Below are 141,817 nucleotides of genomic sequence, written 5' to 3' on the forward strand. Positions count from 1 at the left end.
CACTGCGGTCAACAACCCTGCTGGGAGCACGCCGGAGACGACGAGAGGTAGACCAGATGGATTTTATGGGTTTCGAGATGTCCTCTTGGGTGTTCCGACGAGACCCGCGGTGGATGTATTTCCGGCGTGGTAAGGGGGTTGCATCCAAGATGAACAGTGAAGCAGGAGGGGGTGTAGGTAGATGAGACCGCAGCCGAAGGAGTTCAGCAGCAGAGTACTGGATCAGACCAGTTACAGGTTGTTGGAAAAGTGCCAGGAGAGTCCAGAGAAGCACAGCCCAGTTATATATCCTGCTAGTTAGCATTGTAGAGAGGAGTCGGCGGCCAAGATAGGTGTACAGCAACAAGTAAGATAGTGTTGTCAAAATCAGCGATTTTGCTGAACAGACAGAAGTTAGTCAGCCTGATTAGCGCAATTGCATAGTCCAAATTAGGTCATAAGACCATAAACTAAGTTAATTATATCGGCGAGCAGCGGCAGCAAGTCGCGCCAGCGTTCACTCTAAAACCGGAAGTCACAACAAGTAGGACAAGATGAACAGTTTAAACAGATAAAAAACTGAAAAGTGCGGTGTGCAAAAGTTAGATGTTAGGAACATCTGGACCAATCAGGGCTCTGGTGGAGCTGATCATTAATCAATGTCCGGTTGTAGATCCAAAGCCAGGAGCTGAGCCATCAGAACCAGAACCGAACCAGAACCCTGACCCCATCCCTGTGTGTTTGTCCAGCGGCAGCACGCTGATCACGGTGACCGGAACCAACCTGCAGACCATCCAGGAGCCAAAGGTCAGGGCCAAGTACGGCGGCGTGGAGACCAGCAATGTAAGACACCGGCTGGAGCTCCGCCTCCTCTTCATCCTTCGTCCTCTTCATCCTCCTCTTCCTCTGCAGTACTGCACCGTGGTCAACGACAGCACCATGACCTGCCTGGCTCCCGGCCTTGTCTACAACAAGCCCGACCAGCCAGAGGGGGCGCTGCGGCCCGATGAGTTCGGCTTCATTTTGGACCAGGTACCGGCTGGGTTCTGATGTGGTTCCGACTAGATTCTGTGTGTGGACTCCATGCCAGCTCTCTCTCTCCTCCACCTGTCCAGGTGTCGTCTCTGCTAGTCCTGAACTCCACCCCTTTCACCCACTACCCCAACCCGACCTTCGACCCGCTCGGCCCCGCCGGGATCCTGGAGGTCAAGCCGGGCTCCCCCATCATCCTGAAGGTCAGAGGTCACGGGGGCGACGCGCGAGGCGTGGCGGCGCTTACCTGCGGCTTACCAGGTGTGTTCTGGTTCCAGGGGAAGAACCTGATCCCGCCGGCGCCCGGCAACGCCCGGCTGAACTACACCGTCCTCATCGGAGAATCGCCCTGCCTGCTCACCGTCTCCGAGAACCAGCTGCTCTGCGACTCGCCGGACCTGACTGGGGAGCAGCGGGTCGCGGTGAGTCCTGACTGGTTCTGATCGGTCCGCCCAGGACGAGGACCGACTGTTCCCACACGGGACAGTGCGGCTCCGTCCGGACGGGCCCATCTGGAGCTTTTGGGAACGTTCCTGATGCGTCGCAGGTTCAGTTGGGACCAGTTCTCTTTGAACTGGGACCGGTTCCTCACCAGCTCCTGCTGGTTTTCCTCTGTGGCGCTGGGACCAGTTTGGAGCTCCAGGATGAGAATCTGCAGACGCTAATCAACCATCATCATCACGGCATCCCATATTTACACAAATGCTCCACGTTGAGTTTAGCCTGAAACGTCGCGCCGCAAAATCACTTCACACAGTCAGGAGCCGACCCGCAGCATGAAGCAGGTCGGTCCTTCATCGGAGGAGGAAGAGGAGGGAGCTGTAAAAGTGAAAGTCGTTAGCTGCAGCCACAAGTGAGGCTAATTGGCGCTAATGAAGCTAATTGGAGTTAATGAAGCTAATTGGGGCTAATGAGGGCTGCACAGTGGCGCAGTTGGTAGCGCTGTTGCCTTGCAGCAAGAAGGTCCTGGGTTCGATTCCCGGCCGGGGTCTTTCTGCATGGAGTTTCCATGTTCTCCCTGTGCATGCGTGGGTTCTCTCCGGGTTCTCCGGCTTCCTCCCAAAGTCCAAAAACATGACTGTCAGGTTAATTGGTCTCTCTAAATTCTCCCTAGGTGTGTGTGTGAGTGTGTGTGTGTGTGTGTGTATGGTTGTTTGTCCTGTCTGTCTCTGTGTTGCCCTGCGACAGACTGGCGACCTGTCCAGGGTGACCCCGCCTCTCGCCCGAAACGTAGCTGGAGAGGCAGCAGCAACCCTCCCGACCCCATTAGGGACAAAGGTGAACAGAAAATGGATGGATGAAGTTATTGGAGCTAAGGATGCTATTGAAGTTAATTGCGGTGACGTCAGAACCTCGCCAGATGAATTTTCCATCAGACGACAGAACGCAGTTTCAACGTCTCAATAAGATCCAGAAAACCACGGTAGTTATTATAGAGCTGCAGATTCCAGATTGTGAACCTGAAGTCAGGCTTCGCTAGCAGCTATTATTAACATCATTGATTATTAAACGCCGTTATTAACTCATCAGTTTGTTCATCAGTTTGTTCAAACTGGATCAATATTCACTCTGCAAACAGGAAACACTTTAATTAGAGCTGAGATGGAGACTCACCTGAACACCAGCAGGAGCGCAGTGTGTGTGTGTGTGTTTTATAAACTGTAAAACTCCGTCAATCTTTCATATGTCATTAATTATGTGAATATTTATTTTACATTTTTTATCCAAAGAGAATTTAATAGTTAAAGCAAACAGCATGTTTATATTTTGTTCTAGTTATTGTTTTTAATCTTGTTTCTTTTCGTCTCATTACTGCATGAGTGATTTTTTTCCCAGTTATTAGCCGAAAATATACATAACATAACTGAGGAATATACTTATAGGTATAATAATAACACATGAATGCAATGCATCATATGTACACGTATCATATGGTAATATATATACATGCATATTAATCAAGATATATTATTAATACTTTGAACAAGATTATGTTTAAAAACATAATTTGTGGTGGTGCAGGCGTTAAGCACAGTGCACATATGGAGGCCTCAGTCCTCGACGCGGCCGTCGCAGGTTTGATTCCCGGCCTGGTGACCTTTGCTGCGCGTCTCTCATTACCCTCTTTCCTGTCAATTCACTATCAAATAAAGGCCACTAGAGCCAATAAAAAGCAAAAACATTTATTTAAAATATTTCCATAAAATGAATTATGGAACATAATTCTTTTTTTTTTTTTTTACAGCCAAACCTCTGGTCACATGACCCTTGACCCTAACCTGAGTGTCCTCTTGTAGATCCAGGTGGGCGGTCTGGAGTACTTCCCGGGGATTCTCCACATTTACTCCGACAACACGCTGACGCTGCCCGCCATCATTGGCATCGGAGCGGGCGGCGGCGTTCTGCTCATCGCCATCATCGCCGTGCTCATCGCCTACAAGAGGAAGACCCGAGACGCCGACCGGACGCTGAAGCGCCTCCAGCTGCAGATGGACAACTTGGAGAGCCGGGTGGCGCTAGAGTGCAAAGAGGGTGGGTGGTCGCTTGGCTCCATCGCCCTCGGTCCGCTCATGAATATAACTTCCTGTCCGTCCCGCAGCCTTCGCCGAACTGCAAACCGACATCCAGGAGCTGACCAACGACATGGATGGAGTCAAGATCCCCTTCCTGGAGTATCGGACCTACACCATGAGGGTCATGTTCCCCGGCATAGAGGAGCACCCGGTGCTCAAGGAGCTCGACGTACGTACAACCGCCGGTTCGGCCCAAACCCACGCTTCGGCCGAGCCTCGGATCCCAGACGGTCCTGACATGAACCCGGCCGGTAACGGTACTCTCTCCCTGCAGTCTCCTGCCAACGTGGAGAAAGCTCTGCGTCTCTTCAGCCAGCTGCTCAACAACAAGATGTTCCTGCTCAGCTTCATCCACACGCTGGAGGCCCAGAGGTCCTTCTCCATGCGGGACCGAGGGAATGTCGCCTCCCTGCTGATGGCCGCTCTGCAGGTACCGACCCGAAAGTCTGGTACCGGCCCAAAGTTCTGATGCCGCCCCAAAGGTCTGGGACTGGCTCTGCTTAGAGCTGAAATAAATTAGAATTATCAATTCAAATTCTTCTTTGTTCTGCTTTGCTTCCATCTCTGTGCCACAATCTGCAGAGGTCTCATGTCGCCCCTAACAACATAACGCCCTGGGTGGTTGCTCATGTGGCCCATGTCAGAAACCACCGTCTGAACCATTAAACATAGCAATCATGACAACGCACTAACGGTAAACAGTCAACTACTGTATGAACACTGTCCAAGGAGCAACTAGCAAGAAATAACCAGGCACAAGGAGAACCGTGACTGCTGTCGCTCTGTCTCCTGCATGAAACCAGGCAGCACAGATGATAGGTGACAAAAATAATCAAAGAGCAATGAACATTCTCTTTGTGATTTTACATTCTTTTATTTTATTTATTCAATGATTAATTAAATATATATTCTTAATAAAATAGAATAAGAGTAGCTGTTGCAGTGCACCAGAGCATTACAAGAACAAAGAACGGCTCTCAGTGAGGCTCCAGTTCTATCGTTCACAGTAAAGAGTTCAGAAGAATCAGATCGTTCATGAACATCACATCGCTATATTACAGACTTTATCACAACATGTGCAACACGTCAGTCAACAACAAGCGCAGTAAGTGAGCAACTTATGTGTCCCTGTACAGCATCACCTCACAGAGCTCAACTTTCTTTTCAGCTTCTTTGGACAGAGTCCCCCTATCTCTGAAAGCGAAGCGCTGCTGAATTTACACGTCATTACATGCTGTCTTATGATTTATGTAGGGAAATTTATTACAGATGATTAGATGGACATCTTCTCCCGCTCCAAGAAAACTGTGCGTGTCTCAGAGCGCCGCAAACGAGAACGAAACACAAACACGTAATTAGGAAGTCGCTTTATTGCTTGGCGCAATGTATGTTTAGCATCCAGCGAAAACAAAGATGTTGGCAAATAAACTGGACAATATGGTGGCAATTCAGGGACATTTCCACAGTTTTGGCCTTGAAGTAAAATCCAGAGTTCTCAACGACCAAGACCGGTCTCAGGTACTACGACACTAGCTGAACCACAGAGGACCGACCACAGAACCCTGAGGGACGCCGTACATAATTCAGTCCCAGACTATGATTCTGGCCTGTGACCTCCGACCTGTCTCCTCAGGGTCGGATGGAGTACGCCACGGTGGTGCTGAAGCAGCTGTTGGCAGATCTGATAGAGAAGAACCTGGAGAACCGGAACCACCCCAAGCTGCTCCTCAGGAGGTTCGCTCTGGCGCCCACACCACCACACCAAGTCGGTTCCTATGTGACCTTTGACCTCTATCTCTTTAGAACAGAGTCTGTTGCTGAGAAAATGCTGACCAACTGGTTCACCTTCCTGCTGCATCGCTTCCTGAAGGTAACCCCGCCCCCCGGGCTGCCGGCCAATCAGATCACTGCTGTGGCGGACGAGCAGAGGAGGAGAGTTGGACGCTGATGGGCCTGTGGCCCCCACCCCGTATGTCTTCCCTCCCCACTTTGTCCCCCCAGGAGTGCGCCGGGGAGCCGCTCTTCATGCTCTACTGCGCCATCAAGCAGCAGATGGAGAAAGGGCCGATCGACGCCATCACAGGAGAGGCGCGCTATTCTCTGAGCGAAGACAAGCTGATCCGGCAGCAGATTGACTACAAGCAGCTGGTAAAGGTTCTGGTTCTGGTTCCCAGTGGAGCTGAGGGTCCACCTTTCAGAACCGAACCTTTGAATCTCAATAGTTTTACTATTTACTGAATCCAGCCTGGATAGCTGAGCCGTTTCCATAGCAACGGGTTTCCCATTCGGATTAGGAGCAGACTGAAGGTTCAGTGCTTCTCCATTAACAAGGAACCGGTACAGAACTGATCCGGAACCAATCCGAAAATCGCCAGAAAGACAAGAGCTCACAAAAAAACCCAGGTGTTCAGAACCGAGCTAACGGGCCCAGCTGGTCGCGGGCCGGTTCTCTCGGTAGAGTCGGTCTTCGGTTGTCCTGGTTCCGTTCCCAGTTGATGTATTTTGGATATTTAAAACGTTTTCCAGTTCAATGATCTTCAGAACGCTGACAGGATTTTCCCTTTAGCATATTATCATTTATCGCAATGAATCCTGGGAAAATCCAGATCGACGCGTTATCAGGTCTGCCTGATGCAGAGCCTTGGACAGTCTGCCGGTCCAATCAGAACCTAGAACACATTACTCTGAAATGTTGCATGACTCCCAGTGATCCCGTCACTAGTTCTGACCCGGCATTCTGGTTTTAGAGCCTTCAACCAGAACCCAGTCCTCTCTGGTTGCTGATCCCAGATCTGGGACAGAACCGGGTCAGAACTGAGTCAGACATCAGGCTGGGGTCCCACTGGGCTCCTTAACTGGACCTTTAGAGTTTCCAGGCAGCAGGCCAGATCCAGAGATGTTCTGCTGCTGGTTCTGGAGCAGGAGTTTGTAGAAACGGAGCATCTCTTCCTCAGACGCTGATGTGCATCCCTCCGGAGGGCGAAGCCGGAACCGAGGTACCGGTGAAGGTTCTGAACTGCGACACGGTGACCCAGGTCAAAGACAAGCTGCTGGACGCTGTCTACAAAGGAATCCCGTTCTCTCAGCGGCCGCAGGCCGACGACATGGACCTTGGTACCGCACCGCCACGCAGCCCGGTTCTGGTGGCCCCGTCTGACCTGTTCTGACCCGTTCTGTTAATGGTTCTGTGTTCTCAGAATGGCGGCAGGGCCGGCTGACCCGGATCATCCTGCAGGACGAAGATGTGACGACCAAGATAGAGAGTGACTGGAAAAGGCTGAACACGTTGGCTCACTACCAGGTACGGAACCGGGCCCACCACAACCGGGTCAGAGGATTGTACTGGTACATGTTGTGCCGAGTTAAAGAGAACCGGGTCCAGATCAGGTCCGGTTCTTGCTCAGAGAGTCTTGTTGGCGGAAACTGGCCGGTGAAGCGGGTCGTCAACTGATGTGTGGTTCTGGTTGCTAGGTAACAGACGGCTCGCTGGTGGCGCTGGTCCAGAAGCAGGTTTCTGCCTACAACATCGCCAACTCCTTCACCTTCACCAGATCCCTCAGCAGATACGGTGAGCCGGACCGGTCGCTGCAGTCGGGTTTAACAGGTCGGCTTCAGCTACAGAGTCCAGATCCAGGACTTCTGCCTTACCAGTCCTTAATACCAGTTCACTGTGGAGAAAACCGAATGCTTCCAGACTGATTGTAGTTTTATTTACCATAAATATTTTGGTTCACATCTGTTCGTCTCCGCCATCAGAGTCCTTACTGCGGACGTCCAGCAGTCCCGACAGCTTGAGATCCAGAGCTCCAATGATCACCCCAGACCAGGAGACAGGTACTGCAGAAACATCTGAGATCATCATGGGTGTTTGTAGGTGCCAGTTCTGACTCAGTAGAGATCCGGATTGGCCTCTGGTGACGCTCCATCATTGTCTGTTTGCAGGAACTAAACTCTGGCACCTGGTGAAGAACCATGAGCACAGCGACCAGAGAGAAGGAGACCGGGGCAGCAAGATGGTCTCTGAGATCTACCTGACCAGACTGCTGGCCACCAAGGTAATGCCTTAAAACAGACTGCTGGTCACCAAGGTAACACTGTAAGACATGATCATCAGAGTTTGTGTAAGATCCAGAGTTAGGATTAGAGAAGAGTTCTTGGCTCTTTTGCAGAAGCTATGCCACATAGTCGGAAAGTCTTGCCAAAGACTTGCAGTGGAGTCTTTGGTCCCACTGGAACGAGTCGGACCCAGGAATCTCCACAGAGATTATTTGGGCTAGTTGTGACTCAAGATCCACCTGAGATGCTCCAGTTCAGGAAAACAAGAAGAAGGGAATAAGAAGATGGGTAGACTGTGGTCCGAGTATTGATCGCTCTGCAAGCTGTAGATCAGGGGTCTCAAACTCCAGTCCTCAAGGGCCACAGTCCTGCTACCTTTAGATGTGCCTCTGCTGCAGCACCTGAATAGAATAATTAGGTCATTAAGGCTCTGGAGAACTGATGTACACAAGGAGGAAGTAATTAAGCCAATTTCATTCCGGCGTTTTGTACCTGTGGCACATCTAAAAACTGCAGGACAGCGACTGGAGGACTGGAGTTTGAGACCCCTGCTGTAGATGCTTCATCTGATTTGACTTTTAGAACTTGGATTTGATTTACTTAAGGGTTCCTGTCGTTATTTAAAAGAACAGATGGTTTTTCCTCTAGTTTCTGGAGACACAGAAGCTTTCCTAAGAACCCACCAAAACACAAAAACTGCCTGGGTATCATGAACTTGTCTGTATTCATTTTTTTCTTAGTCTGTTTGTTAGATTTATTTTGACTTTTGATGTCAAATATTGCATTATCGTTCTGACTCTTAAATTATACATTGGTCCTTCCACCACCAGGGGACGCTGCAGAAGTTTGTGGATGACCTTTTTGAGACTGTGTTCAGCACAGCCCATCGTGGCTCTGCACTGCCGCTGGCGATTAAATACATGTTCGACTTTTTGGACGAGCAGGCCGACAAACGGTCAATCACCGACCCAGATGTCCGGCACACCTGGAAGAGCAACTGGTGAGCCAAGACCCCATGAATTTTGTCCTTGCACATCTTGCTAGGACCGGTCTGAATAAGTCTCTTCTGTGCGGTGTGCAGTCTTCCTCTCAGGTTCTGGGTCAACGTCATTAAGAATCCACAGTTCGTCTTCGACATCCATAAGAGCAGCATCACAGACGCCTGCCTGTCGGTTGTGGCGCAGACCTTCATGGACTCGTGCTCAACGTCCGAACATCGGCTCGGCAAAGACTCGCCGTCCAACAAGCTGCTCTATGCTAAAGACATCCCCAACTACAAAAGCTGGGTGGAGAGGTAGAAAAGCAGTTACCTTGGTCGTCTCTGTCTCTGGGGTTTTCACATGTTTCACAGCCCAAACTTTAGAAGAATTAGATGAAACACTTCATTGATAGTTTCTCCATAACGACCAGATGAGACGTGAGTTTAGGTAACAAACCATCAGAGGTCACCAGATGGGTCATGTACACATTTAGTTTCTTTTTTATTGAAACAACATTGTCAACATTGGCTTTACTTTCACCATTAGCCTTTATTGTTCTTGTATAAAGAAGCACGTTTGAGTACAGCCCATCCAAAGAACAATAAAACATGGGTAGACAGGTTCCTGAGGCTGCAGCCATCATCGAGGCGCTGCCCTTTCATTAGGCCAGAATAATAATCCTGCTGGACAAACACCCGGTCCACGGTGCTTCCAGCTGCATGGGTTCCATCGGACCAGATGGCTCTGCTTTGACCGGTCTTGTTGAGAAAATTTGGTCAACTGCGCTGAAAGACCAGCTGACCAGATCCATAATTTACAATTTGGAGGTCATGCTAAAAGATGCCCCGAAAAAGATAGCAAAGAGCAAAAGCAGCGCAGATGGGAGAGGCAGGAGAGAGAAAAGTGCCCACCTTCACTGGGGGCAGGAAGAGACTTTGAGACTTGTTTCAGCAGTTTTTCAGATCAGACTTCAAACCATAGTGGTCTAATATTTGGAAGCTGCTGATTATTGTTGGGTTTTTGTAGATTTCATTGGAAAATGTGGCGTCTTAAAAGAAATTCACCGTTACTTTCAGAATCTCAAAACAGACCCGTCTTATGATTGGTCCACAAATCCTCAAAGGCATTTGAAAAGTCTAAAATTGTTCAGTCCAGAACCAGAAGCTGGTGTTTGGGTTCCGGATGGGTCTCACCTGTCTGTCTGTCATGAAGGTACTACAGGGACATCTCCAAGATGCCCAGCATCAGCGATCAGGACATGGACGCCTACCTGGTGGAGCAGTCCCGTCTGCATGGCAACGAGTTCAACACACTGAGCGCGCTCAATGAACTCTACTTCTACATCAACAAGTACAAGGAAGAGGTGAGGCTGTTCTTTCCTTCTCCTGGAGTTCTTGGTTTCACAGCTTTTCCTGAAACACTTCAGTTCCATGATTGTACTTTCCAAAAAGAAAGTACAATGTAGATGTAGAGGCTTTTGGTCTCCTGCCAAAACTTCCTTAAAGAGCCTGATGTGTCACCTGCAGCAGAAAGACGCGAGTTCAGGAACGTGTGGAGCTCCTCAGGGTGGCATACTTGGGTCCATTCCGCTCTGTGTTCACAGCTCAGGACTTCCCTCCAGGCTTTTCCTGCTTTCATCCAGAGGAAATATCAAGGCGTCTCCAGAAGGACCAGTTTGGATGTTTTTATCTGCTCCTGGATATTTTAGAAGCTGAGTTACAACTAGTTTTGAAAAGATAAGAGTGAATATTTTAATAACTAAAGCCGGTTATACATTACTTTATATCTAAATGATGTCCAGTTTTCTTCACTGGGCCTCAAGGCTCCAGTAATCAGGATTTTAAACCGGGTCAAACAGAACCAGAACCGACTCTGATGCCTCCTGACACAATCACAGTGTTGAATCAGGAGATGGTTGGTCCACCATGTTGGACCCTCTAACCCTCTGTCCTTCTGTCTTTGTCTCTCCGTCCCTCTGCGTCTCCAGATCCTGACGGCGTTGGACCGGGACGGTTACTGTCGGAAACACAAGCTGAGACACAAACTGGACCAAGCCATCAACCTGATGTCCGGCAGCAGCTGAGAGCCGGACCGATGAGGGGGCGGGGCTTGGGCGGGATGAGGTTCTGCTGAACGGCCGGACCGGGCCGAATCACCAGCAGTCAATCTGTCAATTGATTTATTGGTCAGATGGATTGATTGGACCCAGAACCCAGCGGAGCAGAACCTTTCCTGAGACTCATGGAGCCAACAGGACCTCAACAGGCTCTACAGCAGAACCGGGTCTGTTGGGATCGGAACCGCTACAGACTGAGCTCAGAATGTAAAGTGAAGGGTAACAGAAGCCTGTCCCGGCCCTCCAGATCAGAACCGGGGTTCATCTGGACCTCACAGCGATCCGGTTCTGATCCAGAACGAGTATCGGATTCTGGACAGTTTGAAGCTTTAATAAAGGAGGCGGAGCCAAAACGAACGTCAGGTGTCGGTTCTGTTCCGGTTCTGTGAACAATCAGCGCAGCACACTGAGCCCGATCGCTCCCCGGCCCCGCCCCTGGCCCCGCCCCTGGCTCCTCATTGGCCAGTCCGCTGGCCGGGAGGACGCACTGCCTGACCAACCAGACTGTGGACAGAACCTCTGAATACATTCCAGCACAGCGACGCCGTCCGGGTCAGTACCAGAACCACCTGGGATCTGGACCTGATCCGGACTGGACACACAGCCACGCTAACGGCGCCGATGGGGAAATACTGTGCAGAGCTACAAATCTAGTGCCATGCAAAGACAGGACCAGAACTCCCTGGACAGGACTAGGACCAAATCCAGTCCAGAACCAAGAGAGTGGAGCTGAACCGGGCTGGACTCCTAGAACTTTTGAGACTCGTGGCCATAATTGTAAAGAAGAAAAAAATGAAGATCAAATGATAAAATCTAAAAAATGTTCAAATGTAATCAGAACCTTTTGGACTTTACCGACCAGAACTTGTATAAAGCTGAACGCTACATCTGAGTCTGATGGTACCGACAGGCCCAGGACCCTGCAGACTGGCCCGGACCGAGTCACAACAATCCTGCTCTGCAGATCCAAATGGGCTTTTTGGTACTTTTTTAACGAGCGGAACCGGAGCTCAGCGGGTTTGATGGCTCGATCCGAGGACCAGGTTTGGACCGCCTGAGACTCGGCAGGAAACGCTCCATCTGTGTTCTGGAACATTCACACATCACAGCGCTGGTTCTGGCCCGCTCAGAGGTCCGGTTCCTCTCCGACGTCAGATAGCACAGCCGGTTCTACCAGAATCTGGTTCCGGTTCTGTTCCAGTTGAATAATTTCCACTAGGGTCAGAAACCCAGTGGACTTCCTCCCTTCAGGTCCGGTTCCACATCGAGTTTCAGAACCGATGCTTGGGAAAAAAAGATGAAAATTTAAACGAAAGTTTCCATTAATGTTTAATTTATTAGGATGATGATAAATGTTGGAGTTTAAGTTCGTTTGCAGCAGCTACTGCCACCTGGTGGTCGGGTTGGGAACAGCAGCTGCAGACGGCTACAGGTGGAGCAGGTGACCTCTGACCTCTGCGGGGCCGTAGCCTCCAGGTGCTTGGCGTGAAATGTTGCAGCTCGGCTGAAGCCGTTTAATCTGTGTGGGCTCAAAAGGACCAGATAGAGGGCGGGTTCTGCGTTGTTTCGGTAGCAGAGGTTGGGTTCTGAAGCCACTAGCGTACCAGCACCACTGTTCGCCCCCCACTGGGTGTCTGAGCAGACCAAACCAGCCAGTCACTGATCAGATCTGTAGCTCCACCCACTTCCTGTTCTTCTCCGCCTAAACCAGCAAATTGTGATCTGAGATCAGATCCACAGCTGAAGACCTGATGGAGGAAAGGAGGATGAATGGATGGATGCAGCTTCTCAGAGATCTTCCTCCACCAAACTTCTCAGCTTCCTGCTGAACTTCACGAAGGAAACGTTCTGTCTCCTTGGTAATGGACCTTACCAGAGGGGCCGCGTTTCATTGGCTGATGCCCATTCTACGTGGCCGTCTCACAAACACACTTAGCTTCCCGTTAGCTAAGTGCAGCATAAAGGCAGAACTGATACAACTTCTACACCTTGAAGCCTGTCTGCTACAGTCTGACGTTAGCTAAACAGATCAATATCCAATGTGTCTGTATCTGACATACACTAAAGATTTTATTTTAGCAGAAAAGGCTTTGGACTAAACTGTTGCTCCTGTTAGCCACGTTAGCACCAAGTACAGCTAGTCAGTCAACCATCACTGTGTTCAGGGAAGCGCTGATTAATAATCGATAAATAAATATCAAGCCTGGAAACTTGATACCGTAACGGACTGAATGTTATGTTTTTAACGTAATCTTTGCTTGTCTTGCGGGGCGCAGGCGGTTGCCACGGTAACAGGTGAGCTTAAACTACAAAGAGAGAGAGTAAAAAGGTAGGAGTGGTTTTGAGTTGATCACCTGTTCAGGTTATTTTACCTTTGTTTCCCTTTGCTGTGGCTCATTACAGCCGCTGTAGTTTCTAAACGTTGGACTAATTACCTCGTTAGTTTGTGAGTTTACGTCATTCACAACAAACATCAAACAGAACAAATATATTTCATAAAATTTTAACAAACAAATGGCTTCTACCGCGGTAATTATGTGAAATTAAATGAATTATATCCCAACTTCAGAAGATTTGCCTTTACCTTTACAGAGCTCTTTGGTTCCTCCTATCAGGCTGTAGCTTCTCATATTGAGGTCAAAGTTCAGATCTACCATAACTGACTGACACCTGCTGGCCTCAGGTTTGTAACCAGCTTGTGACTGAGAAACCAGTAACCTGCTCCCAGTTGATGACATGAACTTGTTAGTTCCTCTGTCCATTTAGTAGCTGATATATTGTGAAAATCCGCTAGAAATGACGCACTAATCAGTCATGTTTACATAGAAACAACCAGGCTTTGTTTGTGAGACTTGCGGTCACGTGGGTCGGTTGTGGGCGGAGCTTGGTAAGGTCCATGAGCTAACCAATCATGAGCCTCTTTTCATAAGCAGATTTCAAAGCAGATCAGTGATTCGCTGGGATTCCAATCTCGGAGGGTCGTGTCTAATTCCTGGAGTCTACACCGGGGGCTTCCAGATTTTATGCATCCTTGCTCCAACACACCACTACCAATGAATGGCCCACTACCGGATTGGTACCGGGAATTAGACCCGGCCCGAGTCGCACAGCCACACAGTGGTGGGATATTTATTATTTTAATTTATTTTTGTGATGGATTTTATTTATTGTGGGAGGATGGAGACATTTGTCAGCAGCGATCTCGTGTCCGACCTGGGGGACGGACCGCCATCATGTCCAGAACCGCTTGGACTCTTCGTCCTGACGAAGAGGAGGGTGGAGCCAGCAGAGGTGATCTGAACACCTGAGCAGACCATGCCTGGTGTCTCGGGTCAGGGAAAGGTCAACCGGCGCAGCTTTCAGGCTCCGCCCCCTCCTCTGCTGTGCTGCAGCACTGCCTTTGATTGGTCGATTTCCCTCAGGTGAACTCTGACATCAGAAGCTCCTCCTCTCCTATTTCAGCCAGCTGACCTGGCTGCTGTGATGTCATTGATCAGGTGACGTGGTTCTAGCACCTGATCGGCCTCCTGCAGGTCACAGCGCCACCGTCAGGCCATCCATCGCTCCTCCTGGGAACGTCTTTATTCCCCGAGGAGCAGCCAAGTCCAGGAAGTAGTCGGGGCCCATCTTTGGTTCCATTTGCCATTGCCTTGTTTTTCTTGTGGTTTTGCTGATTTGAACATCGATGCCTCGTAATGGCCACCGTCTGTTTTTCTATCATTGCCTTCTGCTCAGTTTGTATATTTGTGTGATTTCACTAAATGTAAGGAAGAAAATTGTCTGGTTGTTTCTGTTTTTACAAGAAGAAGATCACATGACTTTAGCCCCTCCCACCAAGGGCTCTGGCTAATTAATGGAGACCAATGCCGTCCATTAACTAGCCAGAGCCCCTGGTTGTTCGGCAGTTTTTGAGGTCCGGGTTCTGGAGGCAGAAGAACTGAACCAACGCATCAAGACAAAGTTTTTGGTCTGCATTTGAGAACCGGTCCTGTTTGGCCCTCCTGTCCACTAGAACCCGCAGTCAGTCACAGAACCTTGGACTCTACCCGACCCAGTTATAGTTCTGATGCCTTCCCAGCTTAAAGAATTTTTCCAGATTTTCTCCAGGATATTCAGAACAGGGTGATGATGGTTCTGACCCGGTGGAACATCCAGAACCTTCTGGATTTATTTCTGTTACCGATCCATCATCTTAAGGTTTTCCTGCTGCAGTGTTTCTGAAGCTGCATATTGACTCCAGCTCAGTCCTACAACATTCCCCTTTCCTGCGCTGCTAATGGTTTGTTGTAGGACTGGAGACCAAGACCCGTCTCCACTGGCCTCAGGTGTGTTTTACAACGTTGTCCTCGTGCTGAAACTTGTCGCACATGTCCAAGACGCAGGAGGAAAGCACATTTCTTTAGAAAGAAAAATGACAAAAATAGTAAGACTAAGGAACTTTAGTGTGATTTGCGGATTGGGACCTGTTGGTTCCCAATTCGCATCGCTGCATTCAGGTAATTTGCTCCTCGATTTTGTTCAATCTTTTTAAAGCTTAACCCTCCAGATCTCAGATTTTATTCACCGCTTTTTCAAAAGGACGATGCAAATTTGGAATGTAACGGTGACCCGACATCATGAAATGTCCCGACGTTCTGACACCCTGCTGATGAAGAAAGTCCCAGAAAAGCTTTTTCCTCTCACTTTGCTCCATCCAACGTCACAGTGCCACAGACAGCTGTGTGTGAGTGCACACACACACACACACTCAGCCACTCTCCCAAATTAATTGTTAATCATAAACGATAAGAAGAGCTGAGTCATGCGATTCCTCATCTTTGCTGCTCTCTCTCTCACACACACACATTGTGCTGAATTTCTCTTTTCTGCTGTCAGCATGTTTCATTTTCTGCTGATGTTTGTGAGTCCAGATTATTTTATTTGGACTCCGGAGCGTCTCTGGATCAGACGGATTGTTCTGGACCGCTGTCAGTGATTACGGCTTGTTTCCTGCCGGAGGTCAGCAGCGTTCGCTGAGGTTGACCTGAGGAGCAACGTCAGCCGATGGTCAACCTGCTGCTGGCAACACAGCAACCACAGAGTTTAGTTCATGCTAAACGATAGAGCCCTCAAACAGGACCGGCTCTGAAAGTCCAAGTTTAAAGGTGATTTATTGCATCACCAGAAACTCAACATGAGCATTAAGGTTTGAAACTATAATATTTAATCATTTTCATTATAAATTCAGCAAATAAACTGGATGAGACCAAAACTTGTTTTATAGTTCAGCAAATTACTGTAAACATTAGCGTGCTAACGTTTCAGGCTGGATGTTTTCCAAATTTACCATCAGCCACTTCAGTTTCAGGGTGTTGGCCATTTTTCAAGATGGCCGCCATTCTTTTTAAACCAAATATATAAATATGTTTTCACCGAGGCTCTTTAAAAGTGTATATATTTGACATTTGTGACTCTGTGTACAAAATAGACCAGGGTGTGTTTGCTTATTGCGAGGAAACGCAAAAGAAATTTCACCTCATGTCCGCTAGGGGGCGCCGTAGTAGCCTAACAGGTTAGCTGAACACACCACTGGTAATAACTACTGCTGATTTTATAGCTAACGTATATTCTCCAGTACAACCATGGCAGCCATTTTGAGAAATGTCCATCAGGAAAAGAAACCCAAAATCAAGAAAATAAATATTTCTGTTTCAAAACAGAACTTTAAGCACTGACTGACAACTGGATGAAAGAAACTGGAAAGCATCTCTTTCCACTCAGATCTTCATCGTCGTCCTGGAATTCCTGATGTCCTACCCAGGGATTAGACCCAGCCCTTTTTGGCGCTGGAGTCCCTCAGTAACAACCAAACTGAAATGATGTTTGTTTTTATTTGCATTCCCAGAGCTGACTGTTAGAGACTCTGCTCATCTCCACAGCTAAAACTAGATATCCAGGGATTAGACAGCACCCCAGGCCCTCATTGGACCCGTCTGTTCTCAGATGACAAACCAAATCAACCAACATCCCTGCAGGCGCTTCTGCGATGAGACTCGGTGATGGAAGAAAGAAAGTACACCCTCCTGAAAATTGGCAAATAATTTTAATCTGACATGGAGTGTAAAAAGATAATTCAGAAGAAAAACACTAAGTGCACCCCTTGATGCAGCAGGTTGGAGAATCTGCAGGGTCTGATCGATAGAAACTCTGGGATGCGTCTAAAACCTGGATTAGACTCAGTTGGCATTCAACAACAGGTGTCCTAACTATCTGTGCTACCCATCATTCCGTCCTGCCTTGTGACGCGCACATCGATGCTACGTCACAATCTGCTGACTCAGCAGATTTCTTGTCATCCTACATGACATGGAAACGAAACTCCATGGAAGTTTCGTTTCGCCTGTTTTATTTCGTCGAAGATTAAGGTAAGCTTTATTTAATTTATTTTATTTACACCTGGATTTGTAGCCCTGTCCCTGTACTTTAAAATATTTTAGTTTAATTACACTGTTTTTTATTCAACTTTGCTACATAGATTTTGGTAGCGATGCTATGTGGGATTGAAACCGTGTAATATTAGTGTATATTAATGACATCAGCGACACATTATGGCTGCTGCTGATAACAGACATATAAAGTATTAATGCGCATAAAGGAGTCGCAGTGATCTGTTTTTGTAGATCTTTATTTTAATTTCAATAAAAATCGGCTTCCTCTGTCTGCTACTGATTCATGCTTACAAACACCGCCGGTTTTTAAAATATTTTAAAAAGGTAGCAAATTCTAATAAGTAGTGCATACATCTATAGCTTTCCATTTTAAATGGGTAGGATATTCAGATGAAGGAAGTGATCTTCTTGTGGTTTCGTCATGGATATAAATTGTTCCACTGCTAAGCTAACCATAACTCCTTAGCTTCCACTTCAGTCACTCAAATAATGTTATCCAATATATTTAACATTAACACAACCTGCTGTAGTTTTAGTTTGTAAACATGATGTAGCAGTTTTAGACGGGCAGCACCAACAGGTAGACATAGCCATCTATCCGTGCTACAGCAGGAAAATCTGACGAGGTAGCACAGATAGTCAGAACACTGGAAACAGACGGCCTGCTCCCATTGATCGATGACTAAATATTAAAGTCATCAGTCTGAATGGGAACACACACACACTCCTCAGCGGAGCTCCAGCCAATTAGCTAATGGCTCGTTAAGATTGACGTCCATTACAGCGCCTAATCAATCAGTTAAATTTAACGGACGAGGATTTAATTGATCTGTTTCAGTTTTGGAGTTGATGATGTGGTCACTATTGCAACTTGATGGGACACAAGTGATGAAGAAGCCGAGTCAGCAGGATGAGAGAGAGCCAGATTAAACAGGGCAGTCATCATAAAATAAACATACAGAATTATGAATGTATTCATTGAGTTAATGAATGCAAAACAGACTTAAACAAGGACAAGTTTCTATACTTAATATTTTATCACCTATTAGTGTGAAGACATGGGCGTATATCCCGGGGGCGGGGGGGGTCCAGACTCCCCAATCTTGGAAAAGTCCAGACTGCGCCCGCCCCCCCCAAAGAAGTCATGAAGGAAACCCTTGTATTTTAACAATAGCAATATGAAAAAGCAAAAAAACAAAATAAATCTGCCTTTCATCTAAGACAAAAATAAGAATGAATTCTTACGTCCCCCCATTATTAGAACAATGGTTCAGTCCAAAGTGTAGGAGGAGCAAGAGCAGCTGAACGGTTCCGGATGAAGAGAGGAGCTAGCTGTTAGCTGTGGCTCTGCAGCACAAACATAAACCCTCCAGTAAGTAAATACTTACAGCAAAAGACATGAAAAGCATTTTATTTCCTTTCACTGCTTAATAAGAAACACATGAACAATAAAATCAGACTGCAGTTTGCTTCATTACTTTGACTGAATCTTGATAAACTGCCTCGTTAAGCCTTAAATCAAAACTAGCTAAACTGCTACATTGCTTTCATAGACTTAGTTCTTTTTCTGTCCGAGGTAGCCAATATTTCAATTATATTTAGCTGTTTAACTCTAACTTTAATAAGAAGAGTTTGAAACAGGAGCGGCTGAGCGTTAGCGCTAGCCGCTAGCTCAGTATGGGAGCTGAGAGCAGAGGCGCTACTGCAGCTGACGGTAAAAATAAAGTATGCCTTTATTTCTTATCTTCTTCAACACCTTTAAAACCACAAAATAAAATTTGAATATTTTTCTAAAAGACTCTGGTGCTGAGCCTTAAGTTTCAGTAATGATTCTCCCAGATATTCAATTTCTACATATTTATAGGTTCACAGCCATCATGAAAAAAGGGTTTAAAGCAACTTTATAATGTAAAAAACACATAACTTGTATTGAGAGCCACTGCAATAAATCAATATTTATGAGGAATTTTATTAAGTGGAGTTACTCATTAAAATTGCTTTTAGTCAGAGCCTTACATTTTTGTAAAGGTGTAGCAGAGATTAGATCAATGACTCAGAACCAAACTCAGATCTAAACATAAGAATCTTAGTTGGACTTCTCTAAAGGTTGTTTACTGAGAAAAACACATTTGATATGCATTGATACTTACTAGTCATTTTTGGTCCTGTAGCTTGAACACAATGTTTTTTAAATCACATTTTACTGTAACTTTGTCGACACCCCCAAAATTGCTCTTAAGAAATGTCCCTGTTTATGGTCCCCCAATAATGAGATGGGATTTTAGACAGGATTTCCGACATTGTGTGAAGATATAGTTTTGATATACTGTAGACTGAGAAATGAGGAAACAATGCTTTCTGACTTTGGTTGGAGCAACAATGTTGAGCTATTTCTATTGACAAAAACAGCAAAATAGTTTGAAAATAAACAGCATTATGGAAGTAAATATGTGCCATCAGAATTTGAATAAAAAATGCCTCTGAAATTTGAATGTTGTATATTAGTGCTTACTTTTTCAGTGTTAAAATAAATTCAGAATATATTTTTAACATGAAAAAATTTCAGTGTCATTATTTGTACATGAAAAAAAAAATTCGGTGTCATTATTTGTACATGGTTGCAATTTTCATTTATTAAAAAGATTCACATTCCTATTTCAAATGATCAAATTTTTAATAAACATATTTTTCACAGTTTACATTTTCAGTGTTAAAAAATTCAGCATATAAAAAATTTCAACTTTTCAAAATTCAAATGCAATATTTTCAGTGTCCTCCAATTCAACTTGCTCAAATTCGCTGTAAAAATGGCGAGGTTACTTCAGGTCACAGACATTAGCAATGGATGTCAGATTCCAGCTCCCAGCTAATCATGTGACACAACCGTCATATTGAAGAAATATGACCCAGGCTGGCGACCATGGAGGCGACCGCAAACCCAACGGTGAGTTTAATGCTTTCATATTTCTGTAGTATATTTTATTTTGCGCATGAAGTTTGATACATTATCTTAAAGCTTGATTTAAAACACGGTTTTGGGCCGTTGTTAATCTTACACCATGTAGTGCTAGCATATTACCTCTAGCTACCTCCTAGCCGCCCCAGCCCCTCCCCGCTGCCCCTCACCCAATTTACCCCGTTTTATTTCAAAAAGAAATACCACTTGCGCCAAGTCTAGAATCTTGAAAGAGAACTGATGGGTGGCGACTTTCTGGGTTGTTTGATTTTGTCTTGGGTGAGACTGAGACAGGCAGTCTTAGTAAAGTCGTAATTTTTCAGTCGCTAATGTACTAAGCTAATATGGCTGCTGCCTTGTGTGCTTCAAGGAGGGGCTGTGATCACTTCCGACATTAATTATAACCACAACCCCATTCTGTTCAGCTACTGTATTGTTCCGGCGACTTCATTTATGAATTAATTAAGAAATTTATTGTCATTACAACATCATCCAAAATACTGCTAGCACTACATGGCGTAAGATTAACAACGGCCCAAACTGTGTTTTAAATCAAGATTTAAGATAATGTATCAAACTTCATGCGCAAAATAAAATATACTACAGAAATATGAAAGCATTAAACTCACCATTGGGTTTGCGGTCGCCTCCATGGTCGCCAGCCTGGGTCATATTTCTTCAATATGACGGTTGTGTCACGTGATTAGCTGGGAGCTGGAATCTGACATCCATAGCTAATGTCTGTGACCTGAAGTAACCTCGCCATTTTTACAGCAAAATTTTAGACGTTGAATTTGAGACAGCGAATTTAAGCAAGTTGAATTGGAGGACACTGAAATTATTGCATTTGAATTTTGAAAAGTTGAAATTTTTTATATGCTGAATTTGTTAACACTGAAAATGTAAACTGTGAAAAATATGTACATTGAAAATTTGATCACTTTGAAATAGGAATGTGAATCTTTTTAATAAATGAAAATTGCAACCATGTACAAATAATGACACCGAATTTTTTTTAGGTTAAAATATATTCTGAATTTATTTTAACACTGAAAAAGTAAGCACTAATATTCAACATTCAAATTTCAGAGGCATTTTTTATTCAAATTCTGATGGCATATATTTACTTCCATACAGCATGTTTAATTTAAAAATGCATTGCTGCTGCTGGTTGCACATCAGCATCCTGCATTTCTAAAGTAATGCGTCTTTTAAATCCGTGTTTCTCAAACATTTTCAGGCTGAGGACCACTTACTCCATTTAACAGTCACGGATCACCTAACCTGAAATCTCCCCTCTATAACATAACTTAATATATAATTCAACCTGAAATGAAAATATTAGTCTCTTAACTCGAGTATTGTTGTTTTCTTAGGTCTTCCTAATGAAGAGTGGTGCTGTTTGATAAATGTGACGTCAGAGCCATGAACATGTCTACTTTGAGTTATTTACAGATTCTGAAAGTGTCTAAGCTTTCCAATGATGTATTGGAAATAAAAAAGAAGTTGTTCTTTACTACCAAGTGTTATGTGCATTAATAACATTTAGGGCTATTTGTGATTTAGAAGCACAATTAAAGTAAAATAAGCAACCACTTCTATCAATTGCATTTATTTGTTATTTAATTCAATTTAATATTTTTTAATTAAATAAAAATTACAGTAGCTGTCAGGTGACCTCAAAGCAGAGCATCATTCATTACCAAGTGTAACAGTTGTTAAAAGGATCAACACTGGAATCAGGATCTGCGTGGGTTTATTCCTATAAGACTCAGTGTGGGACCATCATATGGTTACAGTCAGTCTGATCCCTGCGGCCCAACAAACACATTTTGGAGGGAAAACTTCAGACAAACTTTATAAGCGTAACAGTTTAATTTTAACCAAACCCAAAGTTTTTAAAACACTTAGACAGTTAACATTATATTTTTATGCAGCACAAAAACTGTGAGAACTATTTTTAACGATATAAACATTATTGAGAGTGAGAGGTAGCATTAGCACGCATCTTACCAGCAACTCAGTTAGGCAGCTTCTGCCTGGCTGCTGCATCTACGTCACAGAACCTTGCTTTGTGCAACACTAATAACCGTCCTCCCAGAACAATATTTAGGAACCAAAAATAAAAGCAGTATAAAACAGAAATAGCCTGCCGCAGTGCAAAAGCGATATCACACATGTCAATTCAACAAAAAGGTGTTTTGAGAAGGTTCATAAGAAAATTAATAAATAAATAAATAAAATTAACTCAGCTACACAAGCAAAGTCACAAAAAACAAAGAACAGTACTCCGTAACTGAGTCGATTCCTACCGGTTCAAAGGAATCCAGTCGCTAGTGACACATCGACACTAAGCAGCTTCAGCTTCCTCTGCTCATATAATATTCCTGGAGTTGTTTTCTTTCCACTGGTATCTGCAGCTTTTCTTTTGAGTTACCCGGTTTTAAGCCAGTTTTCCATTATTATTTCTAATACAATCCTTTGCTAAGTTAGCTGTAGCGTCGCACTTTGAGCTGACGTCACGGAAAATAAACGGTCGTTTACATGCAGTACCTCGCTGACCGCTAGGGGGCCCGCGGACTACCAGTGATCCGGCAACCACAGTTTGAGAAAGACTGTTTTAAACAGAGACATGAATACGTAGACGCCTCATTGAGCGCTGAGTCCTACGTTACGTGGCCGCCATGTTGTGTGTGGCAGCAGATCGATCGGAGCTCCAAGTCCTGTGCTGTTCGGACTTGTTTCAACCGTTTTACAATACAACTGGATTCATTGGCATTACCTTTCACAGGTAAGGATGAAAGAGCAGAATTACTTCACTTTGCAGCCAGAAACTCGCTTCTAAACAACCGAGAAATATTTTCTATGTAGCTAAATTGGCCCGAAGTAACCACTGATAGCGTTTTCATAATATTATTGTTTTAATGAGAGAGCTGATGAGAAACCGCTGTTAGAGAGGAAGTGCATTAAAGACCAGGGGATTTAGAGAGGAAAGGTCAGTCAGGGTCAGAGCTGGAGCTGCTGTTCTTCTGTTTCACAGCTCAGCTTCACAACGCCGCTATTTAGCTATAAAGATGCTACGAGTCAGAACCCAACACGATGAAAATGTCTTTTTTCTGAATGGGAAGGAAAAATAGATGTATTTTCTATTACACTTTTGGATAATTTCTCTTTTATCCTGGGCTTTAGCCTGAGTAGCATGTTGTTGCGCAACACCCCCCCCCCTCCTTTCTGTCTCTACTCTCTCACTCTCGTACTTCCTCTTCTGAGAGGGGAGATGTGCTACCAGCTCTCCTTCTAACGGGTTAATTGAGTTTCCTAAATCTGCTGGGATTTACCCTGTCCAGAACTGAAGTAAACTCTGTTTAAGCTGGTTTCGAGAAACGATTCGCCTGGTTTCTGACGGCCAACATCCAGGTGTCCCAACCTTCTTCCCCCTGTGAATTAGCCAGACTGAGCAGCCTACAGCCAACTAGTTTCACAGAGCACACCTGTTAACGGTCGCTCCTTCTCTATTTTACAACTTGCATTTGTTATTGAACCAGGTAGGTTTTAGTGACTCAGTGAGTCCCAAGGATGATGTTTTACATTTGGGCTACCAGCAACCTAAAAACATTTTCCACTTTTTCCTCTCCAGAATCAAACATCACAGCTATTTTACAACCATCAAAGAACTTTAAGGTGACTCATTAACTGAATGTCCACAACATCTTTTAGATTTTCTTTATGCTAAATATTTTATTAGTAAGGCATTTTTGCAAGGGTCAGTACAGCTTAATTCAGTAGCAGAAATAATCAAATAAGTAAAATCAATCATCTAGTCTATCTTTCCCTACTGCTGACACTGAGAACTAAAAAAGGGAACCTTTGAGAGAGACGGACGGAGCCTGGCGCCTCGAACCCCAGACCTGGCTTGATGATGAAGAAGGTGTTGCAGCAGGAGGAAGATGTTGATCGATGAAGGCCAGGATCTCCGCAGGTCTGATGAGCTTCTTCTCCGCATGGATGGTGAGGTCACACAGGACTTGGTGCTGGCAGGAAAAAAGGCACCAGTTCTTCTTCTTTGTCTTTGCCTTTGTCTTTGTCTTCATCTTTGTCTTTGGGGTCTGAACCCAGCCGATGAGAGAAGTGCGATTCGAAGCCACAGGTTGTGGGGCTGACGGGTTGGTCCCCATGGCCGGACAGTCTTCGGCTCCGTGGCCCCGGCTCTTCTTCAGCTGCAGAGTTCTTTGTCCATCTCTTGGCTCGAAGCTGCCCGGAGGATCCAACGAACGGTTCCTCTTTTGCACCCACCTTTTATAGGGTTTATCCACCTTTTGGTGCGTTTTCATTGGCTGTCTGCTTAGATAGATGATCTCATATCCATCACTGTCTTACAGACATTATGTCCTAATGTCTGTGCTAATGTCTCAGGGTTGCTCAACCTCCTATGTCTCTTGCCTTTCACCTTTTCTCTAAATAAGGCGTTGATCATCTCTGCTCTCCTGTTAGTTCCCCTTTTTCCCTTCCTTTCACCTTTCACCTACCATCTACCTCCAACACATCAGTGATGTTTAATTGCAGTTACACCTTCTTACACCATTTCAAGTTCAATGTCAAAATCACATTTATATCACATTTATTTTCTTCAGCTTCTCTGATTTATCATTCATTTATGATTTTATAACCATAACTTATTAATTATACTTATTATAATCCTAATGTGAGTTATTACAGATGTTTTTCTGAAAAGAAACCAAGAATAATCCATGATTCTAATTATTTAATACTAAAGTTACAGTTACTTGTTTTTCTTGTAAGTGTTCCCACAAATGTTCGTGTAAATATTATTACAAGTAAACCAATATTAATATAAGTATTTTACTTTGAATCTTATCAAATTACTCAAAATGTTTAGATTTCATTCTTTAAAACTTTCATGATTTAAAATAAGGAATAGTCTCAGCTATTTTTATAAATCTGCAGGCTGGAACTTACTTCCTCTTTTTCCAGGAAACCTGCTTTTCCTGCTTCATGACTCTCTCTGACTGACTATGATTTCTTATGATTAGATAGAAAAAAGTAGAATTAAAGCAAAGTTTGCATGAGACAAAAACAACACACACAACCAGATTTATTTTATTGACACCTAAGTCTACTGTTGGGCCTAGATGTCACTTGAGTGATTCATTTTAAAGATAACTTTATTTATTATTACTGTTAAACTAAAATCTCCAGCATGGGGAAGTGGGATGAGCTCGGATTTTCTTGACAAGCAGGACGTCTCAGAACTCACTGGACCTCTCCCAGTGTGACCAGCAGACTGAAGCCCTGCCTGTGGCCAGTGTTCCCAGTATAATAAATACATGTTTTATTCTTTCACTTTTTGTGTACTTTTAAATAAATCAGTCTGAAGTGTTAGTGTATTAATACAGCTTATGTAATTAAATAAAAATGATTTACTCTTAGATTTTTTTTCACCCTTTGCTGTCAATAGCAGAGTTGACATAATGTAATTTTTTTTCTGGAAAAAAGTAAGACAAATATGTAGTTTAATGTTTGACAATAACTGATAAATCAAAAGTCATTTATCAATAAAATATAAAAAAATAAATAGTTTTTTTCTTCTCTTGAAATGTTGAATGTACATTAAATTATGAAATCATGTAAATATGTTCTTGAATAAAACACTGTAAAAGTGTGTCTGTTCATCAATGTCAATATAAAAAACTATCAGAATCATTTCTAGCAAATTAAAATATTGTGCTCTTTATTCAGAAATCTCCCAAAATAATTAAATAATCACATTAAAAGTTAGAAACTCTGTCTTTAGTCATTTCTGTGATTACCAAATATATTAGTGTGTGTGAGAAAATGTGTCAATGACATTTATTAACTTAAAATACTTAGTAGAACGGCACTTTGTGAAGTTTGGTCCAGTTACTTGTGTTAGCTTACTGTCACATAGGCCACGTTCAATATGGCGGACGCTGTGACAAATCACAGCAACGGGCCGACCTATATGGAGATAAAACTGTCTCATAATTCACAAATGCACAGACCAAGATTCACAAATGCAAAAAATTCACAAATGCAAAGAACAAGATCCACACTTGTATTTTTGATGCAAACACAAATATATCTTGATTTACACGCTGTTTCTGGCCTGTGAGTTTCGCTGCTTTTGTGTGTGAATTTTGAGACTCCCCTGACATCTCAATCCACAAATGTCTTTTTTAAAAATAAATTGTATATCTGATTGGATTATCAGCAACCAATCAGCTAGCTGAAGTTGTTTCACCCAATCATATGAACGAAGCCCCACATTGGGGTAACCTATGTTTCAGCCAATCACATTAACCCATTCCAACAGCGCTGTAGCTATGACGAAGCACCGAAAGTTTAGACCTCAGCCTGGGACAGAGGTGAAATATCTATCTAATGTATTTAGCTATTTATCTCCACGTTATCATTATTAATGTTAATTGATTTAATTGTGCAACTATCATCACAAGCTAGCGATCTAAGTGAGTAAGCTGTGCTACCCAGCTATGCTAGCGCTTCTGCATGCTAATAGCGTCAGGCTAGCGTCTTTCTATATATAGTTGAATTTATTCAAGGTAGCCTTTTTATATTATCTTATAAAACCCTAGTCCTTAATTGATGAATTATCATAGTAGTGTAATAATTCACTTAAGTCTTGCTTTTCAGAAACACAAAGTGATGTTTTTATTTTATTTATCCTACCAGGCTGATGAACATGCTATCTGCCAAAACATGCTACGCCTCCCTGGAACTATAATATAAAAAGATTTGATTGGTGGGTACATCCCTGAATATAATAATAAAAATCAACTAACAGCAAGTGATTAAAAGTAAATATTTATTTGTGTCCCTTAGGAATCAGTGAGACATGAAATCCTTCAGATTGTGAGAAGGACTAAGATCCTGATCCACCCGGACTTTGTCCTCCATGGACCAGGTCCATTTTAAAGGATTTCCAGAACTTTTGGGATTTTGAACTTGAGGTCTTCCTATATGCAGATTGTTTTGAACATTTTAATAAAGGACTGATGTACTGCTTCAAATATAATTCCTGTATTTTAAACATTAATTGCTTTAGAGCAGTGGTTTTTAACCTGGGTTCGGTCGAATCCCAGGGGTTCGGCGGAGCCTCTGCCGCGGAGGTAAAGACACACCTGTGTAAAGTCGTGATGCCCCGCCCCACTTGGCCATCACTGGCTGCAGAGGATCATGTTACTTTGCTCGGCCAATCAGTGCTGCGGGGCATTTAATGCGCGCAGTATCAGCGGCTGTCGTAGTTGTACGTCGCGTGGTTTCTTTCTTAATATTTTAATCCATACTAAATATGTCGAGCAAAAAAAGAAGAAAATGAACAGACTTTGCTCTGAAGACGCACCTGCCAAGGTGAAGCCACGCCTCTCTGAAGCCACGCCTCTCTCTCTGAACTGGTCTCCCAAAGACAGCAGCAGAAGTCTCACTGATTTACAGGTATGTCATTTGTGCAACACTTTATTCTGGCCCCAAAAAAGTATTTTGTGGATTCAAAACGACAAAAAACAAATTACATTTAAAATAAAATAAAAATTAAGTTATTAAAAAAAAAATTAATTCTTTGAAAAAATCTAAATTTATTTTTAATTTGTAAAATAGTAAAAAAATATTTTTGGGGGTTGAAATTCTTTTATGGAGCCGAAATATTTTTGGGGGGCCAGAATAAAGTAACACTGTAACTTGCTGTGAGTTCATGGTTTTGTTCTTTGAGCAAAGTGACGTTCATGCGCGGCTCATTTTGTGCACCAGCAAAAAAACATATACATACAGTACAGACCAAAGGTTTGGACACACCTTCTAATTCAATGGGTTTTCTTTATTTTCATGACTATTTATAAGGCAATAAATCCCACTTATTAACCTGACAGGGCAGGTTGACCTATGAAGTGAAAACCATTTCAGGTGACGACCTCTTGAAGCTCATCAAGAAAATGCAGAGTGTGTGCAAAGCAGTAATCACAGCAAAAGGTTGCTACTTTGAAGAAACTAGAATATAAGGGGTAGGTATTTTAGTTGTTTTACACTTTTTTGTTTAGTGCATATTTCCACATGTTGTTCATAGTTTTGATGCCTTCAGTGTGAATCTACAATGTCAATAGTCATGAAAATAAAGGAAACTTTGAATTTAAAGGTGTGTCCAAACTTTTGGTCTGTACTGTATGTCTTGAATTTGGAAAAAAAAATAAAAAATTTATCACTAAAGAAGGGTTCGGTGAATGCGCATATGAAACTGATGGGTTCGGTACCTCAAACGAGGTTAAGAACCACAGCTTTCAACAAATGGCTACATCAACCAGGACGGTCATGCTGCATACACACTACGAAAAAGTGCTTGTTTTTACAACTGTACCAGCTTTCATGCTTTTCAGGGTAACAATTGTACATTTTTACTAAACCTGGCTAATTTAACATAGCACTAATAATAGTACACACAGTCTAAGATGCAGACATCTTATTAGACTGGGATCACAAAGCTGGTGTGCACACTCTGTAATATTTAGAAGAAAGTACTGAAAAAAGGTTGTGGTAATGCTTTCAAATTCAAAAATACTTTATCAATCACAAAGGGAAATGAAATGATGTTGTAACTCATTCAGATTCTTCAGTTATTGAAGATGGTGATGGCTGTTGGGAGTATGCTCAAGGTTGTCCATAACTTTGATTTTATGAAGAATCCTTCTTTGCACCATTGTCTCCAGAGGCTCCACAGTCGTCCCAGAACAGAACCAGCCTTCTTTATCAGGCCACAGCTCTATCCAATCTATGCCAGTGACTTTGAGTAGGACAGAGATGATCTTTATGCAATTCCAGCTTGTTGCAACTGATGACTTCACAAAAGCAAACTACCAGCTGGATCAGATCCTCAGATCCAGGCCTGGAGGGCCGCTGTCCTGCAGCTGTTAGAGGCGTCTCTTCTTCAACACACCCGAGTCAAGTAATGAGGATGTTATTCTGGAGAACCCGACTGCACTGAGGAAGTGATTCAGCTATTAGAGTCAGGTGTGTTGGACCAGGGACACATCTACAGGTCGCCGGCCCCTGAGGTCTGGAGTTGAGGAGCCCAGTGCTAGATGAGGAATTAAAATAAAAGGCATAGAACTAGTTCCCATATCAGGAACTTAACATATTAAAAACAGTCATTGTCCACAAAAAAGAAAAAAAAACTCAGCAGATGTAGGTAATGAGCTTCAGAATTAATTAATTTTTAAGTGATTTTATTTCAGAAGAGATACTGACTAGAGGTTGATGACATGAGACCCTAACAAGTCCAAACCAGAACTTCTGGAAGTCAGAACCAAGACCAAGACCTGGAGAAAGTCCTGCAGGTCTGGAAGGGGCTGGGAGCTCCACCTTCACCGGGTCACACAGAACATCTGGTGACACTATGCAAGAGAAAACTTGTACTGATTAATCCACAAACATGTATATTGTAGTAGATCTTTCAAAAAGTCTGAAGTAATGATTGTCTCAAATTCATATAAACAAATCCAGTTTTGAGACTGAGATAATCCAGTACAGATTACATCATCAATGCTTAATGTTTAGACATGGCTTTCAAATATAAGACAGATCAATCTGCTATTGCACATCAATGTGTATTTTGAAGATGGGGACATATTTTGGCATATTCAGATATGTATGATAAGTTAAGAAAAAATCACTTCGTGTTTCTCAAAAGCACGACTTAAGTGAATTATTACATTGCTATAATTAAAGGGTCAGGACTTTATAACAATTCATAATATAGAAAGACTATTATGGTGTGGAGAACAGCTTCTGTGCTGCTAATTACACAGAAACCGGAGCTGCTACCGGCAGGGGTCTCAAACTCCAGTCCTCGAGGGCCGCAGTCCTGCAACTTTTAGATGTGCCTCTGCTGCACCACACCTGAAAAGAATAATTTCCCTGCTGGGATGAATAAAGTAATCCTATTCTATTCTAATAATTAGGTCTCTAGGCTCTGGAGAACTGATCTACACAAGCAGGAGGTAATTAAGCCATTTCATTCCAGCGTTTTGTACCTGTGGCACATCTAAAAACTGCCGGACTAACTGCGGCCCTCGACGCCTGGAGTTTGAGACCCCTGGACCAGTATAATGAGGGGTTTTGATTTGTGATAAATGTGTCCGAGTGAGACATCGCTGTTGTTAAGCTCATCTCTGGTCAAGCGGCGATGCTTTCTGTAGTCAGTGTCTCCCTCTGCTGGTGGTTGAAGGAAGCAGCAAACAGGAAGCTGCTGGTAACACGTGGTCTTAATGGGCCGTTTGACAGCCAGCGGTACTGACCCAGTTCGCCAAACTGGACCAGAACCAAACCACAGTTTCAATGAGAAAAGAGAATTTAATTCAATCTACGTTCTATTATATTTTAAATTAAATACGTTAATTCAAAACAAGCTAATAAAACTAATTGCAATGTTTTTGTTTATGACCCGCCCATTTTCTCGGTTTGTCCAATCAGCGCCCAGGGTGAGCTGGCATAAACGTGCCAGGAAGTACTCGACATAGCAGGTTAAGCTAACGGCTAATAGAGCAGCCAGCAGTCCGTTCGTTCCCTCTCTGATTCCGGTTCTGGTCCCGGTTCTGCGCTGTAAGGTGAGTCAGGGACGCTGAAGGAGGGCTGAAGGAAATATTACTCAGAGTTCCACGGCCAGGTCCAGTATTGTCAAGGTTGCCGGATCCAGCAAATAGACGGAATCAGTTGATTAAAGCATCACTCGACAGTTTGACTTTAATTTTCAGGAAATAGACTGAGCCGGATCCAGTTTAAAGCTTCTTCGGGGAACCAGTCCAGGTTCTTGTTCCCTCGGAGTTCTGGAGCTGAAGGAAGCCTTCAGGCTGCCACACCTCCCGGGAAATGATCCACTGGACCCGGAACATTCCTGGAGAACCGATTCTCCAGAACCACAAGAAATATTCACACCAGGCGCCTCCTTGATTTGCTCTGTTAAAGTATTTACACCCTGAACCTACTAAAAGGATATGTAGGGTCACTGAGAATGACCTTTGACCCCCCCCCCATTGCCCTGCTGAGTTGATTGAATTCAGACTCAGAGGTTTTGTAGGTCAGACTTTGGCTAGGCCACTTGACCTGGTGGTGGCCTTTGACCTGGAGATTTTGGTCTGAATGACCGGGACCAGACTAACCGTTCTGATCGGGTTCTGGTCCGACTACACAAGGAAGCTCAGAGATTATCGGATCAGATCAGGAATGGTTCTGAACCAACTGGACTGATGTGGTTCTGATGGGTCTGTCTCTCTCCGGTCCAGGAGTCCAGATGAGTCTCCAGTGGACGGCCGTGGCCACCTTCCTCTACGCCGAGGTCTTCCTCGTCCTGCTGCTCTGCATTCCCTTCGTCTCACCTAAGAGGTCAGTCACCTAGATCTGCTGCACCTAGATCTGCTGCTGCATCTAGAACAGTGGAGCCCAAAGTGGGTCCTGGAGGTCCGGCATCCTGCAAGTTTTATTCTCTCCCTGGTACCAACAACCTTCTCAGCAGGTCAAGGTTCTCCTAAGGCCTCTAAGGAGCCATCATTGGATCCAGGTGTGTTAAACCAGGGAGAGACTAGAACATGCAGGATGTCGGGCCTCCGGGACCGACTGTGGACCCCCCTGATCTAGAAGCTTCCAGAGAGAAAATGGCTCTAATAAAATAATTCTGGTTCTGGAGGACGTTGAGTCCAGACTGAAGATCATTTATTGTGACTTCAGTACTATTGAGCACATCAGCAACGCTGGTTGCTGGAACCCGACTCTTTCGGGTTTCTTTTGTGCTGTCGTCATGGTGAATCGCGTTATCTGCATGCCATTGGTCGGGGCTTCCTGTTCTCTGGACTCAGAGTTCAGTTACTCTGAGTTCGTTTCTCCTGGTCTGAAACTGAAACCCTGAGAATTTGAGCTGGGTATTTTTACTCTTTCTTTCTGAACCGGGAACTGGACTCATCCCGGTTCTGACCCAGTTTTTCTCCTGGTGCGTTCAGGTGGAGTCGGATCTTCAAGTCCCGGCTGGTGCAGACCGTGGCGCTCTATGGGAACACCTGGTTCATGGTGGCCATCGCCATTCTCGTCTTCCTCCTCATCGGTACATCGGCCTGAACGCTCCCGACCTGGCTGGTCGCTGGTCTGTTGCCGTGGTAACGTGGTGTGTGTGTGTGTCCAGACGCGTTCCGCGAGGCGAGGAAGTACAGCCTGACGGACAAGGTGGACGTGACCAACAACCCAACGGCCATCGAACACATCCACATGAAACTGTTCAGAGCGCAGAGGAACGAGTACATTGCCGGCTTCGCCCTGCTGCTCTGCCTGTGAGACACACACACACACACACACACACACACACACACACACACACACACACTGTCCATCAGCCTGGGCCCGCCTGCTGCTTTTGGTTCATGTGTCCTACCAGTAGAGGGCAGCAGCAGCCCGCCTGCTGCGTTGCAGCAGCTGCAGCATGTGATTCTGCAGCTGCTGCAACCCGAGTCTGGGAGGAAGTTCTCCTGCGCCGGGAGTCAGGAGGAAACGCGTGGCTGGAACAGGCGCAGCTGCTGGGAGTATTTCGGGGCTGTGATGTCATCGGCGGCCATATTTGGAGCGGAGGAAGCCCTTTCTCTGCCGCTCCGCTTCTGGTCGGAACGACCCGATAGGGTTCCCGGCTTGGAGGATGGAGAGGAAGCCGCCTTGCTGTTTGGATCAGTTTCCAATCTCACAGCGATCCATCCGCCGCTGAAAGTAGTCCCAGTGCTCCCAGTGCTGGTCCCAGACTGGAGGGAAAGGCCGCGGAGTCACTGTAGCCGACATTCAGTTTTAATGTTTCATTTCATGTTTCTGACGCTGAAAGATCTTCAGATGAACATCATCTACACCAGACTGGGAGCAGCTGGACCTTTACAGTCAGACCAGAACCATGTGGGGAGTCGGGTCAGAACCAGCGTTCTGTTTGGACATCCAGCTGAGCTGCTGGAAATGATGGCAGCGGGTCGGCGGCGTCGCAGCATCTTTGCGTTGTGGAGCGGAAACCTGCCACAAATAGCTGCAGCTGCCTGAAGGCCCCTGAATGCATCAGCAGGCAGATATTTACAAGCTGCACGTGTTCCTGGGTCACATGACAACATGGCCGCCTCCTGCTGACTCCACGCAGCTGTTGCATTGTAGAGACCACAAATTTACATACTCCCAACATGAACACAGCGCTGCCTCCTCCTGACGAGTCAAGTTATAGAAACATCGGCGTCCTCGCCTGCTGCTCCCTTCCTCTTACTCACTCTGACATCATCGCCTTCAGCACTGTGTGTGTGTGTGTGTGTGTGTGTGTGTGTGGGTGTGTGACCCTCAGAGCCTGGAAATGTCAGCGATGACTGGATGTGTTTCAACCCCCTGATCCCAGGAGAGTTCATGCTGCTGACTGACTGTTGGTGTGTTTGTGCTGCAGGCTGCTGCGGCGCCTCGCCACGCTGCTGTCGCAGCAGGCCACCCTCATGGCGTCCAACGAGGCGTTCAGGAAGCAGGCGGAGGGCGCCAGCGCCGCGGCGCAGAGCTTCATGGAGGAGAACGAGGCGCTGCAGGAGGTGACGACCGCCTCTTCCTCCTCTCTGGTTCTACGGGTCGTCTGAGGCGGATCGGCGCCGGCGATGCCGCAGACGGTTGGCGTGTTGCTGCCAACACGACGACCGTCTGCTGCCGGGTTTCCGTCGACGCTGATTTCTGAATGTTTTGAATTGTGGCGTGGATGGAAACGACTTCCTTCTCCTCACAGAAACGTTTGAGCTTCTTAGATGGATGGAGTTCAGATTGCAGCGTCGCTCAGGTCAGCTGGAGGGCAAAGGTCACAGCTGGAAGTCCTGAAATGCATTCAGCTACTCAGTCCAGTTAGTGCAGTCCGGTCTGTTTGGTAGCAGATGACATCATCGTAACGAGCCAATCAAAAGCGCAGGTTTGAATGGGCGGAGACGGGCCAGATTAAACAGATTATTGTTTAATCCAGGAGGTAACAGGAAGTCAGAGGAGCAGTTGAGATTAGCAGCTGATGCTAGTTTAGAGGAACTTTCTGGATAAATCAGAGCGAGTGAATGCGTAACGTTCGGGTCAGTCAGGACGTTAACGTTTGTGTTCCCATGTTTTCCTCAGAAACTGCGTGAGGCTGGAATCGAACTTCCAGAAGCCGGAAAGAAAGGAACGGGAATCCAGGAGGAGAACAAGGTTCTGAAGGAGGAGCTGAAAACCCTGAAGGAGCAGCTGCAGGACACCAAGAAAGGTCAGGAGGTCACATGAGAGCTGAAGAAACTTTAAGGTTTAATCTGACCTCTGATGTTCTGATGCAGCTCTTCAGAAATCAGACAGCGACGTGACGGCGATGAAGAAACAGGCTGAGAACCTGACGGTGGAGTACGACCGGCTGCTGCAGGAGCACAGCAAGCTGCAGGCGAGTTCCTCCAGTCAGCGGCACACCGAGGGCCCGGCAGGACCGCCTTAAATCAGTCAGACCGCCTTAAATCAAAGAGAATCTGACCTCCCATGTAACGCTGTCTTTGCCCTGCTCTCTGCCTGCAGGCGAGCAGCGACAAGAAGTCCGACTGACGATTCGGTTCCAGCCCGTCGTCTTCATCGCCGCTTCAGACGTTTGCAGCTTCGACGTCATCATCCTGCTCTGATGTCGGTGGCCATGCTGCGCTGTGATTGGCTGATCCCTCTGTCTTTTTACGTCTCTTCTTGAGAGCTTTCTGTTTCCTTTTATGTTTGTAACCAACGTGAAGCTGCTGACCTCTGACCTCTGAGGACAAACGTGACTCCAGATTATGTTTTCTGCAGGAAAAGATTCATTCCAAAATAAAAGCATCAGCCATAACGTTTGAAGCATTGTGCTTTAAGATGAGAAAATGTCCTTCAGTCTAAAGCGGTTCCTTGGTTCTGTTGTGGCTGTTTGGACCCGTTTCTGTCTCCAAACAGAACCAGGCTTGGTTCTGGATCAGTTTGGGCCGAGAAACATGACAGTTTTTCTGACTTATTGATCAGATTTTTGTTTTAATGGTAGAATATAATAAACTTGTTTCTGTTCTTCTTCAGAGTCTGTCTGGTTCTGGTTCTGGTGTCTGAGATGCCACAGAATCTCTTTGGTTCTGATTCTTCTGAGTTCTGCTCTTTAGTTTTTCCATCACTTGGTGAAGCTGAGGCGTTTTGAACGGCGCTGCGCTCTGATTGGCCGGACGGTTGTGACAGAAACAAACTAATAAACACTTCAGTGATTTAAAACAAAGTTGTTGTTTCACTGAGAGGAGATGTGATGAAGGTTTGCTGCCGAGTTAAAATTTTACCTAAACAGATTAATCGTCATGGAAACGGCTCTGCAGATGAGAAACTGAGTTTCAGGTTAAACATGACGGCTCGTCCTCCTCCTCCTCACACCTGAAGTGTTTTAAATGTCTGGGGCGTGCCGTGGTGGCGTAGCGGTTAGCGCGACTCATATTTGGAGGCCTTGAGTCCTCAACACGGCCGTCGCCGGTTCGACTCCCGGACCCGACGATATTTGCCGCATGTCTTCCCCCCTCTCCTTCCCCGTTTCCTGTCAGCCTACTTTTGTAAAAAGGGACACTAGAGCCACAAAAGACCCCTGGAGGGGTAAAAAAAAAATACACACGTCTGTTTCTACTGCCTGATGGCCGCTGAAGGGTCAAAGGTCAGGATTGAGTCAGCTCCATGTGATCGAGTAATTTTATTTTATCCCTACATTAATATAAAAACATGAACACTAACAAAGAGATGAGAACATTCACATTTACATAAATATGTATTTTGACATGTTTTCACAGTAATCGTCAGTTTTGTGTTTTCTGTTTGCTCTTGGCACAGATTAAATGGCTACATTTAAATATTTTCCACGTTACTGAACAGACTGGTTGATTTATCCAGGCATGCTGTCATTAATGTTTAATTGTCATTTTCTGATGGTTTGTTTGAACTCGCCTGACAGCAGTGAGCTCTGATGCTAACTTTATATAAAGAACTAAATATCTGGCAGTTTTCTTAGTCTACTTCATTCACCATTTGTTCAAGACTGGATGTTAGAAATCGGTCAGTGTGCTCCAGACCTTTAATACCAAAGATTTTTTTATCGTCACGTTAGTCGTCTCTCAGGTTTTAAAAATTGGCTGACAAGTTTAAAATCTGGCTGTGAGAACTGGACATGAAGTGGGAACCTTTAGTCCACATGCTTTACTGGAGGAGAGCGATAGAGACTGCATGGTGTCTAACAGATGTACGTAGCTCCAGACTTTCTGGGAGCTGAAATTGTATTTTTAGCGTCTCAAAAGACTTAAGGATGTCCCTGTCATGTAGAGATTCAAGAAACAAAGTTTTTCTTCAGATCCACAATTTCCAAAGAACATGGGATTTACCAAAGCAAAGTCTGAGATGAATCCTGTGGAGGTCAGAGTTCAAATTTAGCAGCTATGCCACTTTTCTCCACACCTCCTGCAGAATACAAAAGGTAAGAGCAGCAGGGATGCTGCAGTATTTCACTCAGCTGTAGAAAGGTTTTTCTTTGACTCTAATATTTGGGAAGCTTTACTTTTACTTTTTTACGGCTCGCTCCTGCAGAGCAGCTGGTAGATCATGTTCACTGATTCGTTTCTCCTGTCGCAGTGAAGATCGAGTCTGGTAGGAAGAAACGCTCCAACAGTGAGATGTGAAAGAGGATAAAAACTCAATTTCACGTTTACAGAGACAGGCTGAAGTTATCGCTCCTCACTAAAACACTAAAACACATTCTGGGAGGAAATCATAAAATCATGAACAACGCTGGAGCTTTATTAGCAGCAGCTGAGAGGATCACTAACCCTCCTGTGTCTCTAACAGCCTGCAGAGAATTACCAACATCTTTACAGAGGAAATTCAAAAATCAGGATCAATCTGCACATCCACACTAAACCCATCACTCATGCTGTAGCCAAGCAACAAATGCAGGAAAAATGACTCGATTTAAACACTTAACTATAAAAACTTGGAGGAAATTATAAATCCATTAAACTCCTCTTCCTGCTGTCTGGATATCCTACATCCACCTTTCCTTCATTTCAAATGATCTGATCTGAGGTAAAGGTAAAAGGTCATTTTATTTCTATAGCATATTTTCAGTAACAAGGCAATACAAAGGTAATTACAGGAATTAAAAGGAAATACAAACAAAATGACAAACCAAAGGAAAGAGCAGAATTAGAAAAAGAAACTAATGTTGATCTAAAGTAAATAAACTAGATAAACTAGATACTCCTGTTCAGGGTTGGTAGATAAGTATAAATATTGTCTGGACTTTCTAAATGTGCTCTAAATTTGTAAAAGTAATGAGTACTCCACAGTTTCTAAGTAATAAAAACTAAATGTTCCTGTTCTGGATGAATTTATTTTTCTGGATTCTAAGTTTGTTCTAATTCCTTTTCTTGGTTGCAATAATAGGAGTTTCTCTGCACAATAATCTAAAAATTAATCTAAGAAGTATAATATTGATCTAAATAGTGAGTACTCTACAGTTTCTAAATAATAAAAGGGGAATTAAATAAAAACAGGAAAGGACACATTGGGACAAATGGCAACATTCAGACAAAACAAAGTGCAAAACAAAGACATGAGTGAAGGAAGTGACATCACAGGGCCATGAAACCTCGTTGCTCAGCCTCCTGGCAGAAGTCCGATAAGATGTTGTTATCAAGGCTTGATGTCCTTGGGAGCGCTCAGCTCCACAGCTGCATGGATAACAGGAGGGGCTGAGGTCACATGTGGGGTTCCCCAAGGCTCCATCCTGACCCTCTGATTCAATATCTACAAGCTCCCACTGGCTCAGGGTATAACAGGAAATAAGATCAGTTACCATGACAACGCAGATGACACAGTTCTACGTTATAATGTCATCAGGTGACCTTTGATCCCATCTATCACTGAACAGAGATCAGAGAAATGTGTGGATGAGACGAAACTTTATGAACAGAAACTGAAGTTACTAAAGAGGAACGATCTAGAGTCATAGATCTAGAGCTGTAACTCTGGAGTTATAGATCAAGAATCAGTTTCAGTTGTTCCAGCTGTAAAATACAGATCAGGCTGACCTCTCACCTCTGCCCTGACCCTCCAGATCCACATAAAGCCAGTTCCCCAGTGGGCCTTCTAGCAGCTGCAGAACATTTCCAGAACCAGAGACTAAAGTCTCGGATCAGAGAAACTCATCCAGGCTTTAGTTTCTCTTTAGTGGCTTTGATTCCTGCAGCAGCGTCTTGACAGGTCTGATTGACAACCCAACGGTCCAGAACGCTGCTGCTGGACCAGAACCTGCTGCTGGAGTTCTGACTAGAACCAGGAGGATAGAGACATCACCTGGTTCTGCATTAACCAGTTCTACATCATTAGGTTCTACACCACCTGGTTCTGCATTTCTTCAGCAGTAGTTTAAACTTTGTAGAGACTTTCATACCTGCTGGTAGTTTATAAATCCCTGAACGGATTAGAGATCTGCCGGATCGACCTTCTGGCCTCATGAAAGAACTTTGAGTTTCTAGTAAAATAATCAGACAGCATCAGATAAATGTTCACTAATATTCTGCTATATTTACCCATAAATCCTGATAAGTGTCTCTTCAGGCTTGTATTGAAGACCCAGATGAGCAGAACTTACTATGTTAAACATTTAATATTATTTCTAAAGACAAAAATCATGGAGTGGATGGGGATTTTCTTTCTGCTGAAGTGTTGACACCCTGAAGACTTGCTGACTCGGAGCCACCGAGTCTCCTGGCTCCTCAGTCTCATTACACACCGTTACTTTGGGAGGTTTTTAGTTTAGGAAAGTTTCTGGGATTGATTTATTATTATTTATTATGTCTTCCATCTATATTTTCTTCTGAATGGCCTTCAGTCATTGAAAGAAACTTTTCTATTTCCTGTTTCCTATTTATTCAAAATGATCCAAACACTTTAAAGCTGCAGTATGTAACCATTAGAAATGATGTTTCTTACATATTCCTCAGCTTGTCACCATAGTGACAGAATGAGATACAATGAGCCAGGAGGCGGGTCTTAGCGCTGTCAATCATCCTCATGCTACACTGCAGCTGATTGACCACCACACATCCTGCCACGAAAGCTAAGCAGGTTAGCATAACCACCACTGACAGCAGATAAACAGTTTTCCTATAATGGTAAGTAGTTTCTCTGCTATTAGCAGCAAGTACATTAAGTTGGTTGACAGCGCTAAGCCCCGCCTCCTGGCTCTGATTGGTTCCTTTTGGTGCTCTCCTGCAGGCGCAGCAGCAGCTCAGAAAGAAGATTGATCCTTCATAGATTATTGGTCTGATGTCATCGAGTCTAAAGTGAAATAATTCACCCATCAGATAAAGACGTTTTCCCAACCCAACAACCACAGAGACGGTTTGTCTTCATGTTGGGTTTATTGCTTCGGTTTTGACACTTGGTACAACACAGATGGCATCATGAGGGCTCAGAGTTAATGTTTTCTACCTTAATGTTTGGCTGGTGACTCGTTAACAGAGAGCCCAGGTTTCACTACATTCACAGCTAAAAGTTGAACTACCAGTCCGCAGACGAAGCACGGATCGTCACGGCGACACAACAGGAAGCTACGTTTGGGCTGGAAAACACAAACAGGAGTCAAACATTTTCAGCTCCAAATCTCTGGTCTTTGTTTCTGATGAACATTGGTTTGGTGAAACATGATTGTTTAGCATCAGGAGGAGAGCGCCCCCTGCTGTGTGAGGCCAGCTTTGATTATTCTGCCGTACGTTTGGGCTTTTTTCCGCTGCGTTAAAGAAATCAAACATCCTCTCTTTCTATCATGTTTTCAACCTTCACTAGTTTTTCTTTTGTCACATTTAAAAAAATTTCTGGCAGAAAATCAAACTAAAAATTTGATCTGCTCAGAGATCAGCAGGGAAGTTTCTGGAAACCCGACGCTCTCCTCAACTTGGCAAACTGAAGTTTACTGACAGAATCTGAGATGAAACCCGGTCCGGATCAACTGGAGCGGACCAACCGGAGCCATTTGGCTCCCTTCGATTTAAAGCCAATTTGGACCAAATTCCTTTTTGTCTCATTCGGGTCGTCAGAACTTAATCTTCGACACCAGATAATAAATCGGTTTTCTGCTCAGCTCTGGCTGCTTGTTTCCAATTCCCGTCCTGGATCGGAGTTTCAGCTCTGATTCGATCCGGTTCCTTGGTTTGGGACCGACTGGTTCTTCAGACTGGCTGTTTAAATTTTGACACCGATCCATAAAAACCAAATATGACATTTAGAGGGATCCAGTTTAATTTGTGGAGTGTAAATGTGAAGGCTCCGGCTCCGGTTCCGGCTCCGGCTCCCGGTTCAGATTCGGTCAGCAGGTTTTTGGCAGATGAAAAACAAAATCCAACTTGGCTGCAGATTGAAGATGCTTTTCCTCCAGGTTATAGTCCAGACCCAAACAGACGAGAGAAATTAAACATATTCAGCTTTTAACATTCAACGTTTTACATGAAATGATCCATTAAAGCTGCAGATTAGTCCAGTTCATGGAAAGAAGGATCTTCTCATCTGGGTTTTAATGTCATGTACGTTGAGCCAAAATCTCATATTTAGAAAAATTTTTTAAAAATCTGAAACTAATAACTTGAGCATTGTTCATTTTTCTTCAGTGTTTGTTATTTTTTCTGTTAACTTCTCCAGGTTTAATCTGGATGATATATATCTGTATTCTCTGGAGGTTGAAGCAACATTGAATTGTCCGTTCTAAGTTCAGTTTTCTACGTTTCTATGCAGATGATTTGCTTTTATATGAGAGCAAAGAAAGTTCAAACTCAGATTTTGATCCTAAATTTCTAATCAGGTTTTTGTTTGCTCCATCTGTGGCTGGCCACAAAAATTCACCTTTTTATTATTTTCTGCACAATTTTGCTTGGAAGAACATTTTGACCTGAAAAAGACAGAATATGAAATTGATTTGATCAAATTGATCTCAGATTTCAATAATCATCAAATCCCAATGAAGTGAGAAAAATGACTGGGGCCAAACATCTCCTTGTTGTAGTTGATCAGCTTTTATAATGTTTTGATAAATTAACATTTTAATTCATTAACGTTTTGAGCCTAAATCAGAAATCTGCTGAGTTTGACGCTGAATGTTTTTTCTGCTGACGTTCAGGTTTCAGGTTAGCAGCAGGAAGAAGATTCATTTCCTGGTCAAAGTGAAAACGGAGCCGAACGTCCAGCAGGGGAAATGATGGGACAAAAGATCACCATGGAAACACTTTAGCACTTTGAACGTTAAAATAAAGGACAGGTTTCCCTTTCACAAATCACTGCATCGCAGCAAACCCGCCACAATAAAAGCACCGGCCTTTGCTGCTTGTTCACGTTAGCCGCCACAGCACCATATGGGTTTCCTGTTTCCTGTTTGGGATTTACGACCCGCTGAAGAATCAGAACCAGCAGCGGGTTCTGATTCTTCCGACTCCCACGGGGCGCCAACATTGGCTAAAAATACTCAGGTGTTTTATTTTGAAAGTCTGAAAGAGAAGTGAGGTAGGACTGAAGCGGTGGATTGTGTTCGCCGACCGAACGTGAACAATCAGCCAGAAATCATCATCATCATCATCATCATCATCATCATCATCATCATCATCATCATCATCATCATCATCATCCCAGTGATACTGCATCAAATATAGCTCAAAGATTCAATATAGAGATTTCTTCACCAAAATAAAAGCCTCCAAAAAATAAACTTCTGTTTATTTTACAAAAACAAAAACTGATTTTTTCATTATTTCACAACAATGTGCAAACAGATCTGGTTTTCCCACATTTGGATGCTTGTTTCCCGGCAATGGCGGGATGCTAACTGGTTGCTAGGAGATAGAGTCTTAGACACGCCCACCGACAGCAAACAGGAGGTCACAGGTCAACCGTTTGAACTCTAACGGTGAGACAACAACATAAGGCAACGCTCGACAACGCTGTCAGTCCGCCGGCTCTCTTCAGGTTTCCGGACAACATTCGGATCAAAATGACTCTCCTTCCGACCCGGTTACCAGTTCTAATGGGTTTATGGACAGAACCAGCCAAGCATTTTATTCTTCTGCTAACAAGACGAGAAAGAGAGGAAGCGGGACGAAACCCAACAGAGATGGGCAGAACCAACTGGACCGCAGCGTTGATGAGGCGGAGCAACCGGGTCGCTGGCAGCAGCCTGGTTCTGACATCAGAACCTTTTGGCACTCAGAAGAGAACAGACTAAATCTGATCTCAGAACCTGAAGGGGACGCGAAGGGAACCAGTCGGTGCTTCTGTCTAGAACTCTGTCTGTCCTGACAAACAGCAACGATCCAAACTCTGTCGGCTGAAGGTTCTGGCTGACAGCGAGTCCATCATGGCTGTTTGTCCGGTTCAGGTTTGTGCTGACCGACTGTCCGACCCAAGACTAAACCGACCCTGTGGCCCTCACGGGAAGACGAGTTGTTTGGAATCGTCACGATCCACCTTTCATCCTACATCGGGAGAACCGGAACCCAACAGAACCAGAAGTCCCAGGGGAACCTGGGAAAAGCTTTGGTTGCCGTGGGGACCAATCAGAGTCCAGCTCATTCATGATGCCCGGCGCAGAAAGCGGTGGGAGGTGAGGGTGGAGGTCGGCCATCTTGTCTTGGGAGGGTTGGGCGGGTCCGGTCTACATGACGCTCTCGAAGATGATGACCTTGTTGTCATCAGAACCGGGCGTCAGCGAGCTCAGGGGTCCGATGTCGGGGGCCATGTACTCCAGGTGGTGGGGGCCCCACACAGGACTGGTCAGGTGGGCCCAACGCTGCAACACAGGGAAGTCATGATCACAAACATGGCTGCACCTCTGGCTTCTCAGCCAATCAGCATTCACCGTGACAATGAACCCAACCAGTCCGTTCCAGAACGCCAGACCTTCCTATTGACTGGGAGTCGAGGTTGACGTCTGGATCTGCACTTCGACACGACTAGTGAGAAGATCGATGGAAACAACGGAGAAACGTTGACGACGTTCACTAGGAACCCAAACCAGAACCTACATCAGCTTGAACCGGACAGAGGAATCCGTCGCCCGTCCCGTCAGTCCCCTGTTCCCGTCATTCCCTTGTCAGTCCCCTGTCCCATCATTCCCCCGTTCCCATCATTCCCCCGTCCTGTCAGTCCCCTGTTCCCGTCATTCCCCCGTCCTGGCAGTCCCCTGTCATTCCCCCGTCCCGTCAGTCCCCCATCCCGTCAGTCCCCTGTCCCATTATTCCCCCGTCCCGTCATTCCCCCGTCCCGTCAGTCCCCCGTCCCGTCAGTCCCCCGTCCCGTCATTCCCCCGTCCCGTCAGTCCCCCGTACCATCAGTCCCCCGTTCCTGTCATTCCCCCTGTCCCGTCAGTCCCCCATTCCCACTCTGCTGTGATGTCGTATTGTTCAGGTGATCAATTAGATTGTTGACGGCTGGAAAAAGATCTCTCCAGACGGATCTGTGGTCGGGAAGTCGTTCAGGTCTAGAAAGACTTCTCATCATCTTCAGTTCCTGTTTCTGTTGTTGCCATGACGACTCAAAATTGAGTGGATTGGGTAAGCACACCCAGAACCAGCAGTTCATGCTTTAACTTTAGGGTTTCTATTCATAGACACTGAAGATGTTACTTCAAAACCTGTCACCCACCATTTTCAGTGACCACATGGGGCGATAGAGAGCAGGTAGGTCTTAAGACCATCAAGAAATCTTCAATTTCCTGAGGGAGTCTTCCCAAAGGATCAATAAAGTACAAGTCTAAGTCTAAGTCTAAGAAGAATATTTACTTAAGTTGAATAAATACTGATTCAGCTGGGATTGGAAACTTCACGGCTCCTTTGTTGCCGTCACATTGATGGAGAAAATCTAATGTATTAGTTTGTATTTGACTCTTAAAACTGTTTCCTGCCTTGTGCCGTCGTTAAAATATGTAAACCAACTGCAGCCATTTAATAAATCAGTAAACGATTAAGAAATGATTCTAGGTGCTCTGGTAGTGTTTAACACGGTTCTTAATGTTTCTGCCACCTCTTCATTACAGTCATATCACACTTAAAATAATATTTAACCCTCAAAGAGCTCAAATCACACTGCTCACAAATGACTCTGGCCAGAGCATTTAGACTCATTTCTTAATCGTTTATCGATTTATTAAACGGCCGCAGTTGGTTTATATATTTTAACGACAGTAAAGGCAATAAAGGAGCCGTGAAGTTTACAATCCCAGCTGGATCAGTTTTTACGCAGTTTACTTAAATACTCTTCTTCTTGCTGACCTTCAAGACGTACTTGCACACTATCACCCCCTGCTGGCACTGAAAATGATGGGTTACAGGTTTTGCTGCAACAAATGAACATTTTTATTTCATGTACATTTAATAAACCACTATCTTCTGTAGCAGAACAGTTGTTGTGCTGTCTTGGTTCTTCTCTATCCTGACTGACCTCTCTGAAGGTTCCTTTGGCTCTGAACAGCTTGTAGAGGAGGCTGACGGGGATGCAGAGCATGGAGGACAGAGCCAGGCACCAGCCGATCACCTCGCCCCACCACGGGTACACGTACACCGTGTTGTATGTCAGCGGCTTGTAGTTCACCAGGTGGAACAGGAAAATGCCCTGATGTGGCAGAGGAGTCGTGTTACTGGGGCCGTAGTTTGTGACGGACAGGAAGCTGTGGGTCTCACCATGCAGACGCACGGCGTGATGAACGACCAGCACCACTTCATCCAGGGGAACGGCCGGTAGCCGATCATACGGGCCACGTCGTCCATGAACCGGTCCGCACCTGCAGAGACACCATCAGCTGGGATACAACCACACACCCGGTTCACACCCCTGATTCAGCCTGGGCTAGCTACAGGCACCCTCTAGCGCCATCACAGAGTATTACAACTGCTCTCACTATAATGATGGGCTGAGCTGCGTTTCTGCAGCCACCATGTCACTGAGTGGATGGGTCAGAACCTCCTCAGCACCAATGTTTTCGGGTCTTTAAGGAGCTCAGCTCCAGAACTCGGTGATTCTGTCAGGATGGCGGTCCATCAACTCCAAAACGCTAAACGTTTGTAATCAGCCAGAACCGAGCCCTGAGCCAGAACCGAGCCCACAGTCACCAAGACTGTCACAAAACATGGCACCACCTGAGCCCCGCCTGACCTCTGACCCCAAGCCACTGCTTCAGGTCACATGCAAATGAGAATAGCACATTCAGTAGCAGTCTGATTTATCAAACGTTAATTTACAGAAAAAATAAGAATTATTAGATGATTTTTTTGACAGAAAGACAAAAAGCCCCAAAATCTCCAAATTTAAACTGAAGGCTCTGAACTTTGACCTTTACTTGGAGTTAAAATCTGATCTCATGTCCTATTTAAGGATCACTCAGCTGCACCCTGCAATGTAACACCACAGCGTGTGTGTGTGTGTGTGTGTGTGTGTGTGTTACATACCGTAGACCCAGGCAACTACAATACATTCCCAGAAGGACTGCCACAGCAGCGTCATGCCGCTGGCTGAGTAATAGTCAAACAACTGGAAGACGTACATCCCTCCCTGCAGAAACATGTCCAAATGGTAACAATCTCCTTCCCCAGCGTTTGGACTTCTGCAGCTAAAACTGAGCAGGTGAAAGTTTCTCTGCTGACCTGCGTCACCATGGAGAGGTCAATGATGAAGCACAGTAAACAGCAGATCGCCACGGCGATCTCACGTTTGTAACGGTGGTAATATTTCCCAGGAAACAGGTCCAGAATCCCCGTGACGAATCCCTCCACCCCGACAAACTGTAGGAACACAAAACAATGTTAGAGCAGGAAGGTCTGAGCCTCCCTGAAGGCATCACAGGCATCGCCTTCATCTTCATCACGATGATCCAACTGCATCAGAACAGGAAGGCTGAGAAACGACAGGCTGATTCCTGGCCGCCACGGATTCCTTCTTTAGTTTCTGTAACAATTATGAAATATTTTTTTCTGCAGTTTCAGGACTGGAGACAGAAATCACTCATCAAAAACCTTGGAAAATCTTTAAATTGACATTTTTTATTATCATGTTTTTACATATTTGGGGATATTTCTGTGTGTTTAGTACAAAATAAACTTTATCTTAAATAAAATGTAAAAAAAAAAAAAAAAAAAAGAGTTATTCTGAAAATACTTACTGAAAAGAACAGTCTGACTGATTAAAAACAGTTAGTCTCTTTTCACAAATAATAATGATCCCAAATTAAATTATTGTTTACAATAATTATGGTCAGCAGGTGACGAACCACATTATTGGTTTATTGTGGTTTATTGTTTTGTTTTCTGTAGTTATGAGGTCGAGGCGTCCAATCCAATCCAATCCAGTCCTGTCCTGTCCAGTCCAGTCCTGTGCAGTCCAGTCCAGTCCAGTCCTGTCCTGTCCAGTCCAGTCCTGTGCAGTCCAGTCCTGTCCAATCCAATCCAATCCAATCCAGTCCAGTCCTGTGCAGTCCAGACCAGTCCAGTCCTGTCCAATCCAGTCCAGTCCAGTCCTCTCCAATCCAATCCAATCCAATCCAATCCAATCCAATCCAATCCAGTCCTGTCCTGTGCAGTCCAGACCAGTCCAGTCCAGTCCAGTCCAGTCCAATCCAGTCCAGTCCAGTCCAGTCCAATCCAGTCCAGTCCTCTCCAATCCAATCCAATCCAATCCAATCCAGTCCTGTCCTGTGCAGTCCAGACCAGTCCAGTCCAGTCCAATCCAGTCCAGTCCAGACCAGTCCAGTCCAGTCCAATCCAGTCCAGTCCAGACCAGTCCAGTCCAATCCAGTCCAATCCAGTCTTGTCCTGTCCTGTGCAGTCCAGACCAGTCCAGTCCAGTCCAGTCCAGTCCTGTCCAGACCAGTCCAGTCCAGTCCAGTCCAGTCCAATCCAGACCAGTCCAGTCCAGTCCAGTCCAGTGCAGTCCAGTCCTGTCCAGACCAGTCCAGTCCAGTCCAGTCCAGTCCTGTCCAGACCAGTCCAGTCCAGTCCAGTCCAGTCCAGTCCAATCCTGTCCAGTCCTGTCCAATCCAGTCCAGTCCCTCAGTCAGTTCAGGTCAATGCAGTAAAAATGGACAAGACAAAACCATAACCCTGATCTGCCAGAGGTCGTTTTATCCCCATTTCCTGCCAGATTGATGGAATAAAACTGGATTAAAACTAAATTTACGTCATGGTGAAATGACTAAACACAGCAGAATAAATTCAGAGACGAGTTTGTAGGTGTTCTTGGTCACCTGACTGTCGAGTCCAAGCAGCAGCAACATGAAGAAGAAGAGCGCCGCCCAGAGCGGAGCCACCGGCATCAGACTGACCGCCTTTGGATACGCGATGAAGGCTAAACCCGGACCTGAAACACCGATAGGACGGACTCATCCACACGCCGTAGAATAAAAGCACAATATTTAAAACTTTTAAAGCTATTAAACCTATCTAGGTTTCAAATATTCTGCTTTCAATATAATCAAGTTCATGTTTGAAGAGGCTGAGCATCAAAGTTTTTAAATTGGAGCTAATCTGAAGCTAACTTCAGCTTCAGATGGTGCTGAAGTTAGCTGACGGCCTCACGTTGGATTACAGTAAACTGTCAAAAAAACGTCAAACCATTTAACGTCTTACAGATACGCCACGTAAACCATTTTACTAGATACAGTTTCTGTTCAAGAAGAAAGTACAAGCTATGGGTGACCAGCCGAGGAACGCTAGTCGTTAGCCTACTGAATGGTATTACCAGCTTATCCAGAGCTAATGTAACCTATCCAGTGTTAAAGGCTAATCCAGCCTCTCCAAAGCTAACGCTAGCTAGTACTTTTCATTTCACCGGTTGCTCAGTGAGCGATATCGGCCCATCATTAATCAGACCAGTAGCTAGTTCAGGAAGGATAGCCTCCTGCTACCAGGAAGTAGCCCCCGCTGGTTGCGCTGCAGAGTAAATGTTGGCGCTAAACTCAGAGCTCTGGGCGGGTTTTACCTGATTCAGCCACCTGGGAGACGTCGACTCCCTGCTCAGCCGCCATGAAGCCCAGGATGGAAAAAACCACGAAGCCAGAAAAGAAGCTGGTGCCGCTGTTGATGAGCGCCAGGACGAAGGCGTCCCTGCAGAGCAGCAGAAGAAGAAGATCAGAACCTCTGGAGCAACGCCGCGGTTCGGTTCCATCGACACCAGCTGAACCGAACCCCGGTACTCCATTAAGGTTCTGTCCAGTTCTGTGGTCTTGTCCGGCTCGGAGGTTATGTTCGGTTCTAAGGTTCTGTTCGGTTCTGTCTGGTTCTAAGGTTCTGTCCGGTTCTGAGGTTCTGTTCGGTTCTAAGGTTCTGTTTGGTTCTAAGGTTCTGTCCGGTTCTGAGGTTCTGTTTGGTTGTAAGGTTCTGTCCAGCTCGGAGGTTCTGTTCGGTTCTAAGGTTATGTTCGGTTCTAAGGTTCTGTCCGGTTCTGTCTGTTCTAAGGTTCAGTTCGGTTCTAAGGTTCTGTCCAGTTCTGTCTTTTCTAAGGTTCTGTTCGGTTCTAAGGTTCTGTTCAGTTCTAAGGTTCTGTCCGGTTCTGAGGTTCTGTCCGGTTCTGTCTGTTCTAAGGTTCAGTTCGGTTCTAAGGTTCTGTCCGGTTCTGAGGTTCTGTTCGGTTCTAAGGTTCTGTTCGGTTCTGAGGTTCTGTCCGGTTCTGTCTGTTCTAAGGTTCTGTTCTGTTCTAAGGTCCTATCCGGTTCTGTCTGGTTCTAAGGTTCTGTTCTGTTCTAAGGTCCTATCTGGTTCTGTCTGGTTCTAAGGTTCTGTCCGGTTCTAAGGTTCTGTTCGGTTCTAAGGTTCTGTCCGGTTCTGTCTGTTCTAAGGTTCTGTTCTGTTCTAAGGTTCTGTCTGGTTCTAAGGTTCTGTTCGGTTCTAAGGTCCTATCCGGTTCTGTCTGGTTCTAAGGTTCTGTACGGTTCTGAGGTCCTATCCGGTTCTGTCTGGTTCTGTCTGGTTCTAAGGTTCTGTACGGTTCTGAGGTCCTGTCCGGTTCTGTCTGGTTCTGTCTGGTTCTAAGGTTTTGTCCGGTTCTGAGGTCCTGTCCGGTTCTGTCTGGTTCTGTCTGGTTCTAAGGTTCTGTCCGGTTCTGAGGTCCAGTCCTGCAGTTCTGGTACTTGTAGCAGTCGTTGTTGAAGCGGTTGTAGCTTCCCAGTGCGGTCAGCGCTCCCAGTCCGATGGCGTAGGAGAAGAAGATCTGCGTTCCGGCGTCTATCCACACCTGTGGGGTCAAAGGTCAAAGGTCTTTTATTTCAGAATCCGATTCACAACAATAATCGTTTCAAGGCACAAAAAATCATTGGAGTCCAACTTTAGTATTGAAACGTTTCTGATTAAACCCAGCAGAACATCGAGTCATTCGTTCCCTGGACCAGCAGGGGGCGCTTGTGTTGTGTGGTTAACTTTACAGCAATCCCTCAACCGAGCCTGCATGTGGCGACAGAGGAGAGGAAGAACTCCCCTTTAACAGGAAGAAACGTCCAGCAGGACATTTCATAGCAAACAGTTCGGTGAGTTGGCAGCACAAGTCGTTCATTTCCATAAAAATCTGCTTTTCCTAAATCCAAAACTTTAACGACTGAAGAAGAAAATATGAGTTTAGGTTAATGGAAAGCAGATGTGTTGTTCCTGACAGGCAGTGCTCAGGGCAAAGCCGCCCGCAGGCTGGACCTACCTGAGCCTCCCCCAGTTTGGACCAGTCCGGTTTGATGTAGTACATGATGCCGTCGTACGCTCCCGGCAGCGTGACGCCTCGCACCAGCAGGATGATGAGAACCACGTAGGGAAAGGTGGCTGTGAAGTAAACGATCTGAAACGGAACCGGCAGAACCTGAGTTAGGGTTTGGTCCTGCAGGAACATGCAACTAGAACTCTCCAGCAACTGTTACAGAAACTAAAACGGTCTGTTTGGATCAGTTCTGCTGCTCAACCGATCACAGAAAACGCCTGAGAACGTTCCAGAAATATTCCATCAGATGTTACAAACGTTATTATAAAAACTTTTCATAAAACCTTTTTGTTAAATTTGTTCATACAACAATAACATTTTACAGTGTTATTATTAGGAAGGGTTCAACTTTAGGATTCAGAACAAACATCCAACCAAACATCCAACCAAACATCCAACCAACCATCGTCCTTCAGAAACTAAAGCACCAATCTGGTCCTTCACTGATTCTCCACAGTAACAAACAGAAGCAGAACCAACTTTGCCGGAAGCTGGAAGACGGTTAGAACTGAGTCATCACTTGTTGCTCAATCACTGAGTTGCTCCTTCAGAGCAGATTGTTTTCCTGACATATGAAGCAATGTTGATGAGTCTGAACTGGCGCCGAGGCTTTGCGTCATTTATTTGATTTGATTTTTTGCTCTACAAGTTCAGAATTGTCCAAGTTGGTTAAAATGTGCATATTAAGCTGAGGATGACGTCAAATATCTTTGGAGTTGTTGAAGTTTCCTCCTGGCCAAACGTGCTGCTGAAAGGTTGGACCTCTGGATGCTGGTTCCAATGCGCACTAGGCCTCCTTCCTCCGCTTCACTGAGAGAAGCAATCTCCTGCCCCGTGCCACACCGACCCAGTCTGAAGGGCATTTTGGTGCCGTTGCTCGTCGGACCAGAGTCGAGGTCTCGCTCATTCTCGGCGTAAAGCTCGATGCCGTCCAGTCGATGCTGGCTCCTCTTCAACATCAGTGTCCTTCACCGGTCTGCCAGCCGCTGTAACCGGGACGGTTCAGACCCACCCAGACCAGTAGCCTCATCTTTCTTACTGGTTTTAGCAGGGAGTCCATAGAGCTGTGATACACTCCCTTGTTTCACTGATTTCATTTTACTTTTCATTTGGTTGAATTATTTATTTTATTTCATTTTTGGATTAATATGTTTACATTTTGAGGAAAAGTTGTGAATGTTGAATATTTGAGACATGAGAGGAGTGGGAACTGGGATGGGAGGATTCTCTCTGTCTCTTCTTTCAGCCTCCTGCTGATGAACAACAGCAGCAGCTGTTTGTGTAGCCTAACCCTATCCCTAACCCCGCCCCCGACCCGCTGAGCGTAAAGCGGCTCTGACAAAACATCATCAGATGAAGACAGACCAGAAAAAGTGATGAGTTCCTCTGAAAACCAGAACCTAACCTCTCAGAGCGGATCTCGATGTTTCTGGAGAGCCAAGCGGGGAAGGTGGAGCCCTGCCATCTGACCTCCTGCTTTCTAACACTTCCTGCTTCTGGACCAGAACTTTCTGGAGGTTCTTCAGGTGCCGGTTCTGAACCCGGCAGCGCTCGTCTCCCTCAGCGTCTGGATGTTTCTGCATTTGGTATTTTCCCAGCGTCTGATGGCTGCAGACGCAGCATCGCAGCATCGCAGCTCAACATGTGGCCTCAGTCACGTCCCGCTGCAGACGAGCTGCCCGCCCTCCTCTCGGCCGGCCAATCGTGTCCCGCCACCTCACAGGGCCTCAATGCCTCCCCCCAAGGTCGTCATAGCAACTCTGAATTGGTCATGTGACTGCAGCCCGGTGACACATCCAGGGTGAATCAGAGGTGTCAGCTGAGGACTTAAAGGGGCGGTGCGGCATTTTCCCCTCTGACTCCGACTCACATGTTTCTGTTTTACATGTTGGACAAAAATCCAGCAGGAGAGAAAAACTGAAAACTTCCTGAAAATGAATATTAAATGATATAAAACTAAAGATGATAATCGGAGCAGGTCTCTGCTGGCCGACGTCTTTCAACTGCAGCACATTCAATATTTAAAGGTTTTATATTTATCACATCAGAAACACCTGCAGGCAGCCGCACCTGACCACACACTGGTCCCACTGTAACACACTGGTCCCACTGGTCCATAACACACTGGCCCCACTGTAACACACTGGTCCCACTGGTCCATAACACACTGGCCCCACTGGTCCATAACACACTGGCCCCACTGTAACACACTGGCCCCACTGGTCCATAACACACTGGCCCCACTGGTCCATAACACACTGGTCGCACTGGGTCCATAACACACTGGTCCCACTGGTCCATAACACACTGGTCGCACTGGGTCCATAACACACTGGTCCCACTGGGTCCATAACACACTGGTCCATAACATACTGGTCCCACTGTAACACACTGGCCCCACTGGTCCATAACACACTGGTCCCACTGTAACACACTGGTCCATAACACACTGGCCCCACTGTAACACACTGGTCCCACTGTAACACACTGGCCCCACTGGTCCATAACACACTGGCCCCACTGTAACACACTGGTCCCACTGGTCCATAACACACTGGCCCCACTGGTCCATAACACACTGGCCCCACTGGTCCATAACACACTGGCCCCACTGTAACACACTGGCCCCACTGGTCCATAACACACTGGTCCCACTGTAACACACTGGCCCCACTGGTCCATAACACACTGGTCGCACTGGGTCCATAACACACTGGTCCCACTGGTCCATAACACACTGGTCGCACTGGGTTCATAACACACTGGTCCCACTGGGTCCATAACACACTGGTCCATAACATACTGGTCCCACTGTAACACACTGGTCCATAACACACTGGTCCCACTGTAACACACTGGTCCATAACACACTGGTCCCACTGTAACACACTGGTCCATAACACACTGGTCCCACTGTAACACACTGGTCCCACTGGGTCCATAACACACTGGTCCCACTGTAACACACTGGTCCCACTGGTCCATAACACACTGGCCCCACTGTAACACACTGGTCCCACTGGGTCCATAACACACTGGTCCCACTGTAACACACTGGTCCCACCGGGTCCATAACACACTGGTCCATAACATACTGGTCCCACTGTTACACACTGGTCCCACTGGGTCCATAACACACTGGTCCCACTGTAACACACTGGTCCCACTGGTCCATAACACACTGGTCCCAGCGGTCTGAATGGTACCTTGCCGGTGGACTTGACTCCTTTCCAGACGCAGAAGTAAACCAGAACCCAGACGGCCATCAGACACAGCATCAGCTCCCAGTTGATCCGACCCGGTTGGTCCAGTCCGGACGAGATGTTCAGCACTTTGTTCCTGCGCGGGCACAGACCGGGTCAGAAAGACGCCCCCGACCCGACCCGGCCCGGAACCGGTACTCACTCCCAGAACTCGATGATGGGCGAGCGGGCGTCGGCCAGGTCGGCGCAGGTCAGGTTGGCTCCGCCCACGGTGGCGTTGGCCAAGCTGGCGTTGGCGCAGTGCAGGTGGTGGAAGGTCTCCAGGCAGTTGGGCGTGTTCCATTCGTTGTCACAGGTGGACCAGGGGAGGGCGGAGCTAAAGGACCTGATCAGGTAGTAGAAGCCCCAGGCCAGAACCATGATGTAATAAGTGTTGCAGAAAAACACGATGACCATGGAGGCGTAGCCCAGACCTGCACAGAACACAGACGTGATCAAAACCTGGAGTTTCACACGGAAAACTTTCCAAACATGTGGCTCATTAAGAACCACGTTGCTGCACTGACAGGCTCCACGTCTTCAAACATGAATCTGTATCAGGTGGTTGGCGTTCAGGTGAGACCTGGAATCTGGAAACTTTTCCAGATTATTCTCCTTATGATTGAACAAACAATGGAGCCTAAAATCCACAACTGGTTCTGCTGGGAATATTATAAACTTTTTATTGGAGACCAGTTTAATGTTTGACCTCATCAAAGGAAACCAAACTTCACATATTAACTTTGCACACTTGTAAAGACCTTGTTGTCATGGTTACAGTAATAAACAGGCAGCGGTTATTACGCAGCTCCTCTTAGGGTTATGAACATTTATGTCACTTCCTGGAAGCTTCAGTGGATTTTCATATTTCTTCAGTTGTTTAGTAAGAAATAAATTCTCCTCTCCCAGATTTACTTCTTTTATTTTATTTTATGTTTTTTCCTTCTGGACAAAAGAAGGAAAAATTACAAATTATTTCCATTGAAAACTTGTCAGTTTTATTTAAAAAAAATCTCAAAATCAAAATTTGAATCTACCAAAAACTATTGAGATTTTTTTCCAATTATTTGTAGACTTTTGTTAGTGTTTAACTTTTTGTCTTTATTTATTTCAATTGTTATTTTCGAGGAAACAAAGACATGAGTTCACCTAACTTAGACTTACATTAAAATGTCAGGTTTTGGATCTTTTCAAGAAAAAAAAGTAAAAATGTTTATATTAAATATATATATTTTAGTTTGAATTAAAAATGCATTATTTTATGTAGAGTATGAACACGTTTTCTATTTTAGATCATTTTTATTTAATCTAACAAAAGTCATTCTACCCACCCAGCGGCCATCTTTAGGGGGTGCAGCAGTTACTGGGCGACAAGCGGAGGACACCAGGACCCGTCCACCACATGGACAGACTTGGACACCCACAGCCAGGAGTTTTCCTCTCCACTGTTGCTTTCTCGCTCCATTTTCACTGTGTTTTCGGTGCATTGTAAACTGCGTTTCACAACTTTCTCGCTGCATTTTCCACTGTTCTCACTGCATTTCACAGAGTTCTCACTGCATTTTCACTGCGTTCTCGCTCCATTTTCACTGCGTTCTCGCTCCATTTTCACTGCGTTCTCGCTCCGTTCAAGGAGCTGCTCGGTCAGCTCCCTCAGATGCAGTAAACTGTCATCATTCCTGTTAGAACGTGTGAAGCTGATAACAGGAAGCAGCGCCAGGAAAGGATTTATGGTTGTGAGGACTGAAGGTCTGAGCGGCTCATGAACCTTCAAACTGCCGACCAAGCAGATTCTTCCAGGTTATCAAACCAACATGTCCTCAGATTTTCAGCTGGACTTAATCTGGGACAGATTGTGACAACGTTATTGATATTGTTATTGTGTTTTACATGTTTAATTATGTGAACATTCTTGTAAAAACAATCTTTGTTCTCCAGGAGTTTTATCCCAGTTAAATGTTGAAAAAGGACAAAAACTTTCCTCTATCAGAAGTTTATGTTTTTATTCTGTTATGTTTTTGCTACTCATTTTTTAAACCCAGAAGAATTATTCTCTCAGGTTTGTCACATTTTAGAAGAAAATGTTCTATGTTCGGTTTATGCACAGTCAAGCTGAATAGTTTATATTTATTAATCTGTGGACTCTTCTAACATGGGCAGGTAAATATTAAATGGATGAAATCATGAATATGTATATCAACAATCAGTATGAATCCGTATTTGGAATTTAATTTTCTCCCTCGAAGTTGATGAACTTTTTCAGAATAATTTCAGTAAAGCAGGATGCGTATCAAAACCAGTTCAATTAACTTTATTCTCATAAGGACCAAATTCACTGTGTGTTAAATTGAACTATTTAAATGTTGATTCAAAAGTTGTTCTGTAGAATCAACTATTTTTAATTTCACTGAATTCAAAACTCAGTTTCTGACAGAAAGGAAATAAAGTCTGGATGTTCAGAGGCACGAAAATCATTCAGTTCAAAGATTTAATTAACCCGATTAATGTGTTTTATTATCATAGCTAATAAAACACATTATTAGCTATGATAGGAACCTAATATTATCATAGCTTATTATGATAATATTATAATAAACAATATTATAACGGTTGGGTTGTAATATAGCTTATTATAATATAATATAATATTAAAACCCGAGTTAATAATAAAACACAACCACAAATATTCTGCAATATTGTTTCCTGCCAACAGATTCAGTTCTGGACTGGTTCTGGACTGACTCAGAAACATAAGGCTGTGCGTCGTCAGCATGTAAATGCTGCATTCGGATCTGAACCAGAGAACCAGACGGTCCGTCGCATCAACCAGCCTGAAGTCCAAGACAAGTGAACAAGTTTAAACACGTTGAGCAGCAAATCAGCCAAGGTTCTGTTAAAGCGGACCCACCTTTGAACAGCGGAGCGATGTTCCACACGTTGATGCTGCCGGCCTTCATGAACTGACCCAGAGCGATCTCCAGGAAGAAAATCGGGATTCCTCCCATGAAAACGATCAGCAGGTACGGGATCAGGAAGACGCCTGGGGAAACACACACGATGCATTCAGGGACAGTCAGAAACACCAGCCACACTGAGGAGCTGAATACTCAAAATGAATGAGTAAATGCAGAGTGAACTGGTTTGGTTCATCTGGAAAATGTTGTGGTCCGTTTCAGGCCGAAGGGATCTGGTCCGGACCATCTGCTCTTGGACTCATTTTCCACCCGGTTCTGGTTCTGACCAAGTTGTGCAGAACCTTTGAAGGTAGAACAACCCAGGATCACAGCTTCCACAGCAGCAGGAGATCCAGCGAGGTGGATGAAAGGATGAGGGCGGGCAGAGCGGGGCGACCCGTTCCATTCAGGCTGCGTTCAGTTTGTTCCGTTGAAATCATTCACTGTCACCTCGGGGGTTCCTCAGGGTTCTGTCCCGGGACCCTCGGTACTCAAATTCGTCCCACAGTTAGCACTGACAGAACCCCGTCCACCACCCGCCCCGCCGAACCTCTCAGACCTCCTTCATTGCTACACCTGGCCGTACCTTATTAGAACCGGACCAGAACCAGAACCAGACAGTGGGACTGTTTCATCAGCTTCTCTCTGATAAAACAGACGGACGCAGCGGCTTTCAGCTCTCTTGGTGACCGGAAAACTTTGCGCATACGGACGGGTGGATTTTCTGAAAATTTGCTGGAACTTTGACGGCTTAATTTCAATTTATTACTCAATTATTTTTTATTATTTTCTTTTATATAGTTGACCATTAATTATTCACTTGTAGATTTCCATGGCGGTGCACAAGGACGCAACAGCTTTCAACTTTCTTAAAAACTGGACAAGTTGAACGTAATCGTCGAGCGGTTTTATAGAGATGGAATGAGTCGTTTCGACCGGAGGTGATGTCGGGACCACCAGGTTCTCCATGGCTTATGGTGGGACTCAGACAGAATCATCGGTGTTTTGTACATTAACAACATTAATAAAAACGAGGAGGGGAGTTCTGCAGACGGCGCTGAGTGGACAGACTCATGGATCTCCCCTCCAGAACCTCCTCGTCACAAATGCTGGATCTATAATCAACAGGCCGAACGAAGAGCAGCTCCTGATATTCTAGCCTTTAAGATTGTTGTCATCGTCCTGCCCACGTTTCCCCAGATCACAGAAATCTTAAATGTTTTGACTGTTTGTTGTCCTACTGATTTCGTTGTACAGTTTGCTATACAATAACAATAAATCTAATCTGATGGAAGTCATCACTTCTGGTTATTGCTGAGGGTGAAAGGTCAACTCGGTACAGGTAAAATAAACGGATCCATTAAGGGTCCTGGTGAAGCTTCACCTAACATGACCGCCACGTGTTGGAGTCCCATCCAAAACCAGAAGCAGAACCGCGGCTACAGTTAGCGCGCTAATCTGCAGAGCTGCAGTTAGAGAGCTAAACTGTCTAATCTGGATCAGTCAGTGGGCTAAATACTGACAGGCTGAGCAGGGGCCCGGGGCCCGTATAGGGGGAGAGTTAGGACAATCCTAAGGGCCCCTGAGCGACAGGGGGCCCTCCACAATTTTCTTTTTTTGATCATAGAAATTTTAAAAAATTGGGTCCCTGTCAATTACAAAATGAATCATACTGTGTTTTCTAAACTTGTTTTAGCAGTAAAAATGAAATGTTAGCGCTCCCAGAAAAACATCCATATTCACCCTGAACCTCCTGGATCTGCAGGAAATGGTTGGTTCCTGCTTGACGGTGACGATGTTCAGCAGCACTCAGTGGAAAACAAGAACGACTGTGGCTGTTATTATGCTGCTAAGAAAAATGATAAAGTTAGGTTTTGAAAAAATAGAGATAAGAGAGAGAAAAAGGTAAAAGTGTTCATTTATAACCCAGTTTTTCTCTGAGACCTGGGTAGACTGAGAGATTATCAACCATTTAGCATAGTTAGCTTAGCTACAGGCTGTTGGCCTCCAATTCACTAACATTTAATAAATTAAAGAAATAAATGACCAACATATTCATATATTGAACTTGTCTCTGTACCTTTTACCTCTTAACAACAGGTGAGTCAGTCAGCAGCAGCTCTGACCTCCTGACCCGTCCTCTCTCCTCTCCTAGTCAAATTAAAGCTGCACTAACATTTATAAAAATATTTTTTTACATATTTGTTAAAACTGTCATTATGTTGCGACAGTTTGGCATGAGAGATAATCTGTGAAAAATCTATTTCCTCTGCTTTCTCCCAGTTCTCTCTAGAAACAACCAATCAGAGTCAGGAGAGTTTTAGTGCTGTCAATCACAATCTCATGTGGTGCTGCTCCTCCTTCCCCTTGCTCTGTGCTGTGCTGTAGCTAGCAATAACGATAAATGTTTCTCCACCTTTAGCACATTTAGCAGCGAGTGAATGAGGTTGATTGACAGCGCTAAGACCCTCCTCCTGGTTCTGATTGGTTGTTTTGGTCGGAACGTTGCTTTACTTTAGCTAGCAATAGCAGCTCAGGGAGCAGGTGGAGGAGATTGATTGTTTTCACAGATTATCTGTCTCAGAACAAACTGGCATCATGACATGATGACAGCTTTAACAAATATGGAGAAAACATTTTTATTAAAGTTATAAACTGCAGCTTGAATAAAATGCAACTACATAGCATTTTTTGAGAAGTCTGGATTGTTTTATGTATATTTTGCATGTTGCTTTTGACTGTTGCTGGTGGAGAGAGACATTTAAAAATCTAAAACTAAAACTGTATGTGGACTGTTGGATGTGAAATTCATGAACAGTAAATATTGTGCTAGTTATTAGTATTGGACCAAAGAAAGCAAGACTTTAAAATTGTGACGCTTTTGATGGGTCAGATAGACTCAGGAAATTGTAACAGCAGCTGCATGGGGGGCCCAATTTAAGGTTTTGTTAGGGGGCCCAAGATTCCTGGCGGCGCCCTTGAGGCTGAACTTCATCACCACCAACATCATCTTCACCATCAGAGGTTCTGGTTCCTCACCGAACCTGGACATCCACCTCCTCAGCAACATGGACACCTAAATGTTTCAGACATGTTTCCCCCATGAACAGCTGAAGACGCAGGCTGTTTCCTCCTGATTGTCCGGTCGACCCGGTTCTACTGGAACCAGAACTCCATCATCTGCTCCACCTCCAGCTGCTGTGGTTCTGACCCAAACCAACCTGTTCCCCTCCTGGCCTGTGGGGGCGCTGCACCAAGAACCACTGAAGGAAACGACACAAAAACCTCTGAAGACACTGAGAGCAACTTCCTTCTTCACCAGATGGAAACAAGATGGAGGCGTCAGATTTTAGTGTTGGAGGATTTCTCTTTAGTCTTTGGCTGAAGACCAGGAGCCATTTCTGCTGCTAGCGCTATGCTAGCATGTTAGCTTTGGCTGTATTTACCCAGAATGCCCTGTGTTGTGCTATAGTTCACTTCCCACTTTTGGAGCGGTCTCCGGTCCTAAATAAATTATTTTAATTCTTTTAGGTTTAGGGTTATTCAAAAACCTTCAGAAGCAGAAGAGACTTCTTCTACTTCTCACAGAACTACCAATTCCTCCTGCGATGCCCCCTGCTGGCCTGGGGGCTCCAAGCTGTGCTCCACAGTGAGCTTCCTCTGTGAATCAACAGTCCTGGCTAGATGCCCAGTGCGAGTCATTCCCATTGGGCCAACAGAACAGAATAATCCCATTTCTAACCACAACTGGCCTCTTATTCATATTTATAATGAATGTCTGATCGCTGTGAGCGTTCAGTCCTTGTTAGTGGCTCAGTCTCGCCTAATGAAGCTGGTTCTGGCAGCATTGCCAGTCACTTTTAAAAATTAATTTTCTGAATCTACTAAGACCTTCATACTAGAGTGCAGATTTATTACCATATAGAGTGGAAATAATTGTTTCTGCAAAATGTTTTCCAACCTGAGTCAGTGTTTTATTTTGGTTATAATCAGAGCAGACTGGTTCTGGTTCTGATGAGTGTAAATGTTGGCCGCTGTATAATTGACACTAGTAGACATGTGAGGATGGTGGCGGTAATGGGCAGTGAGACGGTAGTGAGGTGTGCGGTGGAACGTCTTCCTGACGTCTCCCTTCAACAGTTGATGAAAAAATGATGGAAAACTAATAATGCATCAAATAGTGTCTCTTAGCAGTCTTGATGTCTGCAGTTACATTTAACTCTTCATGGTCCACTGAAACAAATTCCCCTCAAACCTTCAGTCAGTCAACATACGGCTTTGGTGCCTGTTGATGCATATTCAACACAAACCAAGCATGATATGTCCTATTTAAACTTATGTAGGTTATTTACATACTAAATACCTACATATATAGGATAAGGTCAAATGACTAGTGAAAGTAAGAACATGGGGTCAGATCAGGCTGCCGTTAGCTCCTCGCTCCGTTCTGCTGCCAACTGACTCAGGGTCAGTCAGGACGTCTCCTTACATCAGAGGCTATAAATAAAAGTCCACACATCCATGATCACATGTACAGCTGCACCGTACACTGATCGCAGTGGTTCATTCACAGATCTCTAAACTGTAACCTTCCCCTTTCAGAGACATGGAAGCTTCTGCTCTGCAGGTTTTATTCTGAAAGTTTCTCTGCAGATTGTCTGGACCGTCTGGTTCATCCCAAAGGTTCTTGTTCTGGACCGGCTTGTTAGAACCGAGCAACAGGTTTCTGTTGCTTCATCTCCATGGAGTCAGGAGTTGTTCTTACTCTTTCTCTCCGGTCGGCTTGGAGCTATTGCTCTGGCAACTTCAAACCCGCTCGGTGAACCTACCGGACCTCCATGTAGAGCCCAACCAGAACCAAACAATCTGTTGTTTCTAGATCATAATCAGAACTGGATCAAGCACCAGTCTGCGGTCTAACTGGGTTTGATGACTCCAGGTTTCCAGAAACCATTTCAGAGTTTTCCAGGTGTTTGATCATCTGGAACGCCAACATTCCAGATTTCCGTTAGAAAAGGACCAAAGGCTGCAGGGAACCAAACCTCCGGAGGTTTGTAGGGTTTCTGTCTGGCTAGTCTGGCGTACAGACAACGAGACTCGGGCAGATAGATAACATGTCAGGCGCGTGTCCGATTTCCTACATCTCACTTGACAGATTCCTTCATTTCCCATAATTCCACGCGGCTCAGTCCTCCTTTGCCGAGGACTGAGCGATTTCCTCCCAAATATTTTCATATATTCCGATTGATGTATCAAATACATTTCTATAATTTCTCATTTCTTCTGTCAGATGTTATTCAAAATTTGACTCCATTTCATCCAGAAGATGGCGCCGAGTCGACCTGTTGGCCTCGGCGTCGCATCCTAAACAGTTCCACGTGGACGTCGTTTCTAGTCCAGAGGTTTACAGAGCGACACCGAGTTCAAGGTGGTAAAAACAACCTTTGTGCAGAAGTATCGGGCGCTTGTCGCTGTTACCAGGTCGCCATGGTAACGGACCTTTGGTCGGGAGAACGAGAGGCTCGTTTTCTGAGCAAGTCAGCATGTGGAGCAGAGATTAACAGGAGTGGCCTGTAATCTTTTAATCCTGTTGACAGGCTTCACCTCTCCTCCGCCCTCATCCCTCCTTCACCGTCTCCACTGGAGACGTCCACAGGTCCTGTCCACTGGAGACAGTTCAGAGGTCATCTTTGGCTGCAGCAGTCTCCATGTGGCACTTCACACATCCAGGACATGTGGACATGTGGACAACCTCTACTGTTCGTTTGGTCTCCAGGTCTTCAGCTGACTGGTCCTCACAAAGATAGCAGCTTTGCTACAAACACACTGATCCTCACACACGTCACTGTGTGTGTGTCCTTCACAGGGTGACTGTAGCACACACACACACACACACACACACACACACACACACACACACACACACACACACACACACACACTGCAGCATAATAAATCAAAGTGGCTCAGATTTATTAGAGGACAAATACAAAAAGGACAAACTGAGGAGACAGAGAGAAAGAAAAAGGACAAAATATCTGATGGTTGATATGGGACAAAAAACTGAACTGATGGAGGAAGAGGAGGAGAGGAGGAAGAGGAGGAAGAGGAAAAGGAGAAGAGGAGGACCATGGTGGGTCGATGAGGGAACCATCGGTTCTGACCTGGACGTCTCAGTTTGGACCAGAGACAAACCATGCGGCTAATAAACACCTTCAGCTTCGGCCAATCAGGCGACAGTCATGTGACATTTACAGGAAGTCTGACGACACTGTGAGAACCGGACCTTTTCGCTGTCCGGTTCCGACAGGCCGGTGCTGAGAACAGGACCTTTTCACAGGAGGAGATGTGATGAAGACTCCTCCTCCTCCTCTTCCTCACCAGGGTCTAAATAAATCTCCAAGGCGCCGATCAGCAGGAAGCCTGCAGCTCCTGACCTGAACCGGTTCTGACCCGGTTCTGTCCACATTATGTAAAAAGATGGATGCTGCAGCCTCAGGTCTGAAAAACAAGGCCGGCGCCTTGGAGCCGCATTCTGCCTGAGGAGCAGCAGGGGGCGCTGGCGCTCCAGACAGTTCTTATCTCCATAGAGATAATCTATAGATAGAAACATAGATCTATCTATAGTGCAGATCTATGTTTAGGGACATAGATCTATGCAGTCTGACATCAGTGGCTCTCATGACTTCCAGGTTTCGCCTTCATCATCATCATCATCAACAGATTTGTTTCATCACCATATTTCAGGTTCTCAATATGAATTTTTTCTATTTCTCCTGGTTTGATTGATTGATTGATTGATTGATTGTCTAGTGATTCTATCAGATGCTTTGGGAGCCGCCTGATAACTGCTGCCCCCTGGTGGCCACTGATGTGCCCGATCCAGCCAGTCAGGTGACCTTCTTGTTTCATAATTTAGCCAAACTTTATGTTTTTAATTATAGTTGCAGAGTTTACGTTTCAATCAATCAATCAATCAATCAATCAATCAATCAACAAGGCAGTTAAAGTGCTTTACATCATAAAAGCACAAAAATTAAAAGTCATAGAAAAACAAAGTCGACAACTAAGAAAAGTTTTTGTCTTTAAAAGTGAATTTAATGAATTTTGGACCAAATGGGGACGTAAATAATTTTCTAGGTTTTAAAAAATTTAAATATTTAAAGTTTCTCAGGTGATTTCCTCCTGGAGAATTATTGATTCATCTGATGATGATTTAATTTAATTATTAATGTCTGAAGGAGACAGGAAGGACCGAGGCCAGGTCACATGACCTGCTGGGAAGCAACTTCATCAGAGGGTCATAGTGACAATCAGGGCTATTATTACACACACACACACACACACACACACACACACACACACACACACACACACACACACACACACACACACGCCATACTTGTGTGTAAATACAGCCTGGACCTGCTGCTGTCAGTCAGATCGATACCGCCCAGCGCCGCCTAACATGATCAGAACGTCGAAGCCCCGCCCACTTATAAAGCCCCGCCCATCATCCGGAGTCTCGGTTGGGAACAGAACCTGATTCTGTTTTCATGCTGCAGGTTCTGTTGGACCAGCAGCTGGACGGCCGACCCGGTCCAATCGGAAACGTTCTGGTCTGTATTTGAACCATGGTGTGTGTGACATACAGAGGGGGCGGGGCCTGCAACTTTAGCCCCACCCCTTGCGGTCTGAGACTCACCTCCTCCGTTCTTGTAGCACAGGTAGGGGAACCGCCACACGTTTCCGAGTCCGACAGCGAATCCAACGCAGGACATGATGAAGTCCATCTGCCGGGTCCAAGTCTCACGCTCCTGGTACTCCGGACCCGTCCCGATGGCGCCGCCTCCTCTTTTATCCTGACCGGTACCGCCGACCACGCCGCCGCAGGTCGGCGCCGCCAGCGGGGCGAGGGACCCGTTGGCGGCGGCAAAGCCGCTGGACAGGAGGAGCGGGTTCCTCTTGGTCTCCTCCACCAGAACCACAGAGCAGGACGAGGCGGGCCGGGCCGGTTTCTCCATCTCAGACAGAACCCGGTCAGAACTTGACGAACTAGTCAGGAACCAGTACAGGTTCTAAGGTCCAGTCACTGTCAGCCCTGAAGCACTGAGATTCTGTCACAGAATATCAGTCAGAACCCGGTCAGAATAGACCCAATTAGGACCCGGTCAGAACCACTCAGACCCAATCAGAACCAGCAGTAAAACCCAATCAGAACCCAGTCAGAACCAGCAGTAAAACCCAATCAGAACCCAGTCAGACCCAATCAGAACCAGCAGTAAAACCCAATCAGAACCCAGTCAGACCCAATCAGAACCAGCAGTAAAACCCAATCAGAACCCAGTCCGGTTGTCTTTCTTTAACTCTGTAGCTCTTTAGCTTTAGAACCGAGTTTCCCTCTGACACCGGGTCAGAACCAGTAACACCCCAGTAACCCCAGTCCAGCTCTAGGTCAGAGTCCCACCGACCAGTCAGAACCAGAGCCGGTCCGGTTCGGTCTGCTCCGGACCCTCTCCTCTCTTTTAATTTAGGACTTCAGTTTATTTAGTTAAATTTCAAACTGGTCATAAAATCGAAATGTTTTAAAAATAATTTTGAATTTTTTTCTGTCAAATAAAAATAAAAATGTTGAACTGAAGAGAAAAACGAACCGAACCACAGCCGAACCGCGACCTTCAAAAACAATCCACGAAGCACTTGAATGTGAGTCTGAAGAATCGCATGGGACCTGCGAGTCACGGAGGAGACGGCGGCCTGCTGCGGGACGGGGAGGACGGCCGAACCGAACTTACGGTTCCGTTAGGTCAAACCGAGCCGGGTCAGGAGCGGCGCACACCGGGGCGCGAACCCCGCAGCTCCATCCGGGCAGAGGCGGCACTGAAGCGGGCACTGAGCGCGGTCCCGGTCCAAGGTTCGGCGGCTCGGTCGGTCTGCCCGACTGAGCGGCGGCGGCGGCTTTAAAGCGGAGGAGGCTGACTGCCGTGACGTCACGTCGAGAACACGCCCACTTCTGACGTCACTGGGATCCCTGGACACCGGTCAGCTTGAATGGATTCCTGACAAACCGAGAGGTTCTACTGGACCAGAACCAGAACTCCAGCTAAACCAGATCAAGACCGTTTGGGTCAGAACCGGTTCTGAGATTCTCCGTGTAGAAGATCTGAGAGCAGAACATCAAGTCCACCAGAACCAGAACCGGAACCAGATTTAATATTCTGGGTCTCAGATAACAGAATCATATTTTAATGTTTATAAAAAAATTATGTTTTACTTTGAATTATGATTAAAAATAAACATGAAAACAGATGAAAAGATTCACTATTATCAGCTCATTAATTACTGTCATATTTTACATTTATTATTTTGTTTTATTAATAATCTTTAAATAATCTCTTCCTTTATTTCTCTGAGGATGTTTTGATTTAGTTCTGGTCCAGAACGCAGCAGCCATGATCATGGAACCAAACTGGGAACCATTCCGAAGGAGGGAACCACACTGGGAACCATTGTGGAGAAGGGAACCAAACTGGGAACCATTGTGGAGAAGGGAACCAAACTGGGAACCATTGTGGAGAAGGGAACCAAACTGGGAACCATTGTGGAGAAGCGAAGCAAACTGGGAACCATCCCGGAGGAGGGAACCAAACCCCAGCAGGTTCTGATCCAGTTTGATCTGTTTAGGAAACATGAAAGTTCCTCCTGATTAGAAAGCGTCAGCTTGTTGTTTTCCCAAAACATGGAGTCCAAGTTTTGTTTAGAGGAAAAACAGAAAGTGGTTTGGGTTTAATTTCTGGAAAATCAGAGGAACAGTTTGGACAAGAAGAGCTGAAAACACAAAGACAGAAGAGAGGAGCAAAATAATCTGCCAGAGGAAACACTGAGACACGAAGAGACATGAAGAGACGGCTTGCTGCTGCTGGATGGACTGGTCCCCAGTAAAAACTGTGGGAAGATTCAGGAACCTGAAGCAGAAGGAGGACAGATGAGGACCCGTCAGCATGAGGACCCGTCAGCATGAGGACCCGTCAGCATGAGGACCCGTCAGCATGAGGACCCGTCAGCATGAGGACCCGTCAGCATGAGGACCCGTCAGCATGAGGACCCGTCAGCATGAGGACCCGTCAGTGGTGCGTTGTTGGGAGGAATGGAAACGTTACGTAGGACAAAGTTTACTGGAACAGATTTTCTGTGGAGGTTCTCCTGGACGGGCCAGAAGCTGCTTCAGTTTGTAGGAACTGAACGTCCTCAGCCTGGAGACGCCTCCATGTTCTGACTCGGGGACTCACTGGTCCGGTTCCGGTCCGGTTCTCTGTGTTCTGAACAGAACGCCACAGAACAGCTGATGGATGCAGAATAACTACCGGTGGCTCAATGGACCCGGCTAATACTATCATGATCTGTGTCTCTGTCTCCCCTTGATTGTTCCCAGGTGCGTCTCGTTCCCTGATTACCTCCCGTGTATTTAATGTCACCTGTGTCTCAGTGTCTCTGTCGGGTCCTAGTCGTTTCTAGAGTCAATCTGTCTAGATGTCATCTGTTGGCTAATTCTTCATTAAACATCAACCTTTCACTTCTACCTGGGAAAACCTGCTGCGTTTTCCCTCACCGTTATCTACAGCACTTCATGACAAATACCCGGATACATGGATCTGGCTAACTGCTGAACTTTGACCTCTTAGATTAGGGTCATCAACACCTGCAGCTGCTTCTGACTGACAGAACAAGAAGGCTCCACCCCGCCCCCTGGTGGCAGCTTGCAGATAAGTTGCAGATTTCATCCCTTCACAACATAAACATTTTATTTTAAATAGTGGAGAGTTTGTTTTTGGTTTAAATTCATAAGAAGATTTCAAAATACATGAGAAATAATAAAACAAACTTCAACAAGATAACATGGAGAACATTTTATTTAAAAAAAAAAAAGACAAATTAAACAGAAAATAGAAAAGCAAAACATAAAAATTCAGTTTTATTTTAAGGTAAAATGAACTTAAAGGAGATTTATTCTGACATGAAAGGAAGTTCAACCTTTAGTGCTTAAATAAAGATAAAGAAAAAAAAGACATTTGGAGTTTCAGATATTTTGGAATTTAATAAATAATACATTTTTAATTTATTTTCTTTATTATTTCAATATTTTGAAAACTATTATTACTTTTATTATTACAACCCAAAAAAATACTGATAAAACATTACAATAAGAAGGTGGTTTTATCAAATAAATACATTTGATACTTTACACTTTCTAAAATAAAAATATGTAAATAAATCAAATTAAGTTATTAAACAAATGCATACATTTTAAAAATATATATATTTCTACCTGGAAAAAAAGTCAGGCATTTATTTTGAAATGTTGAAAACCAGGAAACATTCTGAGATGGTTTCCTGATCCGGTTCAGAGAGACAGAACCATGTTGGTTCTCCATGTGAGAACGTTACGAAACAGAACGAAACAAAGCCAAGAAGAAACAAAGAAATGAAGGATCAGAAAGTTGATCTGGAGTTTCTGCTCTTATTGTGAAGGTCCACATAAGAGTCACTTCACAAAGTTCTGCTGATTTTCTTCCTCAGATAAAATTCTGAATCCAGAACCATCAGCTTTTCATCACAATGAGATGATGAGACTTCATGTGTTTTACCTAAAAACAAACTGAAAGAACCGCTTCTGGATCCAGGTGTGACTTCCATGGTGCCGCAGAGCAGAACCGAACCGTTTTCAGGTCCAGAAGAAATTGGAGCGACGATGCCTGGCATCTTAATTTGAAAGGTCATGACCTCAGCAGACAGGAAGTGGTAGCTGTCCATTTCAGGATCCTTTCTCTTTTCCTGAACACCTGCAGGACGGATAGAGGAAGAGGAAGATTAGAAAAGAGATGAGGAGAAGAGCCAGAAGACGAACCGGTTCCTTCATGGCCGAAGATACGACCGACTTCTTCCTTCTGGGACAGGAAGTTCTAACAGGAAGCTCTCTCTGAGAAACTCTGAATTTCATGATCATCTCCAGATGATTCCTTCTTATGGAGATGAAATAAATCTGTCCGTGTTGACTGCGGTCCAGAACGTTCTGGTCCAAACCGCCGCTTCCGGATCTTAGAACCCCTGAAACCTGCAGAGCACCAGGAACTTCCTGTGTTCGGTCCTGGACCGCACCTCCAGAACCAGGCCAGAACTTTCAGGACCGTTGATGAAAACTAATCAGCTCCATGTTGATCAATCAGATCCACAAACGGGTCAAAAACCAGTCCTCCCAGTAAGACCAGCACACTGACCTGGAGAGGTCGCGACCCCCCCGGAGGTTGTGACCTGGGTTCGGATTCCGCCTGCTGCAGCAGAAATCCGTTTTTGTCACAAACTGGAATATTTGAGGAATTTCTCAGGGAAGTTGAAAGAAACACAATAAAAACTTTATTTTTGTAATTTCGTGAGAACAGTTGGAGTGAAACTGGAAAGTCGAGTTTCACCTGAAGGGAACCAGGAAGTAAAAACTTTCTGATGGTTTTCCATTCATGGATTCACAAGCAGCTTTTCTACATCCTCTTAATTAGATTTGGTGTATTTTTAAAATAATTAGAATATAAAAATATAGAGAAATATATTAATGTCGAAACATTAATAAGAAATGTGTTCATTCTAACAAGATGTTTATCTCTGATGATTTATTGGAGCGTTAGTCTGATCCTGACCTTTGACCCGCTCTGCTGCAGCTTTAACAAACTGCCTCACCTGTAGCTCATTAGCATTAGCTCTGCTAACGAGTTAACGCTTTAGCCAGGTATTGGAGGCCTTTCAGCTTTAGCTAGACCTCCATGTTCTTCAGGCTGATTTTTGTCCCTGATTCCAAACTGAAGGGAAATTAAAAGACAAACTCCAGAGTTTAGTGTTTGATTGATAAAACTTTACCAAAACAAGTATTTACAAACTCACAAGCTGTGATACAAACCAACAACCGAGTGCAACCGCACAAACTGTCCCAACAGTTTGAGAAAAACAGGAAGTGGACATGAAACCCGGAGCTGGAACCGTTTCCGGTTCGTCAACACAAGAAAACATCCAGCAGGGGGCGCTCCAGGCTGTCAGCTCAGATCAGATCAGATTCAGAAAATCTACACATTTCCACCAAACACAGAAACTCTGCGTCATTCAGGTGAATTCATAACGTCATGGGATTTTATTTTTATACAGAAATAAAAACAACCCTGTAAACAACTGATACATCTCAGTTTCTTCAAATATAAAAACAATGGTTCCATTTTTTCTCCCGTCAGATGCTCATGATTTTTTTCCAACAACAAAAAGCTTTCAGAAAAAATATAAAATGTTTTCACTTTCAGCACAGATAAAATAAAACGTATCAATATTTACCTATAATTTACATTTTTATATATTCTTCATTTATCTCTTGTATTTCTATTGCTCAGGAATAACATTTATTACATCAATTTGATAATAAATTATGATTCCAAAAACAAGACAAAAAGAAAACATATTTTAGTTTCACTTTTGGCTTTTCAGCATTTTTATTTGTGGACCAAAAGATATAAAAAGATTTATTTAATGGAAAATGTTTCATTACTTTGAATGACGCGACAGATATTAACGTTGAAAGGATTTTAAAAAGGAGCCAAACTCCACCCGGGTCTGATGAGGCTGCCCCCTGGTGGCCATGACCAGACACAGCAAGTAGAAATAAAGAAATAAAAGAAAAAATAAAACTTCATTCATTTTGTTCTTCTTGGTCAAAACAGATTTATAAATGACTTTTCTATTTCTCCAATCGTGTTTGGAGAAAATGACTAGTTTGACGATTGGTGATTTTTTTAACTGAATGTTCTTTAAATGAACATTACGGAAAAAACTTTTTGAGATTCATATGAATTAATTCTGTTTTCTTCTATGGCCATCATCATCATCATCATCATCATCACTGTCAGACCTTTGGGTCTCGGAGAGAAAACTGGTTCTGAATCACCTCCAGGTAAGAATCAGCACAGCTGAAAAACTGAAGCTTCTGTTTGAAGATGAACAAAAGTTTCAGATTCAGGAAAAACCATAAAATACTCGTTATCCCACCAGAATCCCAAACAACGTCATCAACATGAGGAAGAGTCCGGACCGCTCCTCTTCCTCCTCACTCAAAAACAAAAACACGTTCCTCCAGAGAAATCGTCGCAGTTCTGCCGGGTTTTTGTCTCCAAATGGACCCGAGTGATCCGGGTGAGTCCAGGTCCGATTCCAACCAACCAGGAAAACAGTGTTTAAATCCGACAAAAAAGTTTGAAAGGAATTTAACAAGAGTTATAAGCTTTGGGACCAAATGAAACAAGCCTTTTGAACCTTTAAGCTCAGACTGATTGGATGGAGACATTTTAGGTGGTCCAATCAGAACGCAGCCTTTTCTAGAAATGAAAGAACCTTTAAATCAGATTTAATCTAGTTCTGTCTTATGAAAACTCAGACTTCTGGGTTATTTTATGGTTTTGAAAACTAAAAATCTGATCTGATTTAGGTCATGTGATCTCCAATTCTGTGGGTTTGATTTCTGTTTTACTCAATTTCATCTGATCTTAGTTTAATGGACAGGAGAAACCTGCGTGAAATGTGAGGGTGTACTTTCTTTTTACTGAGACTGAACAATATTTCTGCTTTCTTTGTAGAAGGAAAACCCGGCGGTGACGGCAAGTGGATGTGGGCGGGACCGAGACGATCTCCTGGCTCCGCCCACATGACGACTATCCATCAGCAGAAACATTAGAGCTCATTTCTAGACTTTTAGAGAGAATATTGGACAGCACCATCTTCTGGTGGTTTGGGTTATGACATGAAGGTTCTGGTGAATCCTTCTGGACCTGCTCAGGTTTTCAGGAACATATCAGGTCTTAATGGAGACAAAAATGAAACGATGACCCTTGACCCCGCCTACAGACAGGCCACGCCCCCTCCAACGACAAACATCACAGATTAGTTGAAGAATTAAAAAATGCTCCAATCAATGAGCACATTCCCACCAAGAAGCCGGACCGGACCGGACCGGACTGAGCTACGCCAGGCCGGGATCAGAACCGCCACCCTATGGCTTCAGACGAGAGGAAAAGGCACCGTACAGTCCGCAGGTGGCCCCGCCCCCACACAGACCGACCAATCAGCAACTACCAAGCAGGACCCAATCAGTGTAAGGCGCTTCTTTCAGATAGCAGAGAGTTTTAAGGCAGAGAGAACAGCAGGGGGCGCTCCAGCTCCTTCCTGCTCAGCCTCCAGGAATTAGTCTGTGGCGCTGGCGGCCGGGGAAGGAGCTCTGAGGAAGAGAGGAGGAGCAGAGGTTAGGAGGACAGGAAGAGGAGGAGACGCAGCAGCAGGAGGAGCTCACTCATTGGTTAGTTGGAGCAGAGAGGAAAGTAGCACCAGGTGGCGCCAGAGACACAGAATCACTTCACCAGGACTGACTTTGGCAGAAACACCTCCATCTCGCCGCCTCCGGCCCCCCTCGGCGGCTCAGTGGACGCAGAGGAAGAGGAGGGGTCGGGACACGGGAGGCCGCCGGGCGCCTTGGGGAGGCTGTACATGTAGACGGCGCCGATGACAAGCCCCGCCCCCGCGGTGAACAGCAGGTCCACGTGGAAGCCAAACAGGTAGACGGACATCACCGTGGAAACGATGATGGAGAAGGAAGTGGCGAAGCCCTTCAGGATGTTGTCAGCGTACTTCACCACCACGGCCACCAGCAGCCCGCCGAACGCCTGGTTGAAGATGACGCACCACACCATGCCGGTGTAGCCGAACAGGAAGCCGCGCTCGGCCACGGCGCCGCCGTCGTTCCACCACATTCCCAGAAGTCCGAGCGCCGTGCCGAAGACGCCCAGCTGCACGTTCCTCATCCACACCGACGCAGAGCTGCCCTTCAGGATCCGCTCAAAGTAAACGCCGGCAAAGCCAGACGACAGGCAGCTGATCACCACGGCAACCAGACCCACCATGTAGTTCTGGTTGGAGGCGTCAGCCACCGCCGCCTCCTTCTTTCCCTCCTGCTGCACCTGCAACGAGACCGCAGGTAGAGTCATCAATAGATCCATTGATAGATCTATAGATCAATAGATTTTTTCTTTCATGGGGCCCAAAGGGCTAAACCCATGATAGGGGCGGGGCTAAAATTTTAAATGATCTTTTAACTGCTGAGGATAAATTAATAGTTCTTTTAGTTTCTGACCCGTTTGGAGTCGCTGGTTGTTATTCAGCTTTCAGCATCTATACACCACAAATTTGGAACAAACTTCCAGAAAAGTGTAAAACAGCTGAAACACTGACTTCTTTTAAATCTCAACTAAAAACCCACCTGTTTAGGATTGTATTTGAAACGTAATCAATTACAAATTTATTGATGGACCTTGACTTAATGCCGTGTTTTGATTGTTGATTCTATGTTTCATTGTGTTTCTGTGTTTGTAATGATGTAAAGCACTTTGAAATGCCTTGCTGCTGAAATGTGCTATACAAATAAAATTTGATTGATTGATTGATTGATTGATTGATTGATTGATTGATTGATTGATTGATTGATTGATTGAAGGTTCAGCACTAAACTAGTTCTGGTTCTTTCAAGCAGGAGTTTTTCTTTAAATCTAGGACAGCATCCCTCCTCTGAAGTATCTACCTCATATAAATTTACCTGTAACTACAAATGACAGCCAGTCTGCTGTACAGACGTTATAGGATTGTCTGCTGGAGATTCAGGCTAGACTAAGAGCAAATTTTCTGTAGCAAGTTAAGAAAAATACTGAGTTCTATTTCGCATACCGCCAGTGGGCTTATCCCTCCCGCGCAGCACTGAAATGAAGCTTCATCCAGAAGGTGGGCCCACCTTGGTCTGGATAAATAACGGCCAGACCAAACAAACAAATCCCTTTTGTCTTCAGCGTAGCAATATCAACACTGTAAGAGCAAAGATGTTCCATCCATAGGGTTAGGGCCAGAGGACAAAGAAAACTGTTCCCCACCAGGAAGAGGAGGCACTCTGCCTGGACACAGCCGATGTGTTGAAGACTCTGAAAAGAGTCAACCCACGGAAGGCCCCAGGCCCCGCCAACATACCTGGGCGGGTGTTCAGGGAATGCGCAGGTCAGCTGGCTGGTGTCCTAACAGACATTTTTAACACCTCACTGGACCAAGCCACAGTGCCAGCCTGTCTCAAAACTGTCTCCATCATTCCGGTGCCAAAGAAACCTCAAGTCACCTCTTTCAACGATTACCGGCCTGTGGCACTGACTCCCATCATGATGAAGTGCTTTGAAAGGCTGGTAAAAGAACACATCGTCTCCAGACTCCCCTCCACATTCGACCCGTTCCAGTTTGCCTACCGCCGAAACCACTCCACTGAGGACGCCATCTCCTCCGCCCTACACCTGAGCCTGGCTCACCTGGAGGAGAAGAACACTCATGTGCGGATGTTGTTCCTGGACTTCAGCTCAGCGTTCAACACAATCATCCCACAGCATCTGGCAGGAAAACTGGGACACCTGAGCTTCAGCACCCCCCTGCGCAACTGGCTGCTAGACTTCCTCACCGACAGACCTCAGTCAGTCCGGATCGGACAACACACCTCCGATGTCATCACCCTCAGCACAGGCTCCCCTCAGGGCTGCGTCCTGAGCCCTCTGCTGTTCACTCTGATGACACACGACTGCGCCCCCAGGTTCGCCACCAACCACATCGTGAAGTTCGCAAACGACACAACGGTGGTGGGTCTCATCAGAGACGACAACGACCTGGACTACAGAGAGGAGGTGGAGCAGCTGGTGGACTGGTGCAGAGACAACAGCCTGATCCTGAACGTTGACAAGACGAAGGAGATGATCGTCGACTTCAGGAAGAACCGGCCCAGCCACGCTCCACTGCTCATCAACAGCTCGGCTGTGGAGGTGGTCAGCAGCACCAAATTCCTGGGGGTGCACATCACTAACGACCTCACCTGGACTGTGAACACCACGTCTCTGGTCAAGAGGGCACAGAAACGCTTGTATTTCCTGCGGAGGATGAGAAGAGCACACCTGCCCCCGCCCATCCTCAAGACGTTCTACAGAAGCACCATAGAGAGCATTCTGACCAGCTGCCTCTCTGTGTGGTGTGGAGGCTGCAGCGCCTCCTACTGGAAGAACGTGAGGAGAGTGGTGCGGACAGCAGAGAGGATCATCGGGGCCCCCCTTCCCTCCATTCAGGACATTTCATCCCAGCGCTGCGTGTCCCGAGGCCGAAACATCATCAGTGACCCCTCACACCCCCACCATGGACTGTTCTCCCTGCTGCCCTCTGGAAAGAGGTTCTGCAGCATCCGGTGCAGGTCCACCAGGTTCCGAAACAGCTTTTTCCCACTTGCCATCAGACTGCTGAACTCTTAACTGGACTGCACTCAAAAACTGGTCTCCACTTCATACCTTGCACATGTACAGAGCTAAATAACTTCTATTTTACTGTCAGTCCTGCACTTTATATTTTATATTAATATTTTATACTGTATTTTATTTTATTCTGGAGTAACCTCACAACATTGGAAGCTCAAAACATTGTCCTGAGCCATATGCAACGAAATTTCGTTCTGTATTCACCCTGTGCATGCAAAATGACAATAAAGTCAGTCTAAGTCTAAGTCTCCTCTGCCCCGTGCGCGCGCTCTCTTGTTATGTGGCGTGCACGTCTGCACTGCGTCATTCCCCGCGTCTGTTCGTGCATTACAGAGATCACTCAGTGGGCCCAGCGTCGTTCTCTCTGGTTGTGTGAGGCCGTCTCTCAGGCTTAACTTCCTCCGGACTGGATCCTCCAGAGAATCTGACCCTCTACCAGAGGGATTTCCTGTCGGTGGAGGACATTTGAATGGCAGCTTCCTGGTCATCTCTGTGCTCATTTATTCAGTTTTACCTGTGTGACGTTTCCACCTTCTCCATGACCCGTTCTGTTCTCCAAGTTATGACAGAATAATTACTCCTGTTACGTGTTAATATTGTCTCACCCTTGCATGTAAAGCAGGGAGACACGATGAAGCTTTTCAGTCATGATTTGTTATTCTGTTATTTTTCCTGGGGAGTTCTGTGCTTATTAAGCATTGCAGAACAACATGGTTGTGCTGAGTAATAAATTACCTGCTCTGTTCATCGTTACGCTGTTACAGTTTGTAACTTTGGTTGTTCCTGTTCGCAGCAGCAGGTCTGTTTATCTCGACCTTTCTGACCAGAGGCTCTTCTCCTCTCTGGTCTTCTTTGTTATGCAGCAGATGCTTGATGGTGGTGGTCTGGATGGACCCAGTGATGCGTAGACTACACCCTGCTTCGCCGTTAACCCACTAGCAATAGCCTTAAAGGGCGAAGCCTATTCTCATAGAATCTGGGGTTACAATACGTGACCAACGATCTTAGAGTTTAGTCAGAGACGTCCTCTCCTGGACGTGACAGTGTGGTCGGTCCCCCGTCCTCCTGCTGTCGTCCATTTGTGAAAACTCTGGGTGTGATTGTTGATCCTGTGTTAGAGTTGATTAGCATGTTAGCGCTGCTATCAAAGCCAGTTTCTTCTAGCTGAGGATCCTTGCTAAGATCAAATCTGATCTTCCTCTGCCTGATTTTGATCCAATCATTCATCACGTTTAGATTATTTAACTCTTTGTACTCAGGGTTGGAGCAGAGCAAACAAAATGCTGCAGCTGGTCTGCTGACCAAAACCAGGAGGAGTGAATCTGTGGCCCCGGTTTTACAAACCCTTCACTGGCTCCCTGCTGCTTTAGGATCAAATTTAAGGTCTTATTGATAGTTTTTAAGTGTTTTGGGTCCTCGGTACTGAAGTGAGCTCCAGCAGCCTGCAGCCCACCAGAACCGTGAGCTTTTACCGTCGGTCCCTAAAGCCAGGATGGAAGCAGACAGAGAATCTGTGGATCGTCTCCCTCTGACTGCTAAACTCTCAGTCAGCTTAAAGAAAATCATCAATGGTCCAGCTGCAGCTGATCCAGAACGCTACTGCTGGAGTTCTGACCAGAACCAGGAGGATAGAGACATAAAACCCAGTTCTCCAGAACCTCCACTGGCTCCCTGTAGCTCAGAGGATAAACTTTAAGTCCTGTTAGTTTATAAATCACTGAACGGATCAGAACCAAGATACTTTAAAGATCTGCTGCTGTTGGATCAACCTTCCAGACCCCTCAGGTTCTGGTTCTGCTCTGCATCAGAACCAGAACCAAACGAGGAGAAGCAGCATTCAGCTTCTATGCACCACAAATCTGGAACAAACTAGCAGAAAACTGTAAACCAGCTGAAACACTGAGATCCTTTAAATCCAGACTGAAAGCTGCTGGTTGGAGCCGATTTTGAATCAATCATGAAACATCGATCAATAATCTGATGCGTGTTGTTCTGTGTTTCTGCGACTCTGTATTTTTATGATGTAAAGCTCTTTGAAATGCCTTGTTGCTGAAATGCACTGTACAAATAAAAGTTGACTGATTGATTTTGATTTAAGTTGGAATCAAAACTCACCTGTTCTCTGGTCTTCAACAACCAGCGAAAGAGAAAAGATAAAGGATGGAAGAAAATTGCTGCACCTAAAAAATTAAGTATTGTTTGGTTTTTATTCATATTATTAGCTTTTGGTATCTTTGCCAATTTTATTTTTGTCTTTTATTTTTATTTTCTATTTTAGCATTTATCTACCTGGGATGTTTGCTGTGAAGCGTTTGGTCAGCAGAGGCCGTTGGAAATGTGCTACAGAAATAAACTTTGACCTCACATGACTTGAGGCGGGCGGGGCTAAATCAGAACCAGCCTGAAAGAAAACCTGCAGAAGACCAAAGACTGGACGACACGAAGCACCGGAACCGTTCTCCGGATCAGTGGAGCCAGAACCGGGACGTACCTGGACGACGGCGACGCCGGCAAACAGCAGCAGCAGGGAAACCCACTGGACTCTGGACAGAGACTTCCTGAGCATCAGGACGCTGAAGAGCGCCGTGGTGAGGATCTTTAGCTGGTAGGTCACCTGGAGGGGGAGGAGCCTGTTAGGGTCAGACCTTTCTGAAAACTCTGATCTGAAGGTTCAACAAGATCTTTGAAGAAACTATTTGTAAAAACATATTAAAATGTACTAAAAGAAAAAAAAACTATTCATGTGGATGAGACTGACGGGAAGGAAGACGGCGGGACATGGAAGACTCTTCCTGATTGGGTAAATCTAATTCCAGACTTCCTGTGTATGAAGTGACCCTGGAAAGAACCGTTGTAGAGTTTATCAGTCCAGAGCAATTCAGAAACGGTTCAGTTCAAAAATCTTTTAGCTGAGAAACAAAACCAGCAGCATAAAGAGAGGCAATGAAAAGTTGTGATTCAGATTTAAAGTACTGTTGTTCCAGTTGCTCTGAGCAAACAGGTTTATAGGAATCGGTGTCCCGATCGATTGGCCACCGATCACTATTGGCCGATTTCTGTGAAAATGCAGGTGATCGACGAACACCGATCACCTGCAGCTGACGCCAGGCAGCAAACGGCCGCAGCGAATCCTGAACAAACGTGTCTGCCGGGTGGAACCGCTGCAGCGTCTGAGAGAACGATGGGAAGTTTACGACGGAAAAACGAATCAAAACCAAATTAACGAGACACCTAAATTATGAGTGGCAGAACGGTGAACCGGTGTCGAGATCACTGCTCCGTCAGGACTTCCTGTCTTCACTAGTCGACAAATTCAAGGACCAAAGAGTAAAAAAACATCAGAAACTTTCTGTTCCGACATCAGAGGAGCCGATGGTTCTGCTGGCCGTCAGAACATTTCCAGAACCAGAGACTAAAGCCTCGGATCAGAGAAACTCATCCAGGCTTTAGTTTCTCTTTAGTGGCTTTGATTCCTGCAGAAGCGCCTTCACAGGTCTGATTGACAACCCAACGGTCCAGAACGCTGCTGCTGGAGTTCTGACTAGAACCAGGAGGATAGAGACACCACCCGGTTCTACACCACCCAGTTCTACATCATCTGGTTCTACACCACTCGGTTCTATTCACCACAGATCTGGAACAAATTTTCAGAAAACTGCAAACCAGCTGAAACCCTGAGTTCCTTTAAATCCAGACTAAAATCTAGTTGGAGCAGATCTGATCAATAACTGGAACATCAATCAATCATCTGATGATTATTGATAATATTGACAAAAACTCGATCAAATGTAACGTTTGTTTCTGTTTGGTGGCTGTGAGACGATTTTATGATGGAAATCAGTTTGAACTGCCTTGTTTCTGAAATGTGCTACAGATAATATGACTGATTGATTGATCAATAGACCGACTGATTGACCCAGGGGGCCCCACTGAGCACAACTGGACCCGTCTGTGCTGACCCGGGTCAGGGTTCTGGTTCTGACCTGGAAGGTGGCGGCCGGCAGGTTGGAGATGGCGACGTACTGCAGGTTGTTCTGCAGCGTGTAGATGAGCGACGGCACGGCGAGCTTCAGCGTGTCCTGGTACTGCAGGACCACCGAGTCCAGCAGGAACCACAGCGTCTCCTTCAGGGCGCCTGCAGAGACGCGGTGTCACACACAGATGCTGCTTAGCCCCGCCCACCACTACTTACATCTCTTCTGCAGCAGGACGATGAGCAGGCACGTCGCCACCTTCAGGACCTCCGCCATGACGACGGCCGACGTGGTGAAGAAGCGGTCGCCTGGCAACGTGCGGACGTAGCGGATGCTGAGGATGAGCGAGGCGTTCTGGACCACCAGGACCGCCAGGCTGATGTACTTCAACTTCCTGTTGGCTGCAGGGGAGAGACGGACACAAACAGGAGCTTTCATCCTTCCGCTCAACTCTCAGAACCAGAACTTTGATGCTGGCTTCGGTTCTGGTCGACCCGCTACTTTCATCCGCTTTATCATCTGGACCTGACCAGCTACTACTGCCTCTTCCTCTTCCTCCTGATCTGCAGCCACCTGCAGAGCAACAGAACCACCCTAACACCCCCCCACCAGACACACCTGAGTCGGAGCTCCACGTCACCAAAACTGCTGATTCCACCTTAAGCTCCACATGTTTAAGGCGGGGTCACCAACATTTAAGGTGGAATGGGCCCACCAGGCCTCCATAGAACCTGTCAAAACCCTCTCCTGCAGTTCTAGACCAGCTAGAATAAGAATCCAGTACAAACCAGATAGACGTGATTTTCCATAATGAATCAAGTTTTCCTGCAACACTTCATGTTTAAAGTTTTAGATTTTACCATAGAGATTATTTCCTTCAATAAACACTAGAATATTTAGCTGTTCTGTTTGTGTTAATTAGTCGCCATAGCAACTGATTATTCGGCTCGGTTTAAACCAGTAAACTACTTTATTAAATCGGTCCAAACTGGTTAGTTTAGCTGCAGGTAGCTGATTCTTGCTACTAGACAAAACAGTTTAACCACTGGGAATATTTCGAAATCATCAGTTTTTAATCCGGATTATTTTTTTACCTTCACTCTGACTCCGGGTCGGAACCTCCCCGGCCTTACTGCTGCTGCCACCCGCCATGCTGCGCTCTCTGCCTCGTCGGGACCGAACCCTCACCCCGCTGCCTGCACAGCTAACTCCGCTAGCCTCCCGGCTAGGCTCCGCTGTCGGTTGCGGACCGGTCGGCGCTCCGAGTCTCCGGCTGGTTCTGGTTCTGGTTCTGGAAGCGGGAGGCAGAGGCGGGCGAGTCGGCTCGAAATGACCGGAGCTGAGGAGCGGGACCGCGGAGGACTAGCAGACGGAGTATGGGGGAGCATCTGGCGGAGAACCAGGGCTACGTTGAGGCGCTGATCTGTCCCGGAAGTCACTCGGACTACAGCTGCGGAGATTGGCCTGCGTGACAGGATGTTTCACTCTGTAGGAGGCGGGGAGAGAGAGAGAGAGAACATAATTCTGAATCTATATCTTATTTGTTACTATTTAATTAAATTCGCCAATTTACAAGGGTTGTCTTGAGACACTTTGCAAAAAAAAAAAAATTCTTTCAGTTCGGTCAGAAATTTTCTAATTGGTCCTAGTTGTCAAACAGTTAATTATTCAGAGCAGCTTAGGAAGTTCTAAGGAAACCCATCGAAGGCTTGAGTCATTGAATGCAGCATCACTCCTCCTGACCAGCAGGGGGCGACAGTGGAGAGGAAAAACTGATCCTTAACAGGAAGAAACCTCCAGCAGAACCAGGACCAGAACCAGAACCAGAATCAGGACCAGGACCAGGACCAGGACCAGAACCAGAACCAGAACCAGAACCAGAACCAGAACCAAGATCAGGATCAGTATCAGAGGTTAGAAAGAGAGAGCAGATACTCCATCCATTCATCCATCCATCCATCCCTGGTGGCTGGTTGGTGCCCATCTCCAGGGGTCAAAGGGCCACAGGTGGGGTTACCTGCTCATTGCAGGAAACTACTCCTAATTCTGCTGATTGAAAAACTGTAAAATTCAAACATTTGTGTAAAAATAAAAATAATTCATTCTCAATTTTTCTCAAGTAACCATTTCAGTAATTATGAGATCATTTTAATTTTTAGACATTTGCTGACCAAAACCTAGTTATGTGAATCTGAACAGAGAGCATGAATTTCTGTCCTGAATGTGTAATTTTGCAGGTTTTTAAATGTTTTTATTTTGTTTAAAGCTCATCCAGAAATGACTGTTTCCACTTAAAGCTGAGCCAGAAATAATACATCAGAGTGAGACCTCCTTGCAATACACCTCTCTGAGCCAGGCACTTCCTGGTTCTCCTTCAGCAGCTTTGGTCCAAAGGACTGCTAAAAAGATTTCTATTTATAAAAAATATATTTCAGAATGTGAGGGACCAGACTCAAACGAGGACAAAAAAAATGTTCAAAGTAGAAAAAATTCAATTTAATTATTCCAAAATAGCAAACAAAACATAAAGATTTAATGCAAAAATAAGTCAAAGAATAAATAAAAATTTTGGGCCCAATTTAACTGAGGTCAACTGAATTCTAACTGAACACAAACAAAACTGACCTGCCAACAAAAGGCTTAAATAGGGTCCATCCATCCATCCATCCATCCATCCATCCATCCATCCATCCATCCATCCATCCATCCATCCATCTTCTTCCGCTTATCCGGAGTCGGGTCGCGGGGGTAGCAGCTTCAGAAGGGAGGCCCAGATTTCCCTCCCCAGCCACTTCTTCCAGCTCTTCCGGGGGAATCCCGAGGCGTTCCCAGGCCAGCCGAGAGACATCGTCCCTCCAGCGTGTCCTGGGTCTTCCCCAGGGCCTCCTCCCGGTGGGACGTGCCCGGAACTCCTCACCACGGAGGCGTCCAGGAGGCGTCCTGACCAGATGCCCCTCAACTGGCTCCTCTCGATGTGAAGGAGCAGCAGCTCTACTCTGAGTCCCTCCATGATGACTGAGCTTCTCTCTCTAAGGGAGAGCCCAGCCACCCTGCGGAGAAAACCCATTTCGGCCGCTTGTATCCTCGATCTCGTTCTTTCGGTCATGACCCAAAGCTCATGACCATAGATGAGGGTGGGAACGTAGATCGACCGGTAAATAGGGGTGGAGTAACCTAAATCTACCACATGAGGGAGGCACGACATAACAAAAGAACAAATAAATACAAAATTAACTAAAGCATTCTATGAAATAAATAAAGCAAAACTAACTCTTACTTAGCAGAAACAATAAGTGAATATTTAAGTGATAAAATTAACTAAATAAAAACAACTTGAAACAAGTCTTCCCCCTTCAGTCTTTCGAAAACAAATGGTTTGCTCCAGGTTTCCTCCTCCAGCTGGTTTGTCTCAGCAGCACCTCAAACAAAACACAAGTGTAAATAAACCATTCAGACAGACATTAAATAAAGTGTGCACCCGTTAGAAAATATATGTCTAAATGAAATAACTAACTTAAACGTATAAACTATAATATAATATAAAGAAAAATACTAACACGATGTGGTGGTGGGCGGAGCATCCACCACACAGAACATTTCAAATAAACATTTATTTTCTGATAAAAATATATTTAATTGTAACATCCCATAAAAAGCAATATAATAAAAGGGTACAAGAAGGAAAATAAGCACAAACAAGTTAAGTAAATAAGGAAATGCTAAAATCAGAAACTGTTCAGCTGGAAAATATTTTGAAGTTTTGAACTTTGGAACAAACGCAGAACTAGAGACGATTGTTCATGTTTTATTTCATCTTATCTTGATTATTGAAACAAGCTTTTTATGAGTTTGAGTCAAAAGAAAGTTCAGATTCTACACAAAGAAACACAAAATTCAGGCGATTTAAATTTAAATGTTTTTACTCAGATCTTATGGGAGAATTTTTCTGCCGTTATTCCGGAGCACATTTTCAGTCTGAAAGCAGGACTTCATGTCTTTCTTCTCGAAACTTGTAACGATTGTACTCAAAACGTCGCTTCGGGCTCAGACTCAGGCCCGGTCCAGTGCTCAGCGCCGCACGCCTCTGTGAAGAGTGGGCTCAGTCAAAGTCTCATCAGGGTTCAGGGTTCAGGGACAGAACGGCTCTGGGTCGTAACATCACATGCAAAATGGCGGACTGGTCACTGTTTGGGCCTCCTGCTGCTAAACAGAGCAACAACAAAACAGATCATTTTAAATGTTCACTAAAGGTATTTCTGCTGGAGATATTTGTTTTGTTATGACTTGTTGAATTCAATATAATCTCACATGTTCAGCGAAACAAACATTATTTCAATACTTTTGAAAACTGATTTTATTCTATTTTTTGCAACAGATGAACTTTGCCATATTTCCAAGATGGCAAAAAAGACACATTAAAATGTTGTAATATTCAATTTAATAGTCTGAGATTAGAGACATGATTTTTACCCATAAAATCATCAGTTTTATGCAGATAAAAGTTAATTTGGTATAAAGTGAAGCTAATAACAGATCAAGTTCAGGACAAACATACGGCATATATAAAACATAAAATAAATGTCTGATGCTACATGTGAAAAATAAAAAGACTAATGGAACTAAAATGTCCTTTTTAAAGAAACTATGAATGTTGTGACTTTATGAACCAAAAATGTTACAATAAATTCATCAGTTTTCTGCTCCTCTGGTCTGAGAAGAAAACTTTGGTTTAAAAATCACGATGATAATAAGAACCAAACAGCTTTCTATTCCACTGCCACAAAAAATATATTAATTTCATAATTATGTATAAAGTTTCCCTGTAATGACTTTCTGCAAAAGAAATTCAAAATAAATATAAATTACTGTGTTTTGTGACTGAGATTTTAAGACAATAAACATTTTTAAAATTGTGACTTCATGAATGTTTTTTAAAAGATTTTCAAAAGTGGATATTGTACAATAAATCTATTCCATCTTTACTTTTAATTTAATAAAAATTGTGGTTTTCTAACAGAGATTAGGAGATAAATTATGATATAATTAATAAGTTTTATTCACAAAACTTTTTCCTAAAAATCACCTCCATTTTTAAAGTGAAATCATTTTATTTAAGAGTGCTTAAATAAAATTACAAAAGTCCAATCTTTATAGCAACATGTTAATATCTTAATTTAAGATTTGAAATTTATTTTGCATTTGTGACATTTTGTTTTATTTTCCTCAGTCAGTTTGAGATTATTCTTATTCTTATGATATTTATATTATAAGAAATAATAATATAGCCCTAACCCTATTATATATAAATTATATAAATTTATATACATTTCGTTTATATATTATTTCTTCCTCTCAAAGTTCATCTCGCTGCAGCAAACAGGAAGGGCGGGACGGACCGCTGTCAGTCTCAGACCTTATTTGGAAATGGGGCCATTGCACTCCGGAAGTGCAATGGCCCCAAGTGCACTTCGCGGTCTCCCTTTTTTAATTTTCGTTAGAAATCTGTGATATATCTTCACCTTTAGGAAGGATTTTCACTCTCAGCATGTATTTGAACTCAGCATGTAACGGCGCTTTATTTACTTCAGTGCAGCTCACAGTTTTTAACAGATTCTGTAGCTTTCTGTGAACTTCTGAATCTGCTCCTTAGTCGCATCTTTTCGGGCCTGATGCTGCCTCTAGTGGCGTGGGGTGGTAGTAACACAACTAATAAAATAACGTCACTAAGCTAGAATACCACAAAATCTTTATTATTTACTATTAATTTTGCCATTACTGGCAACGTGAAAGATAAATTATCTTATAAAACACCATATTTTTCCATTTTCTTCAGGATGTAGAGCTGATTAGGTGACATAAATATTATACATTATAAATAATATCTATATTTCTCCATCAATTATAGGAGGAACAAAATAAATAAGACATGAAAAACAACATGATCACCTATAATAAAAATAGCATTTACAATATATACATAAGAAATTTAATTGAGTAAAAGTCAATAACAAACAAATGAATTAGGTACAGAAGAATAACAACCCAGGTTGTTACAACCAGGATTGTTAAACAGATACAAGCAATAATTCACATTTTTATTTTTACGGTGCCATGTATATTATTCTAAGACTTTTTGTTGGTAGAGTCTTATATATAGGAAAAAATCTGGTTAAACTATTTAGTCTTCCAAGGTGGAAATTTGTCTTTGACTCTAAAACGATAAAATAAAACTCTTTCATAGAATCACAATATCAACAATTTGTGAATAGAGCAAAACACTTTGGAGGTAAATGTTAGTTTGACTAAGAATAATTAGCCATTTATTGCACTGTCAATAAATGGCTTCTAATCGATGTTCTTAGTTACCAGAGGAAAACAACAAGGTTCATGAGCTCAAACTATTACCTATTATTTAACCTGCCATTGAAAGTTTTCTTAAAAGATTGTCTTAGTCTGCAGCTCATGTGACCAAAGGAGATGAAAAGTTAAAACACTCAACAGTTAAAACTTGAGATGAGTTAAAACTCAAGTTAAAATGTTAAGTTTTAACATTTTAACTCAACAACCTCTACCTAACTGGTTGTACACAACCTCTGGTTGGGTAACCCAAAGATCTCTGGGTCTTCTAAAAAGATAAAGTCTCTGAAACTGGAACCACTTTCAGGTTTTGTTTATCTCATTTAAGTAGCTCTACTTCCTAATGGAAATGAAAATGTATGGTGTTTTGTGAGGGACTTTATCTTTTACGGTTCCAGTAATGCCAGAATTAATAATAGGAAATAGCGCCCCCTTCACTTCTGGAGTTCAATGGTCCCATTTCCAAATAAGGTCTGAGACTGACAGCGGTCCGTCCCGCCCTTCTGTTTGCTGCAGCGAGGTGAACTTGGAAGTCTGTAAAAATGCGGAGGTTGTGTAAGGTCGGAAATAGGACCCAAATGGGCGATGGGCAGATGTGGGACACACGGCGACCTTTAACCTTCAACATGAACAAGGGAGGGAGAGGACTGGGACTGGGACTCAGTCTGAGCGTGAGGAATAGTTTTGAGTTACAAGTTTTGAGAAGAAAGACGTGAAGTCCTGCTTTCAAAATAAAAATGTAAGCAAAAGTATTAAAAGTTTTGAGAACAGAAAACATGAATTCCTGATCTCAGGCCCTGTTTACACAAAAATATGAAAATGGAATTTTTGTTCCATTTCTGTTATTACATTTACATGAAGATGTTTTAATTACAGTCTTTGTTTATACAGTAACGGTACATCAGAAAGGTGTAATCCTTCGCCACGCCACTAGTTGGTGCTAGCTTCTTTGAAACTACTGTAAGTGCGCATGTGTTTAAAAAAAAGTTCTACTTGAAGGCACGTGGATTCGGGTTTCCCCATCAGGTACCGTTCCCCCAGATACTGGGGAAAATCACACACTATGTGCGTCTGATTAGGGCGCAGATGGAAAAAAGTGGGATAACTTCGCTGAAACACGTTGAGCTTTCACGGAGTCCGTAGTTCTCTAGGTGTGTATTTTACCACCGGGGCGGTGAGGAGCGGTGAAGAGACGCTGAGGGAACCGTATCTGATGGGGGAACATTAATTGTAGTAACACCAGCATTGTCAGTAGTTTCTTCTTCTTCTGTGGATTGTAGGAAGCAGCCATGTGTTGCGTCATGCTATGCATTAGCTAGAGATTCCCTGAGAGAAAAAATCCATTTATTCTGTTTACAAGTGTTGAGGAAAAATGATTATTTTTAGTGCTTAATACAGTTAATCTTACGGCATGTGTAAAAGGTATATTGAACATTCTTATTTTGAACAAATTTCTTAATTTTGAACAGGTTTGTGTTAAGGATTTAAAATTAAACCAGATGGGCAAGCATTCAGACCACAGGAGGCCGTAAAATTAGCATCTTCTCCAGGGCACTATTACTTGAGCCTGGGGGAGATAACGGGAGAGACTTCGGATTTCACAGGTATCTGTGAAATCTTATCTCATGTTTCTCTGTACCCAAAATGACCGTAGAACCACAGGAGGCCAGGACGCAGCTGTTCGCTCTTTTGTTGAAACAGAGAGCAAATGGCCTTTGATCTTTGCCGTAAAATTAGGGGGAGTTCTAAGTTTCTCTGAGTGTCCAAGGTAGCTTCCAGTTGGCCAACAAGAGGTACGCCTTAAGTGAATATATTAAAAAAGAAAGACACACCTTCAGTATAAGACTTCGTGTACAGGAGTAAAAATTCAGAGAGCTGCCACTATTTTTGCTTTTTGCATCGGCTCTCTCCAAAGACGCGTCTTTGTTTTTTTTTTTTTGTTTGTCTGTCTTGTCTGTCTTTGTCTGTATAAGGTAAAGAATGCATATCTCTGTTCCTCTGCAGCTTTGTTGTTGATACGTTGCTTTGTATGGGATTAAACTCTGTGATTCTGTGACGTCAACACGCATTGTTGTTTTCCTTGTGGCTGCACGTCGCCCGCTGAGAGGACCTGGAAGTTTAAGGAAGAGAGAGAGCCAAACTTTGTTCCAAAGTTAATTTATAAATTATTCTTCCTTAACACAAGACAACGGTACCGGTACGTTTCAGAACCACTGCACTCTGGAACCGTTTTCAATCTGTGCCGTTTCAGAGGAAACATTCGGTGGTTTCATGTACATGTACAGAACAAACCAACAAAACTTCCAATTTCACCAGAAACTGTTGCCGTGTAATCAAGGCCTCAGACTGAAAATGTGTGCTCTTGGATTATGGCAGGAAAGTTCCTCCATATGCTGATGGTTCCGGCGTGGATGAAAGTATTATGTTGGTACTGCGTTTTTATTTCTACTGCGAAGCACTTTGTGGTTTTCTGACTGTAAATAGGTGCTTTAAATAGTTTACTGTTTTTAAATAAGTCATCTGTTCATGTTCCCTGTGAACCAATCAGGTTGAAGGATGTTTATTGAATTGTAAGTAAAATTAACAAAGCTAGAAAAGGCCAATTGAATGTAGTTACTTTGTTTATTGTAAATACTGTTTTGCTTTTGTTTTGGCAACGTTCTGCATAAGGTATCCATGGTAACAGAACAACGGCGCTACCGAGGAAGTTAGCTGCAGTGAAGGAAAAGGATAAACGCATAAAAAGCCACTTAAGTTTAGCTTCAGTCAGTAAGGAAACAAGGTAACGTAGGTTATGTAGGTTAACTCTGTGATTGCTAAATTAATGAAAGGAATCGTATCAATGTAACGAGCTGCGCTTGTTCATGAGATACAAAGCTCAAATCATAAACTCATCCTCAGTTCTGACAAAAAACTAAATCAGACAAGAGATGATGAATCTATTAAAGTAAATTAATAACTGGAAGAAAAAAAATCAAATATTTGACATCACTTCCTGCCCTCTGATGAGTTTGATTCCACTAGAGTATCAAAATAAATCCAACTGGAAGAATCTGCATCTTTCTAACCCTTTAGTGACCAGCAGGGGGCGACAGCCAAGCATCACTGAGCTGTAAGTGAAATGTTTCAGTGCTGATCGCAGAACAAAAACCATTTATAGAAAACAAGTCAAAAGTGAGGGAACAGTCAAATCATCTGAAATGTGTACAAAACAAAGGAGATGATTGTTGGTTACAGGAGGAACAGGGTCAAAGGTCAAACCCTGTTTCCATCATGGGAGAAGAAGTGGAGGAAGATAAAAACCTGGATGTTCATCTGGACCACAGAGATGGAGGAAGAGAAAATCCTTCAGGGTAAAGAAATGATTTACAGCAACATTTCATTAATAAATTAATTAATAAAGATTAATAAAGTAATTCTGAATTTGAAACAAACCAGAGTCTGAAAATGTTTTTATTCAAACATGGATCTTGGTTCTGATCCAGAACTTCTTATTTAATGTAAATAAACAGAACCAAGTGGCAGCGGAGCCACTTTGAAGGAATACACAGGTATTTACCGAGCGCCGCCGCCGGAGCGCCACCAATGTCCAGACGTCAGCGAAACTTAAAATCAGGTTTAATGAGAAAAAAAAGCAAAAATCTGTCAGTTCAGCTTTCCTCCTCTGATGAAAAAGGAACTGATGAAATAATAAATAATCCATAAATAAAGACTCTTCATCAGTGATGAGGAGCGTCTCAGCGAAGATAAAGTGATTTATTTCCTGTTCCGTTCCGACCCAGTTCACAGAGACGCGCTGGGCAGCGAGCCGCGCTCCTCTTCCTCGTCCTCTTCCTCCCCCGCCTCCATCCAGGGGTGGGTCAGGATCTGCTCCAGCGAGGGGCGGTCCTCCGGCCGGAGGGACAGACACCAGCCAATCAGAGCCTGGCATTCTGCAGGAAGGGGCGGAGACGGTCAGCGCCACGCACGCCTTAACCAATCAGGGTGCGGCGGGTTGGCGCTCACCTTTAGAGACGCGGCGAGTGAAGAAGGGCGTGGCCTCGACGATCTCCTGGTCGCGCTCGAACGGGATGTCGCCGCACACCATGTCGAAGAGCAGGACGCCGAGCGACCAGACGGTGAGCGGCTCGGCGTGGTACGACTGCGACTGGACCCACTCGGGTGGGCTGTAGACCCGCGTACCTACAGGGAGGGGACAGGTGAGGCTCCGCCCACCAACTGAACTGTTAGGCCCCGCCCACCGCACGGCTCCGTACCTTCGAACTCGTCGTACGGCGAGTCCTTCAGCAGCGCACCGGAGCCGAAGTCGATGACCTTGACCTCCAGCGTCCGCGTGTCCACCAGGACATTCTCGTCCTTCACATCTCTGTGCACGACGCCGTGCGCGTGAACGAACCGCAGCGCCTCCACCATCTGCCTGAAGAACCTGCGGGAGGCGGAGCCGGGACGTCAGCGTGGCCGAGGCGGCGGCACGTCGCCAAGGTAACGAGCGCAGACCCACCTGAGAGCGAGGCGTTCGGGCAACGCACCGCGCTCCGTGATGAAGTCGAACAGATCCCGGCACTGCGGCGGCCGCTCCATCACCAGCAGGAAGCCCCGCCCCTCCGCCTCGAACCAGTCCAGCATCCGGATCACGCCGCCGTGACCTCCGACTTCACAGAGCCGCTGCAGCAGGGCGATCTCCATGGGAACCGGGCCGAGCTCGCCGGGCTGCGGGACAGAAAGACGTGAGAGTTAAAAAAAACACAAAACAAAGGAACCATTTCACTCACTACAGAACCAGAACCGGTCTCAGGCTGTGGGGGGGCTCCCAGGCTAAGGAACCAGTGCATCACTGGGGAAAACCCACTGATGGAACAATGACATCACAGGTTTCCGTGGGAACCCCCCTCCTGCGGTTCTGCTGCCTGTCCACCAGAGGGCAGCAGCCGCCTGGGTTCAGGTGGAAACTGAACTGGTTCTGGTTCTGGAAGTGAACCTCACCAGTCTGGCCCACTGCTGGACCCGGTCCCCAGAGATCTGCTTGATGGCGACCGGAAGTCCGTCTGAGAGTCTGTGACCCGAAAACACGGAACCGAAGCCGCCGCTGCCGATCAGAGGGCCGCAGCGGTACCGCAGGCTGAAGGCTTCCTTCCCTGGATCAGAACACAGAACCACATCAGAACCCCCAACACACACACACACACACACACACACACACACACATATATACCTGGACTATATTATTGTAACTCAGGAAAAAGGTTCTGGTTCAGTCCAGTTAGAGAAACTAAGTTATTCTGCAATAAACATCGTTTAAAGCGACAGGTGAAACAATAAACTCCATCTTAATGTTTTACATAAATACAGTGAATCTTATAAAAAAATCCGGGATTTATAATATTTGTTCTGTTCAGTCCAACTTCTGCTGCCAGAGACCAGAAAAAAGGTTCAGATCCAAAAACAGAACGGAAACCATCTTTTGGACCTCACAACTGTAGTGAATGGATCACAATCTGGCCCATGTTTGATGCCGAACCGGAACCGATCAAAGGTGATTCATTAAAGACGGCGAAATAGTCCTTTACTAAAGCGACCAATCAGAAGCCAACTTCACCACGGCGCAATCAAAAAAGAAAAAAAAAAAAGCAAAGAAAAGAAAAAGAAACGTCATAAAAAACCGAATTACTGGACCAGAACCAGATTTTCCGGAACCGGTTTTGAATCTTAAAATAGGAATGCAAGTAAACTTTATTTATATAGCACATTTATAGGTCAGAAACCGCAAAGCACTTCATAAAATATCAAACTCAGAAGAAAAACCTGCGCTTACCGCGTCGTTTGTCCTCCAAGTTCGGATCCGCGGACCTTTTCTCCAACATCTCCCCGAGTTCGGCTCACTGGGAGCGGATCATAGCCACGGCGTCTCCTCGGATTTTATCGGTCCAAAAGGCTCGGTTCGGGTTTTTCCCGCTTCGATGTGTCAGTTTCAGGGCCCGGAAGGTTCTGCTGGTCCAGAGCCAAATGATCCCGTCCTGAGCTGGCCGCAGGTCTAGCTTCACACTTTATAGCTTTTCTGCGGCCACGCCCACCCCGTGCTCCTCATCCAATCAGCGTCTCACAGTGTGCTCAGTGTTTTGAACTGAGCAGCCAATCGGATTGAAGCTCATGAATATTCAAACAGCGCGTGGGGAAGAATTTGTAGAATTGAGATCAACGAGGCGGGGGAGCGCGTGCTGATAAACTGCCGGGAAGCTCGAGGCCGATTTCCTCTCAAACATCAGTGCGCGCGCGCACACAGCTACAGAAACTGAACACGCGCACAGCTTTAAAAAACACGCGGCGGTTACTCCGACGCGCACGAAGCTTCCTGTCGGTTTGTGAAGCTGCTGATGCGTTCAGGGAACAAGAGGGAGTCGTAAGTAATCCAAATTTAACCAACACCTAACCTGGAAAATCTAATTAGGCTCCATAATTTAATATTTTTCTTCCTGTTGTGCAAATTAGAGCTTCTCGCTTTAAATTGTGTAAAAAATTGACAGAAATGTACAAAACATTTCCATAAAAGAAACAAAATTTTACTATTAGTGATTTTCAACTACAATGAAGGTTCCATTTTTTTCTTCTTATCTTTTCATGTTTTTAAATGAACACATATCCATCCATTAGCTCTTTATTAAGGGTTATGTAATGTAAACATATTTAAATGACTAATTTCAAGCATTACGTTTATGCTGATCTGAAATGTTCTGAAAGTTTCTCAACTTCCATAATTGGCCTCATTTTCTCAGAGGGACCCTGAAGGCAGCATGACGTCACTTCCTTCAGAATCAACCTTTCATGCTGCTTATCTTTACAACAACAATTAAATCTAAAGTGCAAAAACTATTTCTGTAGGGTCAGAGTGGAGACAGTTTTAGTTTCTGGGTTTATTTAGAAATATTTCTAACATTTATAAATATTTCAGATTTTCATTTTGAAAATCTGAAAAGTTAAATATTCTTATGAATGAGACCGGACCGGACTTCTGGTTCTGCTGAACCCAGACAGGCAGCATCACCATTCCTCACTGGAGCTCCTTCATCAGGGGAACCTGCAGCTTTGGGCCGGTCATTCAGAACCGGAGGAAACTCGGAACCAGAACCAGAACCCAAACAAGAGGAAGCTGGACTCAGAAGCAGAACCAGAACCGGTTCCGGCTTTACAGACGGCTGGAATCATGAAGCTCTCAGCTGCTTTTCAGAAACTTCCTCTTTTTATTCCAAGAAACAAAAAGTTTTCATCCAACTGAGAAAATAAAATAAAACAAACTTATATTAATAATCACTGAGGATCAGAAAGACATTTTCTATTTTTCTCTTTAATTCGTTTCTGCTATGATGAACTCGGCTGTTAAACATGCAGCTAAATAAGTCTGATGATGAAGGTGACGATGAGGAGGCCGGGAATGATCAGCACCTAACAGAACATGATAAGACTTTTGATGGCCAAACAGAACCGGACCGGGTTGTCCTTCATTGGAACCACGGAGCGAAACTCAAACTGCTGGAAGCCGTCCACATTTAAATAAGATCTGATGCCGGATCAGCGTGAAGACCCGCCGACCCCGCCGACCCGGAAGTGGAAGTGATGCTGGAAGTGGGAAGCAGGAAGCGGATGATTTAAAAAAGGAAATGAGTGCATCATTGTTGGATGGTTTATTTTCTCCATGTTCGAGTTCTGTCTGTGGGTCGGGGGGCGGGGCGGGGTCACGGCGGGGTCAGTGCGTGGCGGCAGTGCATCAGCTGCTGTCTGGCGACGGCTCACGCTCCCGATGCATGGCGGCGGAGGCGCTCTGGTGTTTCATGCTGTCCAGGTATTCCTGCTGGGAGACGGCAAGCACCGAGGCCAAGATCTCATCGTCCTCCCAGTCCGTCAGACCTGAAACACACACCAGTTAGACCAGTCAGACCAGTTCACAGGTGAAAAATGGCCTTCTGTGCAATTTCATTTCGAGTTTCTGGTTTTGAGTTTTTTCATTCTTCTGGTTCCCAGTCGGGGGAAACAACACGCTGCAATATTGGCTAAAGTCTACCCAACATGCTGGATATCCCCGATTTTAGATCTGAAAGGTGCCGCCATTCTTCCGAATGGACCAGATCAGTCTTAAGGACCACGGCGAGATGATCGCTATGGATTATTCCAAGAGCCATCCGATAATTAGGGCGATTGTTGAAAGGGAAAATTGGAACAAAAATATGTGTAAAAATCCTGCTGGCTTTACGATCAGTCTGGGAAATTGATCTTGGTGTGGCCTTCATAGATCAAGAACATTAAAAAATGTTCATGGAACTTAAAACAAGATTAATACAATTCAAAGTACTGCATAGAACATACTGGTCACCACAGGTTACACAGAGCCATCCTCTCAGAGTCAGATATTGCTGATGCTAATGCCAGACTAAGATCCGTATGCCATCACTGCCCTGAAGCTCAGGATTTCTGGAAAGTGATTTATACACTCCTCCTTGGGCTGCCACCTTATCGTGGTGGAGGGGTTTGAGTGTCCCAATGATCCGAGGAGCTATGCTGTCTGGGGCTTCATGCCCCTGGTAGGGTCACCCAAGGCAGACAGGTCCTAGGTGAGGGACCAGACAAAGTGCAGCCCGAAGACCCCAATGATGAAGGAAAACCTTGGACTTGGTGTTCCCTCGCCCGGAACAGGGAGGCCAGGCCTGGCCCCACTCTGGAGCCAGGCCTGGAGGGGGGGCACGATGGCGAGTGCCTGGTGGCCGCGCTTTTACCCATGGAGCCCGGCCGGGCTCAGCCCAAAGAGGAAACATGGGCCCCCCCTCCCATGGGCCCACCACCCGTGAGAGGGGCCAAAGGGGTCGGGTGTGATGGGTGGCGGCCAAGGGAGGGGACCCTGGCGGTCCAATCCCCGGTTGCAGAAGCTGGCTCTTGGGACGTGGAATGTCACCTCTCTGGTGGGGAAGGAGCCAGAGCTAGTGCGTGAGGTCGAGAGGTTCCGGCTAGAAATAGTCGGTCTCACCTCGACGCATGGCTCTGGTTCTGGAACCAGTCTCCTTGAGAGGGGCTGGACATACTTCCACTCTGGAGTTGCCCAAGGTGAGAGGCATCGGGCAGGAGTGGCCATACTTGTTGCTCCCCATCTCGGCGCCTGTACGTTGGGGTTTACCCCGGTGAACGAGAGGGTAGCCTCCCTCCACCTACGGGTGGGGGAACGGGTTCTGACTGTCGTTTGTGCTTACGGGCCGAACGACAGTTCAGATTACCCACCCTTTTTCGAGTCCTTAGAGGGGGTACTGGAGAGTGCCCCTCCTCGGGACTCCCTTGTTCTGCTGGGGGACTTCAACACTCACGTGGGCAATGACAGTGAGACCTGGAGGGGCGTGGTTGGGAGGAACGGCCCGCCCGACCTGAACTCGAGCGGTGTTCTGTTGTTGGACTTCTGTGCTCGTCATGGATTGTCCATAACGAACACCATGTTCAAGCATAAGGGTGTCCATATGTACACTTGGCACCAGGACACCCTAGGCCGCAGTTCGATGATCGACTTTGTCGTCGTTTCATCGGATCTGCGGCCGTATGTCTTGGACACTCGGGTGAAGAGAGGTGCGGAGCTGTCCACTGACCACTACCTGGTGGTGAGTTGGCTCCGGTGGTGGGGAGGAAGCCGGTCAGACCTGGCAGGCCCAAACGTGTTGTGAGGGTCTGCTGGGAACGTCTGGCGGAATCCCCTGTGAGACGGAGCTTTAACTCCCATCTCCGGCAAAACTTTGAGCACGTCCCGGGGAAGGTGGGGGACATGGAGTCTGAGTGGACCATGTTCCGTGCCTCCATTGTCGAGGCGGCCGATCGGAGCTGTGGCCGCAAGGTTGTCGGTGCCTGTCGCGGCGGCCACCCTCGAACCCGTTGGTGGACACCTTCGGTGAGGGATGCCGTCAGGCTGAAGAAGGAATCCTATCGGGCCTTTTTGGCCTGTGGGACTCCGGAAGCAGCTGATGGGTACCGGCGGGCGAAGCGGCATGCGGCTCGGGTGGTTGCTGAGGCAAAACCTCGGGCGTGGGAGGAGTTTGGAGAGGCCATGGAGAAAGACTTCCGTACGGCTTCGAGGCAATTCTGGTCCACCATCCGGCGTCTCAGGGGGGGGGAAGCGGTGCAGCACCAACACTGTTTATAGTGGGGATGGTGTGCTGCTGACCTCTACTCGGGACGTTGTGGGCCGGTGGGCAGAGTACTTCGAAGACCTCCTCAATCCCACCAACATGCCTTCCACTGAGGAAGCGGAGCCTGGGGACTCTGGGTTGGGCTCTCCAATCTCTGGGGACGAGGTCGCTGAGGTGGTTAAAAAGCTCCTCGGTGGCAAGGCCCCGGGGGTGGATGAGATCCGCCCGGAGTTCCTTAAGGCTCTGGATGTTGTAGGGTTGTGTTGGTTGACGCGACTCTGCAATATCGCATGGACATTGGGGGCAGTTCCCCTGGATTGGCAGACTGGGGTGGTGGTCCCCCTGTTCAAAAAGGGGGACTGGAGGGTGTGAAGCTGCTACCCCTGCGACCCGACTCCGGATAAGCGGAAGAAGATGGATGGATGGTGATTTATACATTTATATTTAGATGTATAAATCACTTTAATTATTTACGTTTAAAAATATGTCAAATCGATTATTCAGAAACAGTTTTCTCCAACATTATTCACTTTGGGGATCCGTCTCCAATTAAGCATTTGCCCTCCAACATGGCGGAACGCTCCTGACTGCATTAACGTCGGCCGTTATTTCTCAGCAGAAAGACTCCATCACTACTACTAATACAGTCTTTATTTATCATCATCATCATTTATTTATCTATCATTTATCAAACAGCACAACTCTTCAGTAAGAAGACCTAAGAAAACAACCATACCTAAGTTAAGAGACTAATATTTTCATTTCAGGTTGAATTATATATTAAGTTATGCTATAGAGGGGAGATTTCAGGTTAGGTGATCTGTGACTGTTTGTTAAATGGGGTAAGTGGTCCTCAGCCTGAAAACGTTTGAGAAACACTGTACTAGTAGTACTGCTGGTACTACTAGTACACACAATGAAGATGTACCCTCTAAAATGGGACCCATATGTACCCAGACTGCAGGGCCCAGTTAAGAGCTTTTCATCTGGCAGCAATCGGTTTGTCTTTACAGCTAAAAACGGGCCAACCTGAGCCATTTGTTTTTTAAATATGTGAAATGGGCTCCCACCAGGCGTTCTGGGTCCAGAATCAGGCGGCTCTGATTAAGTATAGCTTTTTGGATCCAATGGCTGCTTATTGTCCTCTGACGTGCGGTGGGTCCCATCTGGATCCACAGGGTCCCAACCGGATCAACCCTTGTTCTTCTGGGACAGTGATGTCACTCTGTCCTGTGATTGGACGGAGGACTTTCTGTAGTTGACAAAATGGAGTCTGTTTGTGGTGAGTTTCGTTCCGGCTTTTTTTCGGACGGACTCCGTCTTGTTTGTCAAGATCCAAATGTTTCCAGGAGATTCTGAGATTCTGTTAGTGTTTAGCCTTTAATCAGGAGCCGCCCGCTGTGGCTCTCATGAGACAAACGCCTTTAGCTGTGGAACGGGTCGGAATGGGTCGGAACCAGGCAGAAGATGTGTCTTACCGAACGCCGTGGGGGACATCTCCTGCATGATGGCCCGGTACTCCAGGTGGTGCCGGCTCTGATTGCTCGGACCTGAACACAGAAACATTCAGCAAGTCAGCGACACGGACACAACCTTTGAGTTCTGGTTCCGATCCGTTTCAGCTGACCGTTAAAACTTGAGCTTCAACATTGCAAAGAATGGAGATCGGACATAAACCGGAGCCTAATTGGTTCCTAAGGGGACCCAAACTGGAACCCTGCAGAGGTTCTCAGAGAACTGTGGACCCGATCCAAACTGCAGTTCCCTCAGATACATTCTGACTTTGTTCTGGTTCTGTTGGCTCCTTGTGATCTGATGATGGTTCTGTCCGTGCTGCGGGCTCGAGCCCAACGATCAGCACCAGATCCATCGGTCCGCAGCGCGAGACTCAAACCGGGCCACAATCAGAAATTCAGTCCAAATGGACTTGAGGTGCTGCGAGACTCAAACTTCCAAATGGAAATCATTCGGATCTGTTCATAACTAAACCTTAAAACGTTCTGAATTATTTGGTTCTTGAGGGAAAATGTACATTTTTATGGAATTTAATGTTTTTACAATGCTGCTAAAAGAGAAAAAAATTCTTTTAGTTACAAATTTGAGGCTGGAGACCCAAAGCCTGGTTCTGAGGTTCTGGTTGCTCTTCTGGACTCAAACAGGGTTCCCCTGGTTGTAGAAAAGCTGTTCCCCTGAACCGGTACCGGGTCATCTGCTCCTTTCTGAGGGAGCAGTTAGCGGGCTAATGCTAGCTCATTTCTGTCTGTGACTCAGGAAGAGAATTTGGACCGAAACACTTTCTCCCTGCAAGTCCAGTTCATCAGAACGGGTTTTTTCGATTTCAGGTGGTTCTGACCCAGTTAGCTGAAACTCAACAGTGATCAGAACCTGCTGACCAGAGTCAGGGCCGCATAGAATTTTTTAAACATGCGAGACCCGGCGAGAACCAACATGGAGCGGGGTTCTGCAGCGAAAGGTGCAGCGTCTCTGCGGTCCGGCTACCGGTTCTGGTGAGTTGGATTTGGAACACCGACCTCCAGGATCTGACCTGGTTCGGTTCGACTACCGAGCTTCGGTGGCGAATACTTGAGCAGATGCACTTACTGCTCGCCATCAGCAGGGAGCAGGAAGTGACATCACCGTGTGTGTGTTACCTGGAGCGCAGGGCGACGGTGGTTTGCTCAGGATGAGGGCAGCTCCGGTGGGAGAGGGCGGCTTGTTGCCGGCCGGCGCGGCGGCCGTGAGGTCGGAATGGGAGGGGTCAGAGTCCCGTTGCCGTGGCGACCGGGCGCTCCAGTCGTCCGGTCCGCTAGAAGCAGCCGCGGTGGCCGAGCTGCAGGTGGCGCTAGCTTTACGGGGCTGCAGGAAGAAGCAGAGGACAGCGTTACCCAGGGCTCCGCCCACTTTGATTGAATACCACCAGGTTCAGGTTCTCCCCCAGTGAATTCTAAGCCTGGCGGGCTGCCAGGCTTTAGTTTTCCCCCTGCTAGGTTAAGCATGGCTTATTTTTGTTTTTATATGAAAAAAAATTTATTTTTAAATTATTTTGTTTAATAATCCAGACTGGAAGAGTCTCTGCTGCTCTGAGTATTTTACTGGAAGGGCAGAATCGTTCCTGGAAGATGAGTTTATAGTTTTTATAGTTGATGCACTGAACAGGGAACAAACCAATCACACCGCTGGTCGCGGCTGGATCTCTGAAGTTTACCTCAGCATGGACCACTCACCTGTATGGACGTTTACATCAACCCCGGGTGAGGAAATATGGTTCTTTGGAGAACTCATCAAGGTAAGAGTCAAACTCAATGTGAACCGCTAAAATAGGTGCATGTTTAGAGGTGCTGTGAGGATGATTTGTCGTGTAAACGTGTGCGTTTACAGCTCAACACGCTGACTCTGTGTCTGTGCTGACAAAGTTTAAAGATGTGCTCACCGGTTAGTGGACAGGTGGTTCAGCCCTTGGAGGAGATGTTGCGCTCGCCTCATAGTCACACAACACGCTGCTTTAATTTCTTTTAAATTGTTATTTTATGTCATTTTTGCGGCAACACAATGCATCAAACTCATATCAAATGCTTTCAGGCAGAGTTGCTGCACGCGGCTACGCCTATATCAAGAAAACTCGTCCCACAAAGCTTGGGGATGAGTTTCTGTGGCGCTTTTTAAAAACTCAGCAGACACAAAATGGAAGAGCTATTAAAGCCACATAAATTAAACTTCCTGTTTGTCCCTCTGTATCCAGCAGAGATGCACAGTGGAGGGGATGTAACTCATCCTGCAGGGCTGGTCCAATGCTGTATGAGACGTGGAGCAGAATCTGACTTAGGGGCCCCTCTTGATGGTAACCATCAACACCACTAACAGCATTTCACCAGGACCAGCAGGCCCCTCTCAATTCTGGGATTGAGAGGGGCCTGCTGGTTTGATTGTCAAAGTTTAAAAGTAATAAATTATAACTGCAATTTTCTAATTTGTATTTCAAAGATTAAACTCACAGCATCAGATTGTAGCTGTGGAAACAAAACAATATAACTATGAATATTGTTTGAACTTTCAAAAAAAAAACATCTCCTTAAAATTTTAAATTTAAATGTTAAACAATTTAAAATCTTTTGATTTATGTATGCTGAAACAATTAAATCAAATTTAATAGCATTGACATTCTGAATAAACAAATGTTAAATTTCTATATCTGTGGTTTGTGATAAAATATTAGCATTTAAAGGGCTCCGAAAGTCTGGGGGCCTTAAGCAGCAGCTTAGTTCAATTATGCTTTGGTCTGGCTCCAAATGTGATCAGCATTGTGTTTTTAAATCCACTGACTGATGATTTACTTTGGATTTATAAGAGTGCAAATAATTGATATTCATTTTAATTGTATTTGTTTATTTGTTGTTTTTAAGACTAGTTGTGGGTTTGAGATTTGTCAGCAATGTCTTTTAGTAACAGATCTATAATAACCCTGCAATATTTTACATTTGCTGGGCAGAGCAAGTTTTCTGGGGGAAACCCTGTCTCACCTGTCGGGCCTGTTTCTCCTGGTCCTGGAGCCACTGCAGGTAGGACTCGCGCGCCACCTGCTCCTCGATGGCCTCGTTGGTCGCCTCCCAGTCCGTCGCCCGCTTCTTGTCCTCCAGCATCTGCTGCTCGATCCACGACTCCTCGGACGTCTTGATGGCCGACTTCATCAGAGACTGGTCCGCGTACTGGGAGGGAAAGGTCAGAGGTCAGTGCCATGGCAATGGCCCTAAGGGGAAGCGTGTCGCTACGGTTCTGGTACCCCGGGTTTGAAGGCGGGCAGACCCAGGCCCACGCCGATCGTGGCCTTGTTGGGGTTCACCACAGAGTTGTAGTGGATGTTGCGGTGGTAGCTCACTCTGATTGGCTCGTCATTGTTCTGATGGATGCCGTGGAATGTGTTGATTGGCTCTGTGGGATCGGGAGGCGGGATCGGTAAAGATGCGTGAATCTGGTTTGGGTTCAGATGTGCCGACGGACTCACCTGTGCTGTACTGGTACACCTCCACCGGTCTGTTGTACATCTCCGCCATGGCCTGCATCTCGATGTGGTTGCCATGGCAATTGTTTTTCCTCTTCCTGTTGATGTACGTGGTAAAGTCTTCTGTCACATAGTTGGAGAAGTAGTCGGCGTTCTTCATCTGAAGGAGCCAAACAGATGCTGTCAGCTGATTGGCTGAGAAGTCAGCGAGGGGAGGGGTCATGTGATCAGACTCACCAGGTAGTCCATGCAGTGCTTCCTCACCACCTCGTGCATGTCCTGATCCCCGTACACCTGGTCGGCTGCAAACAGAGGACAGCTAATGGAGCAAAGGGATGGGTGGAGCCAGAGGTTCCGACCAATCAGCTCTCAGCTAACCCTAAACGGCTTTCTTTTACGTTTTCCTTAAAAACTCAACAGCTATGAATAAATATGGAATATGCAGAAAACGCTTCCTGGATTCAGACATGAGTTTCAGTCGAGACAAACAGAACCAACAACCTGTTTTCAACTGGATCTTTAGGTTCTGATACCATCAGCCCAACCTGCAGAACTCGGTTACTTCAGATGAACAGGAAGAAAATCCCACAGAAATCAGGATTTAGCTCCAAAGAGAAGGATCGCGCTGCAGCAAACAGGAAGGGCGGGACGGACCGCTGTCAGTCTCAGACCTTATTTGGAAATGGGACCATTGCACTCCGGAAGTGAAGGGGGCGCTATTTCCTATATTATCCGCTGTCTCCCGTTTTTATTTTCGTTTGAAATCTGTGATATATCTTTTTCTTTAGGGAGGATTTTTACTCTCAGCATGCATTGCTGATAAAACTCTGGACAAGCTGTACACAGACATCAGACAGGCATACAGGGCTAAACGCTTAGCACACCTTGGCCAGTCTGATCACGTGTCCCTGCTACTGATCCCTGGTTACACCCCCCTGCGGAAACGTGTCCCCAGTATAACCCGAACTGTCACCATCTGGCCTGAGGATGCCTCTCACCAACTACAGGACTGCTTCCAGAGAACTGACTGGGAGATTTTTGCACATCAGGACCTGGAGAACTACACCTCAGCAGTCTTGGACTACATCAGGTTCTGCATGGACAATGTCACCAGGAACAGACTCATGAGGATCTATCCGAATAGGAAACCCTGAATGACTAAGGAGGTCCGGGGCCTCTTGAAAGCCAGGAACGCTGCTTTCAGTTCTGGGGACAAAGCACTCTACAGTTCTGCCAGAGCCAACCTGAGAAGAGGCATCTGCCAAGCTAAGGCATCATACGGAGGGAGAATAGAGAAGCAGCTCAGGAGCAACAGCACCAGGCAGGTGTGGCAGGGTGTTCAGCACATTACAAGCTACAGATCCAGCAACCAGCCATGCACGGAGGGAACCACTTCCCTGGCAGAGGAGATGAATATCTTCTTTGCCCGCTTTGAGGCGACACCTACCACAGCTCCATCACAGCTGCCTGTCCACAGCAGCTCTGTGGACAGGCAGCCTCTGTCGGGACGGGTGCTTAAAGACTGTGCAGACCTACTGGCTGGAATCTTCACAAAGATTTTTAACCAGTCCCTGTCTCAAGCCACTGTCTCTCCCTGCCTAAAGTCCTCTACCATTGTCCCCCTGCCGAAAAGAACCAACATCAACACCCTGAACGACTACCGTCCAGTGGCACTCACACCGATCATCATGAAGTGCTTGGAGAGACTGGTGCGGAGCCACATCCTCGCTGGCCTGCCTGCTGAGCTGGACCCTCTCCAATTTGCCTACAAAGCAAAGAGGTCCACAGAGGACGCTGTATCCACTGCACTTCATGCTGCCCTGACCCACTTAGAGAAGCAGGAGAGCTATGTCAGAATGCTCTTCGTGGACTTCAGCTCAGCATTTAATACCATACTTCCCCAACGTCTGGTGTCCAAGCTAGCAAACCTTGGGCTCCCATCAGCCACCTGCAGTTGGATCCTGGACTTCCTAACAGGTCGCTCCCAGAGGGTCAGACTGGGCCCCCACACCTCCACTGCTCTGAGCCTGAACACCGGATCGCCACAGGGTTGCGTGCTCAGCCCACTTCTCTACACCCTCTACACTCATGACTGTGTCTCCAACCACCTCAGCAACAAGACCATAAAGTTTGCAGATGACACGACTGTTGTTGGTCTCATCTCAGGCGGGAAGGGGGAGCTGGAGTACAGGGATGAGGGGAAGCGGCTGTCAGAGTGGTGCAAAGTCAATAACCTGCTCCTCAACACCTCCAAAACAAAGGAGCTGGTGATCGACTTCAGGAAGAACAAAACGGACATCCAGCCTCTCACCATCAGTGGGACCTGTGTGGAGAGGGTCCCAGTGTTCAGGTTTCTGGGCATGGAGTTGGAGGACAAGCTAACCTGGAGCACCAACACCAAGGAGCTGCTGAAGAAGGCACAGCAGAGACTGTACTTTCTAAGAATACTCAAGAAGAACCGTCTCCCCTCAGACCTGCTGCAGGCCGTCTATCACTGCTCCATAGAGAGTGTGCTCACGTACGGTCTATGTGTCTGGTACGGCAGCAGCACATCCGCGGACAAGAAGGCGCTCCAGAGGGTTGTTAGGGCAGCAGAGAGAACCATAGGCTGCCCCCTTCCCACTATGGAACAGATTTACACTTCCAGGCTCCACAAGAAAGTTTTGGACATTTTAAATGACTCTTCACACCCTGGCCATGGTCTCTTCCAGCTGCTGCCATCAGGCAAGAGATACAGAGCAATAAAAACCAGGACAAATCGCCTAAAAAACAGTTTTTACCCGATGGCAATCATGGCACTAAATTCAAAGGCATAAGAACTTCTGCTCTTGACACCACTTTGTTAAAAATGTAAATTCTGTTGCGACACCTCCAGGCGCTGCAACCATCTTCTGATGTCTATTTATTTCTCATTTTGTACTATTCATTTCTTTATCTTTGTATATTATGTATATACACATAACCTGCATCTTAACTCGAGTCGAGCAAATCTCAATCTCGTTGTAATCTGTTGATGACAATGACAAATAAATCTTATCTTATCTTATTTGAGCTTCTCTCTTATTTACTTCTGCACAGCTCACAGTTTTTAACAAATGAATTCTGGCATTACTGACACCTTAAAAGATAACTTCTCTAATAAAATACCATACTTTTTCAAGGAGGTGGAGCTAATGAAATGACCTCAAAGTGGTGCCAGTTTCTCTCGATGTTGAAACAGTCACAAATTTTAAATACCTTAGGTCATTCCTGGACAGTCAGCTCAACTTTACTGAAAACACTAAAGTTTTTAAGAACTGTTCTCAGAGACTCTATCTTTAAATGAGACTCGGTGATCTTGGGGTTATCCAACTAGAGATTGTGTACAAGACAATGTTGAGTGCTTTAACTTTTTGTCTCCTCAGCTGGTTTGGTCACATGAGCTGCAGACTAAAAGACAAACTTTTAAGAATAGTTTCGGGCGTGCCGTGGTGGCGGAGGGGTTAGCGCAACCCACATTCAGGCAAAACGTAGCCTCGACGCAGCTGTCGCGGGTTCGACTCCCGGACCCGACGACGTTTACCGCATGTCTTCCCCCCTCTCCTGCCCCCTTTCCTGTCAGCCTACTTTGAAAAAAAGGGACACTAGAGCCCACAAAAAGACGCCTTGTGGGGCGAAAAAAAAGAGAATAGTTTCAATGGCAGGTATAACAGCAGGTAAATAGTGGTGAAACCAAAAACAACTCTGTCTCAACTGTTTGCTGAAAGAACATGGAAGACGGCAGGAATATTTTAGTAGAGAGCCTCCATCCTCTTTATTCATCAGTTTGACCCTCTGAGCTCATGAAGGCGTTACTGTTTCCCTCTGGTACCTGAGAACATTGATTACAAGTCATTTATTGACAATGCAATAATTATTCTTATCTAAACATGATAACATTTAGCTATAACATGCTAAGTGATTCTATGAATGCGTTTTATTTTATTGTTTTGGAGTTGAAGGGAAATTTCCACCATGATTGATTAGTTTCTTTTTTTTTTTTTAACTATGTATAAGACTCTACCAACACAGCAAAATCTCTCAGAATTATATGAATGACAGAGTAAAAGCAAAAATGTGAATTTTAGCTTGTATCTGTTTTACAACCCTGGTCGTAACAACCAGACTTGTAATTCTTCTGTGAATCTAATTAATTTGTTTCTTATTGAATTTTCCTCAAATAAGTTTCTTATGCATACATTATAAATGGTTTTTATTATAGTTCATTATGTTGCTTTTCATGTCTCCTTATTTCTTTTATTCCTCCTATAAATGATGGAGATATATAAATATTCATAATGTATAAAGATCTTGTTTATGTCATTTAATTAGCTCTACATCGTTAAGAAAGTAAAAAAGTATGGTGTTTTATTAGAGAATTTATCTTTGATGGTGCCAATAATGCCGGTATTAACAGTAAATAATAAAGACTCATTTAATAACGTAATTATAGTAGTTGTGTTACCACCCCACGCCATTAGAGGCAGTAGTAGACCCAAAAAGATGCAAATAAGGAGCAGATTTAGAAGTACACAGAATAGACCCTTTTCACAGTGACGTCAGACAATGGCCGCCATAACTCAAAACTGGGTATCTTTACTTCCGGTGTGATTTTGCCTTGGGAACCAAGCTGAAAACTTCCCGCATTCTCATAATCTTAAGGATATAATAAAAGGTAAGTTTAATAATAACAGCATTTAAGTGTTAGATAGCTGTTACTAATCATTGTAAATTCACCATTCTCTATCTGTGTATAAAATAAACAGCCTCCGATCGGAGAGTAAACCACCTAGCAGCAGCTTTAGCCACATTTAGGAAAAATATACTCTCTGTCAGCGCTGTAACGTTTAGAGGTTCACTTTCTGTGTTTTATAAAACGGTGTTTACGTGTTAGATAACCGTTATCAGTCATTGTCAATTTACCATTCTCCAACTGTATTCAAAGGAACCAGCTTCCGATCATGAGTAAACCAGCTAGCAGCAGCTTTAGCCACAGTTAGGAAACATATACACCGCCGCCTGTCAGTGATGTAACGTTTAGAGGTTCATTTTCTGTATTAATGGAAAATAAAAACAAGACAAAAGCCACAAATAACAGTTGGGCTTGACGATATTTCTGTTTTTCCAGCAACAAAATGCGCATCTCCATGCACTGTTCATGTTTCTGTCACTGCTAACTGTCACAGAGTCTCTCCCAAAGACGCAAAGAAGGAATAAAAATAAATACACAAGAAAATATTAATGTGCAATGATTTGGATAAATAACTTTAATCTGATTACTGGATTTGAAATACGAACTCGTTAGATTATTCGTTACCGAAAAAGTGGTCCGATTAAAGGCATTACAAAGCAGCGGTGGCACCGGACATCTCTGCTTATAACAAACAAATCCCTATTTTATGGGATGAGTGGCAACTCCAGTCTATAATTTAATAATCTGATCAAGATTAGAGCCTAAAACGTTATAGTTCAAAAACAGTAAAAAGTTCTGGTTAAGGAACAGTTATGTCACGTAGTTAGCTAGCTAACAAAATTCACTAATGCTAAGCTAACGGTTACGCAAAACAAAAATACCTACCTTCATAGTCAAACAGGTATTGTTCGGTGAAGAATTTGTAGCCTTTGTCTAATTTAGATTTTTTTGTCAGAGAGAACTGGTTTGCAAATCGTGATATATCTTCAAATCTTATTTTAGGCAAATGTTTTAGAGACTGTGTAAACTCCATGCTCCGGTGATCTGTCTGATCAACATATGCTGTCAGATTTATACATCTCTCTCTCTCTCTCTCTCTCTCTCTCTCTCTCTCTCTCTCTATATATATATATATATATATATATATATATATATATATATATATATATATATATATATATATATGAAATAGACAACTTTATCATTACTTACTATGTACACCGGAACTAAGGATACACAGCTTCGAGCCAAAACGGAAGTTGTGTGACGTCATGTGAAAAGGGTCTATTTAAAAACTGTGAGCGGTGCTGAAGTAAATAAAAGAGAGAAGTTCAAATACATGCTGAGAGTGAAAATCCTTCCTAAAGATGAATATATATCACAGATTTCTAACGACAATAAAAACGGGAGACCGCGCATAATATAGGAAATAGCGCCCCCGTCACTTCTGGAGTGCAATGGTCCCATTTCTAAATAAGGTCTGAGTTGGCCATGTGGTCCGTTTGCTGCAGCCAGGTGTACTTGAAGATGGCCGCCGACATGGAGCAGGAAGCAGCCTGAGATTTGATTAGATGTTTAAAAAAGTCGTGATGGATGTGAAACTTATGGAGAGAAAGTCTCGGAACCAGCCCAGAATCGGTCCGGCAATTCTGATCTAGATGACCTGGTTCTAGATCCGCATTCCTCTGCTCCAGACCTGCATGACCTCCTCTGAATGGTGTGAGGCTGAAGGGAATCACCTGCAGGAAGCAGCACCAATGTCCCTCAGGGCAGGGATCGCTATAGATCTAGGTGACATAGATCAGCTTAGAGTCTGATAGAAAACCAGTCTAGAAGAAAAATTACAATTTAGTTTTATTTAGAGGAATAAATACTGAGCTGTATCAAACACCCAGACACACACACTTCCTCCCTAGCGGAGGCGTCAGTATGCAAATGAGGCTCTAAGTTTGATTTCCAGCAAATCACATGACCTGTTACCACGGTGATTCTCAGAACCCCCAACAGCTTCCCTTTCTCACTTGTGGTTATCGAGTGAGTGTGTGCGCGCGTTTGTGAATGTGTGAATGCATGCGTGTGTGTGTGTGTGTGATTGTGTGTGGTGGACTGCGACGCGTAAACAAACTTAGAATCAGACTGAAAACTAAACCAGCTCCTGGAGCAGCAGGGGCTCTCCCTGAAACCCAACGACCTGACCCGGTTCTGCTCAGACCCGTTTCCTGGCTGCAGCGTCTCCACCTGAGCAGCAGTGAGTCAGAACTTCTGAGGGTACGCTCCTCAGAAGTTCTGACTCACTGAGCGGTTCTGACGGACCAAGTGGTTCTGAGATGGACCGGGTGGTGTATCAAGAAAGATCCAATACACACATGTCACTGGCAAGACGTCAAATCGTGGCCAAGTATCGCCACAAGTGTGAAGCTGTGAACCAAACAGAACCAGGTTCTGGACCCGGTTCTGTGGCCTTTCATTACAAAGTTGGCTTGGCTTCACCATGAGGTTCTGTTCTTACATCGGCTGTATTCAGATCAAACGGTCCGATTCAGGGATGTAAGGAGCGGGAGAGGAAAATCAGGACCTATCAGGACTAAGACAAATAACAGCAACTAGATTTGGATCGGGTAGAACCAGAACATGCAAACGTCAGCAGGTTCTGGGCTCTCATGTCTAAAGCGACGTACGCACAAAAAATGTGCGACGCTATATTTTACGCACAAGTCAGCATGTATAAAATAAACGTGGTGTGAAAGTTTAAGTAAATAAACGCAAATTTTTTACCTGCCCAGAACTCACCTAAATCCACTGAAATCTGACGGCATTCAGTTATTTAGACCAGGAAGCATCAAACCAGATGGGTTTCATGATTTTAATATTTTAGTGTTTAAATGATGAAACTGAACCACATTTATCCTCAGACAACCTAACACACACACACACACACACACACACACACACACACACAATAAAGAAAAGAGAAATAAAGGATGTGAAAACCTCAATGTAAATAATCATGTTGCTCAGTTTGTGTCTCATAAAGATGAAACTCATCGTCTGAATGCATCTATTTATTCTCATTAGAGAGAAACCAGGGCTGATCAAACAGTTTGATTATGGAAGGTGATCAGGTGTGGAGACAATCCCAGGTATATCAGTAGCTGCATCAAGGTGAGCCGCTACCTGAGGAGCTTTGGCTCTGATGGAGAACATGGAGCCATTGATCAGAGATCAGATTGATCTGCTGGTTTCTGATCGTTTAGATTCATCCAGACTGATCATCCTGGAGCTCTGAGCAGAACTTAAAGCAGGTACCGGTACCGGTCCAGCTGCAGCCGTCCTCCAGTGGAGCCGCCCGCTTTGTGAATGCGCCTTATGGACAGAAATCATCTGGACTCTGTAAATGTAACTTCGGCTCATGACACCACGACACCAGCAACACCAGGAGCATGTGGCAAGGCATAAAGGCGATCACAGATTACAATCCATCCTCCCCCCCAGTGGGCGAAGTTGATGCCGACTTTCTAAATGGACTCAATAACTTCTTTGGGAGGTTCGAGGCACTGAACAGTACTCCGGCAAAGAAAACTGTTCCCCACCAGGAAGAGGAGGCACTCTGCCTGGACACAGCCGATGTGTTGAAGACTCTGAAAAGAGTCAACCCACGGAAGGCCCCAGGCCCCGCCAACATACCTGGGCAGGTGTTCAGGGAATGCGCAGGTCAGCTGGCTGGTGTCCTAACAGACATTTTTAACACCTCACTGGACCAAGCCACAGTGCCAGCCTGTCTCAAAACTGTCTCCATCATTCCGGTGCCAAAGAAACCTCAAGTCACCTCTTTCAACGATTACCGGCCTGTGGCACTGACTCCCATCATGATGAAGTGCTTTGAAAGGCTGGTAAAAGAACACATCGTCTCCAGACTCCCCTCCACATTCGACCCGTTCCAGTTTGCCTACCGCCGAAACCACTCCACTGAGGACGCCATCTCCTCCGCCCTACACCTGAGCCTGGCTCACCTGGAGGAGAAGAACACTCATGTGCGGATGTTGTTCCTGGACTTCAGCTCAGCGTTCAACACAATCATCCCACAGCATCTGGCAGGAAAACTGGGACACCTGAGCTTCAGCACCCCCCTGCGCAACTGGCTGCTAGACTTCCTCACCGACAGACCTCAGTCAGTCCGGATCGGACAACACACCTCCGATGTCATCACCCTCAGCACAGGCTCCCCTCAGGGCTGCGTCCTGAGCCCTCTGCTGTTCACTCTGATGACACACGACTGCGCCCCCAGGTTCGCCACCAACCACATCGTGAAGTTCGCAAACGACACAACGGTGGTGGGTCTCATCAGAGACGACAACGACCTGGACTACAGAGAGGAGGTGGAGCAGCTGGTGGACTGGTGCAGAGACAACAGCCTGATCCTGAACGTTGACAAGACGAAGGAGATGATCGTCGACTTCAGGAAGAACCGGCCCAGCCACGCTCCACTGCTCATCAACAGCTCGGCTGTGGAGGTGGTCAGCAGCACCAAATTCCTGGGGGTGCACATCACTAACGACCTCACCTGGACTGTGAACACCACGTCTCTGGTCAAGAGGGCACAGAAACGCTTGTATTTCCTGCGGAGGATGAGAAGAGCACACCTGCCCCCGCCCATCCTCAAGACGTTCTACAGAAGCACCATAGAGAACATTCTGACCAGCTGCCTCTCTGTGTGGTGTGGAGGCTGCAGCGCCTCCGACTGGAAGAACGTGAGGAGAGTGGTGCGGACAGCAGAGAGGATCATCGGGGCCCCCCTTCCCTCCATTCAGGACATTTCATCCCAGCGCTGTGTGTCCCGAGGCCGAAACATCGTCAGTGACCCCTCACACCCCCACCATGGACTGTTCTCCCTGCTGCCCTCTGGAAAGAGGTTCTGCAGCATCCGGTGCAGGTCCACCAGGTTCCGAAACAGCTTTTTCCCACTTGCCATCAGACTGCTGAACTCTTAACTGGACTGCACTCAAAAACTGGTCTCCACTTCATACCTTGCACATGTACAGAGCTAAATAACTTCTATTTTACTGTCAGTCCTGCACTTTATATTTTATATTAATATTTTATACTGTATTTTATTTTATTCTGGAGTAACCTCACAACATTGGAAGCTCAAAACATTGTCCTGAGCCATATGCAACGAAATTTCGTTCTGTATTCACCCTGTGCATGCAGAACGATAATAAAGTCAGTCTAAGTCTAAGTCTAAGATTCCTGGATTCAGAAGAAACGTTTAAATCACGGCTGAACGCTCTGCTGCTCCAACAGCGTCTGCTCTGAGATCTTTAGGATTCATTTGGAGTTTGTTTCTTTAAAATGTATTAGTTTGATTTTTGTGAGGTGACCTTATGTGCCCTGAAAGCAACTTAGAAATAAAATAAAAGTACCGATTGTAGATTTCCAGCCCATCACTGATTACGATCTTTAAAAAGCCCGACCTGCTAATTCGAATTTTGGCCCATACCATTTTTTTTTATCTGAAATGTTATTAAAAATGACAAGAAAGTCACTTAGTTGGCAACAGTGGGGCGACTATTGTTATTGCAAACGAGCAGACATAACCCAACGGGCGGGGCTAACAGAATGGGCGGGGCTAACCCAGTCAAACCTTTCACTGCAGAGCAACAGATTTTTAGACCTTTGCTATTTAAGATGAGATCACCGGATCAGATAGGCTTCATGTGTAGGTATCAGCCGATCACCGATTTCCCAAATTTCAGGACATCGGCGCCGATAAATTGGTGCACCTGTAGTCCAGAACCTTGAGTCCAACAGAACTTGAGACCACAGAGACTTTGTTTATATTTGTCATATATTATCAAGATTCTTTATGGCATTTATTTTGGCCCTGAGAGTTCAGCCGGTTCTGATGCTGCTGAATGAAAAGGAATGAGTTTCAAGGTCCAAATGTGGCTCAGAACCAGAATCGGTTCAGGAAGCAGAGAGGAAATAAAACATCACACGTTAATCAGAACCGCCAGCCGGACGTATGAATGATGTCAGTTACTGAAAAACTAACCCAAATAAATCAACATGAGCTCCATGTCAGCAGCTGAGGCGGTTACCATGGAAACCAGATAGGCTTCTGCAGAATGAATAATCAACCCACACAGGAAACCACAGCCAGCCCTCTGATTGGCCAGCTGTTTCTCAGAGGAGGCAGGGCCTCAGTGCGTCCATCCTATGTATCAATAAAGTTTTATCTGACTCCACGGTGAACAGCTAAGTATGCTGGGTACTGCAGTCCAGCAGAGATTAGTGCAGCACCACTTCTGGGGGTTTCCACCAATCAGAGCCGACCAGCTGTGAACCTTCGCCCCTTCCCCTCAACCGCATCAAACCAAACCAACCCATTCTGGGACCAGTCTGTTAAACTGGGATGAGCCAGGCGTGTTGATCAGCTGTATTCCACTGTCCTCACAGCGCCACCTACTGGCTGCTCAGACACATGGAAGTCTCACTCAGAAACAAAGGCTGAAAACCAGTCCTGTGGAAGGGATTCATGGCGCTAAGGTCAAGGATCAGGGGTAAACTCTGTATCTTAACATCAGTCTCATAGCAACGGGTTCGTTGCGGATTTATTTTTCCCAAAGTGGGATAAATGATATTGGACCACCTCACTGGAGTTTAGATGTTTGAGCTCCAAGAATCTCAAAGAACATTTTTGCTCATTTTTGTCCTTTTTCAGTGAAAAACAGACCTGAATAAAGAGCAGGAATGTTTCCTCAGACAAAGACATTTTCATGAACTAAAACGGGTTAAACATGTAACTAAGCCTCAGATACATACATCCATCAGGAGCCAGAAATCGCCTCAGGCTGGATCAATCAGCCCTTCAAAACAAACTCAGCGTTCTGCGTCTCTCTGCTGGTGCACTGAATCCCAATCAAACTGTTGATCAATATTACATCTGGTCTGGTCTTACAGACTGGATGCAAATGCCAAGCATGGCTTAGGTTAGGCTAGGGTTGGGCTAGAGGGCAGGGGAAAAAAAAGTAACATTTTCAGAGAACCTATGATTGAAGGAACAACATATTGGTTAGACGAAGATCAGACAGAAACATAAAGAGCTAAAACACAGGAAGTTCAGAGTGAATCAGGCAGTTAAAGTCTCCAACAGCTTCAAAGAATCAGGCACATTTAATGTAAAAGCAGAAAATGATCCAAGACTGAAAAAGAAACTGAGAGGAAACAAACTGTTGGGTTTTACTTGATTCGAACTGAAGGACACCACTGTCCCCATTTTTAGGACTTTTAAAGACTTTAAAAAGGCGCCATGAAAAATCTGCTGGAGGCTCCAGGATTAAACAGATCTGAGACTGAAAGCGTCACTTTCTGCAAACATGGAAATGAACCTGAATGAAACTGATTTCTGTAACTTGAAGCTTCGCTGCAGGTTGGGGCTGAAACTAGGAAGAAACCAACTATATTAAGGAAACACACACACACACACACACACACACACACATTTGCGTGGCTATCTTTGTGGGGACTTTCCAAAGACTTCCATTCATTTCTACAGCCTAACCCTAACCCTATCCAAAACTCAATTCACACCTTACTCCTAAATCTGACCCATGACCCAACAACAGCGTTTCCCCTTGTGGGGACCAGGCTTCAGTCCCCACAACGTAGCATGTGTCAGGAAAATGGTCCCCACAAGGTATTAGAAACAAACGCGCGCACACACAGTTGTGATGACATCACTGCACCAATGCAATGGCTATTATCTGAGACACAACCTGCACTCAATTGAAAGAACCTTTGTGCTCTTAAAGGAACAAAACACACTAATCTTTCACTGTGACCCACATTTCTGCTTCCCACCTCACACACACATACACACCAAAAGAGTCCAACAGCTGCACAACGCCCCCTGCAGGTAGGAACGTGTCAAGACAGGAATGAACTAAAATATAAAGATGAAACATGAAGGAATGTTGCAGAGTTTGTGCTGCTTAACGAATAGAACTGTCAACTGAAGTATCAAACCAACCTGGTCTTGTTCCAGAACCGTCTGTAGTAAATACGGTTCTGGCTGCAGCTGGAGGTAGTAAATACCCCCCAGCTGGGGAGTACTTTTAATGTTCTTGGGTCACAGTTCCAGAAGTTTGAACACAATAAAAATGTGAGGAAACAAACGTTAAGGTTTACCTGAACTAAGTTATTGTAGTTTGTGAACAGAACTGAAAATATTGTTTTATGTTCATGCCATGTTAAATAAGAGGAGAAATAAAATGTCTGAACCAAGAAGTTCAGATTCCACCAAACACTGACATCTGGTGGCGATCAGTGGAAGTGCAGGAACACACCTGTGGAGGAATGGACTCACCCACAGCTCTGAAGAGGCACGCCCCGTCCTCCTTCATCTTCTTGATGACAAATCCTTTCTTCTCCCTCAAAGCTTTCTCGAACCAGTGTTCCTGCTGGAGAGCAGAGCGCTGATCAGGGAGCGTCCCGTCAGGTAGGACCAGGACCGAACACTAACGCTTTGTTAGGATGCGTTCATACCAGCCCTGTGCAATCCACTTTAATCAAACTCTAGTTTGTTTGCCTATGAGGTCCGGTTCATTTGAGGAGGTGTGACTCAAGAAGCGAATCCTGACCCGTCTACACAACTCGCTTTGGTTCGGTTTAGAACGCTGACGAGGTTTTAAATGCAAGTGGACTGGAGACCGCTCCAAGAGCAGGAAACTACCTACAGCGCAGGGCATTCTGGGTAAATATGTTACTATCTGCTCTGTGGGTTAGCGCAGGTGTTGCATAGGTTGCTATGGCAACGGGTCTGTGTGTAGAGTAAAGCCGACAGAAAACGAGGGAAAACAGAATATAAATGGTTTAAAATTGCTTTTCTTTATTAGTTTCTTTTCCTGTTGTCGTGGCGATCTGCAGCCACTGTAATTTTTAAACCTTCAATAAACAATAAGATCTGGACTAATTCCCTCATTTGTTTGTAAAATGTTGCAATATTCATAACTATAATCAAGTAGGATGAAACATTTTATAAAGTATGGGAACCATACTCTGCTAAGTTTTAACAAATTAATTTTGACAGCTTGTAATATTAAATTACTAACCAATGCAAAAGAAAAATGTGCTTAGTCCTCCTTTGCATCTTGACAGAAACCAACCTGTGTACAGATTTATATCTTGGGAGAAAACATATTTTTTACATATCAAAACATCATCAATTTCCTCAGCTTGAATTTAAACTATGTTTTATAGAAATTGGGTATTAAATAAGGCCCTACGATCATTTTTGTGACAGATTCCTGCTCATTCCGCATTGGAACCGTCTGGTTTTGTGGACAGACTCACTGCATAGTAACGGCGCCTGCAGGAGCGTCGCTAGCTGCAGCAGTTGATGGGCAATGTTCAAGTCACTTATATCACTGGAGAAATTCTTCAAAATGTGACGCTACTCCAGTTTTGTTTACATTTTGTGAAGAAGGAAGTTGCGCTGGTCTTCTTTAGAGGTTTTGTGTTGATTCCTTCAATAATTCTTGGTGCAGCAATCTACAATCATCTCCTTTGTTTTGTTCACATTCAAGATGAGGTGATTGTTCCCACAGCATGCCACTAAGAGCTCCACCAGCTCTCTGGACTGAGTACTCTCTGATCTGATACTGTTCTGTAGGAGCCTTTTCTCCAGCTTCTTCCTGTGCGTCTCCTTATTGTCTCTAATCTTAACTGCAAGCTGCTTTGGTATACTTCTCCATAGTTCTCTGACTCCCTAAATTAACGTTTTTTCATTGTTTTATAGCAGTTTCATCAGCTAATAGGAAGGTTTGTTATTAGGGAAAAATCTCAGTGTTTTTTGGTCGGGATGGTGTTGTTCACACAGACGTTTATATAGTCAGGCGTGGCATAGATGTCTTTTCCATGCAATCTGCTGGGCTTCCTATAAACTTTTTAAACTATTTTGAATAATTATTTTAGCATACTGTACTGTTTCGTAACTAGAATCAATGGGAACATATGTGTGGTTGAATAGAAATAATGTTGTAAAATGGTGCTATATAAATAAACTGAATTGAAGCGAATGTGGCTGGCATAGAGCATCCCAGTCCATACCCTCAAAACAACCCAAGTTTTTCTGTTGTTTCCTGTAGCCATCGTCTCTCATGTTTCCTCTGAACAAAAGGTTTAAACACCGAGCAGAAAAACACAAAACTGTGACTGGACTTGCCATGAGTAGGTTTTGCTGTGGAGGTGTATAAATCTTTGAAGGATCCTTAACCCTTACCCTACCCAGACACTTGAACCAGTGAAAGCAGTGTTTGATTTAAAAAGATAATCTCAACATAAAACTAGCCCTAATGTTTTATGGTCCCATAGACCTGAACCTGAGTGAGAAGCAGCTGGACAAGTGTTGATCTGGACCACTTCAGGGTCACAGCATGTAAACAGCAAGTATTCCGGAGTTGGATTAGGGTTAACAGACGTCTCCGATTTCCTGGGACAGTCACTGTCTTAGGTGACCTGTCCCCCGGCTAAAGCTGTCTCCGGAAAGTCCCCGATTTTAGCATTTTATGAATGAGAAGTTTCCTATAGATCATTATTATGGTAGCCGGAGATTCCATGTGGCAAGGAGCAGAAAGCATGAGTGAGCGGGTTGGGCACAACATCAGCCGTTACAGTAGCTGCTTGCTCTGGTGTTAACGTTACGACAAAGAAGAGCAGCAGAGCCAACCACCAATAAAAATCAGGAAGAGCGAAAAGATAAGAAGCTGGAAGAGGAGAGTTTGAGTTTTGACCAACTTCGAAGGGGAGCTGACCTGTAATACAGTATGTGTGAATCAACATGTTTTGTTTGGACTGGGCTAATCTTTACCGTCATGAAGCTTTAGTTCACGATAAAATAAAACCAAGCTTTTATTAACAAACACAAGACGAGAGCACAAAGAGCGGCTGTAGGATTAGCCAGAGTGAGAGAAATAGCAAGGGGATGGTTAAAATAAACTCATTGTAAAGAAAATGTTTTGGAATTAACTGGTGATCAGTGGGTTGTATTTTTAAAGCTAGATGTGACTTAATACACATGAAAATGTTCTCACTCAGTAACAGAAAAACTGAATGAAAAAGAGCATGAACTGAAACTAATGAGGATGGAGAGATAATCTCTTCTGTTTGTTTAGCTACAAACATCCAGTTTCTCATTTTAGAATAACTAAATTCTAAAATAAAACAAATCTGATTTTATTCATTAAATTTTACATTTCCAGTACATTCTGATGTTTTTGGAGGAGATTGTGATATGTCTCTGTTTTAGAATAGTGTCAGACTGATAAAAGATGAGACAGGAGGAAAATATTCTGATAAACTGAATGAGCGAGACCAGAGGGAAATGGGAAAACTGACAGCTGAAGAGAAAGATGAAAATTTAACATTTGATTGTCTCTTGTATTTTAAGTCTTTTTCTTTACTGTTAGTTGTGTTGTTTCTCATGTTTTTCACATAATCTTTTCTCCTCTTGTTCTATCCAGACCTCTCTGCCTGATCATGTGGCTGATGGCTCTTCAGACCCAGGAGGGTTTGCAGATCCAAAGATGAGCTCACATTAGGGGACTTCCTGACCAGAGTTCACTCATCTCAAACACACACAATGTCCTTACATATCAGCTACATAACTTTACACACACAGACCTCACGTATTTATGGACAGTTATGTGTTCATTCATGTGCAACATTCACATGCGTACAAAATTGTTGGTACCTTCTGTTAATGACTGAAAAACCCACAGTGGTCACTGAAACAACTTGAAACTGACAAAAGTAATAAATGAAAATTTACTGAAAATTGACCAATAAAAATCAGACATTTTTTGAATTGAGGTTCAACATAATAAGAAAATAACAGACCAGGATGACTACATTTGTACAGATTATTCTAAAACTTAAGGTCCACAGGACTGGAGCTGATCTCCCTGGCTGTGGCTGCAGGAAGAAAATTAATGAGAATTATCATATGAATGGTTACCAAAGAGTCCAGAACAACCTCCAAAGGAAGTACAGTTGAACTCCCAGGTCAAGGTGGACTTCATGTGAGACCAAGGAGGAAAGCAAATCATATAAAAGTGAGGTTGGAATTTACCACAAAGGTTCTGGGAGAGATGAGACAAAATGTACATCAGCTCTATGGCCAGACACCAAAATGCTAATAAGTTTTAGCTGCCATCATTTTAATTGAACAGCAATTTCAAAGCAGTGTCTGACTTTCATTAGTTTGTCAGTAAACAATTTTTTACTACTTTTGTCATTTTCAAGTTACTTCAGTTACTATTGTGGGCTTTGTGTTCATTAACAGAGAAATACTAATTATGTTATTCATGTCTATGCATGCATGCTCACTTGCAAAGTGTTTATACCTCCATTACCCCCAAATTTTCCAATTTCAGTTCTCTATTGTGGCTATTGCTTTTATTATTATTATTATTAATAATATTATTATAATTCCAATTAGGAAACAACAGTGTGGAGAGACATATTCCTGCTTTTATACTTTGTTTTTAATGTTTAAATATCAATAAATATGTAAACTGTAACTGTCCCAGTTTCTTCATTTTATTTTGATAAATTTACATCTTCTTTATCACTGAGTGAGAAATGTCCCCCGATTTACTCTTGGAAATCTGATCACCTCAATTTGGATCATTATATTTTGACTGTGTGAGACCAGAACCACTTCTGACTATAAACTTATAAGTTACCTGCAACATCAATGCCGTTACTATAGCAACCTGAAACTTTGGGATAGCAGGTTAAACTTTGACCTGAATAGTGTACATAATTACATCATTTAGTGCCTCTATAGTTGGATAACCAGGAAAAATAGTTCAATTATGACAATTCATTCATTTAAATACATCGGGCCATTTCTCCAGCTCTGACAGGGACCTCTACTTTATAAATCTCACCGTGTAGACAGAATTTTAACCCCATAAAAGCTCCAGAAGTCTCCCGTAATGCCACATTAGCCTGCTATTAGCATCGTTAGCTCACTACCTGCTCCACGGTGGCCGGGTCCACGGACTGCAGTCGGGCCGCGTTCTCGTACTCATCCTCGCTGTTGTTCCCGGCTCCTTCCTCAGTGTCCTGGCTGGAGCCCACTCCTCCTGGTCCGGTCACTCCCGGCTGGCCTCCACCGGCCAGAGCAGCTACCACCCCCCCGGAGCAGGTTCCTGCCTGCCGCCGCCTCTTGCTCAGGCCGGGCCCGGAGCAACAGCCTCCTATCGCTCCGCCGCATCCGACCACACCGGAAGACACCACCAGCTCCCCCCGAGAGCTAGTAACCATCCCTCCGCTGCTGTCCCGTCCTTCCCCTGGACCCACCGGGGACACAGAGCCTACCGGCGGCGGGGAGGCCTGCTGAGGCCGGGAGCTGGCCTCGATGTTCCGCCTGTCTTCTCTGGTTGAAGGTGGGGCGCTCTGGTAGGACCATGGAGGTGGTGAAGCCCTCGGCCTGGCTCCGGTCCTCCCGGTGTGAGGGTGAGTGTGTTGGTGAGAGTCAGACCCGCTCCGACGGTCGTTGTCATCGGTGTGGTCCGAAACTCCGACCGCGGAGCTGGGCTTCTTTTTCGGGAGGATCGTCATGGTGGAGTCGGTGTAAGGGGAGCAGGGAGTCGGTTAGAGATGGAGACAGCTCCGTTGTTCTGGATCTAAAGTGTCGGTCGGGTCACCGTCCGGACCGGCCGTTAGGCTCCTACCACCAAACTAAGACCCTTCAACGAGCCGGAGGTGAAGAAAGAAGCGGCCCCTCGGCTCCTTTTCGACGGTTTGATTTGAACAAAAACAAAAAGCGTCTCCCTCTTCCCGTTCTCCAAAACATCAACACAAGCTGACGGAGCGTAGCGACGTCACCTCCTGTCTGCCACGTCATCACGCTCATCTGAACTCTTGTCACACTTACGAGCTTTTTTTCCGTCTCTGTCCTGAGACAAGAGTTTAGGATGTAGCATTTTTAGTCACTTTACTCAATATTCAAATCACTTTCAACATCCTTAAATGTTTAATTAAAAACCAAATGCTTCCCTGATCACAACCTGATCTTGCAACAGGGATTAAAGTGGAGCTGAAATCAGCTCCACTTTAACGTGATAAAAGTAGATTACTTTTATCACGTATGTGGCCTATTAAAGGTGATAAATATAGTTTCTGGACTTAATTTGCACATTTCTCACCAAAATATGGGTTAGATTTTCTTAACGTTTTATGCTGCTCTAATTATTTTGACAGTTTGAAAGTGGCCCATCCAGACATCTGAAAACCAGATTCAGTTCAATTTAACAATACATTATGAATCCCAAAGGTAGATTAAATATTTATGTAATCCATATTACCCATATTTTATGAGTTGTTGTAGATGCTGATGGCTGTGGACAGTAAGAATCTCCTGTCAAGGTCTGTATTCCAGCGGATTTGAAGAAGCCTCTGACTGAAGACACCAGGCCTTTCAGTTGCTGTGCTAAATTGAATAAATTGTTTCTGTGTATTCAGAGGCAGGAAAATCTGGAGGAGGATCCAGCAAATCAATGAGACTTTTCTAAAGAGTTGACTCTGATTGGGCTCTCTGGAAGTGAAAATCCCATAACCTGTTTAGAAGTGTAACCTCTTCGGTAGAAAAACCCTTGCAGAGAAACTTGAAGTTGAAACACACAGGTGGACCAAAAGGTCAAAGAATACCTGAAACAATTTGTTGCAATTTATTTATGGTATGACAGCAGCTAACCATCCATGTCTACAGCTTCCTGGAGTGGAGTCTGCACTCTTAAGAAACTTCAAGACATCAAACCCTTCTGCATATGTAATTGAAATGAAATGTAACTGTAACCATAAGCACAGCTCTGCTTGCGGTTCCAGTTATTGGTGATTATTGTTGCAGTCTGAGCAGGCACTGGACCCATTTCCATTCAACTTTCAGAACATGTGAACATCCAACTTATTGGCTCGTTTCCTAGTCCAGAGTTGCAGAAGCTCAGTGGTAAGAGAATAACAAATTCTTACCTTGCAGGTGAAGGAATACGGAGTATTTTTAATACACTAATATGTAGCGATGCCGGCGCTCGCTCTTCCATAAGGCCGTGTACGGCCCCTCCCACCAGAGCCTAGTTGATGGATGGAAACAGTCATAAATAAGTGAAATGCTAATGCTTTAAAATCATTCTAATAAATATGATGAAAAAATGCCTGGACAATATCAGATGACTAGCACTGGGTGACACATAGCATGAGCCACAGGTGACATCCTGGCAGTCAAAATATTTCCAACTAGGTTTCTGGCTGACTAGTGATCTTGTTTTGAAAACCCATGATTTATTCTTTAAATGTATTTAGTTTTATTTGCAGATTAATCACACTGTTTGTCCACTTTCTATGCCATCTGACTGAGTTTAACTTTATTTTAGTTCTGTTTTATTTGTTGGATTTGCTTCTGCAGCACTTTGAGTTTCACTTGCATTTGAAAAGTTCTTAATTTCATTGAACTGATTAATTCATTTTTTCTTCTTATATTTTTTGCAGCTTTTTTGTCACCAGACTGACATGAATTATTTGGAGCTACAGAGTACATTTCTGCAGCTGCGCTCTTCTGGAAAACTTTTTTCTTCATCACCTTTCCCAGCTGCCCTGCATCGATTGATCAACAAAACATCAAAAACATGAAAGCAGAGCAGAGGAACCATCTGCATCATGTGTACAAATTTAGATCTCATACAGAAGTAATGCAAACACATCTCCTTGCTCTTAAATAAACTTGTGGAATTGTAAAAATCTCTTAGATGCAGATTTTAATGAAATTATATTTCTTTTTTATTAAAAATCACAGGTATTGAAAAAATAATTGTGTTGGGAACTGGGTTTTTTGGTTTTTCTTTGTGGGGGTTTTTCTGTTTGCCTGTTTCCACCATCATCCACCAGATGGTGTTAGAGGCTCCACACCTGGAGGGGCGTCACAGTCGCACCTGTGACTCATCACCCAATCATCCTGGAGCTTAAGAGGAGCAGACTGCCAGTACTTCAGTGCCTGAGTGTTTGCCAGTAATGGTACTCTGAGCTCCCTGAGTTAGCAACACAGTAATCAATTTGTCAGGTTTAAACACCTATTGAGACAGATTAAACAAACACAAGAAAGACAAGAGAGTTAGATTCTTTTGTACTCGCGAGGAGAACATCCAGAGATGTTTTCAGTCACACATCTCTTCGTTCTGAAAACATCTGTGTCCGTTCTCCCTTTTTATTGCTGTTAGGATCCCTGTTACAGAGAGCGTCTCAAAGGGGCGGGGAAAACACTTCAATCACATGATTGCAACGCAAATGCTAGTCACTAACAAAACACATGGTATCTACACACTAGATTATTCTGTTCCAGACACAGGATAACACAGAGCAAGTTGTACGTCTTCACAGTGACGGTTTTATATCTAACAGGTCAGGATGCAGAGGTTTCTGCTGAGCGATAACCTGTTGAAAACGGTTCTCTGCTCTTCCTCAGAGGCCTTCTGAGAAAGGAATCAAAGTAATTCAACAACACAGAAACTTTCTTTATGCTAAGATGAAATAAATAAAGACATAAAAGACAAGAACATTATAAAGGCGCATGAAACAACAAATATTTGATAATAATATATACAATTTACCTAACATTCCCCCCTGTTTATCATATATTTGTTCCAGTTCTCATATCCCTCCAAAACAGCCACTTCAAACGATTTCCAGCCAGGAGTTCATTTTTTAGGAGCACAAATATGCTTACACTCAGGAAACGTACTCAGTCCAAAGGTTAGGATCTGGATACAGGTCAGGAGAATCCTCATCAGAGTATTCTTTGTCAGTCTCAGGATCTTTGACTGTTCGTATACTTGATTGTTTCTGAGATAAGTTAGGAAACTGTCTAAAAACACAAAGAAAACCTCACGCCTACCCTACCCTAACCCCTAACCCTAACCCTCCACGCCGTGGATAGTTACCCACTGGTTGCCCGAGTCCCTTCTTCGTCTCTACAGTTTAACCTTAAACCATTCCTGGATTTCCCAGCTGGCAGTCAGCTCGCTCCTCTGTTCTCTTCCATGCCTGAACTTACCTGTCCGCCCTCCACCGCAGCCTCCACGTCATCTACCCAGAACTTACTCGGTCAAAACCTCACTCTGGAACCTGTATCATATAAAGGACCCACAAAGGAACCGAAACCACGAACCCAGTTTCCCCTCCTCTTGATGGAAGTAACCTGCAAATCAAGTAAGATCAGTCCAATTTCTCTGAAGTTACTGTTTTCCAATTTCCCCAAACTCACCGTCTTCCTTTGCTGCTCTTCAGTGGGCAGACGATCCCGTGTTCCCGCCCCAAGGATCAGACCCTTTCACCAACCTTTTCATATAGTTCAATAAACTTTATTTATCTGAATCTGATCTGTTCTCCTGGTGTTGTTCTGCATCAGGGTTAAGATACTGGAACCCATCATGACAAATTGACAGTATTTACTCAGTATCTACAAGCATGATGCATCAGATGGATGTCAGGCATGCGCAGCAACATTTGTTTCTTACTACTGCTCCCCTGTGGTCCATGTTGCTTAGCAACAGCAGGAGAGGATGGAGAACAAAGACCTGCATCAGCACCGTGGTACAGTGCACGCGACCTGATTCACTGAAACCTGACATCTGTTCAGTCTGCAGAGCTCATGAAACCTCCTCAAGGAAAATCTATATCACTACAGGAAAGAAGAAAATGCAATTAGACTAGTTGTACGGAGCCTTTCATATTTAAATGATCATAGAAAGCTTCATTTATTTCAGCAGCTCTATTCCTCTACAGGTATTTTCACCAACATGGTTTGAGGCCCAATCTGGTTCCAGAAGATTTTTTCCAACGTTTCGCGTACTTCAATAGAAAGAAAGAGGTTCAGCTCTTTTAGAATGTTTTTCTGCATTAACTGTGATTTCAAAGTGGGTCGGTCAGCTGGCAGCAAAGAGTGTTCGGTGGTCTGTTGAGGAAACCCAGCAGCTGATTGTATTTTTCCTAACTTGCTAGCATAGCTCAACTTTGATTCCTGTGTAAGAGCATCGGCAGTGTTTGGTGAAGCTGTGTCTTGTTTTTTTGAGCCACCTGCATCTCTTCTCTTTTTGGAAATGTTCATCAGCATCAGTTCTACGGCAGCCTTCACAATCCTGTGATCCAATGTACAACCTGGTTTTAGAAAAAAAAACATAGCAATGTTGCTGTCACTTTAAAAGTTTTTAATGATCTTATGGTTTCCTTTAAGCGTACAGAGATACAATCACTTGATGATCCTGATTTCCAAAACTCTGCTGGCTCCAGCTTACTGAAATTCCCTCCTACAGCGATCTGTTGCCGCCCATTCTTTACACTCCAGCAGCATTTTTCTCTTGCATCTTCTTAGTGTTTGAACAGAAAAAAGGAAGAGAGTATTCAGTGTGATGGCTCCTGTAGCATGGAACCAGCTCTAGTCTGAACTCCAGATGTCGGATCTGATTAAATTAACTTCTCTTAAGCGTTACTCCAATAGCTAAAAGTGTAATTTATACCAGGTGAGTCTTTCTCCCCTGGTACCGGTACCAGACTGATTCTGAGCCTTCAAATGATTTTAACAGAAGTTTCTCATAACTTAGAAGTTGATGTAAAAATATTGTTAGTTTTAGCCACTAAATGATTTTGCTCAGCAGCAAACAACATAGAGCAGCTCATCATGTAGCAGCTTGTAGCCTGACGGAAAAACATTTAGCTAACAATGTCAAACATTGACAAGTTTTAATTATTCTTATTAAACACGGTTTGAAGCCAAAATAGCTCAGAAATATCCAGAGCCACCATGAGAATCAACTCATTTAAAGTTTAAACTCTAGCATAGAGACCCTAGCATAAATGTTTACTGCTGAACTGGACCGGTCCAGGTCGCTATCAAGCTAATGTTCTGTTAGCAGCTTTACTAATCTTTTACATTACATTAGCAAGACTCATTAAAACCTTTATCTTGGCTTTTTCTATTCGTCCTCTTTCTTTTCTCCCTCCCTGAAGGATCAGTCCTTTTCTGAGACATACTGTAGTTTTACTAAATTAACTTCTGACCGGAGCTTTAGACCTTTGGATGTTCTGCTCGGCAGTTCAGTACCGGGGAAGCGTGCTGTACCTACCGCGGCCACCAGGAGGACCAAAGAGCAATTTTTTTTTCATTTTATCAATAAAACAATTTCTTCATTCATTATCAAATATAATAGATACCATAGAATTCCACAAAAATCCGTGAGGGACAGCAGAGTCCCTGCTCCAGATTCAGTGAAAGAGGTGTACGGAGCCTTGTGCTGGAAGCCCATTAAAATGCTGTTTACATTGTTTTAAACTGTGTGATTGTGAGTGGGAATAAAAATAGCAACAGGTATTTTGTTCCATATAACACAGTAGGAGTGTAACAGGTAAACCTTTATGGATGCAAACTCCACTAAAAACCCACCTGTTTAGGATTTTATTTCAAACGTAATCAATTACAAATTTCTTGATGGAACTTGACTTAATGTCATGTTTTGATTGTTGATTCTATGTTGCATTGTGTTTCTGTGTTTGATGTGATGTAAAGAACTTTGAAATGCCTTGCTGCTGAAATGTGCTATTCAAATAAAATTTGATTGATTGAAATATATATTATTGTAAAAACAAATCACTTCATGGTGAAATTATGTGTTTTTGATATTATAATGACATAGAAATTATTACTAAAAAAAGAAAATCAGCTCCACTGAGGGCCCCTTAGTGGCCCTGGGACCCTAAGCGGCTGCTTAGTTTGCTTATGCCTTGGGCCGGCCCTGTCTATAAAGCACCCTTCTTGTTGGAGGCAGATTGCTGGAAACACATAATAAAGGGTACTTCTGACCTGGGTTTCAACTATCCAGGGTCACAGTCTGCAGGTGCAAATAAAAGAGTTGTGAAGGGAAACTGGTGGGATTCTCCCTTTTTCTCCCATCTCTGTACGAGTGCTGGTGGATATTAAAAGCAACGTACCTTCATCTTTTCTTCACTTCCCTGGACTAGCCAGGGGAGTCATTTCTCATATTCTTTGGTTAATTTGTTAATAATAATCAAAATGCATTTTGATTCATTCTTGATTGACTCAGTGTTTCACCTTAGTTAAGACTTATTTATTTCCTTAACAGTATACATGTTCATGCATGTGTGTATTTATATGTGGCAGATGTGTGTGTTGGGTTCCTGGAGGGGTTTTCTCGTTACCAGTAGAATGGCATTCTACAGTAGCCACCACAGGGCCCCCAAGAGCAAGGGCTGGATTAGGGATATAGGATGAAAACCAACTTGAACAGTTAAGCAAATACAATAACTCAAAAACTAAGAGTGGTAGGGGGACCAAACTTTGCACAGAGTCTGTGGGAGGGGCATCCAAGTGTAGTGAGTGTTGCTTATTCTCTTGACATAGCTTTCATTTCATGACTCCTTTCATTAGAAAAATTTCTCACTCAAAATAACTGAAAAAAATATAAGTGCTCATTTTACCAAACTTAGAGTGTATACTTCCTCCAATCCTCTGCAGGTGCCCACCATGTTTGGTAGTCCTAGCCCACTCCCTTAATATAGCTCCCATAGAATCCCATTCATTTTTCAGCCTAGTCAAAATCTGGCTAGGAACGTCCTATCGAGCTTGGACTTAACTGTAACCTCAGTGGCCTCTTACCTCAACATTACCAGATACTATTCCATTTTTATTCTTTTTGTGCCCACAGCTGAGCTTTAAAATCTTGTCTCTAAGCTTCTGTTGGATGAAGGAGTTTTTCCTTGATGCTGCTCTGCTTATTAGAAATTGGCTTTAAAAGTCAGTTTTTTAAACTGATTTTCTCTCCTGCTCTTTAAACGCAGTTTTATGGGATGAACTCAGCTCAGCTTTAAAATGTCATCTCTTAGCCTCTGTTCGATGATGGAGTTTTATCTTAATCCTGCTCTGAAGACTGGAATTTATTTTTAAAAGTCAACTCTTTTAACCATACTTGTTTTATTTTATTTCTCTTCAAACTCCGTTTCAAGACAGAAATCAAGTCTCATCTCTGAGCTTCTGCTAGGTGCTTGAAATGTGTGTTAAAGCTGTTCTTAACACCAGAAATGGATTTTAAAATGTCCGTCATCTATTCCCAGAATGCATTGCATGGTGAGGTTTCAGATTTTAGCTTCTAGTTTGTTTGTGCTACAATCCCTAAGAACCCATATACTATTGCGATCAGCATGAGCTCCTCTGTTTAACCAGATGAATTAGAATGATACTGGAAACCTGTGGAAAATTGGCACCATGAGTCAGAATGTGGTGTGCATTGTTGAACTGCTGCCTGCTTGATCACAGAATACACTTTCCCTTTTCACTCCTTTGGGTAATGGACCACATAAACTGAGCATTCTAGGGGTCTTGCGGTGTATGATGGCACTAGAATCGCTCTCTGTTCTCATTCCAACAGTGACTGTTTGAATCCCAGCAAGTCTCAGAAGACCTGGAATGCTGCAGTTTGCTGCTGCTACTCCAGGTTGTCCTTCCCTGGGAGGGTAGCTCAGTGATGACACCTTGGTATGGCTGCTTTTGCTCATCCTTCTGGTGAACATTAGGACAAGGGGATCCATAACAACCTGGTGGTGATCTGCTGGTGTGCAGTTCACTTGTTTAAGGTGAGTCAGCACCCCACCAAGCAGACTCCCAGTACTCAGCACAGATCAGACCAGTGGAGGATCTACGGAGAATGCTTCTGCTTCCTGGGCATGCTAGTTCCACCTTGCGGTGTTAACGGATAGCGTGTTTTTGAAACCAGGGGCCCGGTACGTATCAGCCTTCCCAGGTTCCGCCTATAGGAACAGCACGTGGGAAAGGTGACTCTAGGACTCGGGAGTCTTAAATGCAGTCCAGTCTTCTATGAGGAATAGCCTCTCACACACATAGACAGAAGCAGAAATTGAAGACATATTCTGTCTTCAATTCTACAGCTCCACCGCTTCTAACTGCAAAAGGAATGAATGTTAGGAAATCTTCAGTTAAAGGTCTGCAAAACAGCTTTAACCTCCTAAGACCTGAGCTCTTGCATGGCATGTATTATTAAATCCTCTTTGATTTTTGCAATCATTAGGTCCCAATCAGCCCAAATATAAAATTCTTTTTACATGATTTAGTTGCTGAAACAAATTATCTCCACATATGAGGACATTCATTTTAAATGTAAAAACATGAACAATTTATTGATGAAATCCAAAACTCTTTCTTTAGCATTATTTCTGAGTTCAAAAACAAAATGCTACACAGTAGTTGTGACTGTTTCCATCATGTGGCCCATTCAATGTACTGCTAATGGGTATGGGAAGACACATGTCCCTAAAATGTAAAACCCCTCAAAGTAAATTGCATTGTTGCTGTTCTAAACAGTTAATTTCAAACATTTAGTTTAGTTTAATCTACTTCAAACTATTTTCCCCCTTATGGGATCATGCTTACACTTATGTGTAAACAGCTTTGTAACAATTGCAATATGCCTGTAAGCAGAGCACCTTCCAATGTGGTGCTTTTACTCAGCACCACATTGCATTCTTCAAGTTTGCTGCCTTTGGCATATGGCTATTAGCCCTTTCATGGACTGAGACATGGCGCAATACCTTGTCTGGGTTATTTTTCCATTGCAGTAAAATGTCTGGGTCAAATCCCACTCTGAAAAGTCAGTTGGCAAGCTAAACCAAGACCATTTTGGCAGCTTCCATGCAGAAAAGCACGATGCTCTTCTTTGTGTGTCACACATTGGTCTTTGCAGTAAAACAGCCAGCTATTGACTATAGCAAGATCCTTAATTAGTACCCTCAATTTCCATTTTTTGCCACTTGTGTGTTAGCAACTCATAAGGTCAATTACACCCATCTTGGAGTTGTATATATGGACAATACTGGGTTGTCAGATGGTCATTTATTTCAGTTTCAGGTCTTTGTGAGGTGTCTTCTTGCAGGGTTAGGTAATTATACAAGTAGTGGCAGGCTAACCCTGTGCCACTACTTTTTTTTTTTTTTAACCAGAATACTGTTTGGAACAGATGCTTCCATGGGAACTTTGGGTTCTGCAATCATCCATTTTGGCTGTCCCCTCTAAAGTTTTCTAGTCTATAACTAACACGTGGCAGTAAAAATGACCTCATGTGGATGCCAGGTGACAGGAGGTTATGTTCCACATATATTTGTACATGGCCCTTAACTTACAGTTCTAAAATGTGAGCTCATGGTTTTAAGACAATTGGAGTATGGTTCATACAACTTATCTTAAAGTTAATATCTTGTAGTTTAACGTGTGCACATTTTAAACTCTTCAATGCAGAAAAAAATAAATGTATTTACTATTTTTTAAGGAATAGTACTGCTGTGCAAAACCTAACTTAGGGTTTAAACTTAGGGTTTAACTTAGGGTTAAACTTAGGGTTTAAACTTAGGGTTTAAATAGGGTTTAAACTTAGGGTTAAACTTAGGGTTTAAACTTAGGGTTTAAACTTAGGGTTTAAACTTAGGGTTTAAACTAGGGTTTAAACTTAGGGTTTAAACTAGGTAACTTAGGGTTTAAACTTAGGGTTTAAACTTAGGGTTTTAAACTTAGGGTTTAAACTTAGGGTTAACTTAGGGTTTAACTTAGGGTTTAAACTTAGGGTTTAAACTTAGGGTTTAAACTTAGGGTTTAACTTAGGGTTTAAACTTAGGGTTTAAACTTAGGGTTTAAACTTAGGGTTTAAACTTAGGGTTTAAACTTAGGGTTTAACTTAGGGTTAAACTTAGGGTTTAAACTTAGGGTTTAAACTTAGGGTTTAAACTTAGGTTTAACTTAGGGTTTAAACTTAGGGTTTAAACTTAGGGTTTAAACTTAGGGTTTAAACTTAGGGTTTAAACTTAGGGTTTAAACTTAGGGTTTAACTTAGGGTTTAAACTTAGGGTTTAAACTTAGGGTTTAAACTTAGGGTTTAAACTTAGGGTTTAAACTTAGGGTTTAAACTTAGGTTTAAACTTAGGGTTTAAACTTAGGGTTTAACTTAGGGTTTAAACTTAGGGTTTAAACTTAGGGTTTAAACTTAGGGTTTAAACTTAGGGTTTAAACTTAGGGTTTAAACTTAGGGTTTAAACTTAGGGTTTAAACTTAGGGTTTTAAACTTAGGGTTTAAACTTAGGGTTTAAACTTAGGGTTTAAACTTAGGGTTTAAACTTAGGGTTTAAACTTAGGGTTTAAACTTAGGGTTTAAACTTAGGGTTTAAACTTAGGGTTTAAACTTAGGGTTTAAACTTAGGGTTTAAACTTAGGGTTTAAACTTAGGGTTTAAACTTAGGGTTTAAACTTAGGGTTTAAACTTAGGGTTTAAACTTAGGGTTTAAACTTAGGGTTTAAACTTAGGGTTTAAACTTAGGGTTTAAACTTAGGTTTAAACTTAGGGTTTAAACTTAGGGTTTAAACTTAGGGTTTAAACTTAGGGTTTAAACTTAGGGTTTAAACTTAGGGTTTAAACTTAGGGTTTAAACTTAGGGTTTAAACTTAGGGTTTAACTTAGGGTTTAAACTTAGGGTTTAAACTTAGGGTTTAAACTTAGGGTTTAAACTTAGGGTTTAAACTTAGGGTTTAAACTTAGGGTTTAAACTTAGGGTTTAAACTTAGGGTTTAAACTTAGGGTTTAAACTTAGGGTTTAAACTTAGGGTTTAAACTTAGGGTTTAAACTTAGGGTTTAAACTTAGGGTTTAAACTTAGGGTTTAAACTTAGGGTTTAAACTTAGGGTTTAAACTTAGGGTTTAAACTAGGGTTTAACTTAGGGTTTAAACTTAGGGTTTAAACTTAGGGTTTAAACTTAGGGTTTAAACTTAGGGTTTAAACTTAGGGTTTAAACTTAGGGTTTAAACTTAGGGTTTAAACTTAGGGTTTAAAACTTAGGGTTTAAAACTAGGTAGGGTTTAAACTTAGGGTTTTAAACTTAGGGTTTTAAACTTAGGGTTTAAACTTAGGGTTTAAACTTAGGGTTTAAACTTAGGGTTTTAAACTTAGGGTTTAAACTTAGGGTTTAAACTTAGGGTTTAAATTAGGTTTAACTTAGGGTTTAACTTAGGGTTTAAACTTAGGGTTTAAACTTAGGGTTTAAAACTTAGGGTTTTAAACTTAGGGTTTAAACTTAGGGTTTAAACTTAGGGTTTAAACTTAGGGTTTAAACTTAGGGTTAAACTAGGTTTAAACTTAGGGTTTAACTTAGGGTTTAAACTTAGGGTTTAAACTTAGGGTTTAAACTTAGGGTTTAAACTTAGGGTTTAACTTAGGGTTTAAATTAGGTTTAAACTTAGGGTTTTAAACTTAGGTTTAAACTTAGGGTTAAACTTAGGGTTTAAACTTAGGGTTTAAACTTAGGGTTTAAACTTAGGGTTTAAACTTAGGGTTTAAACTTAGGGTTTAAACTTAGGGTTTAAACTTAGGGTTTAAACTTAGGGTTTAAACTTAGGGTTTAAACTTAGGGTTTAAACTTAGGGTTTAAACTTAGGGTTTAAACTTAGGGTTTAAACTTAGGGTTTAAACTTAGGGTTTAAACTTAGGGTTTAAACTTAGGGTTTAAACTTAGGGTTTAAACTTAGGGTTTAAACTTAGGGTTTAAACTTAGGGTTTAAACTTAGGGTTTAAACTTAGGGTTTAAACTTAGGGTTTAAACTTAGGGTTTAAACTTAGGGTTTAAACTTAGGGTTTAAACTTAGGGTTTAAACTTAGGGTTTAAACTTAGGGTTTAAACTTAGGGTTTAAACTTAGGGTTTTAAACTTAGGGTTTAAACTTAGGGTTTAAACTTAGGGTTTAAACTTAGGGTTTAAACTTAGGGTTTAAACTTAGGGTTTAAACTTAGGGTTTAAACTTAGGGTTTAAACTTAGGGTTTAAACTTAGGGTTTAAACTTAGGGTTTAAACTTAGGGTTTAAACTTAGGGTTTAAACTTAGGGTTTAAACTTAGGGTTTAAACTTAGGGTTTAACTTAGGGTTTAAACTTAGGGTTTAAACTTAGGTTTAAACTTAGGGTTTAAACTTAGGGTTTAAACTTAGGGTTTAAACTTAGGGTTTAAACTTAGGGTTTAAACTTAGGGTTTAAACTTAGGGTTTAAACTTAGGGTTTAAACTTAGGGTTTAAACTTAGGGTTTAAACTTAGGGTTTAAACTTAGGGTTTAAACTTAGGGTTTAAACTTAGGGTTTAAACTTAGGGTTTAAACTTAGGGTTTAAACTTAGGGTTTAAACTTAGGGTTTAAACTTAGGGTTTAAACTTAGGGTTTAAACTTAGGGTTTAAACTTAGGGTTTAAACTTAGGGTTTAAACTTAGGGTTTAAACTTAGGGTTTAAACTTAGGGTTTAAACTTAGGGTTTAAACTTAGGGTTTAAACTTAGGATATAGGATGAAAACCAGAAAATTCAAGTGAGCAAGCTCAATAACTCGAAAAGTATTTGAGGTAGTGGGCCCATACTTGGCCTCGAGAGTCCTTGGGAACATGTCCACCTTCCCTGTAAGTTTTGTGTCCATGGCTCATTCCGTTGACATAGCTGCCATTGACACCCATATAAAAAAAAAAGTGAGCAAGCTCTGTAAGTGAAAAACTATACATGCCAAGTTGACCAAACTGGGCGTGTATACATGTGTGGACCCCCTCCAGGTCCCCACCGAGTTTGGCGTCCCTAGCCCCTTCCCTTCTTGTAGCTGCCATAGACTCCCATTCATTTTTCAAGTTTGGCCAGAAAGGTGGGATCGAGCTGGGAGTGGGTTTCCCGTGCTCAGCCGGTCCCCCTGAGTCAGAAGACGTATGATATGTGATGCTTGGTGAACTTTTGAAAATCGGCCAGACTAGGGATATAGGATGAAAACCAGAAAAGTCAGTGGTTCACTCTCTGTAAGTCAAAAAGTAAAAGACTTATGGGTCCCATACTTGGCCTCCAGGCACTCATGGAGGGTCCCCAGGTACCCTGTAAGTTTGGTGGCCGTAGCCCCTTCCCTTGACATAGCTGCCATTGACTCCCATACATTTGAAAAAAGGGTACACTCTCTATAACTCCCGAACCATAAGGTGTACAGTTACCAAACTCGGTGTGTATAGAGCCCTTGCCCTCTCCCACCTTCCCTCCAGGTTTGGTGTCCCTGGCCCGTTCCCTTCTTATAGCTGCCATAGACTCCCATTGATTTTTCAAGTTTTGCTAGGAGCGTCGGATCGAGCTGGGATTGTGTTTTCCGTGCTCAGCCGATCCCCCTGAGTCCGCAGACATGTCATTTGCCACGGTTGGTGGAGTTTGCAAAAAGGGTAAAAATTGCTCTAAGTGTTGTGTTTTTGGGTACTTGTGGGAACCTTACCAGAGTGCGTTTTGGAGTGTCCTGAGTGCCTGGAGAGTGGTCCTGGGAGAGGTTTTTGGGAGACGTTTTGACTCCTGTGAGGTTAGGTTAAGTGAAGAATCTTGGGTTTGGTTAGGGTAAGTGAAGAGTCTTGGGCTTGGTTAGGGTAAGGGAAGAACCTTGGGTGAGGTTAGGTTAAGGGAAGAACCTTGGGTGAGGTTAGGTTAGGGTTAGGGTTAGGGTTAGGGTTAGGATAGGGTTAGGGTTAGGGTTAGGGTAAGGGTTAGGGTTAGGGTTAGGGTTAGGGTTAGGGTTAGGGTTAGGGGTTAGGGTTAGGGTTAGGATATAGGATGAAAACCAGAAAATTCAAGTGAGCAAGCTCAATAACTCGAAAAGTATTTGAGGTAGTGGGCCCATACTTGGCCTCGAGAGTCCTTGGGAACATGTCCACCTTCCCTGTAAGTTTTGTGTCCATGGCTCATTCCGTTGACATAGCTGCCATTGACACCCATATAAAAAAAAAAGTGAGCAAGCTCTGTAAGTGAAAAACTATACATGCCAAGTTGACCAAACTGGGCGTGTATACATGTGTGGACCCCCTCCAGGTCCCCACCGAGTTTGGCGTCCCTAGCCCCTTCCCTTCTTGTAGCTGCCATAGACTCCCATTCATTTTTCAAGTTTGGCCAGAAAGGTGGGATCGAGCTGGGAGTGGGTTTCCCGTGCTCAGCCGGTCCCCCTGAGTCAGAAGACGTATGATATGTGATGCTTGGTGAACTTTTGAAAATCGGCCAGACTAGGGATATAGGATGAAAACCAGAAAAGTCAGTGGTTCACTCTCTGTAAGTCAAAAAGTAAAAGACTTATGGGTCCCATACTTGGCCTCCAGGCACTCATGGAGGGTCCCCAGGTACCCTGTAAGTTTGGTGGCCGTAGCCCCTTCCCTTGACATAGCTGCCATTGACTCCCATACATTTGAAAAAAGGGTACACTCTCTATAACTCCCGAACCATAAGGTGTACAGTTACCAAACTCGGTGTGTATAGAGCCCTTGCCCTCTCCCACCTTCCCTCCAGGTTTGGTGTCCCTGGCCCGTTCCCTTCTTATAGCTGCCATAGACTCCCATTGATTTTTCAAGTTTTGCTAGGAGCGTCGGATCGAGCTGGGATTGTGTTTTCCGTGCTCAGCCGATCCCCCTGAGTCCGCAGACATGTCATTTGCCACGGTTGGTGGAGTTTGCAAAAAGGGTAAAAATTGCTCTAAGTGTTGTGTTTTTGGGTACTTGTGGGAACCTTACCAGAGTGCGTTTTGGAGTGTCCTGAGTGCCTGGAGAGTGGTCCTGGGAGAGGTTTTTGGGAGACGTTTTGACTCCTGTGAGGTTAGGTTAAGTGAAGAATCTTGGGTTTGGTTAGGGTAAGTGAAGAGTCTTGGGCTTGGTTAGGGTAAGGGAAGAACCTTGGGTGAGGTTAGGTTAAGGGAGGGTAAGGGTTAGGGTTAGGGTAAGGGTTAGGGTTAGGGTAAGGGTTAGGGTTAGGGTAGGGTAGGGTAGGGTTAGGGTTAGGGTTAGGGTTAGGGTTAGGGTAGGGTTAGGGTTAGGGTTAGGGTTAGGGTAGGGTAGGGTAGGGTTAGGGTTAGGGTAAGGGTTAGGGTTAGGGTTAGGGTTAGGGTTAGGGGTAAGGGTAAGGGTTAGGGTTAGGGTTAGGGTAGGGTTAGGGTAAGGGTTAGGGTAGGGTTAGGGTTAAGGATATAGGATGAAAACCAGAAAATGAGTGTGATCAAGCTCAATAACTCCAAAAGTATTTGAGGTAGTGGGCCCATACTTGGCCTCCAGAGTCCTCGGGAACATGTCCACGTAGCCTGTAAGTTTGGTGGTTGTGGGTCCTTCCGTTGACATAGCTGCCATAGACACCCATACAAAAAAAAAAGTGATCAAGCTCCATAACTTCCGAACCATAGGATGACATGTGACCAAACGTGGTGTGTATACATGTGTCGACCCCCTCCAGGTCTCCACCGAGTTTGGTGGCTGTGGCCCCTTCCTATGACATAGCTGCCATAGACTCCCATTGATTTTGAATTTTTGCTAGGAGCGTCGGATCGAGCTGGGATTGTGTTTTCCGTGCTCAGCCGATCCCCCTGAGTCCGCAGACATGTCATTTGCCACGGTTGGTGGAGTTTGCAAAAAGGGTAAAAATTGCTCTAAGTGTTGTGTTTTTGGGTACTTGTGGGAACCTTACCAGAGTGCGTTTTGGAGTGTCCTGAGTGCCTGGAGAGTGGTCCTGGGAGAGGATTTTGGGCGACGTTCTGACCCCTGTGAGGTTAGGTTAAGTGAAGAATCTTGGGTTTGGTTAGGTTAAGGGAAGAATTTTGGGCTTGGTTAGGTTAAGGGAAGAACCTTTGGTGAGGTTAGGTTAAGGGAAGAACCTTGGGTGAGGTTAGGTTAAGTGAAGAATCTTGGGTTTGGTTAGGGTAAGTGAAGAACCTTGGGTGAGGTTAAGGTAAGTGAAGAAACTTGGGTTTGGGTTACAAGAATTTTGGGTTTGGGTTAGGATATAGGATGAAAACCAGAAAAGTGGACGACCCGAGCTCTGTAAGTGAAAAAGTATAAGAGTGAGGGGGACCATATTGGGCCCACAGGTACCCATGGGAGGGACCCACATTCTATTAAAGTTTGGTGGCCGTAGCCCCTTCCCTTCACATAGCTGCCATTGACACCCATTCAAAAGAAAAACGACCCGAGCTCCATAACTTCCAAAGTGTAAGTCCCAAGCTAACCAAAGTTGGTGTGTAAACATGTCACGACCCCGTCCAGGTCTCCACCGAGTTTGGTGTCCCTGGGCCCTTCCCTTCCTATAGCTGCCATAGACTCCCATTCATTTTGAGGTTTGGCCAGGAAGGTGGTATCGAGCTGGGAGTGTGTTTCCCGTGCTCAGCCGGTCCCCCCGAGTCAGAAAAGCTATGATATGTCATGCTTGTTGGAGTTAGGGTTAGGGTTAGGGTTAGGGTTAGGGTTAGGGTAAGGGTTAGGGGTTAGGGTTAGGATATAGGATGAAAACCAGAAAATGAGTGTGATCAAGCTCAATAACTCCAAAAGTATTTGAGGTAGTGGGCCCATACTTGGCCTCCAGAGTCCTCGGGAACATGTCCACGTAGCCTGTAAGTTTGGTGGTTGTGGGTCCTTCCGTTGACATAGCTGCCATAGACACCCATACAAAAAAAAAAGTGATCAAGCTCCATAACTTCCGAACCATAGGATGACATGTGACCAAACGTGGTGTGTATACATGTGTCGACCCCCTCCAGGTCTCCACCGAGTTTGGTGGCTGTGGCCCCTTCCTATGACATAGCTGCCATAGACTCCCATTGATTTTGAATTTTTGCTAGGAGCGTCGGATCGAGCTGGGATTGTGTTTTCCGTGCTCAGCCGATCCCCCTGAGTCCGCAGACATGTCATTTGCCACGGTTGGTGGAGTTTGCAAAAAGGGTAAAAATTGCTCTAAGTGTTGTGTTTTTGGGTACTTGTGGGAACCTTACCAGAGTGCGTTTTGGAGTGTCCTGAGTGCCTGGAGAGTGGTCCTGGGAGAGGATTTTGGGCGACGTTCTGACCCCTGTGAGGTTAGGTTAAGTGAAGAATCTTGGGTTTGGTTAGGTTAAGGGAAGAATTTTGGGCTTGGTTAGGTTAAGGGAAGAACCTTTGGTGAGGTTAGGTTAAGGGAAGAACCTTGGGTGAGGTTAGGTTAAGTGAAGAATCTTGGGTTTGGTTAGGGTAAGTGAAGAACCTTGGGTGAGGTTAAGGTAAGTGAAGAAACTTGGGTTTGGGTTACAAGAATTTTGGGTTTGGGTTAGGATATAGGATGAAAACCAGAAAAGTGGACGACCCGAGCTCTGTAAGTCAAAAAGTATAAGAGTGAGGGGGACCATATTGGGCCCACAGGTACCCATGGGAGGGACCCACATTCTATTAAAGTTTGGTGGCCGTAGCCCCTTCCCTTCACATAGCTGCCATTGACACCCATTCAAAAGAAAAACGACCCGAGCTCCATAACTTCCAAAGTGTAAGTCCCAAGCTAACCAAAGTTGGTGTGTAAACATGTCACGACCCCGTCCAGGTCTCCACCGAGTTTGGTGTCCCTGGGCCCTTCCCTTCCTATAGCTGCCATAGACTCCCATTCATTTTGAGGTTTGGCCAGGAAGGTGGTATCGAGCTGGGAGTGTGTTTCCCGTGCTCAGCCGGTCCCCCCGAGTCAGAAAAGCTATGATATGTCATGCTTGTTGGAGTTAGGGTTAGGGTTAGGGTTAGGGTTAGGGTTAGGGGTTAGGGTTAGGGTTAGGGTTAGGGTTAAGGTTAGGGTTAGGGTTAGGGTTAGGGTTAGGGTTAGGGTTAGGGTTAGGGCCACGGTCCGAAGTGGCAAAATTTCCCATAGGCTTTTGCACCGCAGTGGCTGCCACTATTCCCAAGTGGCTGCAAGAGCTCGTTTGCCACCCCGGTATTCCTTTGAATGGGCCATTTGGGCGCTTTTGGTGCCATACCGGTGCAGATGCAGTTCATGCAAAATCCCCTGGATGGAGCTCTTGTATTAGGAATAGAATCGTGTCAGATTTTCACTTTCAGCTCAGAGGGCCTGCCACCTGGGTGTTCCGACCGGTGATCCTTGGTGGCAAAGTGGGTTAGCTGGGTGTGCTAAGTGTCTGAGTGCTGGTGGTTCATGGGTAGTGTGGTCCACGGGCATTGTGGGGGATGGGGAGGCCTGCCACTTGGGTATTCTGACCTGTGTTCCTTGGTGGCAAAGTGGCTTAGCTGGGTGTGCTAAGTGTCTGAGTGCTGGTGGTTCATGGGTAGTGTGGTCCCTGGCTGGTGTGGGGGAGGGGAGGCCTGCCACTTGGGTGTTCTGACCGGTGTTCCCTTGTGGCAAAGTGGCTTAGCTTTGTTTGCTAAGTGTCTGAGTGCTGGTGGTTCATGGGTACTACTCTGGAGGTCCAAGGGGTGGTTCATCCAACCTCCATGCGGGGTTATGGTGCTCCATTCCTGGGTACTTGAGCTCCATGGTGTGCCCTGGTTCTCTGGAGGTCCAAGTGTTCAGTGAAGATGTGCCCTGGTTCTCTGGAGGTCCATGGGGGTGGTTCATGGGTACTACTCTGGAGGTCCAAGGGGTGGTTCATCCAACCTCCATGCGGGGTTATGGTGCTCCATTCCTGGGTACTTGAGCTCCATGATGTGCCCTGGTTCTCTGGAGGTCCAAGTGTTCAGTGAAGATGTGCACTGGTTCTCTGGAGGTCCATGGGGGTGGTTCATCTGTCCTCCATGCGGGGTTATGGTGCTCCATTCCTGGGTACTTAACCTCCATGAGTCCCCCTGGTTCTCTGGAGGTCCATGGGGGTGGTTCATCTGCCCTCCATGCGGGCTTTCAGTGCCCTAGCCCTGGGTAAATGAGCTCCATGAGTCCCCCTGGTTCTCTGGAGGTCCATGGGGGTGGTTCATCCAACCTCCATGCGGGGTTATGGTGCTCCATTCCTGGGTACTTGAGCTCCATGATGTGCCCTGGTTCTCTGGAGGTCCAAGTGTTCAGTGAAGATGTGCCCTGGTTCTCTGGAGGTCCATGGGGGTGGTTCATCTGTCCTCCATGCGGGGTTATGGTGCTCCATTCCTGGGTACTTAACCTCCATGAGTCCCCCTGGTTCTCTGGAGGTCCATGGGGGTGGTTCATCTGCCCTCCATGCGGGCTTTCAGTGCCCTAGCCCTGGGTAAATGAGCTCCATGAGTCCCCCTGGTTCTCTGGAGGTCCATGGGGGTGGTTCATCCAACCTCCATGCGGGGTTATGGTGCTCCATTCCTGGGTACTTGAGCACCATGATGTGCCCTGGTTCTCTGGAGGTCCAAGTACTTAAGCTCCATGAGTCCCCCTGGTTCTCTGGAGGTCCAGGGGCTGTTTCATCTGTCCTCCTTGCGGGGTTATGGTGCTCCATTCCTGGGTAAATGAGCTCCATAAGTCCCCCTGGTTCTCTGGAGGTCCATAGGGGTGGTTCATTCAACCTCCATGCGGGGTTATGGTGCTCCATTCCTGGGTACCTGAGCTCCATGATGTGCCCTGGTTCTCTGGAGGTCCAAGTACTTAAGCTCCATAAGTCCTCCTGGTTCTCTGGAGGTCCAGGGGCTGTTTCATCCAACCTCCATGCGGGGTTATGGTGCTCCATTCCTGGGTACTTGAGCACCATGATGTGCCCTGGTTCTCTGGAGGTCCAAGTACTTAAGCTCCATGAGTCCCCCTGGTTCTCTGGAGGTCCAAGGGGTCTGTCTCCCAACCTCCATGCGGGGTTATGGTGCTCCATTCCTGGGTACTTAACCTCCATGAGTCCCCCTGGTTCTCTGGAGGTCCATGGGGGTGGTTCATCTGCCCTCCATGCGGGCTTTCAGTGCCCTAGCCCTGGGTAAATGAGCTCCATGAGTCACCCCTGGTTGTCTGGAGGTCCAAGGGGTCTGTCTCCCAACCTCCATGCGGGGTTATGGTGCTCCATTCCTGGGTACTTAACCTCCATGAGTCCCCCTGGTTCTCTGGAGGTCCATGGGGGTGGTTCATCTGCCCTCCATGCGGGCTTTCAGTGCCCTAGCCCTGGGTAAATGAGCTCCATGAGTCCCCCCTGGTTGTCTGGAGGTCCAAGGGGTCTGTCTCCCAACCTCCATGCGGGGTTATGGTGCTCCATTCCTGGGTACAGAAGCTCCATGAGTCCCCCCTGGTTGTCTGGAGGTCCAAGGGGTCTGTCTCCCAACCTCCATGCGGGGTTATGGTGCTCCATTCCTTGGCAAAGCCCCCCCAGAGCAGGGGGTCATCAGAGGAGGTTGTGCCTGGTTTCGTTTATTCTTCCAAGTGTGTGTGATGACCCGAGCCCACCTTTGGCCCAATAAATGCGCGGGACCCCCCCTTAAAGCCCCCGTGAATGTTGGTTCCCATTTGGCATCAATGCATTTGAAAGTGATACCCGAATGGCAAGTCCTGCAGCTCAGCGTCCCAAGCTGGTATCGAACCAGGCTCTGCCGGGTGGGAGGCAAGCTTCTTAACCATTGTGCCACGGGGAAGCCAGGGTCAATGTGCCCAGATGGCAGAGCATTTATATTGAAATGTGGCAAGCCCCAATGGTGCCGAATACCCATTTGGCAAGCCCATGTTCACAAAGGGAGCCTTACCAGGGGCGCGAGACTCTGGGCCATGCATGCTGGTGGGTCTAGTCCGCGGAGGGGTGCTTAAGTGTGGGGTACCCATGTTCGAACGGTCCTTAAGTGTTGGTCCCCAAAGTGGCAAGCCTCCCATTGACATAAACACCCAGGTTGCAAGCCCCATGTTCACGAATACCCATGTGGCAAGCCTCCCATTGATATAAACACCCAGGTGGCAAGCCCCATGTACTCGAATACCCAGGTGGCAACCCTCCCATTGACATAAACACCCAGGTGGCAAGCCCCATGTTCACGAATACCCAGGTGGCAAGCCCCCATTGTCATAAACACCCAAGTGGCAACCCCCCATGTTCACGAATACCCAAGTGGCAAGCCCCCATTGTCATAAACACCCAGGTGGCAAGCCCCATGTACTCGAATACCCAGGTGGCAACCCTCCCATTGACATAAACACCCAGGTGGCAAGCCCCATGTTCACGAATACCCAGGTGGCAAGCCCCCATTGTCATAAACACCCAAGTGGCAACCCCCCATGTTCACGAATACCCAAGTGGCAAGCCCCCATTGTCATAAACACCCAGGTGGCAAGCCCCATGTACTCGAATACCCAGGTGGCAACCCTCCCATTGACATAAACACCCAGGTGGCAGCCTATGTTCACAAAGGGAGCCTTACCAGGGGCACGAGACTCTGGGCCATGCGTACTGGTGGGTGTAGTCCGCGGAGGGGTGCTTAAGTGTGGGGTACCCAGGTTCGAAGGGTGCTTAAGTGTGGGTCCACAAAGTGGCAAGACCCCCATAGTCCTAAACACCCATTTGGCTTAAGTGTGGGTCCCCAGGGTCCAACGGTGCTTAAGTGTTGGTCCCCCAAGTGGCAACACCCCCGTGGTCATATACCCCCATTTGGCAAGTGTGGGTACCCAGGTTGGGACGGTGCTTAACCCTTGGTCCCCCAAGTGGCAAGCCCCATGTTCACGAATACCCAAGTGGCAAGCCATGTCCATAAAGGGAGCCTTACCAGGGGCACGAGACTCTGGGCCGTGCGGACTGGTGGGTGTAGTCCGCGGAGGGGTGCTTAAGTGTGGGATACCCAGGTTCGAAGGGTGCTTAAGTGTGGGTCCACAAAGTGGCAAGACCCCCATAGTCCTAAACACCCATTTGGCTTAAGTCTGGGTCCCCAGGTTTGAATGGTGCTTAAGTGTTGGTCCCCCAAGTGGCAACACCCCCGTGGTCATATACCCCCATTTGGCAAGTTTGGGTACCCAGGTTGGGACAGTGCTTAACCCTAAGTGTGGGATACCCAGGTTCGAAGGGTGCTTAAGTGTGGGTCCACAAAGTGGCAAGACCCCCATAGTCCTAAACACCCATTTGGCTTAAGTCTGGGTCCCCAGGTTTGAATGGTGCTTAAGTGTTGGTCCCCCAAGTGGCAACACCCCCGTGGTCATATACCCCCATTTGGCAAGTTTGGGTACCCAGGTTGGGACAGTGCTTAACCCTAAGTGTGGGATACCCAGGTTCGAAGGGTGCTTAAGTGTGGGTCCACAAAGTGGCAAGACCCCCATAGTCCTAAACACCCATTTGGCTTAAGTCTGGGTCCCCAGGTTTGAATGGTGCTTAAGTGTTGGTCCCCCAAGTGGCAACACCCCCGTGGTCATATACCCCCATTTGGCAAGTTTGGGTACCCAGGTTGGGACGGTGCTTAACCCTAAGTGTGGGTCCCCAGGTTTGAATGGTGCTTAAGTGTTGGTCCCCCAAGTGGCAACACCCCCGTGGTCATATACCCCCATTTGGCAAGCCCCATACCCTATCCCTGGGTAAAGGAGCTCCATGAGTCCCCCTGGTTCTCTGGAGGTCCAGGGGCTGTTTCATCCAACCTCCATGCGGGGTTATGGTGCTCCATTCCTGGGTAAAGGAGCTCCATGAGTCCCCCCCTGGTTCTCTGGAGGTCCAAGGGGTCTGTCACCCAACCTCCATGCGGGCTTTGGGTGCCCTATCCCTGGGTAAATGAGCTCCATGATCTGCCCTGGTCCCCAAGTGGCAAGCCCCCATTGACATAAACACCCAGGTGGCAAGCCCCCATGTTCACGAATACCCAGGTGGCAAGCCCCCATTGTCATAAACACCCAATTGGCAAGCCCCAATGGAGTGAAATGTGACAAAGTGTCAGTTGTATGGGTAAAAATACCCAAGTGGCAACACCCCCATTGATGGAATACCCATGTGGCAAGTTCGGGTCCAATACCCAAATGGCAGTTTTCCCCATTGAGATAAACACCGAGATGGCAACGATGCCATCTGGTGGCAGAAACACGTTACTACAGCGAATCTTGCCACGAGGGAGCAAAAGCCATGATTTTCGTGAAAAGTTTGTCCTCTTTGGGGGTCTCTGACGGGGAGACCGGGGGTCTTAAAAATCGTTAGGGGGGGTCATAGGGGTAACGAGGGATAACCGGATTTTTAGAGACTGACCCCGTAACCCTACGACCTAGGGTTAGCCCTCCAGAATTTTTAGAAAAAGGCCCTTTTTTCCTCCCAAATGTACACTTTTTTGGCCCTGG

At 45.0% G+C, this 141,817-nt stretch overlaps 6 protein-coding genes and 1 long non-coding RNA gene across 10 annotated transcripts in view; 3 read left to right on the forward strand and 4 right to left on the reverse strand.

Moving 5' to 3' along the window:
• Positions 1–12,673, forward strand: part of plxna3 (plexin A3) — a 62,778-nt gene extending 50,105 nt beyond the window's left edge. The window contains exons 20-38 of one of the 2 annotated variants that reach the window (XM_023352830.1): positions 729–786; positions 892–1,011; positions 1,095–1,214; positions 1,290–1,433; positions 3,309–3,543; positions 3,611–3,753; positions 3,859–4,014; positions 5,218–5,318; positions 5,388–5,454; positions 5,586–5,732; positions 6,539–6,698; positions 6,782–6,885; positions 7,056–7,152; positions 7,341–7,418; positions 7,527–7,639; positions 8,471–8,640; positions 8,722–8,934; positions 9,833–9,983; positions 10,608–12,673. In XM_023352830.1, coding sequence (XP_023208598.1) covers positions 729–786; positions 892–1,011; positions 1,095–1,214; positions 1,290–1,433; positions 3,309–3,543; positions 3,611–3,753; positions 3,859–4,014; positions 5,218–5,318; positions 5,388–5,454; positions 5,586–5,732; positions 6,539–6,698; positions 6,782–6,885; positions 7,056–7,152; positions 7,341–7,418; positions 7,527–7,639; positions 8,471–8,640; positions 8,722–8,934; positions 9,833–9,983; positions 10,608–10,703 — 2,473 coding nt within the window. In that variant the 3' untranslated portion in view covers positions 10,704–12,673. Of the gene's footprint in view, positions 1–728; positions 823–891; positions 1,012–1,094; positions 1,215–1,289; positions 1,434–3,308; positions 3,544–3,610; positions 3,754–3,858; positions 4,015–5,217; positions 5,319–5,387; positions 5,455–5,585; positions 5,733–6,538; positions 6,699–6,781; positions 6,886–7,055; positions 7,153–7,340; positions 7,419–7,526; positions 7,640–8,470; positions 8,641–8,721; positions 8,935–9,832; positions 9,984–10,607 lie in introns of both variants that reach the window. The other variant, XM_023352777.1, reaches the window with a different exon arrangement.
• A 17,975-nt stretch (positions 12,674–30,648) lies between these two features.
• bcap31 (B cell receptor associated protein 31) lies at positions 30,649–35,427 on the forward strand. Its single transcript, XM_023341623.1, has 8 exons — positions 30,649–30,769; positions 31,445–31,544; positions 32,156–32,256; positions 32,335–32,479; positions 33,607–33,742; positions 34,302–34,428; positions 34,496–34,596; positions 34,725–35,427. The coding sequence occupies exons 2-8, from the start codon at positions 31,453–31,455 to the stop codon at positions 34,749–34,751; spliced, it is 729 nt and encodes a 242-aa protein (XP_023197391.1). The 5' UTR covers positions 30,649–30,769; positions 31,445–31,452; the 3' UTR covers positions 34,752–35,427.
• A 4,158-nt stretch (positions 35,428–39,585) lies between these two features.
• Positions 39,586–65,213, reverse strand: slc6a8 (solute carrier family 6 member 8). The gene is made up of 13 exons (XM_023331912.1): positions 63,848–65,213; positions 56,097–56,228; positions 53,352–53,622; positions 53,153–53,285; positions 49,893–50,027; positions 49,336–49,439; positions 48,189–48,313; positions 47,455–47,567; positions 45,860–45,997; positions 45,665–45,767; positions 44,900–45,000; positions 44,661–44,831; positions 39,586–43,011 (listed from the first exon to the last, which is right to left on the reverse strand). The coding sequence occupies exons 1-13, from the start codon at positions 64,164–64,166 to the stop codon at positions 42,877–42,879; spliced, it is 1,980 nt and encodes a 659-aa protein (XP_023187680.1). The 5' UTR covers positions 64,167–65,213; the 3' UTR covers positions 39,586–42,876.
• Positions 48,563–49,288, forward strand: LOC111608352. The gene is made up of 3 exons (XR_002752618.1): positions 48,563–48,826; positions 48,863–48,917; positions 49,063–49,288. It is a non-coding gene; the product is annotated as an uncharacterized LOC111608352 (long non-coding RNA).
• A 2,226-nt stretch (positions 65,214–67,439) lies between the features above and the next one.
• slc35a2 (solute carrier family 35 member A2) lies at positions 67,440–79,953 on the reverse strand. 2 transcript variants are annotated; one of them, XM_023331926.1, is made up of 6 exons: positions 79,606–79,953; positions 78,730–78,912; positions 78,521–78,672; positions 77,029–77,151; positions 71,590–72,176; positions 67,440–67,982 (listed from the first exon to the last, which is right to left on the reverse strand). In XM_023331926.1, the coding sequence occupies exons 1-6, from the start codon at positions 79,661–79,663 to the stop codon at positions 67,955–67,957; spliced, it is 1,131 nt and encodes a 376-aa protein (XP_023187694.1). In that variant the 5' UTR covers positions 79,664–79,953; the 3' UTR covers positions 67,440–67,954. The 2 variants fall into 2 exon arrangements, with proteins under 2 accessions (XP_023187694.1, XP_023187689.1); XM_023331921.1 differs by lacking the exon at positions 67,440–67,982 and adding an exon at positions 69,022–71,440.
• Positions 79,954–87,081: 7,128 nt separating this feature from the next.
• On the reverse strand, positions 87,082–90,911 carry LOC102220913 (serine/threonine-protein kinase pim-2). The gene is made up of 6 exons (XM_005815489.3): positions 90,681–90,911; positions 89,852–90,003; positions 89,370–89,578; positions 89,125–89,294; positions 88,874–89,050; positions 87,082–88,800 (listed from the first exon to the last, which is right to left on the reverse strand). The coding sequence occupies exons 1-6, from the start codon at positions 90,727–90,729 to the stop codon at positions 88,652–88,654; spliced, it is 906 nt and encodes a 301-aa protein (XP_005815546.1). The 5' UTR covers positions 90,730–90,911; the 3' UTR covers positions 87,082–88,651.
• A 1,247-nt stretch (positions 90,912–92,158) lies between these two features.
• otud5 (OTU deubiquitinase 5) lies at positions 92,159–118,616 on the reverse strand. 2 transcript variants are annotated; one of them, XM_023333352.1, is made up of 9 exons: positions 117,762–118,616; positions 113,089–113,179; positions 100,250–100,314; positions 100,016–100,172; positions 99,794–99,942; positions 99,534–99,719; positions 97,668–97,872; positions 96,495–96,566; positions 92,159–92,767 (listed from the first exon to the last, which is right to left on the reverse strand). In XM_023333352.1, the coding sequence occupies exons 1-9, from the start codon at positions 118,347–118,349 to the stop codon at positions 92,628–92,630; spliced, it is 1,653 nt and encodes a 550-aa protein (XP_023189120.1). In that variant the 5' UTR covers positions 118,350–118,616; the 3' UTR covers positions 92,159–92,627. The 2 variants fall into 2 exon arrangements, with proteins under 2 accessions (XP_023189120.1, XP_005815545.1); XM_005815488.2 differs by having other exon boundaries at positions 113,089–113,182; positions 117,762–118,615.
• Between the last annotated feature and the right edge of the window lie 23,201 nt (positions 118,617–141,817).

This window comes from Xiphophorus maculatus, chromosome 1, assembly GCF_002775205.1.
Source record: "Xiphophorus maculatus strain JP 163 A chromosome 1, X_maculatus-5.0-male, whole genome shotgun sequence".
Taxonomy (NCBI): Eukaryota; Metazoa; Chordata; class Actinopteri; order Cyprinodontiformes; family Poeciliidae; genus Xiphophorus; species Xiphophorus maculatus.

Bases quoted from the DNA above. Each gene is read 5' to 3' on its own strand.
- bcap31 (XM_023341623.1), top strand. From the start codon at position 31,453: ATGAGTCTCCAGTGGACGGCCGTGGCCACCTTCCTCTACGCCGAGGTC. The intron at 31,545-32,155 runs GTCAGTCACCTA...TGGTGCGTTCAG, and splicing joins CCCTTCGTCTCACCTAAGAG to GTGGAGTCGGATCTTCAAGT. The intron at 32,257-32,334 runs GTACATCGGCCT...GTGTGTGTCCAG, and splicing joins TCTCGTCTTCCTCCTCATCG to ACGCGTTCCGCGAGGCGAGG.
- slc6a8 (XM_023331912.1), bottom strand. From the start codon at position 64,166: ATGGAGAAACCGGCCCGGCCCGCCTCGTCCTGCTCTGTGGTTCTGGTG. The intron at 56,229-63,847 runs GTGAGTCTCAGA...GTGTTTCCCCAG, and splicing joins GTGCTACAAGAACGGAGGAG to GCGTCTTCCTGATCCCGTAC. The intron at 44,832-44,899 runs GTGAGACCCACA...CTGCCACATCAG, and splicing joins TCACGCCGTGCGTCTGCATG to GGCATTTTCCTGTTCCACCT.
- slc35a2 (XM_023331921.1), bottom strand. From the start codon at position 79,663: ATGGCGGGTGGCAGCAGCAGTAAGGCCGGGGAGGTTCCGACCCGGAGT. The intron at 78,913-79,605 runs GTAAAAAAATAA...TCTCCCCTGCAG, and splicing joins GACCCGGAGTCAGAGTGAAG to CCAACAGGAAGTTGAAGTAC. The intron at 72,177-77,028 runs GTACGTCCCGGT...GTCTCGTTGCAG, and splicing joins CCGGCGTCGCCGTCGTCCAG to GTGCAGCAGGAGGGAAAGAA.
- LOC102220913 (XM_005815489.3), bottom strand. From the start codon at position 90,729: ATGTTGGAGAAAAGGTCCGCGGATCCGAACTTGGAGGACAAACGACGC. The intron at 89,295-89,369 runs GTGGGTCTGCGC...CGCCTCCCGCAG, and splicing joins CCCGAACGCCTCGCTCTCAG to GTTCTTCAGGCAGATGGTGG. The intron at 88,801-88,873 runs GTGAGCGCCAAC...CCCTTCCTGCAG, and splicing joins CACTCGCCGCGTCTCTAAAG to AATGCCAGGCTCTGATTGGC.
- otud5 (XM_005815488.2), bottom strand. From the start codon at position 118,349: ATGACGATCCTCCCGAAAAAGAAGCCCAGCTCCGCGGTCGGAGTTTCG. The intron at 100,315-113,088 runs GTGAGTCCATTC...CTCTGTTTGCAG, and splicing joins GTGCCTCTTCAGAGCTGTGG to CCGACCAGGTGTACGGGGAT. The intron at 97,873-99,533 runs GTGAGACAGGGT...TTCTTCCTGCAG, and splicing joins AGGAGAAACAGGCCCGACAG to CCCCGTAAAGCTAGCGCCAC.